The sequence below is a fragment of the Entelurus aequoreus genome, linkage group LG02 (assembly GCF_033978785.1).
Source record: "Entelurus aequoreus isolate RoL-2023_Sb linkage group LG02, RoL_Eaeq_v1.1, whole genome shotgun sequence".
Lineage (NCBI taxonomy): Eukaryota > Metazoa > Chordata > Actinopteri > Syngnathiformes > Syngnathidae > Entelurus > Entelurus aequoreus.
This window is the reverse complement of record NC_084732.1, coordinates 57,951,011-58,072,906: the sequence shown is the minus strand read 5'-3', so window position 1 is coordinate 58,072,906 and position 121,896 is coordinate 57,951,011. Positions and strand designations below refer to the sequence as shown.

The window sequence follows — 121,896 nt, the reverse complement described above, 5'->3', positions numbered from 1 at the left end:
ATTTTAATCCAACTTTGTATCAACCCATGTTGCCAAAACAGTCCTCTGTAAAATGCTGTGGACAATAAACGCGAAAGTAGAGAGCAGGCAGGAAGGAATGAGATGGGAGGCTACAGGCTGCAGCCAAAAGTCTGGTGCAGAGCAGAGAGAAGTGGCCTGTCAGAGAGCATGTAATAGAAGGCCCACATGTCACACTGGCAACACAAATTGTCCCCTGTTAAACAAAAAAAAGAGGGAAAAACAGCATTCAGGGGCATCCAAAACTGCCCAACTGCACAAATCTTATGATTTGATCCTTCGGGATTGTTTCACACAAGTATAATCAACATTTATAAGTCAGAAAAGTGGAAAATACTCAAAGGTCCTCTTAAAAGCTGAGTCATTTTGCTTTTTGTTTCTTTATTGTAAGCAAAATGAACGAAAATGTGACCTTAAAACCGAGAAACAAACCGAACTGTCGCTATGTTACACATTGCCCATTAATAAATGATCAGATTTATAAAACGCATTGCCAGACACCCAAATCACTTTTCACTGAAACTATTACTTGTTCAATCTACATTCACACACCGCTGATGATATTTTATATTTGTGGCCAAAGCAGTTCTGGATTAGTCTGGCTGGCAACTTGAACCAATGGGCTCCAACCACCATCAAACATTCATTCACATTTGTACACCAATTACGTCTAATCATATGCCAACTAGAGATGTCCGATAACGGCTTTTTTGCCGATATCCGATATTCCGATATTGTCCAACTTTTAATTACCGATTCCGAAATCAACCGATACCGATATATACAGTCGTGGAATTAACACATTATTGTGCCTAATTTTGTTGTGATGCCCCGCTGGGTGCATTAAACAATGTAACAAGGTTTTCCAAAATAAATCAACTCGTTATGGAAAAAAAGGCCAACATGGCACTGCCATGTTTATTATTGAAGTCACAAAGTTGTTGTTTTTTAACATGCCTCAAAACAGCAGTTTGGAATTTGGGACATGCTCTCCCTGAGAGAGCATGAGGAGGTTGAGGTGGGTGGGGTTGGGGGGGTTGAGGTGGACGTAGCGGGGATGTATATTGTAGTGTCCCGGAAGAGTTAGTGCTGCAAGGGGTTCTGGGTATTTGTTCTGTTGTGTTACGGTGTGGATGTTCTCCTGAAATGTGTTTGTCATTCTTGTTTGGTGTGGGTTCACAGTGTGGCGCATATTTGTAACAGTGTTAACGTTGTTTATACGGTCACCCTCAGTGTGACCTGTATGCCTTGCATTCACTTGTGTGTGTGAAAAGCCGTAGATATTAAGTAACTGGGACGGCACACAAAAGCAGTGCCTTTAGGGTTTATTGGCGCTCTGTACTTCTTCCTACATCGGTGTACACAGCGGCGTTTTAAAAAGTCATACATTTTACTTTTTGAAACCGATACGATAATTTCCGATATTACATTTTAAAGCATTTATCGGCCGATAATATTGGCAGTCCGATATTATCGGACATCTCTAATGCCAACCACTTGTTCACATTCATACGGCAAACAAGTATTTAAGACTTAAACACCAGTGCTGGCTTCGCCAATCACCAACTCTCCAGTGACCGGAAGACCTTCCAGAGTCGCTGCCGCCCCAAGATGATAAATGGATATGATACCTAGTCTGTTGACAAAGGTGCAACAAAGTCGTGTTTCGTGCTTTTGGCATCTTCATTCCTCCCGATGTGTACTGTAATGGGGCCTTCAGGTAAAGCCTTGATCACGTTCCAAGCCTCAAAGCGAGTCATATCATGAAGACTGGTACCCAGGACTTGCAACACTTCATCTCCACACTGAAGACCACTTTGCTCTGCTGCTCCACCTGACAAACAAACAAAACATGGGTTTGTGTATTCAGTCATACATTTTTAATCAAGAGTGGGTATTGAATTTGGTACTTAAACCTATAGGTAGCGAGAAAAATCCATCAGTGTGACTAAATACCAATTGCACGTGACGTCAGGGCCAGTTCATGACTTGGGACTGACTCAAGCGCTTGGTGGGGAAACAAGCGCTCAGACAAACTGCATCTTGGTTTTGATTGATTGATTGATTGAAACTTTTATTAGTAGATTGCACAGTACAGTACATATTCCGGACAATTGACCACTAAATGTTAACACCCGAATACGTTTTTCAACTCGAGGTCCACGTAAATCAATTCATGGTAATGTTTCAAAGTTCCACGCAAACAAAGCAAGCAATAAAAAAACATTTTTAAAAGTGGAGCCTTACTATACTGTTAGCTCTGTGCTAATTTACATTGGCTATGCCGTATACATGCTACCAATTAGCATTAGTGATGTAACATTGCGATTTCAACACCTCCAAGTTTGGTAATCACAACCACGATTTAGATGCAGGCTACAATCAAACAGCTGGTGTGTAATAAGTACAATACATATAGTATAAACACTTTGTAGAGCTCAAGAAAACAAGTGTCCGCCCTGAGAACGGTAGGTTGTGAGTTCAAACCCCGGCCAAGTCATACCAAAGACTATAAAAATGGGACCCGTTACCTCCCTGCTTGGCACTCAGCATCAAGGGTTGGAATTGGGGGTTAAATCACCAAAAATTATTCGCGGGCGCGGCCACCGCTACTGCCCACTGCTCCCCTCACCTCCCAGGGGGTGATCAAGGGTGATGGGTCAAATGCAGAGAATAATGTCGCCACACCTAGTGCAGTCTCGGTGTCATGGGCTCGGCCCGCCCACAGAGTAAGCTGTGCCTGCCTTATTTTTGTATTTTTTACTTCGGCGCAGGTAGAAATAAGATAAGTAATTTAAACAAAGGCATGTTGACGCAGACAATAAACTGACATGTTAGTTAAAGTATATATACAAGATGAAAATGTTGACAGAAATGACATCCAATAATATCTAATTTCGTCTTGTTGATGGGTCGGACAAATTTGAAATGTATCCAATCACAGCTCTTTAATGGCATACATTGAACAAGGGGTGGGAGTTAGTCATGAACGAGAGCCAATCAGATGCTTTTCCTTGCGAGATAAGGAAGTCACCGCCAAAACCAAAATGTGTGGCTTTAACATGTACTATGTGTACGCTAGGGAGATATTGAACAGCACACATGTCATTTGAACTGCTATGATGCCATCAGCAGGCGAGTCAATGTTAGTGACATAGACACTCAGTTAAATCTATTATTTGCTGCTATCTGTGTGGCGCTAAAAACTGATTCTGTGTCAAATATGTATTCACGCCGCGAAAGCGTGTATACCACGTTCTGGCTTTGTCTGTCCACAACTGATTACTATATGTTAGACAAACACTTATATGTGTGGTTATCGTAAGGATACGTGTTTGAAATTGTCGTGTCCGAAAGATGACAAAAGTTGGCCATTTCTATGGTAATAATGAGATTGTAAAGGACTGTTATTGATCCGATGTTGTTGTGCTAAAACCTCTTGTCTGTAATAATAATAACAATATTAGCTGATTTTTTTAATGCACATAAAAAATATTAGTATTTGAATGTATTCATTGAAGAGAGTTACATTTATGATAAAGTACATACTGTACTGCTAACGTGTTAAAGTACCTTTTTAAAAAGCTGAAATCAACCCCAAACGACATCTCACTGATTCAAAATAATATTTTGATATTCAAACATCTCGTTTGTGCATCTCCTAAGGTTATTCTAGTAATGTATGCATAGATAGACGTGTCAATATCAAAATATCACTTTTTGGCAACCAAGAATATATTGATTTTAATGAATACATCCAAACACTTTATTAATATTTATTATGTCCATGAACAAAAAACAGTTAATATTGTATGTAGCTTTTAAACAAGAAATACTTTTTAGCACATCAACATCGGATCTATAACAGTCCTTTATGATTAATACCATAGAAATGGCCAACTCTTTGTTTTTTTGGACACGATAAAGGCCTACATTTAATTTCAAACACATAGCCTTATGATAACCACAAATATCAAGTGTTTGTCTTACATGTAGTAATCAGTTTTGGACGGACACAGGCCAACATTAAAGTTTTAACAAGTGCCAATTTTTGGCATCCCCTCTCCCCCAAATGCATTCAAAGTCTACTATGTAACACTTGCAAATGAGACTCAGAAGTGGAAGATAACAAGATATAACAACTGGACAGCACAATTATCATTATTAGCTCACTCTTAAATGTTACATTTAAAAAATGAAACATTATTAAACAATTAAAATGTGTTATTACATGAACACACACACAAGTATTCAACAATTAGAATGTTGAGTACCGATATCGATTCCCAGTACTGGGAATTGGTACCGTATCAGTTTAAATGTAATAGGTACCCATCCCCATTGTTACTACTGTATTAGTATATAACATTGACATAATCTCGGCACATTGTAACACCAATTGTCTCAAAATATCCATCCATCCATCCATCCATTTACTACCGCTTATTCCCTTTTGGGGTCGCGGGGGGTGCTGGAGCCTATCTCAGCTACAATCGGGCGGAAGGCGGGGTACACCCTGGACAAGTCGCCACCTCATCGCAGTGTCTCAAAATATATAAATATGATATTCATTATTATACACACTGATAGAAAGGACTGCACTGAAATATGGAGAGAAGGAACTGATCATTATAAATAAACATTGATTGATTGATTGATCATTGACCAATTGATGTGAAGAAGAAAACACAAGCATGAATGATATGCTTGTGACTCGGGTTTACGATAACATAGTAAGAAATATATACGAATATATTGCTTCAACAGTTGGCCACTTTTCTCTGAGGTAGGTGGATGTCAACAACATGTATTGCACTGCACAAAATAAATGACAAAGCCACACCTGTCATCTTCATAAAGTTCACCAATAGGAAGTAGAAATTAGCGCTGCAGAAACAAAAGCACGCTGAAAGGAGCAAATGTCTGTATGAATGAGCATCAGGCAAGCGCCATGAAGGCATAGGCAACACAGCATCAGGGAGATTCAAGGCACTTGGAGCAGTGACTTAAATAAAAAAAGTATTTGTTATCAATGACATCCCAGAACTGGACACATATTGAAGATGTCATCATCTTGACTACAAGGAAAATGAAAGATCCATCCATCCATCCATTTTCTACCGCTTGTCCCTTTCAGGACAGGTTCGCAGGGGGTGCTGGAGCCTATTTCAGCTGCATTTGGGCGGTAGGTGGGGTACACACTGGACAAGTCGCCACCTCATCACAGTATGAGGGGCCGTTAGGGACATTATTCAGAATTACCTCTTACATACACTACTGAAATGCTCTCACATAAACAACTGAAATGTTTTTCTCTCACACACACTACTGAAACACTCTTATACACACTAGCCTGGTAATTCTGAATAATGTCCCTAACGGCCCCTCATATCACAGGGCCAACACAGATAGACAGACAACATTCACACTCACACACAACTCCCAAACAATCATGCAGTCTGACTCAGCACATTTGGTTTTGGAGAGGCTCCAGCCACCCCCGCGAACCCGAGAGGGATGGATGGAAATAAACTTCAACATTGGGCATTACTTGGGCTAATTCAACAAACCATTATATATATGGATTGTCCACAAGCTTTTATGGATCTGGAATCGATTTGACCATCATTTAGCACTTAACATGTTTGAGGTAATGTGTCAATTTATGCTTCCAATGTTAAAGAGCTAAAATGTACAATATTATTTCCAATGATTTCATTACATATTATTTAAATAGGCCTTAATCAGAAACGTCTCAAAGGGCTGATCTTTGTTGACAAATGTCCATACGGTGTTCCTTTGATTATTGCAAGGCACATGTGCAAAATGGACGCAGTTCCAGCATGCTAAAAAAGTAGGTTCCGGTGTAGATGCACCGCAGGCCTGCCTCTAAAATGCAAATTAAAAAGTAGTACATGTCTGTTGCATGTTTCACAACATAGTAAAACTCCACAGTTAGGAGCATGATAACATGAATTATGTATTCCCCAAATCAGTTGATGCAACACAATCCAACATGACCGTACCTGTAAAGATCCTGTTGATGACTAATGGTCTATCTCCATGGATTGAAGCCTTTCCTCCTTCCAAGGTAAAGCCAACTCCACCTGCTCCTTTCTCCAGCTCCACACTTTGTATTGTGCCTTTGTCCTTCTCTGCAACCAAACACATGATGCTGCTTATCTCCCAACCTTCTGAGGAACCTTGGCCCGCTGGTCCAGTAGTTCTCTCAATGGAGATTCAAGATAAACTGACGCACTTGCAGGGTTGGACTCATCACAGCTTCTGCCTTCCTCTTCTGTTCTCTTGCGAACCACCACCACGGCAAGCTTGAGCGTGCGTGCCTGACGCAGAGCTGCAGTAGCAGCAGCGTGCGTAACGCCACGCAACGCCTGGCCGTTTATGGACAACACCTCGTCTCCTTTGTGGATGGTGCCCTGCTGTGTGGCCAGTCCGCCTGTGAACACTTTGTGCACCTGAACAAAGAAGACACCAATATTTCAGCTTCTGATGACATGTCCACTTTGTTTTGATGACACATGAAACGACTTTGGCTCCCAAATAAACTTCTAAGATTGGAGTTATACTGGAGACATATGGGGTGTCGATTGTAAAAATTAAACTACACTTTTCAGGCTGATATTTAGCTCAATTCTCTCACATTTAGCTCATTTTCTTCATGTCAGGTATAAATCTAAATGTTACATATATGCATCAATCTTCTTCTGCTTATTCCCTGTCGGGTCGCGGAGACACCAGCCTAAGCAGAGAAGCCCAGACTTCCCTCTCCCCAGCTACTTTATCCAGCTCCCCCCAGGGGGTGTTCCCAGGCCAGCTGGGAAACATTGTCTCTTCAATGTGTCCTGGATCTTCCCCGTGGCTTCTTACCTGTCGCACATGCTCTAAACATCTCCCCAGAGAGGCGTCCGGGGGACATCTTGACCAGATGCCCGAACCACCTCATCTAGCTCCTCTTCATGTGGAGGAGCAGCGGCTTTACTCTGAGCTCCTCCTGAATGACAGATCTTCTCACCCTATCTCTAAGGAAGAGAGCTGCCACCCGACAGAGGAAACTCATTTTGGCCTCTTGTACACGTGATCTTGTCCTATCGGTCATAACCCAAAGCTCATGACCATTGGTAAGGATGGGAACGTACTGTAGATCAACTGGCAAATTGAGAGCGTTGCCTTCCGGCTCAGCTCCTTCTTCACCACAACGGAATGTCACATCTAAATGTAAATGTTACATCTAAATGATATATCTGAATGTAAACATAGCAGCTAAATGTTATATCTAAATGTAAATGTTTAATTTAAATGTTACATCAACATTTTTTATCCAAATGTTTCATCTAAATGTTAAATCTATATGTAAAATCTAAGTCTTGCTGTGTTTTCAAACAAGCAGCAAACTCATTCTCCTTCTATGCCACATCAATATGGAATTCACTCCCAACAGGTGTAAAAGAAAGTGCATCTCTACCCTCTTTCAAAACCGCACTAAAAGAACACCTCCAGGCAACTACAACTCTAGACTGACACCCTCCCCCCACCACATCCCACCTCCCCGGATTGTAAATAATCAAATGTAAATAATCAAATGTATATACCGTAATTTCCGGACTATAAGCCGCACCTGACTATAAGCCGCACCAGCTAAATTTAGGGGAAAATACAGATTGCTCCATATATAAGCCGCACCCGACTATAAGCCGCAGGGTTTTGATGTGTAATTACCGTAGTATATAGGGGTTCCTGCTACCACGGAGGGGATTGTTGGGACAGAGATGACTGTTTGGGAACGCAAAGCGTCCCATTTATCAACAATAAATCTTTCAATCATTCAATCAAACTTTCACATCTTTGACATGGCGAACAGCATTCATGCAGAGTACAAATAATACAACGGTGCAAAGTAATACAAAGTGCTCGCCTGTACGTTATCAAAATAACCAGCCTACCGGTATATGAAAAGTCAGTCTTTAATCATTGTGTCATCGTCTTCCTCCTGTGTACTAAAACCACCAAAATCCTCTTCGTCTGTGTCGGAGAAGAACAGGCCATATATAAGCCGCACCGTTGTATAAGCCGCAGGGACCAGAACGAGGGGAAAAAGTAGCGGCTTATAGTCCGGAAATTACGGTACATGTTCTTATGCTTTCTGAGCTCACTATTTTCACTGCTCGCTGTACATATCCTACCAAATCTGACCTACACTATTTCAATGTCCATTTCTCAAATGTTATTATTGTTGATGACTGAAGTGCTGATAGCAACTCAACCTAACCCCCCCCCCCCCCCCGCCCCTACCCCCTCCACATCCCACCCCCCCGGATTGTAAATAATGTAAATAATTAAATGTATATACTCTGATGATTAACTTGTGTGATGACTGTATTATACTGATAGTATATATTTATACCATGAATTGATTAACGTGGACCCCGACTTAAACAAGCTGAAAAACGTATTCGGGTGTTACCATTTAGTGGTCAATATGTACTGTACTGTGCAATCTACTAATAAAAGTCTCAATCAATCAATCAATACATGTACCACGTTTTATAGGCATTTCAGAGGCGGGCCAGTCGCGCATTTACAACAGAACCCACTTTTTTAGTGCGCTGAAGCTGCGACCTGGGAGATTCCAGCACTAGCTGCAAGCGTGCGCTGGAATGTTCCAGATGCAGGACAATGCATACTGCAAAAAGCTTTTTTTCATATAAATAAAAATGCCAGCAGACAACAAAATGCATTGATTGAATTTGTTTTAATTATCCCCTTAAGTCATCCAGCAGCTATAAAATCATAAAATGATATTGCTGAATAGACAATATGGCTAATATTTCTATTTTTGACAATCCATACATGATGACAAGCATACGTAGGAAAGAGCTGCAGCGCAATCACCACCTTTCTCACAGCCATTTATGCGCAAAACATCACCTGCAGAACAGTATAAGTCTTGATAAATCATACTGTGCGTGCTAAAATATTATATTTTCATTTTATCCTTTGAGTATTGTGGGCGTGCAGATGATTAGCATATATTCTGCATATTCTGTATTCATGAAGACAGATACGCTAAATGGACCGCACTTCTTATTTTGCTAACTTAGAGATGCAATCCTCTGTGCAAAAGTTTAGTGGATCAGCTTTACGTGCGCTATCAAGATTGCATGTGTTTTAATACACGCATACCTTTAGTAGATCAGGCCCATAATGAGTTGAGATCAGTACTTTCTTAAAGGCACACAACTAATTTTTGCGTTTCATTGACACACCATACAGTCGTCCCTTTGTGTCACTTCCTGTGTGGACCGACTGAAAGGAGCTCTGCAACGATTTTAACATATTTAACTATTGTGGCACTTTTGCGGAACACAACTCTATTTATTATCAAAAATGTTACTTTTACTTAATCTTTATCATATTTTATCATTATTTCATCATCTTTTATTTGTGTTTTTTTTCTTAACACAGCACACGCTATATAATATGTTATTTTATTTGCAAAACTCCCAGGAGCTTATTGATTTTTTATTTTCACAAACTTCTTCGTTGCTTATTTTCCACGCATGAAGTGGAAAAAAAAGAAATGTAAAAGTTATGGTGTGAATAAATGATCAGCAATGGACATGGAGAAGAGTTGGGATTAAATAAGATCTGCTTCTTTCTACTCCTTTTTACATATGTGGAATTGTACAAATGTAATCACATAATGTTTCTCAATGTAAGTTGTTGTGGACTCACAATGCTTGCTGGTTGGTAGGGGATGAACAACTTATTTCAATTAGAGATGTCAATATCGGCCTGCCGATATTATCGGCTGATAAATGCTTTAAAATGTAATATTGGAAATTATCGGTATCGTTTTTTTTATTATCGGTATCGGTTTTATTTTATTTTTTTATTTTTTTAAAATGTTTATTAACTCAACATAAAAAACACAAGATACACTTACAATTAGTACACTAACCCAAAAAACCTCCCTCCCCCATTTTCACTCATTCACACTCATTCACACAAAAGGGTTGTTTCTTTCTGTTATTAATATTCTGGTTCCTACATTATATATCAATATAGATCAATACAGTCTGCAAGGGATAAAGTCCGTAAGCACACCTGATTGTGTGTGCTGCTGGTCCACTAATAGTACTAACCTTTACAGTTAATTTTACTAATTTTCATTAATTACTAGTTTCTATGTAACTGTTTTTATATTGTTTTACTTTCTTTCTTATTCACGAAAATGTTTTAAATTTATTTATCTTATTTATTTTTTTTATTTTTTTTAAAAAAGGACCTTATCTTCACCATACCTGGTTGTCCAAATTAGGCATAATAATGTGTTAATTCCACGACTGTATACATCAGTATCGGTTGATATCGGTATCGGTTGATATAGGTATTGGTTGATATCGGTATCGGTAATTAAGGGTTTGGTCAATATCGGAATATCGGATATCGGCAAAAAGCCATCGGACATCCCTAATTTCAATCAATCAAATACTAATTAATGTATACCTTTTATTTAATGTTTTTTTTATAGTCAGTCTTTCAGTTCTAGTAAAGCTGGCATAAAACACAGTACGTACGTCATTGATTTGTAAGTGGATAAACATACAAAATCAGGAAATACTACAGTGATCCTTGTTTATCGCTGTTGATTGGTCCAATTGATCGGTCCTGTTGAGGTAAATGATTTCCGCTAAGTAGCAATTATCCATCCAGCCATCCATTTTCTACCGCTTGTCCCTCTTGGGGTTGCGGGGGGTGCTGGAGCCTATCTCAGCTGCATTTGGGGGGAAAGCGGGGTACACCTTGGACAAGTCGCCACCTCATCACAGGGCCAACACAGATAGACAGACAACATTCACACTCACATTCACTCACTACGGCCAATTTAGTGTTGCCAATCAACCTATCCCCAGGTGCATGTCTTTGGAGGTGGGAGGAAGCCGGAGAACCCGGAGGGAACCCACGCAGTCACGGGGAGAACATGCAAACTCCACACAGAAAGATCCCGAACCCGGGATTGAACTCAAGACCTTCTTATTGTGAGGTACATGCACTAACCCCTGTACCACCGTGCTGCCAGTAGCAATTATAAATTATTAAGTTAATGTTTTTATAAAACCTGTTTATAACCTTCTAAATGCAGGTTTAACATTATGAGAGCCCTCTAGAGATGAAATATCAAACACATGGTCACTTTACACTTTGACCAACTGTTCTTGGCAGAATTGGTTTAAACTTCTTGGTTTCAAGGAACTTCATGTCATACCAGCGCACATGAGATGGCAAACATTTTTGGTTTCCTAGCATGTACAACACTTTCAGGTGCTCACATTGTTCACAAATATTTAATTTAAAAAGCTCAGTATATACAACTACTATTACATATGTGTGATTATTTTTATCATGGTCTGAAAAACAAGTGATGCAACACATACGGGGAGAATAACCCTGTATTCTGGTGTTGGATGGATATTTACAGAAGCATTATAGTCTAAAGGTGTTAAAGATGTAAATTCATCTCCGTCCCCACTTCATGTTAAATTTCAACTGCGAGTCCCAAAAGTTAGGCTTGTCTCATGTTTTTTTAATGTTAGGAAATACAAATCTTGAGACCTCACAAGATGAAGTTACATTTCACGCAATGTGTATAATGATGTAGAGTGTGTAAGTAAGATTAAAACTTACTCTGAGAGCTTTGCTCTCTAGGTCAGAGCCTCCAGCAATGCTAAAGCCCAGCCCGGCTCCTTCTTCTTTATGCAGAATCACAACGTGGATGTCTTGCAGTTGCTGAGAAGAAAAGTCTTAATTTAGTCTTGAAGTCTTGTTGTATCTTGAAGTGTGAGATTTGGTAAATAGCAACATCCTAGCAGGCATAAGACATTAAAACAAAGGTGAGAACTTGTTGAATTAGTACTTGTCGTTGAGCAATTCAAACCAAACGTTGAAACAACATGCTTTTTGACGAGGTTTAATCAATGCTGGGTTCTGACGTTGATTTGACCATTGAATTTTGGTCATTTTCCAACCAATATTGTACAACACAAATACAACATTAAAACAACATGCTTTTTGACGACGTTTATTCAATGTCAAGTGGTGATGTTGATTTGACCTTTGAAATGTGGTCATTTCCCAACCAACAACGTGGATCCAACATTAGACATCAACGTTGTCTCAATTTACTAATACAACTATTTTGTGACAAATTCAGTCAGTTTTAAAGGACTTGTATGTATAATCAGCATGATGTCAAAGCCTTGTGCCTGCTGCGATACTCTTATCAGTATGCAGACATCTGGTTGCTATCTGCTCTTCTTCAAATAATAATTTTCCTTTGATAGCATTATTCTATTATTCTTTCTTCGTGTTATTCTTTAATTTTAGAATACATTTCTTTTGTTTCGTGATGATTCTCAAAATCCTCAATTTCAAAACACTGACCGTTTTAGCCAAACCTTCTTAACATTTCGACAATTCCTTTTGATATCCATATTCTTATTCCTACTGTTGTTGATCTATGGTTTTTCACTGTTTACATTATTCCATTTTGGTTGATATTTACAATGCTTTAAAAAATCCATTCGTCGTCATGTCTTTCATAATGATTGTAAACGATAGGCAAAATTCCAAAAAAGGTGCAGTTCCCCTGTAATTTAACTTTGTTAAAAGCTGTCCTACTTGCCAAGAAATAATTATTTTCTTCCCTGGAATTGAGGCCTGGAGTTGTTGCAGTTGCCCAACCTCTCCGTTCTGTTCCTTATGTCATTCGTGGTCCATTGGTAATTGTGGGTTAGTTCGTTTGTACATGGTGGGGCCCCAGTCCCTTCCATTGTGCTTGGCCACAAGTCTTTGTCGTCAAGAGAATGACCATTGATGTGCCACACATCTTATTGTCCTGCCTTCAAATCCATTGACTTGAAAAAGTTAATCTGTCTTTTCTGCCATTCCAGTCTTCGTTCACTTCAGGTGTGACGTCCTTTGGGACTACTGGTACCCTCTAACTTAGTTCAGCCCATCTGCCGAGATAGTTTACCATAGTGTGCCAGTCGTGTGCACTACCAACTACTTGGAGGCGTACTGTAAGTGAGAGTTGAGCAGGTGTGGAGGACCAGTGCTCCTTTCCACATTTATCTTGACGAAGATGTGCGGCATGACAGGTTTACAAAGGTACTACCCCTCACAAGACACACCTTACACCAATATCACATAGCCATAAAGCTACAAAGTACAGTATGTCTCCCTATTTGAAACGTAATCCCTGCAAGAATTTAAAGTAGTATTACACGCAGCCTTTTTTTTTTTTTTTTAAACGAACATGTGTCATTACAAAGTGTCATTATTATCACACTATGCTGTGTTACAGCTTCAGAATATATTTCTGTTTCTGGTGTTTACAGTTCTATTTAGCATCTTGTGTTTAATCTGGCTTATTTGTATACTTCTGTTTATATTGTTAGGGGTGGACTCTTCTTAAACTGGGCAAAGCTACTGGAGGTGCAGCAGGTGATTCTCATCAGCGTCCTTCACCTGGGGCCTCATGTAACAAGCTTGCGTACGCACAAAAACTTGCCGTACACCCCTTTTCACAGCAAAGTTGAGCTGTATCAAGACTGACGTGGAAATGTGTGCTGCCTCACGACAACTCCATAGCTGCCGTACGCACATTTCTACAGGCCGTGAAAACTTTAGCAACACACAGTTCACATAAATAAGTGACAACTTTTACTCCTCAGACTGATTGGTGAGCCCATCAGCGACATATGAACAATTAACATGAAACACGAGAAAAAAGCACCTCCTACTGCTAGTGACTGTTCAGACCGTGCCGAGCTCAGGCACGTGGCTACTTTTAATGGGACAGCTTGGCTCGGTTGGTAGAGCGGCTGTGCCAGAAACTTGAGGGCTCCAGGTTCGAGTTTCCGCTTCTGCCATCCCAGTCACTGCTGTTGTGTCCTTGGGCAAGACACTCTATACCCACTCTATACCCAGTGCCACTCACACTGGTTTAAACGTAGCTTAAAATATCTAGATAATGGGTTTCACTATTTAAAGCGCTTTGAGTCTCTAGAGAAAAAGTGCTATATAAATACATGTTTTACTTCACTTCCTAGCGCATGTAGTAGGGGGCGTGGTCTTGGTGTGTCAAATAGGTTGCGATGGAGCAAAGAAATGTGCTTGTGTTTGTGCGTGCACACACTTGAATACATCTGAATTTTTAGTAGGAAAGCCACACAACTGTTGTTACATGAGAGCCCTGGATTGCTGATTTATTGTTGTTTGCTGGTGTTTCATGGCCACATGTACTTCCCTCTGTGTTCCTGCTCCCTGTTTCAGCACCTTCCTGCCATGGCCATAGCATGACAAATCTACTGTTATTAGACTTTATTGTTTCATTGTGTTGCCATAGGATGTGGAAACTGTCTCCGCGATTAACTGTAGTTTTGGGTAAATCCTTCTGAATAATTACTCTTTGATCGAGGCAGGGTTCTTAGATAAGCTGTGGATTTCATGTCCGGCGGCGAGTCTTACTGGGCCCTGCGTCGGAGTAGGTACATTGTAACGAAACACAAAATTTAGCTAGGCACTTCTTATTCCTCAGATGAGGCTAGGAGTTAGTGTAATGACCTGTGCTTGTTAATACAACCATTAACAGAGTATTTTAGCATATGCCAGCTGGAAGTACAACAGAAATATACAGCGGACTAATACAAAGAATCTAGAAAAACATAGACCACGCATGGAGATATCAGTTGAGGCAACAATAGGGCATATGCATATGTCACAAGGTGGGGCAAATTTCAAACGGCTCCATGGTTTGAAATAAAATGTCCTTCACCTTCAGGAAACCCAAATACAATAAAGCAGGTACCAACAGGCAAAGGGTTTCTTTGTATAATATGACCCCTAATAGTTAGTAAAAACATTATTACACAACACCACTGTTTTTACCTTTAGTGTGTTGTGGTCGAGAGCTCTAACTTCTCTGATCATCATCTGTATTTCCTGTGATGGGATGACCGAGATGACTGACTGAGCACCAGCAGAAGAAGAAAACGCAACTTCTTGGGACCCTGTTTGTCCAAACTCAATGCTACATTCTCTGATTGTGGCCAAGCTGAAAAACATATTGTATGATGACACTTTGTGCAGAAGTTACACATTAGTATCTCTTGTAAAAACATCACATCAGCTACCACAAAACAGGAACTGGCTTTTTTTTAACTTTCATTTCAGTCCCCACCTACTATTAAACAGAAACTAAACCAGTGACGTGCAGTCAGAGGAGGCAGGTAAAGCGGGGCCTCACGTGCCATCATGGAAAGAAACAAAATGTAAAAAGAAAAAAAATTAATTAAATTGTTATATGTATCCAGTGATTATACTATAAAGTAATTTTCCATTTAACTTCACCAGTTTTAGATTATTTTTATTCAAAATCGCTGAATTTTCACATTTGCCGTTCAAATACTGAGAAGAGACTTGCGGTGAGTCACCAGCCAGTTGAGCCTCACCATGGATTGCGCAATGACTCGGCTAACTGCTGGCCTGCTGTGCAGTGAGACCGTATTGCAATATGAATTATATTATACATTTCCATAGTTTAGTTACCTGAGGTATATAATGTACAGTGTATTTTGTCAACAACTGTATGCGTGTAACATATTTCTTGTGCTGAGCAATCATAAAACGGCTGTGAAGACGCACTGGGTGAGGCTCGCAGTAATCCCGCCTCCTGGTGGTAGAGGGAGCTAGTGATCCCAGGGATCATTCTTGCGACTACTCGGCTGCAGAATAAGTGACAACAAGCAGCAACAGTTAGCAAGTCAAGTGCAGCGTTTATTTTTTCCTCTCGCCTGGACTTTTACCATGGAGGATTACATATCTAAAATAAAACAGTTTTCTAAATTGGACTTTCAATCGAAGCAGGAGGTAATAATTAAACGAAGATCTCCATCGAGACAGAGAGACTTTTAAAACTGAAGAAAGATAAGGACGACTTATATAAACAAGTTATCGATGCTTTTGTTCAGAAGGAGCTGCGCATGGACTTCATTTATAAGTAAAATAAGACCATAATAAAGTTTTTTTTATTAAATGTGCTTTTTTGTGTGCTACAGTATGTATGTGTAAAGTTAAAGTTAAGTTAAAGTACCAATGATTGTCACACACACTAGGTGTGGTGAAATTTGTCCTTTGTATTTGACCCATCCCCTTGATCACCCCCTGGGAGGTGAGGGGAGCAGTGGGCAGCAGCGTCGCCGCGCCCCGGGAATCATTTTTGGTGATTTAACCCCCAAATCCAACCCTTGATACTGAGTGCCAAGCAGGGAAGAATGCTGGTATGAGCTTTTAAACATAACCTGTTAACTGCTGCCAATCAAATGGTGAATAAGATACTCTTTAGGGTTCATATGTTTGTAAATCTGACTGTGATGAAGTCAGTGCCTCACCAGCCATTAACCTCACCACACGTCACTGAACTAAACAGCACTTTGGTATATATAGTTCCTTTCCTACTTAAACAACAACACAAATGAAAGTCATACCTAACAGAAAACCCTGGGTCAGTGACATCTGAAACAGCATCACACGGTAGAGAGTCCATAATATCGGCGACAGTGGATCCTGGGAGATCTGGATTGGTGTTTCCATGGTCAGTGGAAATTGGTAGGGTGCGCATCAGCGCTTGCGATACCTAGAGATAACAAAGTATTTAAAATGACTACTTTAACCTAAATATGTATGTACAGTATATGTTCTGTTAAACCACTAATGTAACATGGGTTAACAAATGGTGTTCTTGTTATATTTTGTGGTTTAAAAAATGTCACTTTGAGCAATTTGCAAACAACCCCTTTAACTGGCTGTTGTACTGCTTGTAGCGGATTTTAGATGCAAGCCAATAAAATCGGATACTTGTGTTTTTGCTGAAATCAGAGTCATAGCATCGGATGGGGACACCCTAATACTTTCCAGACAAATTGTTTTCTCTTGTTCTAATAATAAGTATCTCTAAAACGTGTTTTTGAATTATGGCTGCTCGATGGATTTCTGTCTTTTGCACAAGTTCCTGTGCAGAGATTCCAAATGAAAAGTCCAGTGTGAAGTGAAAATACTGTACCTGATTACTAAAGGCAAGGATTTTACTAAAATTTTCTCCCCCTAGGTCTTGATACAAGGTACTGTCTGTCGGTAGATTGGTCAAGTTCAGGTCAAGTTTTCTTTGGTTTTCTGCTGCATTCTGTTCTGTTCTTTCTGGAGAACTTCTCCCTTCAGCATGGCTGGATCCCACAGAGGTGAGGCTTGCAGTGGAGAAGGCTTTTTCCTCCGCAAACCCACTGAGTAAATTTGGTTCTACTTTTGCACCTTCTAGTTCTCTGGATGTTTGGACGGTCAAGGTGTGCTGCGCTGAAACTGAATCTGAACATTTCACCCCATGTTTTTTATCTGTACTAGTCTGACAAGACGGGGAGTCTGCAAAGGACTGGCTGGATTGAGGCTCTGTATTAGAAACATTTTTTTTCCCACTACTTTCAAGACTAGCAGAAGGTGGCGCAGACGTCTGTGCACTTTCTATTCCCTTTTCAGACACAGATCGCTTAAGCATTTTGTCTGCATTGTCATTTTTGTTTTTTCCATACTTTCTGTCCCACTCTTGATCCATGAGTTGAAGGGAGTTGGACGAAACCACATGCCTCTTTTTTCCCTCTTTGTCTGTACTGTTGGAGAAGCTTTCAAATGAATGGATCTTGTCTTTGATAGACCGGTTGGCCACAAATGACGCTGATCTGACATTAAAACTTCTATAGAATCCTCCAGCTTGCCTCGTCTTGACAGGTTCATCTTGCTTCTTCCGGTCCTGCTCATGGCGAATCTTTCTCAGGCTTTGCCGAAACCAAGCAGGTTTTGGTGCCACAGGAGGCCCCATCCTTAAAGCACTGAGGATCTCCATTTTTTTCTCAGCAGTTAGGTCTGTGGTGTGTTCTTCAGTGCTCATGATGACAGGTGCGATGTGGACATTGACAGACTTTGTGCCGTCTACAGCGTGGTGAAGAAGCTGACGGTTGTGGTTGACTTCTTGCAGATCTTCAGGGGAAGTGTCTGAAAGGCGAACCCAGGGATCCTGAAGCTGTTGTTCAATGCGTTTCTGCCTCCTAAGAGCTTTTCTGTCGGATCCACCTGTACTCAATATAGAAGAATATAAGTGTGATTATAGTGGTTATAGAATATTTTTTTTAACATACATACAGTTACAATAGCATATATTTCCATTGTATAACTACAGCATGTCCAAAATAAGTAGAAGGGTGCAGATCTTAGGTTTGGTTCATCATATTTATTAATTTTTATGTCTATTAATCAATAATATTCTTGAGTATTAGTCTCTGTCATACTAAACTGCTTCAAAAGCTTTCGCGTGTTACCATACAACAAAATTATTTACCAGCATGCCCTGGAAATTAAATCGATCCTACCTGTGCGGAGTTTGTCCTCAAAAGTGACGTTCTCTTTGCTGCTTTCTGATGTTCTTCTCATTTGTTCTCCTTCCTGGTTAACAAACAGGAAGTGTTTTTGTCACAAGAGGTTCAGTAACTTCCGCTGAAACACTCACCCACACAGCAAACACAAACACACACCATGCATGATGGATAGATGCAAAAACATGCATAACCAGAAAAGACAAATTGTGTCAAAATTGCAAGTGAATGCTGAAGATCACAGGCTGAATTGAAATGATGTATGGAAAATGGGGATTTACGGAATGTGGTATTTTTTGTTAGGTAGTCTACATCTGTTTGTATTAAACTGATTTGAATGGGTTGAGAAATGTGGAAATTACAGGTGTCCTGATAAAACTTTTTCACTATTGATACGATACCATCTATTATGCAAAACCAACCTTTCTTACCTATTGGTACCTGTTTTTGAGCATTTCAAATCTGCATAGATCCCGAATATTTAAAAATAAACCATGGAGGCATGGCAGAGATATTTATAAAACAATATTGCCTTCCTTCATACAAATCCCGTTTCCATATGAGTTGGTAAATTGTGTTAGATGTAAATATAAACGGAATACAATGATTTGCAAATCATTTTCAACCCATATTCAGTTGAATATGCTACAAAGACAACATATTTGATGTTCAAACTGATAAACATTTTTTTTTTTGCAAATAATCATTAACTTTAGAATTTGATGCCAGCAACATGTGACAAAGAAGTTGGGAAAGGTGGCAATAAATACTGATAAAGTTGAGGAATGCTCATCAAACACTTATTTGGAACATCACACAGGTGAACAGGCAAATTGGGAACAGGTGGGTGCCATGATTGGGTATAAAAGTAGATTCCATGAAATGCTCAGTCATTCACAAACAAGGATGGGGCGAGGGTCACCACTTTGTCAACAAATGCGTGAGCAAATTGTTGAACAGTTTAAGAAAAACCTTTCTCAACCAGCTATTGCAAGGAATTTAGGGATTTCACCATCTACGGTCCGTAATATCATCAAAGGGTTCAGAGAATCTGGAGAAATCACTGCACGTAAGCAGCTAAGCCCGTGACCTTCGATCCCTCAGGCTGTACTGCATCAACAAGCGAGATCAGTGTGTAAAGGATATCACCACATGGGCTCAGGAACACTTCAGAAACCCACTGTCGGTAACTACAGTTGGTCGCTACATCTGTAAGTGCAAGTTAAAACTCTCCTATGCAAGGCGAAAACCGTTTATCAACAACACCCATAAACGCCGTCGGCTTCGCTGGGCCTGAGTTCATCTAAGATGGACTGATACAAAGTGGAAAAGTGTTCTGTGGTCTGACGAGTCCACATTTCAAATTGTTTTTGGAAACTGTGGACGTCGTGTCCTCCGGACCAAAGAGGAAAAGAACCATCCGGATTGTTATAGGCGCAAAGTTGAAAAGCCAGCATCTGTGATGGTATGGGGGTGTATTAGTGCCCAAGACATGGGTAACTTACACATCTGTGAAGGCACCATTAATGCTGAAAGGTACATACAGGTTTTGGAGCAACATATGTTGCCATCCAAGCAACGTTACCATGGACGCCCCTGCTTATTTCAGCAAGACAATGCCAAGCCATGTGTTACATCAAAGTGGCTTCATAGTAAAAGAGTGCGGGTACTAGACTGGCCTGCCTGTAGTCCAGACCTGTCTCCCATTGAAAATGTGTGGCACAATATGAAGCCTAAAATACCACAACGGAGACCCCCGGACTGTTGAACAACTTAAGCTGTACATCAAGCAAGAATGGGAAAGAATTCCACCTGAGAAGCTTCAAAAATGTGTCTCCTCAGTTCCCAAACATTTACTGAGTGTTGTTAAAAGGAAAGGCCATGTAACACAGTGGTGAACATGCCCTTTCCCAACTACTTTGGCACGTGTTGCAGCCATGAAATTCTAAGTTAATTATTATTTGCAAAAAAAAAAAAAAGTTTATGAGTTTGAACATCAAATATCTTGTCTTTGTAGTGCATTCAATTGAATATGGGTTGAAAATGATTTGCAAATCATTGTATTCCGTTTATATTTACATCTAACACAATTTCCCAACTCATATGGAAACGGGGTTTGTACTTCCACCAAACGAGCCATTTGGAGTTTGCCCCAATTTGTGACATTTTTCCCAATTGTGACATCAGCGGATATCTCCATATATGGTAGCAATTTACCTGAAGATCTTTGTGTGAGTCCGCTATTGTAGTCAAACGCTGTTGTCAATAAGCTCCTTTTTCTCAATCATTTTGTTGTGGGGCTGACTGCCTCATACATGCAAATGCATCCTCCGAGGTTGCCATTTCAAATAAAATCAGCATATACTTCTGACTTACATCTGTCAGTAGACTTGGAAGCACGCAGTCGAAGTGGTGAAATGTAAATAAGACCACCCACAAAACCGGGCATCTTGTAGAGACGATCAGAAAACGGCTTGAAGATGGTCTCTAAAACATGATCTATGCAAAGTCTTGACCAAATGACCACCTTTACATGTTATATAGACCACAAGTGTTGTGAAAATAGAAAAAAAAATCATATTCAGGGCCGTAACTAGGATTTGACAAATACTGAGGTCAAAAATTGGTTGTCCAAGAGAAGCTTTAAAAGGCTGAAATCATGGAAGCACCATATAAATAATTAAAGCTTACATTGAGGTAGAAGTATCACGTGTTGTATTATCTAACATCTTTGACAATCAGCATGATTTTGTAACAGTCCACTTTTTTTTATTAATATGCTGATGTGGTAGTGTTTTTATTGATAACTCTTTTAAACTTGGCAATCAAATAAGCTCAGTGGTAAAAACTGCCTTATTCCAATTCAGACCTCTCCAGAAGGTCAAATCTTACCTGCCCATAAACCAGTTAGAAATAGTCGTGCATGCACTAATAACATCCCGCTTGGATTACTGTAACTCTGGCATTGGCATCAATCAGTCTTCCACTCGCCGCTTACAACTGGTCCAAAACGCAGCTGCACACCTGCTCCCAGTACCATGAGCACATCACTTCCTGTACTGGTTTCTCTCCACTGGCTGCCTGTTGTTTTTAGAAGTCATTGAAGATTTTATATTTCGTTATTAAATTTCTCCATGTGCTGGCTCCACCATACATGCTGTATCTGACCTACTTATTCTGCGTACCCCTGTCAGAGCGCTAAGGTCATCTGACCAGTGCTTTTTAGAATTTATTTTAGAGCCCCGCCATCAGAAATAAGAAAATACTTTTCTCCGCTTGTACCCGTGATCTTGTCCTTTCGGTCATAACCCAAAATTCATGACCATAGGTGAGGATGGGAACGTAAATCGACCGGCAAATTGAGAGCTTTGCCTTCCGGCTCAGCTCCTTCTTCACCACGACGGATCGATACAGTGTCCGCATCACTGCAGATGCCACACCGATCCACTCTTCCCTCACTCGTGAACAAGAGGCCAAGGTACTTGAGCTCCTCCATTAAGTTAAGCTCATGGCACAGTAAGTTGAAGGATGCGGACACATTTGTTGCTTGATACTTTATAATACACTTTTGTAAGTAGTATGGAACTGTAATTATTTGATACTCGTTTATATTGACAAATGTGGTGTTTAAGACTGCAATATTGTTCAATTAGGAACACTAGGTATGTCTAGCTTGTGAGCTTAGCTGTTGTGTAGCTGATAGCACCTGGTAGGCTATAGTCTAACCTGTTTATCTTTTGTAAATAATATCACTGTTGTGTTTTTATTTCCCTGCCTTCTCTTTTATATTGATGTGTTTCCTCAGCTCATTAGTCTCCAGCGAGGGGCGGACACTAAGGCACACCTGCAACCTATTTCTACCGAGGAGTATTTAAGCTTGTCACCCACAGCTGGGTCTTGCCGGTTATTTTATCATGCACCTCCCACGTGCATGTGCCTGCTTCGCCTCGTCAGTCCTGGTACGTTGCTTTTCCTTAATTCTGTAATTCCTAACTTCTTTGTGTTTGTTTCCTAGCCTCCTTGAGGCAGCAAAAGACTTTATGCTGTACTTAGTGTGCCCTGGCTTTTCCCCTGCCAACCACTGAGGAACCTGTTTTTGTTAGTATTCATGGTGTGCACTTCTGCCCCATCGCTTTTTGTTACACTTTTTGGACTTATTAAATGTATTCCTTTTTGTTATTCAAACTTGCCTCCCATCTCTGCATCCCGGGGTCACCCCCTTGATCAGTTCCTAACAATCACTACAATACAAGAAAATACCAACCGTGTCTGCTTATTGTAGGACATTAACGATGTTCACTGCCTTCCATCTTTGCTTTTCTGTGTGTGCACAGCTGTGATTGACAGCCTTTTTTAAATTCTTATTCAATATAAGTAATAATTTCAAAAAATTATAGACATTTTTTAAAATATATGTTCTGTTAGACTAGTAATGGTAACATAAGATAAGGCAGTGTTTTTCAACCACTGTGCCACGGCACACTAGTGTACCGTGAGATATTGTCTGGTGTGCCGTGGGAGATTATGTAATTTCACCTAATTGGGTTAAAAAATGTTTTTGCAAACCAGTAATTATAATCCGTTAATAATGTGCCGTTGAGTGTCGGTGCTGTCTAGAGCTCGGCAGAGTAACTGTGTAATACTCTTCCATATCAGTAGGTGACAGCAGGTAGTTTATTACTTTGTCTATGTCCGGAACATGGTTTGTCGTGATCACAATATGCAGACGACAGCGGGAGGCATCGTGCAGGTAAAAAGGTATCTAATGCTTAAACCAAAAATAAACAAAAGGCAAGTGCCGCTAAGAAAAGGCATTGAAGCTTAGGGATGGCTATGCAAAACGAAGCTAAAACTGAACTGGCTGCAAAGTAAACAAAAACGGAATGTTGGACGACAGCAAAGACTTACAGCCTGTGGTGCAGCAGACGCCGTCCACAAAGTACATCTGTACTTGACATGACAATCAACAACACAATAGGAGCGCAAACAAGAACTAAAACACTACACACATAAAAACACCAAAAATCTCTGAATAAGTCACGGAGTGATGTGACAGGTCATGACAGTACACCTACTTTGAGACAAGAGTTATAGTGATGCATGGTTGGTTATGGTTTGAATTCATATTTGCGAGAACAACTTTTTACTGTCAATATCGGCTGCTGAGTTTCATTTTTTAATGTTTTCTGCTGGTGGTGTGCCTCTGGATTTTTTCAATGAAAAAAAATTGTGCCTTGGCTCAGAAAAGGTTGAAAAACACTGAGATAAGTTAGTGTTCTTATTGTATTTTTTGGATCGAAAAATTGACCTTTGAGCAAGTTGCAAACAGCCCATTTAATGCTCTTCAACATTCACACAATCAAAATGATGTCATATAACATAAACAAAAAAGTGAATAATCAATTAACTAATTAACACACAATGGATAGGGCTATTCAGTATATGGCAAAATATATGTACAGCAGAACATAACCATAAACAGCACATGTCATGCTGTGCTAAACACCAACATAAACAAGTTCTGTATACTTTTAATTCCAGGTATGATGGAAACATCATTACTGAGAACCATAAAAGGATCATTAAATCCTTATTCCATTAAATGAGAGATATTAAGTCAAGTCATAACAGAGGGTTTATCATCCAGAACAACATTTGAGCTGCAGTCTGGAACAGGAGTTGAGTCATTAAGTTGTTGTTCAATTAAATAAGCTCATTCATGAAGCTCAATTAACCATTCATATTAGAAATATGTTTTCAACTTGGATTAATCCAATTCTCCTCATACAGTGGGGCGGGGGTAGGGGTAGAGAGGCGCGGTGCGATGCATGGGTGTATGTGTGACCCCAGGGAACATGCTTTATCAGAATCATGCAGTATCATGCGTCAAACCTTGCTTTGAAAAGCTTTGCACTACAAAATGTGCTCATTGTAGCCACTCATCATGACTTCTCATTTGTTTTTACATTTTTGACATAGCCAGTCCAGAAATACAATTAAACACCTGTCAAAAGTGCCCCTCCCAAAACAAGTAACCCACAAAAATTATATATAAAATAAAAATTAAAAAAAGAAGCATGAATCAATCAAATAAGTACAGGCAAATATTGATATGAAGCCACAGACAACTGCACTCCTGAATGTCCCCAACACAGCACTATGTGCAGCAATACACAAAATCAGACAAGAGGCTCATCAAACATCTACCTTTTAATTACTTTTCAATCGGGTTTAAATTTGAAATCAGTCACCGTGAGGAATGAGGAGCTCACGGTGCGGCGGTGCGCAGGGACCTCTACAAGTTGCAACCCCTTACAACATAAATGTTAAGTTTATTATCATATACTCTATGGCCTCATTATACAATCAGATATAAATAGTATCACTTTAAGGAATACTACATTCATTATTTTAGATGGATGATTATTTGTATAATTTTTAAAAATATTTTAAGTTGTTAATATTCAATAACTTTATAATGATACATAATAAAGTCCTAAAAACCCATGAAACATAGGTGGTGGCCATTTAGTTCTACTACAACTTTTTTTTAATTTTCTTTATTTTGCTGATTATTTTAGAATAATTTTCTGTATATAATTTTGATGAATATATTGTTTCAAAACACAAATGACTAATAGATGGTGTCTAGTTGAGCATGTTATGGATTGTATTTTGGGGAAAAATAATTTACTGATTTTAGAAAATTATTTTTCAAAGACATGCACCTGGGGATAGGTTGATTGGCAACACTAAATTGGCCCTAGTGTGTGAATGTGAGTGTGAATGGTGTCTGTCTATCTGTGTTGGCCCTGCGATGAGGTGGCGACTTGTCCAGGGTGTACCCTGCCTTCCGCCCGAATGCAGCTGAGATAGGCTCCAGCACCCCCTGCGACCCCAAAAGGGACAAGCGGTAGACAATGGATGGATTTTTCAAAATGTATTTTCAATAGCTTTATCATACAATATACTGTACCAGCTTCAAAATACATGACTTATAGATAGTGTCTAGTTATTCCTACTACAAATCTTATTTTTGTGAAAAATAATTTTACTGATTCTTAATTATTATTATTTTTTTCAATAACTTTTACTGATTTTTGAGAATTATTTCAAATATTTGATATTCAATAGCTTTCAGACCATACAACATATCACAAAAATCACAAGACTTATAGACCGTGTCTAGTTCTTTCTACTACAAGTCTTATTTTGCGGAACATTTATTTTGATGACTTTTGGAATGTATTTAAAATGTTCAATTTTCGAAAGCTTTGAGACTGTACAATATTTCTTCTCAAAAACAACATGGTTTATAGATGGTGTCTTGTTCTTTCTACTGCAATTATTATTTTGGGGAACAGTTATTTTAATTTTCAATAGCTATAAGACTAAGATTATAAAACATATCTCAGAAAAATACATAGATCATGTCTAGTTTTAACATTTTTTTTATAAATATTTAAAATGTTCAATAGCTTTAAGACTATAGAACATATCATCTTAAAAATCACACGACTTATACATAGTGACTAGTTCTTTCTACTACAAGTCTTATTGTGCAGAAAAGTTATTTGACTGATTTTTAAAAACATATTTAAAATGTTACATTTTCAGTAGCTTTAAGACTATAGAACATGTCATCTCAAAAATCACATGTTTATAGATTGTGTAATTTTTTTCTACTACAAGTCTTATTTTGCAGAAAAGTTATTTCAATTATTTTGAAGAATATTTAAAATTTTCAATAGCTCTGACACTATAAGACTATAAATCAATCAATCAATCAATCAAAGTTTACTTCTATAGCCCTAAATCACGAGTGTCTCAAAGGGCTGCACAAGCCACAATGACATCTCAAAAATCACATTACTTATAGCTAGTGTCTAGTTCGTTCTTATTTTGGGAAAAAATATTTTAATGATTTTTGAGGAATATTTAGAGTTTTCAATAACTTTAAGACTATGCAACATCCATCAATCCATCCATTCATTTTCTACCGCTTATTCCCTTCGGGGTCGCGGGGGGCGCTGGAGCCTATCTCAGCTACAATCGGGCGGAAGGCGGGGTACAACATATCATCTCAAAAATCACAAGAAATATAGATTCTGTCTAGTTCTTTCTACTACGAGTCTTATTATGTAGAAAAGTTATTTTAAGCATTTTTGAGGAATGTTTAAATCTTAAAATGTTCAATAGCTTAAAGACTGTACATTATTTAAAAAAAATCACTTGATTTACAGATAGTGTTTAGTTATTTCTACTACAAGGCTTATTGTGCGGAAAAATATTTTAATGATTTAAAAAAAATATTAAACATTTTCAATTTTCAGTAGCTTTAAAACTATAGAACATATTATCTAAAAAAATGTTTTTATACTTGTATATAAAAAGTCTTATTTTGCAGAGAAGTTGTTTTAATAATTTTTGAAGAAGATTTAAAATTAAAAATGTTCAATAGCTTTAACACTGTACAGTATATATTTTCATAAATCACATAACTTGTTTATAGTGTCTAGTTCTTCATACAACACGTCTTATTTTGGGGGTAAATTATTTTAATTATTTTTGAGAAATATTTAAAATGTAACATTTTCAATAGCTTTAAGACTATACAACACGTCATCTTGAAAAACACCTGACTTATAGATAGTGGCAAGTTCTTTTTACTGCAAATTCTATTTTGTGGAAAAAGTTTTTAAATTACTTTTGTAAAATATTTAAAAAAAAAATCTTAATAGCTTCAAGACTGTACAATATATCTTCTTAAAATCACATGACTTATAGATAACGCCAAGCTCTTTCTACTACAAGTTATATTTGGGAAAAAAGTTATGTCACTGATTTTTGAGTAACATTTAACATTTTTAAATTTCAATACTTTGACTATAGAACATATCTCAAAAGTTACATGACTCATAGATAGTGTCTAGTTCTTTCTACTACAAGTCTTATTTTGGGAAAAAATATTTTAATGAATTTTTAAGTATGTTTAAATATTTCAATTTTCAATAGCTTTAAGAAAATACAACATATCATCTCAAACAATACATGACTTATAGATGGTGCCAGGTTCTTTCTACTACAAGTCCTATTTTGAAAAAAACTCATTTTGTTTAAAATGTCCAATAGCTTTAAGAATATAGAACATATACTCTCAAAAATCACACTTATACATTTGAATTTTAAATAGCTTTAAGACTATATAAACAAATATATCATCTCAAAAAACATATCACTTATAGATAGTGCCTAGTCTTTCTACTACAAATCCTAATTCGGGAAAACAATTATTTTACAGATTTTTGAGGAATATTTCAAATGTTCAATAGCTTAAAGACTGTACAATAGATCTTCTCAAAAATCACATGACTTATAGGTCGCGCCTACCTCTTTCTACAACAAGTCCTATTTGAGACAAAAGTTATTACGGTAAACTGATTTTTGAGAAAAAAATTCAATTTTCAATAGTTTTAAGATATAGAACATATCATCTCAAAAATCACATGACATATAGATAGTGTCTAGTTATTTCTACTACAAGTCTTATTTTGGGAAGAAAATATTTTATTGATTTTTGAAGATTATTCAAATATTTCAATGTTTTATAGCTTTTAAGACTATACAACATATAATCTCAAAAAACACATGATTTATATATAGTGCTAAGTAATTTTTCTACAAGTACAAAATATTACACATTTTCAATTTCTTAATAGCTTAAGTACTGAATGATATATATTCTCAAAAATCACATGACTTAAAGATAGCACCTAACTCTTTCTACCACAAGTCCTATTTGGGAGAAAAGTTATTTTACTGATTTTTGAGGAATATTTAGAATTTTATAAATTTTCAATAACCTAAAAACTGTACAATATATCTTCTCAAAAAACACATAGCGTATAGATAGTGCCTAGTTCTTTTTACTAAAAAAATCTTATTTTGAGAAACTATTATTTTAATGATTTTTGAGGAATATTTAAAATTTTCAATGTTCAATAATTTGAGACTATACAACATATCTCAAAAACCACACTCTAGTTCTTTCGACTAAAAGTCGTATCGTGCTGAAAAGTTATTTTATTGATTTTTGAGGAATATAAAAATGTTTAATTTTCAATAAATTTGAGACTGAACAATTTATAATCTCAAAAATCACATGACCTATAGATGGTGCCTAGTTATTTGTGTTTTATTTTTGGGGGAAATTATTTTAATATTATTTGAGGACAATACATTTTTTTAACATTTCTCAAAATTCCGTAAAATATTTTTTCAATAAATTAAGACTTTTAGTAAAAAAAAAACAAATACTATCTATAAGTCATGTGATTTTTAAGATGATATGTTCCATAGTCTTAAAGCTATTGAACATTTAACATGTTAAATATTTAGAAAATATCAGTATACCTTCTCCCCAAAATGGACTTGTAGTAGAAAGATATATTTATAAGTCGTGTGATTTTTGAATAGATATACTGTATTGAAAATGTAACATTTTAAATATTCCTCAAAAATCAGTAAAATATTTTTCCCTAAAAATAAGGCATCTAGTAGAAAACACTAAACACTATCTAATAGTCATGTGATTTTTGAGATGATACAGTATTTAAACAATCTTCAAAAATCATTAAAATATTATCTTCGCAAAATAAGACTTGTATTAGAATGAACTAGACACTATCTATAAGTCATGGGTTTTTTGAGATTACATGTTCTATAGTCTTAAAGCTATTGAAAATGGAAAATGTTAAACTTTTCTCTAAAAAAATAATTTCTGGCCCAAATAGGACTTGTTGTAGAAAGAGAAAGATGAATTGTACAGTCTTTAAGCTTTTGAAATTGGAATATTTTCAATATTTCTCAAAAATCCGTAAAGTTACTTTTCCCCCAAATAGGACGTATAGTAGAAAGAACTAGGCACTATCTATAAGCCATGTCATTTTTGAAAATATAAAGTGTACAATCTTTAAGCTATAGAACATTTTAAACATTCCTCTAATATAAATAAAACACATTTTCCCTAAAATAGGACTGGTAGTAGAAAGAGCTGGATGCTATCCATAAGTCATGTGATTTTTGAGATATATTCTATAGTCCTAAAGCTTTTGCAAATACATTTGTTTTAAATATTTCTCAAAAACAGTAAAATAACTTTCCCACAAAATAAGACTTGTAGTAGAAAGAACGAGGCACTATCGATACTTCTTGTGATGTTTGAGATTATATATTGTATAGTTTTTAAGCTATTGAAAAGTAAAATAAGTAAAATAACTTTTACCCCAGAGAGGACTTGTAATAGAAAGAGCTAGACGTTATCTATAATTAATGTGATATTTAAGAAAAGAAAGAACTGGCCACTCTCTATAAGTCCTGTGATATTGGAGAATATATATATTGTACAGTCTTGAAGCTTATGAAAACTGAAAATTGTAAATATTCCTCAGAAATATGTAAAATAACCTATCCCCAAAATATGACTTGAAATAGAAATAACTAGGCACTATCTATAAGTCTTGTGATTTTTGAGAATGTATGTTGTACAGTCTTTAAGCTATTGAAAATTGAATATTTTAAATATTTCTCAAAAATCAGTAAAATTACTTTTCCCCCAAATATGACTTGTATCAGAAAGAACAAGGCACCTTCTGTAAGTGACGTCTTTTTTGAGATGAGTTGTTGTAAGGTCTTGAAGCAAATTCAAATTTTAAATATTTCTCAAACATCTTTTAAATAATGTTTTCCCAAAATAAGACAGGTAGTATGTTCTACTAAACACTATCTAGAAGTTATGGGATTTTTTAGATACTTTTTTGTAGTCTTAAACCTATTGAAATGTTTAAAATTGTAAATATTTCTCATAAATTTGTCAAATAAATCTGTTCTACCCAAAATAAGACTTGTAGTTTAAATGTAACTTAGATATTGGGTTTCACTATGTAAAGCGCTTTGAGTCACTAGAGAAAGGCGCTATATAAATAAAATTCACTCACACACACTCACACTAGTATGTTCAACTAGATACCATCTACAAGTCATGTGATTTTTGAGACGATATATTGTATGGTTTTAAAACTATTGAAACGTTTATATTTTGTATTATTTCTTAAAAATCAATATAATAACTTTTCCCCAAAATAAGACTTGTAATATGTTCAACTAAACACCATCTATAAGTCCTGGGATTTTTGAGATGATATATTGTTTTTTTATTCATGCTGCCGCTAGGTGACATCATACGCAAATACGGTGTTAGCTTTCACTGTTATGCTGATGACACCCAACTCTACATGCCCCTAAAGCTGACCAACACGCCGGATTGTAGTCAGCTGGAGGCGTGTCTTAATGAAATTAAACAATGGATGTCCGCTAACTTTTTGCAACTCAACGCTAAGAAAACGGAAATGCTGATTATCGGTCCTGCTCAACACCGACATCTATTTAATAATACCACCTTAACATTTGACAACCAAACAATTAAACAAGGCGACTCGGTAAAGAATCTGGGTATTATCTTCGACCCAACTCTCTCGTTTGAGTCACACATTAAGAGTGTTACTAAAACGGCCTTCTTTCATCTCCGTAATATCGCTAAAATTCGTTCCATTTTGTCCACAAGCGATGCTGAGATCATTATCCATGCGTTCGTTACATCTCGTCTCGATTACTGTAACGTTTTATTTTCGGGCCTCCCTATGTCGAGCATTAAAAGATTACAGTTAGTACAAAATGCGGCTGCTAGACTTTAGACAAAAACAAGAAAGTTTGATCATATTACGCCTATACTGGCTCACTTGCACTGGCTTCCTGTGCACCTAAGATGCGACTTCAAGGTTTTACTACTTACGTAAAAAATACTACACGGTCAAGCTCCTGCCTATCTTGCCGATTGTATTGTACCATATGTCCCGGCAAGAAATCTGCGTTCAAAGAACTCCGGCTTATTAGTGATTCCCAGAGCCCAAAAAAAGTCTGCGGGCTATAGAGCGTTTTCTATTCGGGCTCCAATACTATGGAATGCCCTCCCGGTATAAGTTAGAGATGCTACCTCAGTAGAAGCATTTAAGTCTCATCTTAAAACTCATTTGTATACTCTAGCCTTTAAATAGACTCCCTTTTTAGACCAGTTGATCTGCCGTTTCTTTTCTTTTCTTTTCTACTCTGCTCCCAACCCGGTGTGGACCGCTAGCCTGTGCATCGGATGGGGACATCTCTACGCTGCTGACCCGTCTCCGCTCGGGATGGTTCCTGCTGGCCCCACTATGGACTGAACTTTCGCTGATGTGTTGGACTTTCACAATATTATGTCAGACCCACTCGACATCCATTGCTTTCGGTCTCCCCTAGAGGGGGGGGGGGGGTTACCCACGTATGCGGTCCTCTCCAAGGTTTCTCATAGTCATTCACATTGACGTCCCACTGGGGTGAGTTTTCCTTGCCCGTATGTGGGCTCTGTACCGAGGATGTCGTTGTGGCTTGTACAGCCCTTTGAGACACTTGTGATTTAGGGCTATATAAATAAACATTGATTGATTGATTGATTGATATTCACAAAGCTATTAAAAATCGAACATTTTAATTATTTCTCAAAAATTTTAAAATTAGACTTGTCGTACAAACAACTGGTGACCATCTATGTGTGGTGCAGTTTGTGTACTGTGATGTACAATTATGAAGCTTTTGAATGAATAGCGGGGCAGCACGGTGGAACAGGGTTTAGTGTGTGCCTCACAATACGGAGGTCCTGGGTTTGAGCCCAAGTCTTTCTGTGTGGAGTTTGCATGTTCTCCCAGTGACTGCGTGGGTTCCCTCCGTGTACTCTGGCTTCCTCCCACCTCCAAAGACATGCACCTGGGGATAGGTGGATTGGCAACACTAAATGGTCCCTAGTGTGTGAATGTGTGTGTGAATGTTGTCTGTCTATCTGTGTTGGCCCTGTGATGAGGTGGCGACTTGTCCAGGGTGTACCCTGCCTTCCGCCCGAGTGCAGACAAGCGGTAGAAAATAGATGGATTGATGAATCCATACAAATTCTAAGAATATCATCTCTTCCTAACACAGTCTTGCATTGTTAACTAATAGGATACATTGTACGTCTGAAATTATTACACAGACTTGACAATGTATAATAATTTAGATTTTAATTTGTTTATTATGTATTTTCTTGTCAGGAGTTGCTCTTTGTAGACGGTCTCTAATTTGAGCCGCAGGTGTTGAAAAACCACATGGACAGGTTTCCTGCCCGGATCGCAGATTGTATTGCTGAAAATGTTGTTTGGGGTTTTTGAGCTAATGAGCTGTTATCTCCGAATTTGCCGATCTCTTTCTAACTTTACCGCAGTCACCGAGGGTCCGTTGGACAGAGTCCAGCGTGGGCAAGTTTAAGGACCTCCTGCAATAATTGAGCGGTAAACTTAGTCGGACGGTGGCCCAAACAGCCCTCAGGAAGGCCCACCACTCGGACATTATTCCACCCGGAGCGGCCCTCCAGATCAACACATTTTTTAGAGAGGAGATCCATGGTGGCAGTCAGCATGTTGACGCCAGCGTGGAGTTCGGTCAGCTCGTTCGCATTAGCATTAGCAGCAAGCTCCAGGCTAGCAATTGGCTTGCCATAGTAGTGTGAGTGTGAATTATATTTATATAGCGCTTTTCTCTAGTGACTCAAAGCGCTTTACATAGTGAAATCCAATATCTAAGTTACATTTTTAAACCAGTGTGGGTGGCACTGGGAGCAGGTGGGTAAAGTGTCTTGCCCAAGGACACAACGGCAGTGACTAGAATGGCAGAAGCGGGGATCGAACCTGGAACCCTCAAGTTGCTGGGCACGGCCATTCTACCAACCAACTCTACCAACCATAGTACGAGAGAATGATCTCGAATGGCTCCACTACAGCCCCTATTTATCCTCTGACAACGGATTTAAGATTGTCGTTTATCTTCCGACTTATCAACCTACAAAGGGGAATTTGCAGGCACAATCCACAAAAAGCAGCTACACATGAGACGTCAGTAAAAAGTATGGTACAGTTGACAGCTGGAGTCAGTATAAGTGCCAATAAAATATAAAAAAGGTCACATATCCACGGAGCCCCCGCTAAGCACGCCTTGCAGCGACCACACTCAACCGGAAGTCTCCGACTTGAGTTTAAACATTTGTATTTGTTTAGTATCAAATGGTTCACGTTACTCAAATTATTTTTTAGTTTAGGATTTTTCTTTTTCTTTTCTGGCAAATTGATGCACTTTAAATATGTTATGTTGCAGACTAAAAACACAATGTTAAAGTTATTTTTGTAAGTTGATCTATATTTCTTTCTATTATCCTTTTTTTTAATATTTAATGTTAACAAGAAGACAATGTTATGCAGAGGTGTACAGTTTTATAGACACATGCTACTATTCATAGTAGAAGGAGGGGGGGGGGGGGGGGGGGGGGCTGCACAACATCTTTTCTTCTTCCTCGGGGGCGTAACAGAAATAATTGAGTTGCACCGGATTAATCTAACGGGAAGATTCAACCATTAAAAGGTGAAAGCAGGCAACATGCTTTTTTTTTTTTTAAATGATCACCTACATCCCTTAAGAGAAACTTCATGATCTTTCTCACAGCTTGGCATAAGTTGCTGAAGATATGTATGCACTGGAAAGAGAGCACTGTTAGATACTATTCTATCTCGAATATATAGAGACAACGTACAGTATTCACAGTCATTAGGGAGTGTGAAGCATGACTTGTAACAGACAACAATAAATAAAAACAATTTATGTGGTAAACTAAGATAAATGAAACATGTGAGCAACATAAGACCTGTGGGCACATCAGTATCACACCTGTCCAAATCTGACATCATAACAAGTACATGGCTTATTAAAACAATCACATAACAGCAGTCATTTCCATTACATTACTGTTGTAATCCAATTTGATTTGGCCCACTTACAATTAAAGTAATACAAATCTTGGAAATAGCGGAACAGATTGCCAATGCAATAAATAGTAAACAGTGTGCAGCTGCAGTGTTTAGGGCTCTAACAAAAGCATTTGACACAATTGATCTTAATATCTTAATCAACACATTAGAATGGTATGGTTGGTCTTGAGCTGGGTACGAAGGAACTTATCTGACAGGGAGCAAAACGTGAAGATAAGCGAACACACGTCTACAGCGCTAAATATATCTTGCAAAGTACCCCAAGGATCAATACTGGTACCAAAATTGTTCACTCTCTATATAAACGACATGTGTAAAGTTAACAAGGAGTTAAAGTTAGTACTATTTGGAGAATACACAAGTGTGTTTTGTTCAGGACAGAACTTACAGGAACTAATACAAATAATAACAGAAGAAATGAACACATTAGAAAGATGGTTTGACAATAACAGACTGTGAATTTCAGTAAAATTACGTTTACACACCAAAAGTGTATGACCGAGTTAAACATGCTAAGATGATTGAACGTTATCGGACATTGGAACTGACGATAAAGATATTCAATAACAAAGTGAAGTGAATTATATTTATATGGTACTTTTTTTCTCTAGAGAGTAGACTCAACGTACTTTACATTGTGAAACCCATTGTCTACATGTTTAAGATACATTTAAACCAGTAAGGGTGGCACTGGGAGCAAGGTGGGTAAAGTGTTTTGCCCAAGGACACAGCGGCAGCGACTGGTACCCTCGAGTTGCTGGCTTGGCCGCTCCACCATCTGGCCCACGCCACCCAAGATATACTAGGAAGAGACAGCTACAGTGAGAACCGAGCATGGAATAACAACATAATTTTAGATTAAAAAAGGAGTGCAACAAAGCTGTTTTCTTTCACCTAATATTTTCAACCCATACGACAAAATAATATTCAGAGAAATAAAAGATATGAAAGAAGTGAATATGGAGGGAACCCTCATTAATAATCTAAAATAAGCTGATGATACAATTTTGATCACAGAAAACAATTCAGAGCTACAAGACTTAGTAACAGCAATAAATGAGAACGGAAAAGCAAACGGAATGCAAAAAAACATTAAAAAAAAAAAGGAATGGTAGAACGCTGGCAAGTTCCAGATATGAATATTGTCAGAAAAATTGTATGTAAATTATCAAAAAACTTTCCGTTCTCTGAGTTCCCAGTGAACAGACGAAAGCTGTCTTTATTGCACCAAGCCAAAGGCTTGGAAAATCCCGCTGTGTACGATGGGAGGAGACGGGAGGGGTTATCTGTTATCATCCAAGACCTGCCCAAGCTCGATCCAGGACCAGTCCAAGCCCGAGGCATCTTTTTCTTTTGTGTTAATGTGACCAAAAACAATGGCTATTTACATACCCCCCATTCCTTTAGAAACAGCTGTTGTTATGTAAACAGGGACTATCCAAATAAAAAAGGAGACGTGAACCTTTTTCCGTTAGAGTGTGGGTGACACTGTAAGAGGTTACAGGTCGACACGTTTCTCCTCAAATTGAGCAAAATTGAATTCGGTCTCTGTTCATTTCCTTGCTTCTTGTCTTGTTTAATAGATGTCATTGATGTTTGAACCTGACAAATATTAATATAGAAGGGAAACCAATACAACAAGTCAACAGCATGATATATCTGGGCTATATGACAACAAAAGATGGAAAATGAGACAAAGAAATTACAAGAAGAATTGGAATTGCAAGATCAGTATTTGAACACATCAAAACATTTTAACTTCAAAAACCTTAACATCCGTTTGAGACGATGCATTATGAACACTACTATGTTGTGCAGAGTCATTAACACTTGCAGAAGCAACAATGAACAGGTTAGAAGCATTTGAAATGTGGATTTACAGAAAACATTTCCTAATTCCATGGACAGAACTCAAAACAAGTGATGAATTGTACTTCAAAAGATTAATACTTGTCCAAATATCAAGAGAAGAAAGTCAGCATACTTTGATCATATCGCTTTAGGAAACAACCATCAGAGATTGCTACTAAAGGGAAAGTTGACTGGTAGAAGTGGGACAGGCAGACCGAGAGCAAAGTGGACTGACAACATAGAAAGACGGGACCCAACAGGAATATAATGAATGCATCTGAGTGGCTGAAGATCGCAAAAAGTGGAGGCTCATGACTGCCGACCTGTTGATGATGATGATGATGAATTGTGATCAAGGAGCTGAATAGAGAATGTCACAGTGAGCCCCAAAAGATATGACCAAAACTTCCATTCTTACTCGCTAGTATTAGCTAATAACTAGAGATCAACAAAACTTTGTTCTTCCAATCAAGGACAGTACCGAGAAGAAGAAGTGAATAATATTCATTGAGTTAAAGAAATAAATAATCAAAAACATGACCGACTATTAAACGTTAGAATAATAGCTAAACTTTGCACATAAAAATATGAAAAAACTTCTGATGTTTTGTCTGTAGGAAAAGCAGCTCAAAAGAGAACCGTAGAAGTCCACTCTCCAATGTTGTACTTTATTTTTGACATTACTGTATACAACCACTGTAATTCAAAAATCATATGTTACTTACATTTACATGTTGTAAAGTTGTGCTGTTTTTTAAGGAGCTAAGCAAGTCAAAATTTAAACTCTATTTATTTCAAAGGAGAAAATTGATTTGCTTTTAGGAATATTAAGAATTCCGTCACAAAACTAGATGAACTCGTCCACCGAGGTACCAGTGTAGTTTACAACAAGGGGTAACACAACTTTTCCCACAAAGGACGTCTAACAAGAAACACTGAAGGATGCGGTGCAGCCACTTTGATACAGTTTGTAAATGAACCAAATGTTAGATACCGCTACGCTCCTACTACTGGCAATACAAAGTCTTTGCCCATGTCTATGTAAGTAAAATAATCTACTTACACTTAAGTGAATTTTCGAATAACATCAAACATATAAAAACAATTTCAGTAGGCATGTCCTGATTTGCATTTTTTTGCGATCCAATTTTGAGTCCGGATCTGAAACTTTGACTATAAATTATATACAAAACCCAAAACCAGTGAATTTGGTACGTATTGTAAATCGTAAATAAAAACAGAATACCATGATTTGCAAATCCTTTTTAACTTATATTCAATTGAATAGATTGCAAAGACAAGACATTTAACGTTCAAACTGAGAAACACTTTTTTTGTGTGCAAATAATCATTAACTTTGAATTTAATGTCAGCAACACATTGCAAACAAGTTGGCACAGGGGCATTTTTACCACTGTGTTACATGGCCTTTCCTTTTAACAACACTCAGTTAACGTTTGTGAACTGAGGAGACCAATTATTGAAGCTTTTCAGGTGGAATTATTTCACATTCTTGCTTGATGTACAGCTTAAGTTGTTCAACAGTCCGGGGTCTCCGTTGTGGTATTTTAGGCTTTATATTGCGCCACACATTTTCAATGGGAGACAGGTCTGGACTACAGGCAGGCCAGTCTAGTACCCGCACTCTTTTACTATGAAGCCACGCTGTTGTAACACGTGCAGAATGTGGCTAGGCATTGTCTTGTTGAAATAAGCAGGGGCGTCCATGATAACATTGCTTGGATGGCAACATATGTTGCTCCAAAACCTGTATGTACCTTTCAGCAATAATGGTGCCTCACAGATGAGTAAGTTACCCATGCCTTGGGCACTAACACACCCATATCGTCATGGATGCTGGCTTTTGAACAATAAAAATCTGGATGGTTCTTTCCTTCTTTGTTCCGGAGGACACAACGTCCACAGTTTCCAAAAACTATTTAAAATGTGGACTCGTCAGACCACAGAACACTTTTCCACTTTGCATGGATCCATCTTAGATGAGCTTGGACCCAGCAGTGTTTCTGGGTGTTGTTGATCAATGGCTTTCGCTTTGCATAGTAGAGTTTTAACTTGCACTTACAGATGTAGCGACAAACTGTAGTTACTGACAGTGGTTTTCTGAAGTGTTCCTGAGCCCATGTGGTGATATCCTTTACACACTGATGTCGGTTTTTGATGCAGTACCGCCTGAGGGGTCCAAGGTCACGGGCATTTAATGTTACGTGCAGTGATTTCTCCAGATTCTCAGAACCTTTTGATGACATTACAGACCTTAGATGGTAAAATCATTGCAATAGTTAATTGAGAAATGTTGTTGTTAAACTGTTGGACAATTTGCACACGCATTTGTTCACAAAGTGGTGACCCTCGCCCCATCCTTGTTTGTGAATGACTGAGCATTTCATGGAAGCTGCTTTTATACCCTATCATGGCACCCACCTGTTCTCAATTAGTCTGTTCACCTGGGGGATTTTCCAAATAAGTGTTTGATGAGCATTCCTCAACTTTCTCAGTCTTTTTTGTCACTTGTGCCAGCTTTTTTTCAACATGTTGCAGGCATCAAATTCCAAATGAGATAATATTTGCAAAAAATAACAACGTTTTCTAGTTCGAACGTCAAGTATCTTGTCGTTGCAGTCTATTCAATTGAATATAGGTTAAAAAGAATGACCAAATAATTGTATTCTGTCTTTATTTACGATTTACACAACGTGCCAATTTCACTTGTTTTGGGGTTTGAATCTTAATTATAAATAACACATGTTTATAAAGCTTATTTCATTCAATTCAGAATTTGTAGCAGTAGTACGGTGTTCCCTGCAAAGTAGAAATTATACTTATTTCATGATTTATATGAATATTATATGCATTATTTGTCAGGCTTGTCCCTGACAGTTTGGCTATGTTTTAGTTTTTCCTCTGCGTTTGTCTTAGTTTCCTGTCAGTGCTTTTATTTTGTCTTCATTTCCTGATTATGTTCCCTGAGTGTTTTGTCCCCTCAGCTGTGGCTGATTGGCACTTGGCCACACCTGGTGCCAGTCAGCCAGCTGCTATTTAAACCTGTCCTGCCTCCAGTCACTGGTGGATCATTGTCACTTGTCACTTCTACCTGTAGCTTCTACCTATTTGTCGTTGTAGCTCCGTCTACTTTTGTCCACTCCGCTTTAGTCATAGTTCCTTCGTGTCACAGTAAGTATTTTTGTTTATTGTCCACAGTTAGCCTTTGTGCTATTTTAGTTTATAGCCTAGTTTGTTCTCCGCCTTGTGCGCGCCTTTTGTTTGTTCCCTTTTGTTTGTTTTTTGCTATAGTATCTGAATTAAATCATGTTTTCCCATTCAATGCCTGCCATCATCTCTGCATCTTGGGGTTCGTCAACTACAAACTCTGACAGAATGATCCACCCTAAAACGAACCTCGCAGAGATGTCCATGGCGGAGAGGCTTAACAAAGCATTAGAATTGATGGCTAAATCAAGGAAAAGCTTTGCCTCGTTTTGTGATCCCTCCGACCCATCCCTGTCCTGTGTTGGCTTCTCGTGGGAGGTCTTGGATCCGTCCCTTGAGGGGGGGGCTATGAGTAGCTGTGCAGCTGGGGAGGCACAACTACTCCTCACCCCAGTGGGTCTGCAACCAACGGCGCCATCACCCTCTCCGGTGGACCAGCAGGGGTCTCCGCCACCCTCTCCGGTGGACCAGCAGGGGTCTCCGCCACCCTCTCCGGTGGACCAGCAGGGGTCTCCACCACCCTCTCCGGGTGGCCAGCAGAGGGCACCGCCACCACCCTCTCCGGGTGGCCAGCAGAGGGCGCCGACACCACCTATTCCGGGTGGCCAGCAGAGGGCGCCGCCACCACCCTCGCCGAGTGGCCAGCAGAGGGCGCCGTCACCACCCTCGCCGGGTGGCCAGCAAAGGGCGCCGTCACCACCCTCGCCGGGTGGCCAGCAAAGGGCGCCGCCACCACCCTCGCCGGGTGGCCAGCAGAGGGCGCCGCCACCACCCTCCCCGGGTGGCCAGCAGAGGGCGCCGCCACCATTCTTCCCGGTGGGCCCTCCCACGCTGGCGGTCGAGCCGCCTCGACAACTGCGGCGGCGTTCAACTCGCCGTCGCCACATGACTCTTCCCCGCTGATTGCGGGGACACTTGGCCTGACGGCCCACCTCCTTGTCCTCCCTCCACCCTCCCGTGACTTTGGACTGTTTTTGTTGGGGGGCGGGGGGATTTGCTAGAACGTCTAGCATCCGTTATGGGAAGGGGGGCTACTGTCAGGCTTGTCCCTGACAGTTTGGCTATGTTTTAGTTTTTCCTCTGCGTTTGTCTTAGTTTCCTGTCAGTGCTTTTATTTTGTCTTCATTTCCTGATTATGTTCCCTGAGTGTTTTGTCCCCTCAGCTGTGGCTGATTGGCACCTGGCCACACCTGGTGCCAGTCAGCCAGCTGCTATTTAAACCTGTCCTGCCCTCCAGTCACTGGTGCATCATTGTCACTTGTCACTTCTACCTGTAGATTCTACCTATTTGTCGTTGTAGCTCCGTCTACTTTTGTCCACTCCGCTTTAGTCATAGTTCCTTCGTGTCACAGTAAGTATTTTTGTTTATTGTCCACAGTTAGCCTTTGTGCTATTTTAGTTTATAGCCTAGTTTGTTCTCCGCCTTGTGCGCGCCTTTTGTTTGTTCCCTTTTGTTTGTTTTTTGCTATAGTATCTGAATTAAATCATGTTTTCCCATTCAATGCCTGCCATCATCTCTGCATCTTGGGGTTCGTCAACTACAAACTCTGACATTATTGTCTTTATCAGGCTGCCACACACTCCACACAGTTTTCACACACACTTACAAACACTTTGAAACACGTTATACACATTAAAACCGACATAAATTTAAGTTGAAATGTCATTTGTTACTCAGATCTATATGTTCTCAACAATTCAACAGTAAAATATGCGATACACAGAGTAAGTGAGTCGCCATCTGGCGAGGAAACATTGTATAGTTGTAACTCAGATTACGTATTAGATTTGTGCTATTGAATGCAACATACAATTGTTGAGCAAAATAAAGTAGATTACAATAACACAATTACTAAACAAAACTCAACTAAACAAAATCAAAAACTACTATTGGATTACATTATATAATTTATCATATACTGTACATCAAACTTACTACAATTAAATAATTTGGGTTGTAGCCTCAAAGAATACCCTCAGGAAATACCAATTATCTTTTAATGATAAGAACAACAAATATTTGGACCTACTCATTTCAGTATCGTTTGTATACCATACCATACCATATCATACCAACTTATTTATAAAGCCCTTTAAAAACAACCACAGTTGAAAAACAAAGGGCTGTACACCACAAAGAAATAGAGGCAAAGGACAGACTAAAAAATAACATTTAAAACAGAAGTAAAATACACATTGAAAAAGCAAATACAAATTACCCTAAGAACAATGTGTTAGATAAAAAGCAGTTAAAAAGTTAAAAACAGTTTAAAGTCTCATGCTGGGTTAAAAGCCAGTGAATAAAAATGGGTTTTAAGAAGGGTCTTAAAAATAGCCAAAGAAGGGGCCTGTCTCACATGGAGAGGGAGATCGTTCCAGAGTTTGGGACCCGCAACAGAGAAGGCATATGCATACTGATATTATATATATATATATATATATATATATATATATATATATATATATATATATATATATATATATATATATATATAGATAGTATCAATATTTGGATGGATCATCCATACTTTACATTTAATGCGGTTAACATGACTTCTTGTGTCATCCTTGTCAGTTTCTAGTCCTGCAGTGAAAATGATACATGTAAAACATGTAGATTATTTTCCGCCATTAAGGCAAAGGATTAATAATAGAAGTTATGGCAAGACATCCTGCCCCCTCATGAAATTCCCACACACCATGCATGTGTGTAACACGGAAGTCAGAAATGTAATCGTGCCTAACCTGAGCATGCATCACTTTTGAAGGACTCCTTCATGTGAGTACGACCGTTAGCCACGTAAACACCAGCACACCCATGCAGTAAGTGCTGGGCTTGTCAGCTCATCAGTCGATCTCCGATCAGTTAAAAAAGGCAAATAACGGACACCCCTGGTTTTTAGTCTAATGTAAAAGCCATATGCAGTACCTGGCAGTTTATATTTAATGAGGTGTTCAATCCATCATCTTCACATGGGGACGGACTGGAACCACTGGAGTCTCCATTGTAACATTCTTCACCCGTCACATCTTGAGAGCAGAGGTAGCGACGTGGAGCAGCACACAGCCTGGAGATGGACTGCACACACACATTAACACACTGTCAGAACCTTCAAGTTTAAATTGAGAGTGAAGATGAACATACATCAGATAAGATATTATATTGTCTTATGTTATTGCCATGACAGCATGTTATTTCTCTCACTCCACGATCAGGTTCACAAGTTGTTATCTGTTCTCTGTATCACGCATAGAGGAGCGATCACATAGATCAAATCCACCTCTTTATTTTGACTTTGTCGATTATTTTGAATTATTTTTACTGCTTTATATCATGACATTTGTGGAACATAACAGTGGAGAGCGATTTCAATAGTTGTCTATGATGTACATGTGCAGCCCAAATTTTACTTTGGGAGGAACAATTGCATAAAAGCTGTAAACCAAGGAGAACTACTGTACCTATACTGTCTAACACAGATATTAGACAGATAGACGGTCCAAGTTCTCTGGAAATTGCAGACATTTCAATTAATGAATGGATTAAAATTCTAATTGCATTCACAACATTTTTAGATAAGTAATGAACTGTGTCAGAATGTTTATTATTGTTTTTTTTTTTTTAAGAAGAGCCAGGTTATACATTTGCATCCTATTTTTCCGCTAAATAAGGATTTAAACATTCCATCATGGTAAAATGAGGTACCATATTGTCCCTGAAGGCTTCATCCAGGGTCTGCTGACTCGACAGGCTGACAACAGGACAGTTAAAAGGAACACTGTAGTCCTCATCGGGATACACCGGCACGGACCGTCTGTTGTCAGACCGTGTCTCTGTAATGATGGACTGTAGAGGACAGGAAGTCACACACTTCAGTCAAACTTATCAACACACATGCTTACTCACCACTAGAACAGTGGTACTCACCACTAGAACAGTGGTCCCCAACCACCAGTCCGCAGACCGGTACGAGTCTGTGACACATTTGCTACTGGGCCACACAGAAACATTTAATAATTTATAAATTACCACATTTTTTCCGGCTTAAATTCCGCCTGTCCCACTACACACACCAATAAGCTTGTTCACAGATGTATAGTAAAAATCCTAATAGGCAGTCACAGTTTGTTATTTTTGTTATATCTTTGTTACATAGGAGAATGCACATTATTGAACATGTAAAATGTAAATGTGGCAGATTGTAGCCAAAGGCTAATTTCCATCTGCAGTCCCTGGCAGGTTGATGGTATATAAAACAAGGTCCATAAAAAGTTAGCTTAGGCAACATTCCAAAAAAAGTGAAGTTAATTTTAAATGAAAAAAGCCACGCAGCATTCTCGCCCTGGACTTAAGTCTTTTACTAAATGCACACTTCGAGTGGAGCAACTCTTAAATGTGGGTATTCCCTGCAGTCCAATCTGGGTCTGACTGCAAATAAGCCTGCAATAAATGCAGTCCCTCAACAAGGTTAAACATTATGTTGTACTTGAAGTTTGACTGCTGTGTACACCACACATAATACAATGATAAAATAGACTTAGAACAAACAACTAATGTAAAAACACACATTTTTGCAATGGAGTTCAGGGTGTGCATCGTGCCGTAAACAAATTGCAAGCGCTGCATGGAATTTGAACTACTTCAAAGAATATGGTCATGTTGACTTAAGTCTTTGCATCTTGCCGTTTCGTTATTTTATCTGTTGAGTGGATCATTTTCAGCCAATTCAGGGTACTAAAAAGACACTGTCATGTGTGATGTGGGTTACAGTTGAATTGCTATCGCAACATCCAGTAGACACATTTAGAGCATCAGTTTCTTTCATTAAAAAATTGCAGCTCATTTTTATACTTAGCAAGCTCATTTTGCGGGCCAGATTAAAACTGTTCGTGGGCCATATCAGTACGTTTGACACCCTTGATCTACACAAACTAAATTGGAATAAGTGAAGTAGTTTCCTCTGACTGTGCATACATTGAAGTAAATGATGCCCTGTTGATAAGTTTGCCCCATTACCAAGATATGAGCAGTACTTTTTAAGGCAGATGCTTTTAAATTTTGCTGTCATGTAAGCGCATTACATTGTCCTTGTGGTTTGTGTGCTATTAATGTTTTTCTTGCTGACTGTGTTCCCAAATCTCTTGACATTATTAATCAGATCCTCTCCACGAATTATGGGCTGCTTCATCACCTTTCTCTCAATTATCTAGGTAAATTTTTTTATTGAGCTAAGATGTTTGGGCGATGGACATGTTACCTTTTGTTTTTTTACAGTTATCAATTATTGCACCATAGTTCTTCTTTCTCACCAAACTTCTTGTTGATGCTCTTGTGTCTATTTCAGTCTTGTGCAGGTCCACATTCTTGTCCGTAAAGTCCTTTGACAGCTCTTTGGGTCTTGCCCATGGGGGTGTAGTGGTATTTTATCCACACAATTAGTTGAGATTAGGAGCACTTTCTAAAAGGGGCCTATCATTCACAATCTTTATGTAAACAAAAGACAAAATAAATGCAATCAATGGAGCCTAAGGGTGAACTTACAAAATCAACGTGACAAAATACTTATTTTCCCCAGTGTAACTAAAAAAAAAACACCCAGGGTAAAATATGTTTGACATTCATAAAGGGTGACCCAAGAAACAGAACACACAAATCTTTGAATCTGTTAAATTTACATATACATTCAGGGTATACAAGAGGACTTTATGCATGAAATGAACAATAGTCTTCTCCAACCAAGAAATATACATTTTGTGTTAAGGCCTGTTTTTCCAACAAATCAAACAATGTAGTGCAAGCAAATTTTGGGAGAAAGTTTCGGTATTGCCATGCTCCATCAAAAATCAAAATTTCTGACTTGGTTAGCAGAATCTTTTATTTGAAAATCCCAAAGAGGAATGTGTTTGAATAATTGACGATTTTTCGTGATGTATGCAAGTTTTAATACAATGTCGCAGAGCCCATTTGGAACATACTTTGGAAAGAACATAACTTTTATGCAAAGCGATCGAGATAACTCGAAATTTTGGGGAATGACCGATTTAAGGTTGGCAAATGTCTTGAAATTTGCAGGACCTTTTAGGATGGGAGAGCGGCCGTCCCAGCAACTTGAGGGTTCCAGGTTAGATTTCAGCTTCCGCCATCCTCATCACGGCCGTTGTGACCCTGATAGGCCGTGGTTAGCGCCTTGCATGGCAGCTTCCGCCATCAGTGTGTGAATATGTGTGCGTGAATGTGATATATAATGTCAAGCGCTTTGGGTATCATTTCAGGAATAGTAAACTGCTATATAAATACAGAGCATTCACCTTTTATTGGGTTCTGTTTTTTTCCGTCACCCTGTATTATCACCACCCTTTCCATCATTCTTTGGTGGTGTTACTTACGTTGGGTGTGTCCAGGGTATGGATGCGGGCTGGTGGGTTATGATGTGTGTTATGGGGGTTGCGGGTGGTGAGACAGCGGTTGTGAAAGTTGCTGTTGGTGTTATCACTGCAGGAGCGTGTCATGAACTTTTGAGCCCGACGGACAGTGATCTGACCAAAGCTTCTTTCCAAACAACGCTCGCATCTTGGCTGGCTGTGAGAACATGACTCCATCCTTCGCAGACCTGTAATGGTTGGTGATGTTTACTAATAAATTGCACTCTTCTAACTTTGAAAAAAACGTTTAAAAAATGAAAGCGGTGATTATTTACCATCGATACTCCATTGGCTCTTGTCCTTTTTCAGTTTGCTGTTTTCCACCGCTTGAGCTATAGCATCGTTCAGCTGATGTTCTGACACCTTTAAAATAAAGCATGTGGAGAGGGCAGGACTTAAAGACAACAAAGCGTGCCCAGAACTTTGTGAGCAAATGTACAGTTGCAGTCAGAAGTACATTGAATATGGGCTCGAAGGTTTTATTGATTTTTCGGACATTCATGATTTTATTGAACCATTATTTTTCCTAAATACATACATCTTAATTAACTTAATGTATGATTCTAAAAATAAGTGGTGCTGAAGATTACAAACTGTATTATAACTTGACAAGGCCTAATCATTTTGCATGAGTGAATAATATTGGCAGCATAAATGTATTATTTTGACGGCACACATTGGATGGATGGATACTAGTGATGCGCGAGTGAGGGGTCAAACGATACTAAAACATCAATGCAATACGAAACACTTGGGACCTGATCTACCAAAGGTTTGTATGTTCTAAAAGACAAGTAAACTTGATAGCACACGCAAAGCTGATCGACCTAATGTGTACACCAAGGATTGAGTCACTCCAGTGAGCAGAATAAGCGGTGCAATATATTTAGCGTTTCTGTCTTCATGAATATGCAGAATATATGCAGAATATATGGCGATCATCAGAATGCTCGCAATACTGGGAGAAGAAAATGCAAACATAGTTATTTAGCGCACGCAATGTGGTTCATCACGACTAAAACTCAACTGTGAGTGCTATTTTCCAGCTTTATTTAGCAAGTCTGAAAACACTGTGCAAACTAACACAATTACACGCATGGCTGTGAGAAAAGAGGCGATTGCTCAGCAGCTCCATCCTACGTATGCTTGTCAACGTATATGGACTGTCAAAAATGAAAATGTCAGACATATTGTATAATCACCAATATATATATATATATATATTAATTTCATAGCTGCTGGCTGACATAAGGGGCTTATTAAAACAAATTGATGCATTTTTGTGTATGCAGGGTTTTTTTTTAATGATGTTCATTTATATACATACAATATATTATTAACACATCTCTTATGTGAAAAAAAATCTTGCATAGTCTTTCCCATGAGCACACCTTTGGCGTTAAAAAAAAAGAAGAATAAGATGGTTTTCTAAGTGTTTTTAAGTATTGTACAAAACACAAAACCAGTGAAGTTGGAATCGTAAATAAAAACAGAATACAATGTTTTGCAAAACCTTTTCAACCTAAATTCAACTGAATAGACTGCAAAGACAAGATACTTAATGTTCGAACTGGTAAACTTTGTTACTTTTTGCAAATATTAGCTCATTTGGAATTTGATGCCTGCAACATGTTTCAAAAAAGCTGGCACAAGTGAAAAAAAGACTGAGAAAGTTGAGGAATGCTCATCAAACACTTATTTGGAACATCCCACAGGTGAACATGCTAATTGGGAACAGGTGGGTGCCATGATTGGGTATAAAAGCAGCTACCATGAAATGCTCAGTCATTCACAAACAAGGATGGGGCGAGGGTCACAACTTTTTGAACAAATGCGTGAGAAAATTGTCAAACCGTTTAAGAACAACATTTCTTATCGAGTTATTGAGACTTAAGCTGTACATCAAGCAAGAATGGGAAAGAACTCCACCTGAAAAGCTTCAAAAATTGGTCTCCTCATTTCCCAAACGTTAACTGAGTGTTGTTAAAAGGAAAGGCCATGTAACACAGTGGTAAAAATTCCGCTGTGCCAACTTTTTTGCAATGTGTTGCTGGCATTAAATTCTAAGTTAAAGATTATTTGCAAAAAAAATAAATTTTCTCAGTTTGAACATTAAATATCTTGTCTTTGCAGTCTATTCAATTGAATATAAGTTGAAAAGGATTTGCAAATCATTGTATTCTGTTTTTATTTACGATTTACACAACGTGCCACTTCACTGGTTTTGGGTTTTGTAGATGCACCACAGGACTGCTTCTAAAAAAAGAAGTGGAACATATTGGTTGCTTGTTTAAAAACATAGCAAAACATTACAGGATAACATAAATATGCAGTAAATGACATGTCTCCATGGTGAAAGCCCCTTACAGTATATGCAAAAACCTCGAATAAATAAGGCGGTCTACACCACTTTTCAATTGCACACCTGCACTAATAAGAGAATGCAAAAAGCCCTGATCTGCGAGTTTCCTGTTGAGTCGTCATACTAATAGAGGTTTATTTTATTGTCTTCTGCTATTTTTAATTTGTAAAACTTACGTAGATCACATGCAGCACGCCCAGGAATGGTACACACAATTTTATATTTTGCACATGTTGTTTAGTGGGTGGTATTTGGATCTTAGTAGATCAGGCCCAAAGAGTGATACTGTGTCCCTCGATGCCTCAATGGGTGTGTCACTTTAAGAAAAAAAAACATGTGACCGATACAACTACTGTATCGTTTAACTGTGAAGGGTCAAACTGTGTTTATCAGTGTAGGTCAACATTGGCAAATAAATGGAGAGGTTTGTGATGGGAATGAAAAGAAAGAAAGGACAATTTAAGAAAAATTTAATTCACACAGATAAATAAATAAATATTATTGAGAACTATTATAGTTCTCAATTATAATTTACTTTAGGAGGGACTTGGAAATTTCTGTATATTGGGAGTGGGAGTCATGACAGAAACAAATGAGAAGTATGGTCTTAAATCAACAGGTGGCCTTCCCAAATCCTTGACCTCAATGCTTGAGAACATTTATGGACTAAGCTTAAAAGTCAGGTTAGTGCCAAGAAACCAAACAATTTAAGGGGTGGTTGGACTGGTCAAAATATCGATAGTATTGATACCATGGTATCAGTATCAGATATATTTTATTACCGTACATTTTTCAGCCCCCCCCTTTATGTTAGTGTGCTGTTCATATTATATTGTTTAGATTGTTTTATTGGTACATCTGTAATAAATCAATTTTGACTATTCCGTTCAAGATGAGTATACTGTACGTAACCTTCTGAGCACAACTGTTCGTGTAGTATTAGTGCTGACTGATACAACTTCAGTGAAGATGATACATACTTTGGGGTCTGGGTGTCGACTGATAATAACATGGACTGGACCTGGACTGCATTGACTCAGGACTGTGTAGACATCATTTAGTGCCATGTTGTAAACCGCAGTGTCATTGAGCTCCATGATCTCATCCCCACACCTGGAAGTAAAAGGTCCATCCAAATGAAGAAATAAAATGTATTAAGCTAAAGCATAAAAGGAAATTCCCAGTCGAAAGATACAGTATAGTTGTGTTGGGTGCATGGTATTATTCAAATATCAATATTAATATTATAGTGTAATCAAAATGATACTATCTGTTCTCCAGTATTGACAAAATCACAGAATTATACAATGAATGTTACTACACTTTATACAAAATTTGCAGTGTTAACCATAAGGGATCGGTATTGAATTCAGTACGTTTATACTAAACAGTATTTCGTCGGTACAACTCGGAACCGATTCACCTGAAAATCTAACAGTACCCTATTTCAGTGCCTTTGTTACCTGTGACGTCACGTCTGTTTGCAGACTAGGCACCGGCTCAAGCACTTGGCGGGGAAACATGCACTCAGAGCGGACTCAGCCAAACTGTCCCTTGGTAATGTTGCAATTTTCCATGCTAACAAATCAAGCGTGCCTGATAGAAAGACTCCACTTTTAAAAATCTGCTGACTCAGTGCTAATTTATATTTGGATACACCATATACATGGTACCAATTAGCATTAGCAAATTTGTATGGCGATTTCAGCACTTCTAAATTTGGTAATTAGAACCACAACAAAGATGCATGTTACAATCAAACAACTTGTGTATAATACGTACAGTACTTGCAGTATGATAAGACTGGTACATTCAACTTAATGGCAAAGACTACTTCGGACTACGGCAACACAACATAGCCTATATAATACTGCTATCTAACGTCCTAGAATTGCAACTGCATGCACAGTCTACTGTACAACGCTTGCAAAGGAGACTTATAAGCATAAGAAAACAAGATCAACTGGACAACACATTTATTGTTTTCAGCTCAATGTTAAATGTTAACTTAAAGAAAACAATTTTACCATTAAAAAAATTAACATTTATTACCCCATGGACACTCACAAAAGTTCTAAAAATCGGTACCGTTGAGTACTGGTATTGATTCCCTGGTAATGGGAATTGGTACTGTATGGGTTCAAATGTGAAACCCATCCCTACTGTCTCACTGACTGTAAAGGGAATTTTCCCATATAATTAGTACAACAAAATTGTGTGTAACTTGGTATTAATGTATTCAAATTCAGTTTGCTGATTATTTTTCAATGGCAAAATAACATTTTCTAACTGCTTAGTTTAGTACAACATGGTCATGTCTACATCCACACACCGTTAATAAGACCTTACCGGAGTCTGCCATCAATGTGTGCCACAGATCCAGGAGAGAGGGTGTGGATGAAAATTCCAGGACACGCATCAGTGGACGGAACGCAGCACAGTCCAATACCCAGACCAACACCGGCCTCTAGGAAGGAGCAGTTCAAAACAGATGCATTTTTCCATACTGCTTACACTTTTTTCTAAAGGGGAACTGCACTTTTTTGGAATTTTGCCTATCGTTCACAATCATTATGAAAGACATGACGACGAATGGATTTTTTTTTAACGCAGTCTAACATTAAATAATTTCGATCAAATGTCTGCTTACAATGGAGCCTATGGGAGTCGTTCAATTCTGCCTATAGAGCTCCTATAGACACATCACAATACATCCATTAGGGTTTTATATACATGCTGTAAGTATATATGTAATGTAGTAATAGCGCTTTTTGTGTCATCCTCGCCAGTTCCAGGTCCAAAACGGCTGTCAAAGTGTCCCAACTTGTCGGATACTATCCTCAGTCATCTATATTTCAGTTGAGATGCATGATTTAAGATGCAGAATAAACTTACAGGGAGCAAGGAAGCGAGGAAGCAGCAGACCACTCGATGATGTACACATAAGGATACAGGAAGTGATCACGGCGCCGCAATAAATAGTTTGTCTGCGTTAGCACTTATAATAACAATATCACTAATACTTGGTTAATATTCAAATCACGACATGTAGATGGAGTATTGTTGGTGCTTTTTGAATGGTTATTTACCGGATTTTAAGCGCGGAATAGTGGAGCTCCCATTGGCTCCACTGTAAGCCGACTTTTATTTACGTTTATTTAATATTTCGAATGCATTAAAAAAAATCCATGATTTCATAATGATTGTCAACGATCGGCAAAATTGCAAAAAAAAGTGCAGTTCCCCTTCTCTAACAACAAGGTATAACGTGCTGAAAATAATTTGACCTATAACTTCAGATACCAGAATTCATTCTGGGTCCAATTTAATGTGATTCTAAACAATCGCAACAACCTGATGTGACTCAATAATAAAGGGCGGACATGAAGAAATAAGTTCTTGATCTCCTACCAACTAACAAGCACTGTGACCCCACATGGTGGTTATGTGTCCATGAAACACACAAATGATTCCTGATGTCTCCTGATCTCAACTATTTTTGTGTTTAGAATTACACCTGTCACATAAACACTCTCCTCAATCAAACCTCTACAACACCAAAGGCAAGACCAAATAACTGTCAAAGGTAAAGGACCTGTGCAAGACAAAGTAATGGACTACACGATTATCAGCGAGAACTTTGTACATTTTTGGTAAGCCCATTATACCTGCACATTGTCATCAAAATTTAGCACCGCTTACTCCATCTGAACCCACCTCATTGTGATCAAACATTAAAACAAGGCTGACCTTTGTGCAGGATGATGTCCATCATGATGCGGTCTCTGGGTTTAGCAGGCTGCCCAGCAACACTCATTCTAGAGTTGTCGCAAGTTTTAGTCAAGTAGTCGTAGTCCCTCATGTCGGCACTGATCCCATCCATGCCTGTGGTGGAGCTGAGTGAGCGTGATCTGCACAGCTGAGTTACCTGGGCCTGGCCACACAAAGCCCCCACCCGCAGGCTAGTCCTCACCACCAGACTCAATACACCCTTTTTGATTTGCTGCAAAATGATACAGTGTCTTTGTCAACTCGTCACAATCACATCAGTACTAGTGTCATTATGGATGGATGGTTGGATGGATGGAGGTTTACTGTTAGTTATTTCAACTGTCAGTAAACCGCAATGATTAATAAAGGAAAAATATCAAACTGTATATAGCCTTACTTTGAACTTGTGGAGAGCTTCATTGTGACTCAAATCATGCAGTGACTCCCCATTGAGCTCCAGTATCTCATCCCCTACAGCACATACAATATGAAAAAATACATGTGGGGATGGTTAGGAAGTCCATACGTTGAGATAGCATGCCTAAATGTTTTCTAATATTGTCATTCCTCATACATCACATGCATTTGTATCATCATAACAGTGTATGCTAATACAACATGATTGATTGGCTGGTGATGATGTAAGCTTATTTTGGCCCTCACCCTCTTGTAGCCGTGCATCAGCTGCCGCTGCCCCACCAGGGAAAATGGTCTTTACATAAATCCCCATTGGTCCATACATGCTGTCCCTCCCGCCGACGATGCTGAAACCCAGACCCTTAAAAAGCAGCACAATTGACACAACAGTGGAAGAGAAAGTCAAACACAAATACACGTAGACGGAGTAGATATTTAAAGAGTGAAAGAAAGCACATTTTTGGGTGTAATAATAGATGAGAAAATTAACTGAAAATCTCATATAAAAAATATGCAACAAAGTGGCAAGAAATGTTTCAATAATGAATAAAACAAAATGTCACTCCATATTCTTTACCATATCTGAGTTATAGTGCAGAAATATGGGGAAACAACTACAAAAGTACACGTCATTCATTAACCGTGTTACAAAAAAGGTAAATTAGAATAATACATAATGTTGGATATAGAGAACATACAAACCCTTTATTTATTGAATCAAATATATTGAAATTCAATGATTTGGTACATTTGCAAACAGCTAAAGTTATGTACAAAACTAACTATAATCTTCTACCCAATAATATACAACAGAAGAATATATAACCCTAGAGAAACAACTAACTTAAAACATTTGTATGCACATACAACACTTAAGACCTTTAGCATATCAGTATTCGGAATGAAGTTATGGAATGGATTAAGCAAAGAAGTTAAACAATGTACTAATATGATCCAGTTAAAGAGGCTGTTCAAATTAAAAGTGGTTACAAAGTACAAGGAAGAAGAATCTTGAGAAATATCTTCATCATTATTGAAAACAAGATATTTGCCATCTCAGTATGTTTATCATGACTGACTTAATTATCTATTGCAAGAACTGCTGTACTAATCATTCACTGATGTCATTGTGTTACAAAAAAAAGACAGTAAATGAACATATGTATTTGTAAGTGCTCTGAAGTGGGAAAGGGGTAGGGTTAAATAAGCTTTGCTTTATCCTACTCCTTTTTGGACATGTTGTAAGGAGAAATTATATGAAAATATGTGATGTATTATATTATAAGTGTGTTCATGTTCGAAACAAAACTAAACTCAACTCAACTACCATTATAACTTTGATAATAACATGAAAAACATGGGAAAGCCTGCACATTTGTTTTTTTCTCTCCAAAAATAAGCACATTTTCCACAGAAAACAAATGTTTTCCACCTTCAGATGGTAATCATTCATAAATATGTGATAAAATTCGGGGTGAGAAAAAATGACACTATGAAAATATATCGCAATACTTTTCCAACAATATAGTATACATGTTTAAGCCCTAATATTAATTGAAAACACAATTTGGTTCCGTTTCCTTTATGTGTTGTTTGCCCTGCCTTACTTAGCTCCTAGTATCTGATTTTTGGTCACTTAGTCCTTTCATTATTATTATTACGCTGAGTCTATTTATTATTAGTTTGTAGATTTTTCTTCACAGCTTGGCCTGTTGCTTTTTGTTTGCACTGATGTCAGATAAATGCCTGTAGTAATGTAAATATTTCAAATAAATGTTTTGTTGTACAACACTTACAAGTCTCATTTCTCAATCAGAATACAAAACCTAACCAGACTATTGCAATTTGAGTCCAAAACATGATTTTTATTGCTATATTGTTGAGTTCAGTCAGTCTTTTGAGACTGAGAGTAACAGACCTGCCTTCCTAATTGCTTAAAATCTTTCAGCAGACACCGCCTTGCGTACATTTTACATATGGGAGTGTATCCTACCTTGCCATGGCCCTTCATCAACACAATGTTACAGATCATAAAGGCCTGAGTGTTACTGCAGGAATGGACCAGCTGCGCAGAGCTGAGAGCACGTGATGGGCGGCTATGCTGGAGACAAGATGAATGAAACACATTCCTCATCATTAAGTCATAGACTTTTAACAGTCTTTCAAAATAATAAGTAAAATGTTGCTTAAATTTTGGCTGGATTGCAAAATTGTCACAGAGTAGCAGCAATTACCATTAGAGTTAACTTGTACTTCCTGGCAGCTGGTAAAGTAAGCAGGAACTCACACATTGACATTTGTTAGCTTTAGCTTTAGCTTACCTGAAGTGAACTTTGTGCAAAATCAAGTTGTTGGGATTGGGACTTTCTGTTCCCATAGAAACGACCACTCCTGTTAGGCTCATTGGCATACATCGCAGGGCTCTTCATGATGATGCTGTTCAGGTCCCCGATCCAGTAAGGACGAACACCTACATCAAAACCAAGCAACACCAGAAACATGCTGTCAAACTGACCCAATCTTAGAATTATTACCAAGAAAATATAACATCCAAAATACATCTTTGTATTTCTTCAATTTTTCATTTAAGTTATAGGGGCGTTATTATCTTCTGTTGTTGAAAGGGATCACAGATGAAACATGTGTAACAGAGGCCAGCCAGTGTGGCTGTGCCATGTTTACTTTAGTAAACCTCACTCCCTGACACCCTGGACACCAGGTTGACAGCTTTAGCTCGGTGCCTAGCACGCTCGCACTTTCATTCAGGGGATTCAGAACAGAAGCATGGGACAGTTTACACATGAGCATACTATTGTTGATAATGACATAAAGCATACTTGCCAACCCTCCCGGATTTTCCGGGAGACTCCCGAAATTCAGCGCCTCTCCCGAAAACATCCCGGGACAAATTTTGTCCCGAAAATCTCCCGAATTTACGGTAGACGAAAACGTCTACCGTAAAGCAGTTCGTCTGCCGTAAACAGCAATGTTGTGACACTCTCAAACAGGACAATACTGCCATCTACTGTACATGCATATGTGACAATAACATCTACGGCTTTTAGAGAGTGCAGTGCACAACTGCGCACACAACAAGGAGACGAAGCAGAAGAACGAGGAAGATACAGCCGTGGCGACGCCGACGACTAGTAAGATGAAGAAATACGCTTGTCAGTTCCAAGCCGCAGCTGCGATTGGACCTGGATAGCCTCCGTGAAGAAGTAGTGGACTACCAAGTGCTTGGTAGTGAAGATCTTCCTCAGGAAGCAAAGCTTGACCGGTTTTGGGCCATGCTAGGGAGAGATGGAAGATTCCAGACTCTAGTGCATTTGATCAAAGCACTTTTGTGCGTGCCACTCAGCAATGCATCATCAGAGAGGGTGTTCAGCATGTTTAGAAAAATAGTGACAGAGAATAGAACAAGGATGGACAATTCAACCCTAAACTCAGCAATGAGTAGATGAGTGTTATCAGGGGCGGATTAAGAAATTTTGGCCCCCTGGGCCTGACATGGTCTTGGCCCCTCAACCCCCCGCGCGTGTGGGCGCACACACACGCACGCACTATGCAAGAAATACTGTATACTGTGAACAGACATGCACACTGTACTGTACAGAAGAGTGCACATACTGCACACACACTATTAGGTATACCACACAGACACTGACAAGCACAGGTTTCACACAGACACAGGGGGAGGGGATAAATGGCCTAAAAATAAACATTTTTGAAAATGATTACGCCCACTTCAGTGATGGTGCATTGGGTCATTTGAGAGATATTATGTATTGGAAGTTGGTAGCTATCATGAAATAAACCCCCCAACCCACCCAAAAAACTAAATCGGACATGATTTTTGCCCCCTTTTCCTCCCTTCTATCATTAAAAATAAAATAATATCTTAGGAAAACACATTGGCATAACGGCAGCTGTGCAGCAAATTGAGGCTCAAAGTCTGTATCTATTTGTGGTTAAGCTTGAGGAGAAGGAGAAAGGTAAAATGATAACATGCATCGGAGAGCACCACAAAGAAAGGTGTAGGCCAGTTCATGGTACAAGGGCTGCATGCAGGTCAAGATAGCCCATTTCCAAGAATGCTATAGTGGCTGGACAGGCACTGGACATGTCCTGAACTCAGTGTCAGACGTGGCTGCCGAATACTTGGATGAAGTGAAGCAGCTGACAGATCTCATGCTGCCCCATCTGAAGACTGTCCTGGCCAGGCAGAGGATGGATGAGGAGACCTTCCCAATGGACCCTGTCAGTGAACAGGCTAGTAACATTGATGGCACCCCTGTGCACAACATTGGGATGGAGAGACAATGTGGCAAGGTGGACTACAAACTGAAGAAGTTGGGCACACTGAACGCAGTCAATAGGTCAATAATTTTACAGAAGAGCCAGGAGCTTCAGAGGTTTCAAGGCAGCAGCACAAGCAAAAAGGGAGGTTGAACTCAACTGGAGTAAATTCATGAAGGCAAAATTCGAGAGTAGGGCAGATGAGAAACAAGAGATGGCTCAAAGAAAGGAGAGTAAGAGACTAGACATGCTGGACACACTGAAATCTTTTGATGGCCCCTTCACGATAGTGGGGAAGTTGAAAAGTTCCTTGTGGATGAAAGTCTGCACAAGAATGCAAAGCTGCAGAGAATGAAGCTTGAGGTTCAGTTTGCCAGAGAAAGCACCAAGCTTCTGCCTAAAGTCAATCCTATCTTCACAATCCAGGTGACACTTCCCAGAAATGGCAAAAGTGCAATTCTCCAAGTCATAATGGATACTTAGAATTTTATGGTGGTGGTAAGTATTCATGAAAACAGGTAGCCTAACATTAGTGAATGGGTGAATTCTGGAAATAACCTAAAAATCTTACACAGTGCACCTTTAAGCAAGGGGTTTCTTTCGTGCTTTCAATTTTGCAAAATCATCCACCACATCATTGAAGTCCAACTCTCTTGTCAGCTCACTCTCAATTGCCATTAGAGATAACGCATTTAATCTTTTCTGAGTCATTCTTGTGCGCAGCTCATTTTTTACTCTTGACAAAAGAGAGAATGAGCGTTCTCCCTCACAGTTACTGACCGGTAGAGTGAGAAAAATCTGTAGCGCAATGTATGTATTAGGAAACGTAGGCTGTAGTCCAAAATGTATTATTGTTTTGAGCAGTCCTGAAGGGGTCCTCTCCTCATCAGTGTTGTTGAGCTGTATAAAAGATTTGAACTGTATAAGCTCCTGTCCAAGACTTTCATTGAGGTCAGATGGGTATGATTCAGTGAGAATCTTGGCCTTGTGAAGGACTGAAGCATTGGACTCTGTATCCAAAGAGAAAAGGACACTGAACAAATTGTTCAGATGTTTGTAGGCCTCCAGACGGTGATTAAGGCTTGAACTCAGTTGATCAATAGAGGCAATAAATGTCTCTATTTGAAACAGTTGCCTTCCCTCAAGCACAACATCTGGGGATGCTGATTCATCAGCAAACTTTTTACGTTTCCTCGTCCGTTCAGCCCTGTAAGATGGGGTGCCACCCAACATGTTTAAGGCTTTCTGCTCAAAATGATCAAATAGATCTCTTTGGGAGAGAACAAAGGTGTGCAGAGATTCCAGCAATCTAACTGCTGTACCAAGGTCCATGTCTGCTTTTTGAAGTTGCAGACTTGTGGCCTGAAATCTGGACAGAACAGTGTCCCAAAAGCCTGCCATGAAGGCCATCTCAAGTGAATCCAGCTTCCGCACTAGACTGTCAGCTTCAGTTCGTGTGTCTCGTTTCTCTGTGTCATCAGTGGAAATAACCTGTAGTGCTGCTTTTATTTTACTGTAGTTCTGCCACAGTGCTTTGGTAGATTCTGCACGGCAACTCCAACGCGTGTTGGATAAAGCTTTAAGTGTGAGATCTATGTTGGAATTGCCAAATACCCTGTCCCATCGGTGTGTGGATGCAGTTGTGAAGTTGTAAATAGACTGAATCAAGTCAAAATACTTAGAGACTTCATTTCCACATCTGTCAATGCTGTTGACTCCCACCAAATTCAAAGAGTGAGCTGCACATGGAATATAGTGTATTAATGGGTTGCTTTTCTTTAAGTGAGCCTGCAACCCATTATACCTCCTTGACATGTTGCTGGCATTATCATAAGCCTGCCCCCTGCAATTTGACAGCTCTAACCCTAGATTTTCCAACACAGACATGACACAGTTAGCCAAACTTTCACCTGTATGGCTAGTAATGGGCTCAAAACCCACAAAGCGTTCAACAACACTGCCCTCTTTGCTAACAAAACGGAATATGAATGTCAATTGGTCCACATGAGATAAATCTGGGGTTGAATCCACAATGATAGAGTAGTATTTGCTTGCTTGCAGTTCATCTGCTATAGCCTGTTTGGTTTTTGCACCCATCAATTCAATGAATTCCTCACAAATGGTGGAGGACAGATATGAGGTATTACCTCGACCCATCTGCCCAAACTTTCTGATGTGATCCTTTAGAAAGGGATCAAATTCAGCCAGGACCTCCAGAATACCAAGGTAGTTCCCATTGAGAGGAGACCCTAACGATTCATTTTTACCCCTAAATGCAAGGCCCCTTTCTGCAAGGAATTTAATGACTGCAACAACTCTTTGTAACACCTGCCTCCAATAGCTGCTCTCTGCCTGAAACTGTTTGAACAGGTCTGCATCAACTGTGGCACCTTTGGCGCGGTTCAAGACTGCTTGCATGCAGGTTATGTGCTCAGCACTTCGCTCATGTTCACCAAATCTTTCTGAGTGTTTCCAATCACAATAGCCTGTCACAAAAGAATGCGTTTTTGGGGAAAACAGTTTGCATGCAAAGCAGTAAACATTACCAGTAGAGGGAGAGTACATCAGCCACTCTCTTTGTACTCGTTGTCCATTGGGCAAGTGTGAAGTAAAATGTTCATTGTTTAGGCATCGGGTTTTGCCTCCTAGCCCACTGTTCCTCACAGAAGCTGGATAATGGCTGTGACGGTTGTGAAATGATTTTGCACCTCTTTGAATAAGAACTTCCTTCATTGACTCAGTGAGGGTCTCAGCCCATTTAGAGGGATCACTAGGTAGAGTTGTCACTGTAGATGGTGTTGAAGAAAGATTCAGCTCATTTTCTATGCTGTCCAGAGGTGCAGTGACCTCACATTCATCCGAGCAACTGGCTACTGCTGAATTGGTTGAATCATAAGCATCAGAAGCATTTGGTTCAGTGTCTACACTTGTAGTGGTCTCAGGATCTTGGGAGCTACATGCTAGCTCAGGTGCATTGCTAACCTTAGCTGAATTTGCAGTAGCATTTATAGAATTGCTTTCAGCAGATGTCTTTGTACTGAAGAAGCTGGAGATATTTGGAACACTCTCAAGTAAAACTGATTCCTTTTTTTTCTTTTCTTGCTGAATTTTTTTTCTAGCTCCTCCACTTAAACGTTTATGATCCATATTTCCCTTCTTTCTTTGCACATTGGCTCTTTGCCTATCACAACAGATAAACCAACTATGTGTGTGTGTGTGTGTGTGTGTGTGTGTGTGTGTGTGTGTGTGTGTGTGTGTGTGTGTGTGTGTGTGTGTGTGTGTGTGTGTGTGTGTGTGAGTTTGTTTGTGTGTTTATGATCGGTGCTGCTTCCTTCAAGTGTGTGAGGTGATTTAGAAAACTAGCAACCCAGCATCAACACTCCAAAGCAGAGAATAACAGCTTACTAGCATAGACAATTGAGAGCAGAGAATCAACTGATTCGTCTGATAGACAGCAGGAGAGCAGAGTGGTCAGTGATGATCGAATCAAGAAAATGTCTAAATGGCAAGGGAACAGACTGATTTGTACTGAGGAGAAAGAGAGAGAGAGCCAATTACAGTGAAATATATTCCAAAAGAGCCAAGTGACTAGCTGAAGGCAGGGACAAATGCCTTGGAGTGACCAACAAGAGTGCAAAGTACCAAATGGCAAAATGTGGAAAGACCAACAGGCAGATCTGCTTTTACCTCTTATCTTCACAACCAAAAAGTTGCTAAATGATGTTTTCAGTCGCTAGCCAGGTATGGCCAAAAGACGCGAAATCTAGCGGCAAAGTCGGTCAATCACACTGACAGTGAAACAAATATTTTGAAAAGATAATAATTGTACACCTTTGTGCACTTTAGTCTTCTATCTAAATATTTTCACAAAGGACACCAAGGCAGCTTGCTAGCTATGATGGGAGCAACAATGTCTGATAGACAGCAGGAGAGCAGAGTGGTCAGTGATGATCCAATCAAGAAAATGTCTAAATGGCAAGGGAACAGACTGATTTGTACTGAGGAGAAAGAGAGAGCCAAGTACAGTTAAATATATTCCAGAGCCAAGTGACTAACTGAAGGCAAAGACAACAGCCAGATACCTTAGCAGAGACCAACAAGAATTCAAAGTACCTAATAGCAAGATGGCGAGACCAACACAATAAATTGTATTAGGATTTAATTTATTAACGTTAATCTTAACAGCCAAAAAGTTGCTGAATAATGTTTGTAGTCGCTAGCCAGGTATGCCCAAAACAAGAGTCGCTAAACCTAGCAGCAAAGTTGCTTAATTGCAACACACTCTAGGATTCAGGGGAATTAAGGATAATAAAGATATTAATTGTACAACTTTTTGTACTTTTTTTCTAGTTTTTTGAGTCGCCAGCCATGTATGGCCAAAAGTCGCTAATTGAATGCCAACGTTGCTTAATCGCCAACACACTGGGACTCACTGAAGGACTGACTGAATAAAAAAGATAATTAAGATAATTGTGTACTTTTCTCTTCTGATATTTTCTCTAAGGACCCCAAGCTATCTGCAAGCAGCAATAATGTCTGACAGACAGGAGAGCAGAGTGGTCAGTGATGAATGGCAAGGGAACAGGCTGATTTGTACTGAGGAGAAAGAGAGAGAGAGAGCCAATTACAGTGAAATATATTCCAAAAGAGCCAAGTGACTAGCTGAAGGCAGGGACAAATGCCTTGGAGTGACCAAGAAGAGTGCAAAGTACCAAATGGCAAAATGTGGGAAGACCAACAGGAAGATCTGCTTTTACCACTTATCTTCACAATCAAAAAGTCGCTAAATGATGTTTTTAGTCGCTAGCCAGGTATGGCCAAAAGACGCGAAATCTAGCGGCAAAGTCGGTCAATCACACAGTGAAACAAATAATTTTAAAAAGATAGTAATCGTACAATGTCTTGTACTTTTGTCTTCTTTCTTAATATTTCTCAAAGGACACCAAAATGTCGCTATCTGCAGGCAGCTTGTTAGCTATGATGGCAGCAACAATGTACCTTAGAGTGACTGACCAACAAGAGCTCAAAGTACCTAATGGCAAAATGTGGAGAGACAGACACAATAAATTGCATTAAGATGAAGAGAACTGTTGCTATTATTAATCTTAACATCAACCAGAAAGTCGCTAAATGTCACCAGCCAGGTATGGCCAAAAGTCGCTTAATTGGCCACACACAGTAACAGAGAAACTAACAAAAAAAAGATCATAAAGATAATAGTTGTACAACTGTGTGTACTTTTGTCTTCTTTCTAAATATTTTCCCAAAGGACACCAAAATGTTGCTATCTGCAGGCGGGAGCGTGCCTATGTTCCCCGGGTCCTATGTTCCCCGGGTCCTATGTTCCCCGGTTGTTCCTGGGTCTTTGTATGCGACCGGGGAACTTAGGACCCTTTTTCTAAAAAAGGGTCCTATGTTCCCTGCATTGTATCTGGCGAAATTGCGAAATTGTGCCCTGACCAAAACCATCCCTAAACCTAACCTGTCACAGGGCGTTGTGGAGCACTTTTTTTTGGCGAAATTGTGCCCTGACCAAAACTATCCCTAAACCTAACCTGTCACAGGGCGTTGTGGAGCACTTTTTTGGCGAAATTGTGCCCTGACCAAAACCATCCCTAAACCTAACCTGTCACAGGGCGTGCGGCAGCAGATAGAGCAACTCAAACGCGAACTTCCTTCCTTCGACAACTTAAACGCGTCTCTGTCATGCGTGTCTGCGTGCGTCTTACTTAGTCGCGCATTGGAAGCAGCGGGGAACATAGAACCCTTTTCTGGAAAAAGTGTTGTACGTTCCCCGCAGCGGGGAACATAGAACCCTTTTTTTTAAAAAGGGTCCTTAGTTCCCCGGTAGAGGGGAACATAGGACCCGGGTAACATAGGGACGGGGAACATAGGGATGACCCGCTGCAGGCAGCTTGCTAGCTATGATGGCAGCAACGATGTCTGCCAGACAGGAGAGAGTGGTCAGTGACGATCGAATCGAGAAAATGACAAAATGGGTCAAAGACCAAAAAGTTATTAACTGACAGCAGTGACAAATGTCAGACTGTAAACTTTCTCGAAAGAAAAGGACAAAATGGGAAGATGCTGATAATAACAGCAAAATGGAAAATATAAGAATTTCCAAGTAATGCTCAACTCAAGTGTGTGTGTGTGTGTGTGTGCGCGCGTTAAACTTCTTGTTGAATGATTTCAAATTATCTCTGAGTCTGAACTGAGGGAAAGGAAACCAAATTTTGAGCAGTCTCTCACGAGTTCAAAATACCAAATGAGGAGATTCTAAAAGAACAGACCGGTTTATGAAAGACTTGATGGGGGAGGGGCACAGCTAAGAATACTTGAGTGAGATTCTGTGATCCAAATTCGAGATAGAGCTTTTTGATAATGATAATTTGTCAGAGTAAGGTTGTGTAATCAAAATTTGAGAATGAGCTTTGTCAATCAATCAAGAATATTTGCATTAAGTTCTGTGATCAAAATTCAGAAACAACCTTTAATAATTGATAAAGAATATGTGAGTGAGGTTGTGTGATCCATCCAATTTGAGAATTAGCTTTGATAATAATGATTGAGAGCCTCTGGCCCTCTGTGGATCATGGCCGCGGGGCCAATTTTGCCTGGCCCCTTGGGGCCTCTGTGGGTCGTGGCCGCGGGGCCAAGTTGGCCTGGCCCCTTGGGGCCTCTGACCCTCTATGGATCGGGGCCAAGTTGGCCTGACCCCTCGGGGCCTCTGGCCCTCTATGGATCATGGCCGCGGGGCCAAGTTGGCCTGACCCCTTAGGACCTCAGGCCCTCTGTGGGTCGCGGCCGCGGGGCCAAGTTGACCTGGCCCCTTGGGGCCTCTTACCCTCTATGGATCGTGGCCGCGGGGCCAAGTTGACCTGGCCCCTTGGGGCCTCTGGCCTTCTGTGGCTCGCGGCCGCGGGGCCAAGTTGGCCTGGCCCTTTGGGGCCTCTGGCCTTCTGTGGGTCGTGGCCGCGGGGCCAAGTTGGCCTGGCCCCTTGGGGCCTCTGACCGTCTATGGATCGTGGCCGCGGGGCCAAGTTGACCTGGCCCCCTGGGGCCTCTGACCCTCTATGGATCGTGGCCGCGGGGCCAAGTTGGCCTGGCCCCTTGGGGCCTCTGACCGTCTATGGATCATGGCCGCGGGGCCATGTTGGCCTGGCCCCTTGGGGCCTCTGGCCCTCTGTGGGTCGCGGCCGCGGGGCCAAGTTGACCTGGCCCCTTGGGGCCTCTTACCCTCTATGGATCATGGCCGCGGGGCCAAGTTGGCCTGGCCCCTTGGGGCTTAAGATTATTATTTTTGCAAAAGTAGTTTTGCTTGGGTCGCGGCCGCGGGGCCAAGTTGGCCTGGCCCCTTGGGGCCTCTGGCCCCCTGGGCCTGGGCCCGGTAGGCCCGGTCATTAATCCACCTATGAGTGTTATGTGTGTGTATATGTGTAAATAAATGAACACTGAAATTCAAGTATTTCTTTTATTTATATGTATGTATATATATATATATATATATATATATATATATATATATATATATATATATATATATACACTACCGTTCAAAAGTTTGGGATCACATTGAAATGTCCTTATTTTTGAAGGAAAAGCACTGTACTTTTCAATGAAGATAACTTTAAACTAGTCTTAACTTTAAAGAAATACACTCTATACATTGCTAATGTGGTAAATGACTATTCTAGCTGCAAATGTCTGGTTTTTGGTGCAATATCTACATAGGTGTATAGAGGCCCATTTCCAGCAACTATCACTCCAGTGTTCTAATGGTACAATGTGTTTGCTCATTGGCTCAGAAGGCTAATTGATGATTAGAAAACCCTTGTGCAATCATGTTCACACATCTGAAAACAGTTTAGCTCGTTACAGAAGCTACAAAACTGACCTTCCTTTGAGCAAATTGAGTTTCTGGAGCATCACATTTGTGGGGTCAATTAAACGCTCAAAATGGCCAGAAAAAGAGAACTTTCATCTGAAACTCGACAGTCTATTCTTGTTCTTAGAAATGAAGGCTATTCCACAAAATTGTTTGGGTGACCCCAAACTTTTGAACGGTAGTGTATATATATATATATATATATATATATATATATATATATATATATATATATATATATATATATATATATATATATATATATATATATATATAGCTAGAATTCACTGAAAGTCAAGTATTTCTTATATATATGAAATACTTGACTTGGTGAATTCTAGCTGTAAATATACTGCTCCCCTCTTAACCACGCCCCCCCAGATTTACAAACATATGAACCCTAAAGAGTATCTTATTCACCATGTGATTGGCAGCAGTTAACGGGTTATGTTTAAAAGCTCATACCAGCATTCTTCCCTGCTTGGCACTCAGCATCAAGGGTTGGAATTGGGGGTTAAATCACCAACAATTATTCCCAGGCACGGCGCCGCTGCTGCCCACTGCTCCCTTCACCTCCCAGGGGGTGAACAAGGGGATGGGTCAAATGCAGAGGACAAATTTCACCACACCTAGTGTGTGTGTGACAATCATTAGTACTTTAACTTTACACTTACAAACTGTAGCACACAAAAAAGCACATTTAATAAAAAAAAACGTTATTATGGTCTTACCTTTACTTATAAGTGCGGGAGCAGTGGTGTTCGTGTTGGAAGAGTCGTGAATGAATGAAATATGAAATCCGTGCAGCAGTCTGCAGGTGTACCTAATGTTGTGTCCCTGTTCACGGCTCCTCCGGCGCGCCGCGCGAGCATTGTTGTTTTTGCACATTTTGGCTTCTTGTTAAGTGACTTTTTTTGGGTGGATTCGGTCTTGCACGTGGAGGGTTTGGGTGTGGGCTTTGGTTGGTGTGGCCGCGGCGCTCCCGTCCGGCGGTGCATTCTGCGGCGGAGGTGCTTGGCACCAGGAGGCGGGGTTATGAGACGAGCCTCCAGTTTTATGATCGCTCAGCACAAGAAATACGTTACACACATACAGTTGTTGACAAAATACACTGTACATTATATACTTCAGCTAACTAAACTATGCCATAGTTTAGTTAGCTGATATAATTCATATAGCAATACGGTCTCACTGCACAGCAGGCCAGCAGTTAGCCGAGTCATTGCGCACAATCCAGGTTGAGGCACAAATCAGTGACGTGCCTCAACTGGCTGCTGATCACCGCACCGTCTCTTCTCAGTATTTGAACGGCAAATGTGAAAATAAAAATAAAAATAATCTAAAACTGGTGAAGTTAAATGGAAAATAACTTTAGTATAATGACTGGATACATATAACAATTTAATTAATTTTTTTTCTTTTTACTTTTTTTTTTCTTTCCATGATGGCAGGTGAGGCCGTGCCTCCCTTGCCTCTAGTGACTGCACGCCACTGGTGCTGGTGCCTCACAACATGAGGGTCCTGGGTTCGATCAGCGGGCTCGAGCTTTTTTTGTGTGGAGTTTGCATGTTCTCCCCGTGACTGCGTGGGCTTCCTCCCACCTCCAAAGACATGCACCTGGGGACATACTTGCCAACCCTCCCGATTTTCCCAGGAGACTCCCAAATTTCAGTGCCCCTCTCGAAAATCTCCTGGGGCAACCATTCTCCCGAATTTCTCCCGATTTCCACCCGGACAACAATATTGGGGGCGTGCCTTAAAGGCACTGCCTTTAGCGTCCTTTACAACCTGTCGTCACGTCCGCTTTTCCTCCATACAAACAGAGTGCCGGCCCAGTCACATACTGTATGCGGCTTTTAAATACACATTCGTGAATGCAAGGCGTACTTGATCAACAGCCATACAGGTCACACTGATGGTGTACGTATAAACAACTTTAACACTGTTACAAATATGCGCCACACTGTGAACCCACACCAAACAAGAATGACAAACACATTTCGGGAGAACATCCGCACCGTAACACAACATAAACACAACAGAACAAATACCCAGAACCCCTTGCAGCATTAACTTTTCCGGGACGCTACAATATACACCCCCCGCTACCACCAAACCCCGCCCACCTCACCCCCCCCACCCCCATCTCCCGAATTCAGAGGTCTCAAGGTTGGCAAGTATGCCTGGGGATAGGTTGATTGGCAACACTAAATTGGACCTAGTGTGTGAATGTGAGTGTGAATGTTGTCTATTTGTGTTGGCCCTGCGATGAGGTGGCGACTTGTCCAGGGTGTACCCCGCCTTCCACCCATATGCTGCTGAGAGAGGATCAATAAGCCACCCCCGTGAACCCGAGAGAGACAAGGGGTAGAAAATGGATGGATGGATATGTTTTATATACATATCTATATATACATATACATATAAATATATAAGTCCAAGTTCATACAGTACTTACTGTTCGAATTGGAGTGTGTCTTATTGCTGCTCATCTGTCCTGCTGGATACTGCTGGCATGTTTCTGTCTCCCAACAAGTCTCTTCGTTTACCTCTGGAATGGGCAACTTCACACAGATACACAAACACACAGACTTACACACAGGATGTGAACATGAACAAAGCTGGTGAATGGTAAATTAAAGCCCTTTGGTGACAATATGTGTACAGTAGTAAGACCTAGAGGTAGTTGTTAGCACTTGGGTAACGATACTTATAAGTAGGGTGCTTTGAGGTGGTCGTTAGCACTTTGGTCAATACAAGGATCTTGAGGTGGCTGTTTACCCTTTGGTAACGCACTTAAAAGTAGGGTACATTGAAGTGGTTGTTAGTACTTTGGTGAAAATAGATATAAGTGTAATACCCTTGAGCTGCTTTATTGGCCAAGTATGTTTAAAACACAATAATCAATAAATCAATTAATCATACAATAAATGCAATGAACCAGATAATTTAACCGGCATTGTCTGTGTGTTTATTTTCTTCGTATCTCGCTTTCAGGGGGCAAGAGGGTTCACTCTGTACATCGATCTTAGCACCTGTGAGCATTTGTTTAATAGCAGAATTCAATCAACAGAGTGAACCCTCTTAGCAGTCATCCACTCTATTTGTTTGGCTGGGCCTTTGCTTACAATAGAGTAGGGATGTAACGGTAAACGGTATAATGATAAACCACAGTAAAATTCTAGATGGTTAGTAATAAAGTTTGAATTTTTAATTACAGAACAAACGTCATTTATTCATGCATTTTAGGCAACACTGCTTACGTCCTGGAAACAGAGGCGCCACAGCATCGCGCCGTTAGGCCCGATAAAAATGGTTGCCACTATGCAGACTTTGCTCGAGAACTTTGTAAAAAATAATGATGAAAATAAAACATTTGTTGTGTTTAAAAGGGTGTACTTGTTACGCTTGGGTGGCATGGTAATGCACGGATCGTTTCCCCAAAATGCAGACAGAACTCCAGAGGCAGCATGCAAGTAGGAAGATGATTTATTTTATTATTTATAAATCAGTCAAGAACACAAGAATAAACAGTGTGCCGATAGCACGGGAAGGTATGGCGAAGCTTAGCACAGGAACTACAATCAAGAATCACAGGAATAACCAAACATAACTTGTTGCATGAAAAAAAAAAAACAGCCAGACCACAAAAAAACACTTGGCCAGTTCCTTCATTAGGTCTTGTAGAAGTGTTGTCATGATATGTAAAATATGTTCAGTGCATGAGTGAGCAAAGTACAAAGTTGGTCCTGGAGGAACAGAGAGAGAAAGAGCCCTGCCTTTTCAAAGCAGAAAGGATGTTTTTATTGTGTAATATACTATTTACACGTTACTAATAATTTCCACATTTAATGAAACTCTACACTTTCTGTGACAACATTCTAATTAAAAAAGAAAGGTCAATGTTTTACGCTGTTCACATTCCTCACAAGATTCAAACCACTTTGACATAAAAACATTCAGCTCAAATTTGGGCTATCAGTTTTCCACATCCCAAAAATCCCCTCTCTTACCAAAATTCTATATTTTTCATGACACATGTTTTCAATTTTATGATTTTCAACTACTTCCATATTTCTCAATTGTAGAATTTCATTTTTAACCTTCCCACAAATTGTTTTTCTGAAGTTCTACAGAGTCCTATTAAATCGGTTGCGTTTTTCCACAGATATTAACAAATGGTGAATGATGGCTTGCTATTGACACATTCCGAATAATGTCGACATTTTACGTAAATCTGCATTTTCAATGACAACTTTCCTATTGAAATTATTGTAATTTCTCAAACAATTCATCTTATTTAAGACAATCTGGCTATCTATTTTTGATACCTAGTTTTCCTGTAATTTCACATTTTGTTGGCCAAAAGTTCCCAATGAATTGCATGTCATCAACCAATTTAAACCATTCGAGATAATAATTTTCAACATCCCCGAAATTCCCACTATTCTAATAAATCCACATTTTCCAAACAGCATTTCACAGCAATGACATTTTCCCTATGCTAGACCCAATAAGTCTGACTTCCTATCATGCTATCTTCTGATAAACCTATTGGCCAAGTTGAAAAGTGGACTCAGGATTTTGGTTAGTAATCCTGTCATTGTCACACCGCGGTGAGGGATGTCTTGTCTTGGTTTTTTCTGTCTTGTGATTTGCATGTTTTAGTTTGAAAAGTAACTCTTCTCTCGTTTCAGGTCACTTGCCCTTCCTTTTGTGTCATCAGTCTGACGTCATTCCTGTTCCCTGATTGTTTCCACCTGTTCCCTATTACCCTCATGTGTCTTATAAGCCCACTCCTCCCTTTGTTCTGTGCCAGATTGTCTCGTTCATTCGTACTATCTAGCATCCATGCCCATGTCCACGCCTTGCCTTGTCTCCTGATTATGTTCCTTGTTCTTGAATCCCTTCGTGGCTATTTTGAGTTTTCCTTTCTTCCTCCTCAGCAGAGTGATTTTTTGTTATTGACTTAATTCAGCCGAAGTGGTAAGTTATCAGTTATTTTCCTCAATTTTTTGAGTGACTATTTTTGTTAAACTTTATTAGATAAGATAGGGTATAATTTTTCATAGCTGTTGTTTCTTCCTCCTGTTGGAGCGTTTTTTGTTAATACATTTTATAGCATATACTGCGCCAATTATAGTTTGTCTTTGCTTTTGTGTTTTCCTCCGTTCGGAGTGATTTTCAGTTGTTCCTATTTTTTGGAACCTTTTTCGTCGATTAGTTTTTTGGTAAAAAAATAGATTTGTATTCCTTGACTTTGGAGGTGAAAGGAAGCTGCCAAAATAAAAGCCTGTCAAGTTCCCTACTCTGCATCTGAGTCCAATCCTTTTACCAAGCCCTGACAGTCATAGCCTATATTGGTTGCTGAGGGAGAACGGGAAGGGTAAGTAAACACTGCCACCATGAGGACAAGTCACATTTTTTTGATGTTGTATTCCAAAATTGACATTCTAACAAGATAAACAGTTTTTAGGGTAAAGGTGAACACAATTTTTACACATGTAGTGTTTAAAAGGGTGTACTTATTACGCTTGTTTGGCATGGTAACGCGGATCTTTTCCCCAAAATGCAGACGAAACTCCAGAGACAACATGCAAGTAGGAAGATGATTAATTTTCCATAAATCAGTCAATAATACAAGAATAAACAGTGTGCCGATAGCATGGGAAGCTATGGCGAAGCTTAGCACAGGAACTAGAATCAAGAATCACAGGAATAACCAAACGTAACTTGTTGCATGAAGCAAACAAAACAGCCAGACTGAGTGTGGCAAAAGGCAGGAATAAATAGCTCTCTGATTAGTGCCTGAGAGCAGGTGAGCGTCCCGAACACTAATCAGAGGCATGTGAAAAAAATTAGCACCCATGGCAACCAAGAAACACAAACCCAGGAGTGCTGAAACAGAACTAAGGGAGTCTTAAACTAAAACAAAAAATTATCCGGGCAACGTATCACCACAGTTACCCCCCTTAAGGACAGATTCCAGATGTCCCCAGAAAAAACAAACTGAACAAGTTCAAAAGTCTTGGGAAGGCGGACGGAGGACTCGGTGGTGGGTCGCCAGGCCAAGTGTCCCCGAATCCACCGGGGACGAGTCAGGGGGCGGCGGCGAGTCGAACGCCGCTGCAGCGGGCGAGACGGGTTACCACGGAACGGCCACATCTGTGGCCGTCGAGAAGGTAGACGCGAGTGGCGCCAGAACCCCAGCAGCCGACGAGTCCGATGCCTAAGTCCTGGACGTCGCTGCTGTTGGCGCAAAGGGCGTCCATTAATTGGCCACTGAGGGAGCCGTGTGCGGGCATCTGATGGCCGCTTGTGCGGCAGGCCACCGGGAGATCGGGGAGGCAACGATGCAGAAGACAATGGCGGCGCAGTGGGACGGCCAGCCACAGACCAGGATGATGTCGGTGTCGTGGGACGGCCTGCCGGAGAAGAGGTTGATGGCGGCGCTGTGGGACGGCCCGCCGGAGACGAGGAAGATGGCGGCGCCGTGGGACGGCCCGCTGGAGACGAGGAAGATGGCGGCGCTGTGAGGAGCCGCCGAAGACGATGAGGAAGACGTCGTTGTGGGAGGAGCCACCAAAGATGAAGACGTCGTCGTGGGGGAAGCTGCTAAAGACGAAGACGTCTTTCAAACACAAAGCCTACTGCAGCGCAGTAGGCTTTGTGTTTGAATCAAATGACAAGTGCATTTTCCACTAAAATGACAAGCTGCTTCATTGCAAATAGACCCTCCTTTTTTATCCTGAATAAAAATATATAGGTAGTGTTGCAAGGTAGGTGTTAAAACGTTATCTATAGCTACATTTCTGATAGACTGTACGGCTTGATTTGGTACAGTACACCTTGATTCATTTTGTGGTTCTACTGCAGACTGGACATATACATGAGATACACTATTTCCATGAGCTCAATTAATATTGTGACAGCAAGAACGTTTGTACTTGACGGCGTGGCGAAGTTGGTAGAGTGGCCGTGCCAGCAATCGTAGGGTTGCTGGTTACTGGGGTTCAATCCCCACCTTCTACCATCCTAGTCACGTCCGTTGTGTCCTTGGGCAAGACACTTCACCCTTGCTCTTGATGGGTGCTGGTTAGCGCCTTGCATGGCAGCTCCCGCCATCAGTGTGTGAATGTGTGTGTGAATGGGTGAATGTGGAAATACTGTCAAAGCGCTTTGAGTACCTTGAAGGTAGAAAAGCGCTATACAAGTATAACCCATTTATCATTTATTTATTTATCGTGGGAGGCGCAGGCGGCTAGGCTATAAGCGTGTCCGGAGCTTGAGGAGCAGGCGGCTGGGCTGGAAGCGTATCCGGAGATTGAACAGCAGGCAGAAGAGGCGGCTGGGCTGGAGGCGTGTGTCTGGAGCTTGAACAGCAGGCAGAGGAGGTCGCAGCACCGCAGGCAGAGGAGGTCGAGGAGGTCGCAGCACAGCAGGCAGAGGAGATCGAGGAGGTCACAGCACCGCAGGCAGAGGAGGTCGCCGAGATGCAGGCAGAGGAGGTCAACAAGGTACAGGCAAAGGAGATCGCCAGGTTGCAGGCAAAGGAGGTTGCACAGCAGGAAATGGAGAAGATGGCGGCGGCTACACAGCAGGAGACGAAGAGGATGACAGCGTCTGCAGGCCCACTGCCGAGTGGGATTTTTCCTCCAACTCCAGCTCCCTCAGCACCTTCTGGTTCCAATCCTCCATCCAAGCTGCGCTGTACTTCTCTGGAGGGTTCCTAGAAGATTGCTGCACTGAAGCTGCAAGTGAGGCTGGCGCTTGATCCGATGGCGCCCCTGCTGGTGAAGAGGCAGGCGGCACCTGAGCACGAGGAGGCCGCACCGGGCGTAGCGAACCAAGCAGAGGAAGCAAGACAGGCGGCAGGGGCCGAGCAAGAGGTAGCAGCCTGCCTGGACGCAGCTGTGTCTCCCTCGTTGCACAACTACTAGCCCTAGCCCCCCTCTCAAGAATCGGATACCAGACACTACTGGTGATAGCAGTAACTGACGCCAAGGGTGGGAGGTTAGGAGGTGGGTAGAATGTTCCTCCTTTCTAAATTGTCCATCTAAAATCCCAACAGGGGATTGTCGCGGAGACAAGGAGGGAATGTGGTGGCAGAGTGACAAAGCGGGCATCTAGCTGGCGAACAGCCCAAGCGGAGAAATGTTTGCCGAAATTATTAATGGGATTACCCAACATGGAAGGAGAGGAAGACAAAGCTTTTTGTGGCGTGCTTCTATCCGGAGGAGGAGCTTCAGGGGTCGGCGCGTCCTGGCAGCGAGTTGAAGCCTTTTTGGATGGCCTCCGCATTCGCTGACGCGTCCGAGACGGTGGTGCGACGATGTTGACGGGGACCAATGAACCCCCGGGGCCCCACATTAGATTGTCGTTCTCCTTGGGAGAATAGCGGAGTGTCTCCGCTTCCATCGCCTTAAGCGTCATCCACGTCTCTTCGTCCAACTCCTCCATGACAGCTGCGGGAAAACTTCTTGCTGGCTGTTTTCTGTTACGCTTGGGTGGCATGGTAATGTACGGATCATTTCCCCAAGATGCAGACTGCACTCCAGAGGCAGCGTGCAGGTAGGACGATGATGTATTTTCCATAAATCAGTCAAGAATACAAAAATAAACAGAAAAGCGTGCCGATAGCATGGGAAGCTATGGCGAAGCGTAGCACAGGAAAAATAATCAAGAATCACAGGAATAACCAAACATAACTTTTTGTATGAAGCAAACAAAACAGCCAGACCGAGTGTGGAGAAAGGCAGGAATAAATAGCTCTCTGATTACCGATTGGGAGCAGGTGGGCGTCCGAACCCTAACCAGAGGCAGGTGAAAATAATCAGTACCCATGGCAACCAAGAAACACAAACCCAGGGGTGCTGAAACAGAACTAAGGGAGTCTCAAACTAAAACAAAACATGATCCGGGCAACAGATCATCATCACAGTAACAGCATTATTATTAGTATTATTAAATCAACATTACTTAAGAGCTTGAATTGGTTTCAAAATAATATTATAGCATAATATTGGTTATCTGCAATTATTTGTGGGACAATACATCGTGTCAGCCCAGCCCTTGTTGTTAGCACTTTAGTAACATGTGAGTACAATACTTTTGAGGTGGTTGTTAACACTTTGATTAATACCTTCATTTGTTAGCACATTTGATTTATGATACATGTAAGCAAGTTGTTGGTACATTGACAAATATATGTAGGTACCTTGAGGTGGTTGTTGTTGGCTGCAAGTTCTTCTTCTATATATGCAGACAAAGACAGTTGATCTGACGGGGAAATAAGGGATGAATGCTGCAGGCTTGTGCTCAGAGCTTGTGAATGAAGAGAGTCTTCACACTGTGAAATTGTCTGCAGTAAACATGGGAAAAATAAAAGACAAACATTTCACGATGAACAAAGGCATTCAGAGGACCTGTGCCAAAATGAAAACAGCATTACACAAAAATACTTGGCCAGTTCCTTCATTAGGTTTTGTAGACATGTTGTCATGGGCCGAATGAGATGTGATATGTAAAATATGTTGAGTGCATGAGTGAGCAAAGTACAAAGTTGGTCCTGGACGAACAGAGAGAGAATGTTAGCGAGTGGCTCCAAATACAAAGAGCCCTGCCTTTTCAAGGCAGAAAGGATGTTTTGATTGTGTAATATACTATTTACATGTTACTAATAGTTTCAACATTTTATGAAATTCTACACTTTCTGTGACGACATTCTCATAAAAAATGAATGGACAATGTTTTACAATGTTCACATCCCTCACAAGATTCAAATAAACTTCAACATAAAAACATTCAGCTCACAATCAGTTTTCCACATCCCAAAAATCCCCTCTCTTCTCAAATTTCTAAATTGTTCATGACACATGTTTTCAATTTTAGGATTTTCAACTACTTCCATATTTCTCAATTGTAGAATTTCATTTTTGACCTTCCAACAAATATACAATGAAAACTATAATCTTACACCTAACCTAAATAATAAATATAACTCGTTTGAGGTGCTCACTTTGAGGTTTGTCACACCGCTGCCTCTCCACCTGGCTGTTATCTACCGCCCCCCTGGGCCCTATTCGGACTTCATCAGTGAATTCTCAGAGTTTGTTGCTGATCTAGTGACGCACGCCGACAATATAATCATAATGGGGGACTTTAATATCCATATGAATACCCCATCGGACCCTCCATGCGTGGCGCTCCAGACTATAATTGATAGCTGTGGTCTTACACAAATAATAAATGAACCCACGCATCGCAACGGTAATACGATAGATCTAGTGCTTGTCAGGGGTGTCACCACCTCTAAAGTTACGATACTCCCGTACACTAAAGTAATGTCCGATCATTACCTTATAAAATTCGAAGTTCTGACTCATTGTCAACAAACTAATAATAATAATAATAACTACTATAGCAGCCGCAACATTAATGCTGCCACAACGCCGACTCTTACTGACCTACTGCCTTCGGTAATGGCACCATTCCCAAATGATGTGGGCTCTATTGATAACCTCACTAACAACTTTAATGACGGCCTGCGCGACACCATTGATATTGTAGCACCGCTAAAGCTAAAAAGGGCCCCTAAAAGGCGTACCCCATGGTTTACAGAAGAAACTAAAGCCCAGAAATTATCATGTAGAAAGCTGAAGCGCAAATGGCGTGCGACTAAACTTGAGGTTTTCCATCAAGCATGGTGTGATAGTTTAATAACTTATAAACGCATGCTTACCTCAGCTAAAGCTAAATATTACTCAAATCTCATCCACCTCAACAAGAATGATCCTAAATTTCTGTTTAGTACAGTAGCATCGCTAACCCAACAAGGGACTTCTCCCAGTAGCTCCACCCACTCAGCAGATGACTTTATGAATTTCTTTAATAAGAAAATTGAAGTCATTAGAAAAGAGATTAAAGACAATGCATCTCAGCTACAACTGGGTTCTATTAACACAGATACGACTGTATATACGACGGACACTGCCCTCCAAAATAGTTTCTCTCTCTTTGATGAAATAACATTGGAGGAATTGTCAAAATGTGTAAATGGGACAAAACAAACAACATGTTTACTTGACCCAATTCCTGGGAAACTTATCAAGGAGCTTTTTGTATTACTAGGTCCATCAGTGTTAAATATTATAAACTTATCACTTTCCTCTGGCACTGTTCCCCTAGCATTCAAAAAAGCGGTTATTCATCCTCTACTCAAAAGACCTAACCTCGATCCTGATCTCCTGGTAAACTACCGGCCGGTGTCCCACCTTCCGTTTATCTCGAAAATCCTCGAAAAAAATTGTAGCACAGCAGCTAAATGAACACTTAGCCTCTAACAATCTCTGTGAACCTTTTCAATCCGGTTTCAGGGCAAATCACTCTACGGAGACAGCCCTCGCAAAAATGACTAATGATCTATTGCTAACGATGGATTCTGATGCTTCATCTATGTTGCTGCTTCTTGATCTTAGCGCCGCTTTCGATACTGTTGATCATAATATTTTATTAGAGCGTATCAAAACGTGTATTGGGATGACATACTTAGCCTTGTCTTGGTTTAACTCTTATCTTACTGACAGGATGCAGTGTGTCTCCCATAACAATGTGATCTCGGACTATGTTAAGGTAACGTGCGGAGTTCCCCAGGGTTCGGTTCTTGGCCCTGCACTCTTTAGTATTTACATGCTGCCGCTAGGTGACATCATACGCAAATACGGTGTTAGCTTTCACTGTTATGCTGATGACACCCAACTCCACATGCGCCTAAAGCTGACCAACACGCCGGATTGTAGTCAGCTGGAGGCGTGTCTTAATGAAATTAAACAATGGATGTCCGCTAACTTTTTGCAACTCAACGCTAAGAAAATGGAAATGCTGATTATCGGTCCTGCTCAACACCGACATCTATTTAAAAATACCACCTTAACATTTGACAACCAATCAATTAAACAAGGTGACTCTGTAAAGAATCTGGGTATTGTCTTCGACCCAACTCTCTCGTTTGAGTCACACATTAAGAGTGTTACTAAAACGGCCTTCTTTCATCTCCGTAATATCGCTAAAATTCGTTCCATTTTGTCCACAAGCGATGCTGAGATCATTATCCATGCGTTCGTTACATCTCGTCTCGATTACTGTAACATTTTATTTTCGGGCCTCCCTATGTCTAGCATTAAAAGATTACAGATGGTACAAAATGCGGCTGCTAGACTTTTGACAAAAACAAGAAAGTTTGATCATATTACGCCTATACTGGCTCACTTGCACTGGCTTCCTGTGCACCTAAGATGCGACTTTAAGGTTTTACTACTTATGTATAAAATACTACACGGTCAAGCTCCTGCCTATCTTGACGATTGTATTTTACCATATGTCCCGGCAAGAAATCTGCGTTCAAAGAACTCCGGCTTATTAGTGATTCCCAGAGCCCAAAAAAAGTCTGCGGGCTATAGAGCGTTTTCTATTCGGGCTCCAATACTATGGAATGCCCTCCCGGTAAAAGTTAGAGATGCTACCTCAGTAGAAGCATTTAAGTCTCATCTTAAAACTCATTTGTATACTCTAGCCTTTAAATAGACTCCCTTTTTAGACCAGTTGATCTGCCGTTTCTTTTCTTTTCTTTTCTACTCTGCTCCAAACCCGGGGTGGACCGCTAGCCTGTTCATCAGATGGGGACATCTCTACGCTGCTGACTCGTCTCCACTCGGGATGGTTCCTGCTGGCCCCACTATGGACTGGACTCTCGCTGATGTGTTGGACTTTCACAATATTATGTCAGACCCACTCGACATCCATTGCTTTCGGTCCCCCCTAGAGGGGGGGGGGGGGGTTACCCACATATGCGGTCCTCTCCAAGGTTTCTCATAGTCATTCACATTGACGTCCCACTGGGGTGAGTTTTCCTTGCCCGTATGTGGGCTCTGTACCGAGGATGTCGTTGTGGCTTGTACAGCCCTTTGAGACACTTGTGATTTAGTGCTATATAAATAAACATTGATTGATTGATTGATGTATTTTTAAATGCTTTTTTGAAGTTGTACAGTTTCCAATTAAATCAGTTGTGTTTTTCCGCAGATATTAACAAATTGTGAATGATGGCTTGCTATTGACACATTCCAAATAATGTCGACATTTTACGTAAATCTGCATTTTCAATGACAACTTTCCTATTTAAATTATTCTAAGTCCTCAAACAATTCAGCTTATTTAAGACAATCTGGCTATGTATTTTTGATATTAGTTTTTCTGGAATTTCACATTTGAATTGAACCCTAATGAATTGCATGTCATCAACCAATTTAAACCATTCGAGATAGTAATTTTCAACATCCCCGAAATTCCCAATATTCTAGTAAATCCACATTTTCCAAACAACATTTCACAGCAGTTACGTTTTCCCTATGCTAGACCCATTTAGTCTGACTTCTTATCATGCTATCTTCTGATAAAACTATTGGCCAAGTTTAAAAGTGGACTCAGGATTGTGTATGTAATCCTGGCAATGACATGTCATAGACTATCTTGGTTGTTGAAGGAGAAAAGGAAGGGTAAGTAAACGCTGCCACCATGAGGACAAGTCAACTTTTTTTTATGTTATATTCCAAAATTGACATTTTTGCAAGATAAACAGTTTTTAGGGCAAAGGTAAACACAAAAGTAGAAAATCCAACCTGGACACCAAATATTTGTATACATGGCGGTGAAAAGAAACACTGCAAGAGTTATCCCTCCACCCCTTGGCATGACTAGGAGGTGGCTTGGGGTGCCATCCCACTCAAAGGTGGAATAAAGCATACAAACGTAGTAGGACAGCGCCCTGCGTGCACATATCCTGCAGGTGGTAGCAATGTGCTTAATCTAGTGATGTGCCGAGGCTTTGCGGCGTGTCGAGTAATGGAAGGGCCGTTTCCGGGGTGTTTCCGCGAGGAGCATATCAATGCTTCATATTAGGGCTGGGCGATATATCGATATACTCGATATATCGCGGGTTTGTCTCTGTGCGATATAGAAAATGACTATATCGTGATATTCGAGTATACGTTCTCACACAGTTGCTTTTAGCTGCGGGGCATTAAACTGCATGCGTTTCTCACTCTTTCCTGTCTCTCCTTCTCACAAAGACTTTAAAACAAGTGCACCTTCTTACATACGTCACATACTGTCACGTGAGCAACGTCACACGCTCCCGCGGAGCGAGAAGTAGCGACATGGTAACGTTAGCTGTGATGCTAACAGCTAACGGTGTGGTTTGAGTGGTAATAGGAGAGAAAGAAGGTGCAAATCTGGTAACAAATGGAGGAATAATTCATTCATAAAGAAAAACAGCACGGGGTCCATCGTCTGACGGTGGTTTGCCTTCAAGCGGGAATATGTCTTTACATGTCAACATCTCCGTTCGGTGCCACACCAACTAAATACCGAAGCAACTATTTCCACATCAACACCGTAGGACATATACTAGTTGATATGCAGCTCATTTTTATGTGACACTTATTGAAATATCTTGTTTGTCATCATGCACAAAAGTGCACTTATAGCTTGTTTTAAAAATGTCTCTGACTATCTTGCACTTCCTGTTTTGGAAATGACATGAATGTTTGTGCCACTGCTTCATAACTGTTTACTAAATACAGTTTTGCTAATTTGACTTAGTTGGGATTTCCCTACCTGCATGAAAGTTTAAAATGAGCATATATTAATGCAGTATGAACAAGAATGTTTTAATGTACACACATAGAATCATCATACTACTGTGATTATATGTATCAAGTGTTCATTGAAGGCTAAGGCAAAATATCGAGATATATATCGTGTATCGCAATATGGCCTAAAAATATCGAGATATTAAAAAAAAGCCATATCGCCCAGCCCTACATCATATACTGGAGGAGTCGGAAATGATGACGTGAGAAGCCTCGCTGCCCGGCCGTACTAGGTGATATTTTCGTTACGCGTCTCAGATTTTGTCAGGAGAGTCGATAACGCATCAACTGCCAAAACTCCTTTGAAAATGTGGGCTTTTGAAAGTTGTGGTCTGTTTGGAATCGGGATATAGAATGAAAGTTTTTTTTTTTAATTGCCAATAGATTAAGAGAATAACAGCTGATGTTACATTTGACTTCAAACTTGATTGAAGCCGTTTACCACTCTGTGACTTCTATGAATAACACAAAATTTAAACAAAACAATATCCATCCATCCATCTTCTTCCGCTTAGCCGAAGTCGGGTTGCGCAGGCAGCAACTTAAGAAGGGAAGCCCAGACTTCCCTCTCCACAGCCACTTCGTCCAGCTCTTCCCGGTGTGATCCTGAGGCGTTCCCAGGCCAGCTCCAATGTGTCCTGAGTCTTCCCTGTGATCTTCTACCAGTCGGACGCACCCTAAACACCTCCCCAGGGAGGTGTTTGGGGGGCATTCTGACCAAATACTCAAAGCGACTCATCTGGTTCCTCTTGATGTGGAGGAGCAGCAGCTTTGAGCTCCTCCCGAATGACAGAGCCTCTCACCCTATCTCTAAGGGAGAGCCCCGCCACCTGACAGAGGAAACTAATTTTGGGCGCTTGTACCTCTGATCTTATCTTTTCAGTCATAACCCAAAGCTCATTAGGATGGGGATCTCAATTGAGAGCTTTGTCTTCCGGCTTAGCTCCTTTTTGGACCGATACCGTGTCCGCATCACTGCAAACACTGCAAACACTGCCTGTTGATCTCATGATCTACTGTTCCCTCGCTCATAAACAAGACCCAGAGGTACTTGAACGTATAGTTATCAAAATCCTGCCCACTGCTCCCCTCACCTCCCAGGGGGTGAACAAGGGGATGGGTCAAATGCAGAGTACAAATTTCACTACACCTAGTGTGTGTGTGACAATCATTGGTACTTTAACTTTAACTTTAACTTACATCTACTTGAGTAACTTTTGGGATAAATTGTACTTCTAAGAGTAGTTTTAATGCAACATACTTTTACTTGAGTATATTTATAGAGAAGAAACGCTACTTTTACTCCGCTCTATTTATCTACATTCAGCTCGCTACTCGCTACTGATTTTTATCGATCTGTTAAAGCACACTTTGTTTGTTTTGATTGTCAGACAGACCTTCAAATTAGGATCTATCGCATGACTGCGTTTCACTATTAAAATACAGTCACTGGTGACTTTGACTCCGTTTCACCAATCAAATGCAGTCACTGGTGACGTTTGACTTCGTTTCACCAATCAAACAGAGCCAGGCGTTACATGCGGCACACAACAAGCTTAAGCTTACATGAACTCAACATGAAATTTGAGGAAGCACATGTATTAATGCACTGCAGCCTCATAGACACACACACACACACACACACACACACACACACATGCATAGAAACACCAATCAGAAGTGCACAGTGTGTTTACCATGAATTGATTTACGTGGACCCCGACTTAAACAAGTTGAAAAAATTATTCGGGTGTTACCATTTAGTGGTCAATTGTACAGAATATGTACTGTACTGTGCAATCTACTAATACAAGTTTCAATCAATCAATGCTCCCAGGTGCAGCCCACACCTATCAGTTTATGGTTTACGTAAAGGCTAACTTGTTATTTTCCTTTGTAATCTCTGCCTACTGAGCCTATGGTGCTGTTAAGTTATTGTGGCTCAATTTGCCTTAATTTTGTTTATGTTAATGTATTATTATTTAATATATATCATTGTTTTAGTTGCTTAAGAGATATCCTGGCTCTGAATTAGCTCATTGCTATTTTTATGTTTTTGTGCATTATTTGTTGCCGTCATCATTAAACGAACAGGTTACTCATCAGTTACTCAGTACTTGAGTAGTTTTTTCACAACATACTTTTTACTTTTACTCAAGTAAATATTTGGGTGACTACTCCTTACTTTTACTTGAGTAATACATCTTGAAAGCAACAGTACTCTTACTTGAGTACAATCTCTGGCTACTCTACCCACCTCTGGTGTCTTTTAACTTTAATTTTATGAGAAGCAGTGTCCTCTGCAGTGGAAATTTTTCAGATAAGTTTGGAAAATGCAGTTTTCTCAAAAAAGTTAATTCACATTTTAACTTTTAATAATGTAAATATCTCACAAATTTAGCTTCGCTGTCTTCGAATATCTTTTCTGCGTGATGGTTTATCAAGTCGCTTTGGTGTGCAGTGTGCGTGCTCCCAGCTGGTGCTTTACCTCGGCGCAGTGCGCCTTGAGCCAGTTAGTTTTGGCTTGAAACGCTCGAGACAAACAAATGTCAGAAAAAATATACTGTATATATTCTTTCCTACGAACACACCTCTTTCGCATGCTTCCTTTTTGCCCCTTTACGACGTTCCACGTTGCAGGTCCCGCGCTGCACAGAGGATTTTGGGAGATGTCATTTATTATTTTCAGACTCGCAGAAGCAAAAGTGCCAGAAAAAACTACGCTCGCCAAGTTTTCGTTAGATACCGTGTCATGTCATTATTGTGAAGATATTGAAAACGTGATATTGTGGTATCGACAATACTGTTACATCCTTAATCCTTTGAACTGTGCATTCAACCAATGTTCATTTCTACACTTTAACAACATTGTAGCATGTCTAATTAAATTTTCACTTTCCTGTTCTTTCCTTTGTCACACTACCATCAGAAGAGTCAGCCTCACGCTTGGAAGACATCATGAAAGTAAAAAGTTAAATATAAAGAACAAAACTATATGTTCTTCCATCACTTGCATGTAAATTGTTCTGTATTTCTTTGTGTACAGTATTAATATTTTTTTGAATTGTGTAAGTAATCACTGAACGTCATTACAGGAGGGCCGCCTGCATATCCAATCTGGTCTCAGCGTAGAGAAATGTCTCAACATCATGTCATCTGTGTACCTCGCTACAAGATGTGTATACGCTCCTCAATCCCTCCACTTCCATCCATGCACTGCTGGTAAGACACTGTCCGTTAAAAGGTGCCAGTTTGTCTGGACTCAGGAAGTTGGAACCTCTGAGTGAAAAAAGGAAAATAGTGAAAGTGACCCAATATGGTTCAGCACAAGCATGTTGTATAAAGTACTAACAGAAGCTGTATGTTAAATATTTTCCAGTTATTTTCATGACAATTATTATTGTTGTAGTTTTTTTGTTATTTAATTTTTTTACAGTGGTGTAAGTGGTATGTTGGTTAATTTAAAACAAATATTTAAAGTTATTTATCACCTTTAGGGTGAAATATCTATCAGGTTATACCACTGGAAACCACAACAATAGACACACCACTGTATTCTTCAATACTGAGCATAATTTTTTTTTTTACAGATCGAATATTTGTTGTAGCTCCTGTTTTAAGTCTTTTAGATTAATAATCTACATGATATGTGTATTATTAATGTAACAATATGTATACATATTTTGTTGGCCCTTGCCCACCACAGTATTTAAGTATGCAGGGTAACCCTAAAGCCTGCACAGTGCACACTTTCTAACATACATACATAATTGAAAAAAAGTTTAATGTATTTGTTACTAATTGATGCTTAATCAATAATATACAATTAAATTTATTTAATATATATATTTAAAACATAATTAAAATTAGATAACTAATCATTCAAAAACGTTGAAAATTATATATATGTATATATATATATATATATATATATATATATATATATATATATATATATATATATATATATATATATATATATATATATATATATATATCCATCCATCTTCCTCCGCTTATCCGAGGTCGGGTCGTGTTGGCAGCAACCTAAGCTAATATATATATATATATATATATATATATATATATATATATATATATATATATATATATATATATATATATATATATATATATATATATATATATATTTATATACACACATATACACACTATACATAATACTAATACATTTTGAAATAGTACATTTATTTTTAAAGAGATAAACACTTATTTACATTTCATTACACATTTTTTGTTATCATTTTTTTTTACTGTATAATATCTGCATTTTTGCCTTTGTGTCCAAACCTTAGGTACGCCCTGTGTAGTACTGTACTTACTATAATAAATTATCCATACTCCTCAAGTTGTATTTCTACAACAAAATGAAACAGAGGAATCTATTTTTCCAGCACACTCAATATAATACATATAGAATGAGTTGTATACCTGTAAACATCCCCGCCACTCATCCTTGGCTCCTCGTGAGTTTTTTTGTCTTCTGTCTGGACGGCGTTATCCGACATTTGCGGTACACACACCTCCTCAGTCGGCCTTATGGTTACACACATCCTCCAAATACTACTCTCCTACAACAAATACAGAGGGGCAAAATGAACGACACTTTACTGTAAAAAAAATAAAAATAACTGAGTATTAAAGAAGAAATACTAGAAAGGACAAGGACAATCAACAAAGAGATACTTTTACAGGTGGGCATGGAGTAAAACTGTCAAGGCTGTCCTTCAAGGCAGGGATATGTGCTGAGATAAATTGCATAACCACAGCCTTCATTGTATTCTGAAATAGTGTCCAATGGAACAATCATGCCATTTCAAGTACTTCAGCAAAAGCAGTACATCCCTCGCATTTAAACAAACATTTGATTATATATTTTTTATCTTTTCACTAAATGCATGACACTTTGGCACAATGTAGAGTAGTATGTGTACAGCTTGTATAACAGTGTATTTACTGGTCCCTCACACTATGTCAACACAATACCTAAAATGTTGGCAGCAAAAGTGAGTACATATTTAAGTGAAAATGGTACGCAAAGTGTGAATATGTAGTGTAGCTACCATTATTTTTCAACACTGCCTTAACAGTCTTGAGCTTCGAGGTCATTAAAACTTTTCAGGTTGTTACTGAATCCCCCGGAAAATGCATAGCTCTTCAGAACGCTGGCAGCACCCGTGCAGACTACGTGACTCCCACAACCATGTCTGATTGTCGACAAGACACATTTGTCCTTGGACTTCCCACCTGGTTGCCACCACACATGTTTAGAACTATTGGAAGTGAATATGTTTATCTTGATCAAATCGGACCACATGAGGACATGTTTTCACTAATACATGTTCTTGGTCTGGTTGTCTTCACAAAACTTTTTGCAGTTCTCTGGTGCATCATCTGAAGAAGATTATATCCTTCCAATTTGATGTAGTTTGTAGCAAATGGTCTCATCTCCAACCCTTTCAACCTCTGCAGCAATGCTGTCAGCACATTGACATTGGTTTTGACTTTTTTCAGACATACAACAAAACACATATATATCATCGCAATTTGAATTGAGTCTTAAAAGGAGTAGGCAGAAGCAGAAGCTTGTTTCTCTATAATTACCATAAAGATCTCACTCATTTACCCCACCCTCCATTCGTTCACTCACCCATCCTCCCGTTCATTCTCTAGTCCAGGGGTCGGCAACCTTTCCCACTCAAAGAGCCATTTTGACTAGTTTCACAAATTAAAGAAAACAATGGGAGCCACACAACTCTTTTGAAATTTAAAATGAAATAACACTGCATACAAAGTTTTTTTTTGCTTTGTGCTATGTATAAACCAGGGGTTTCAAACACGCGGCCCGCACCTTAATATGAAAATGTAATGTTAGATCGGCCCGCAAGTTTTATATGAATGGTGCTTGACAGCATCATACTTGCCAACCCTCGCGATTTTACCGGGAGATCGCCAAAATTCAAGTTCACTTTTCTCTTGAATGTCTGCTGATTTTCACCCAAACAACAATAAGGGCGTACCGTGATGACACGGCATTTAGCGCCGCCTACAATCAGCATGCCAGTCCAGGTGCATTGTATGTATGCAGCTTCACCTTGCACACGTAAGAGACAGCGAGGCATACTTGGTCCACAGCCATACAAGTTACACTGACGGTGGCGATATAAACAACTTTAACACTCTTACTAACATGCGCCACACTGTGAACCCACACCAAACAAGAATGACAAACACATTTCGGGAGAACATCCGCACCGTAACACAACATAAACACAACAGAACAAATACCCAGAATCCCATGCATCCCTAACTCTTCCGGGCTACATTATACACCCCAGCTACCACCAAACCCCGCCCACCTCAACCGACGCACGGAGGGGGGAGGGGTGGGGTGGGGTTGGGGGGGGGGGGGGGGTTGATGTGGGGGGGGGGGGGCAGGGTTGGTGTATAATGTAGCCCAGAAGAGTTAGGGATGCATGGGATTCTGGGTATTTGTTCTGTTGTGTTTATGTTACCGTGCGGATGTTCTCCAGAAATGTGTTTGTCATTCTTGTTTGGTGTGGGTTCACAGTGTGGCGCATATTTGTAACAGTGTTAAAGTTGTTTATATCGCCACCGTCAGTGTAACCTGTATGACTGTGGACCAAGTATGCCTTGCATTCGCTTGTGTGTGCAAGCAGAAGCTGCATACAACATATACCTGAGCCGGCACGCTGTTACTGCTTGTTGTAAAGAACGCTAAATGCTGTGTCGTCACAATATGCCCTTATTATTGTAGAAAATCTGAGAATAATTGCCCCGGGAGATTACAGGGAGAGGCACCGAAATCCGGAAGTCTCCCGGGTAAATCAGGAGGGTCGGCAAGTATGCAGCTGAGCCGCATCATTGTGGTCAAAGAGCCGCATGCGGCTCCGGAGCCGCGGGTTGCCGACCCCTATATTGGCTGGCGGGCTGGCGGAAGACTCCTGGGAGGATCGGTGGGCCAGCTTTAGTGTTAACTTGATATCGCTTCAAGGGCCAATATGCTTTTCTAGGCCGTTCCACAATTTCACTCCACAGACAGAAATGCACATGCTACTTTTAAGAGTAGTATGAGCACTGGATTGTTTTTAAATTACAATATGTTCCCTTCTTAATTCATACCTTCCATCTCTTTCCAAGAACAATTGATTTAAGTTACCAGGTAGTAATTTATTTTGTGCTTTAAAAACCATTTGTACAGTCTTAAATTTGACAAGATCCAAATATTGTAAAGTTTTCGACTTTAAAAATAGCTTATTGGTTTGGTCAATGTAACCCACTTTATGCACAATCCTTATTGCTCTCTTTTGTAACGTGTATATTGTCTGTAAGGTGCACTTGTAAGTGTTCCCCTGCACCTCAACACAATAAATTAAATATGGCAACACCATATTCAATTATTACATCATTAATCATCAATTCAAGCCAGCACAATTCACCTTTTACGGTTATCAGAATCAGAATCAGGAGTACTTTATTAATACCCTAAGGGAAATTAAAAGAAATTATTATTATTATTTAAAAAAATATATAATAATTATATATTTAGTTTTCTCCAGATTCAGTGACAAGTGTGTTTTTGTCAAACCATGATTTCAATTTACTGAGTTCTTTCATGACCACAAATCTTCACATGTACACAGTGCATTTGTATCATCTGCAAAAACAACAAGTTTGAATATTTTCACTGCTCTGCATTAGGGTTGCACGGTATATGCATTCTAACAACGTACCGCCGTTCTGACAATGTACCGCCGTTCTAACAAGGTACCCCGGTACTAATGAATTAAAAACAATACAAAACTGTCTATTTAAAATACCGGTAGTTTTTTTTCATCCACAGGCTGCCGTGCGGCAGTGACGTACAGAGCAAAGGCGCATGATGTTGAGTGTGTCAGCACGCACACACAGGGGCCGAGAGCACATACCAGAAAAAACAACATGGAGAGGAAGATTGGCAAAAAACGGCAATCCTACTGGTCAATAAAAAGGGTGTGTGGAGCGCAACATGGAGGTATTTGGGCTTCAAAACTATCGATAAAGATGACACTTTAAAACATGCCTCACCAATGGTGGAATGATTAAAGTGTTACAATATTTGTTTCAAACTTAGCTAAACAAATAAATAACAAGCAGTCAAATCGGTAGATAATATAGTTAACTAGCTCCCTTGTTGTGCACATATAGATACGTAGACTGGCACACAGCTGGTTGGTTTATTGCCAAATATTAGCGCTGCCCAAACCGCCCTCGCAGCGCAAACTAATGCAAGTGAAATGACTCTATTTTTTAACAAATACAATACAAAATACAAATACAATTTGTGTTTTGTCTTTAAGAATGTGTGTTTTACCAGCTACATGTCTTATTTGTGTACTTTTAGCCTTAGTATTGATTTAAGTATTTACTAATGATTTTATTTCTCTTAAAGCCAGACCAAGAGTGGCAAACATAAATCATGAATAATTGAATGCAATGTCAATAACGCTTTTTATTCCATTCTAACCTATTCCCAGATTATGGCAGGATATATGTAATGTATACGCTTGTAAATTGTTCTTTACATGCAATGAGAAAGGCCCAGTGTGTTTTATGCCTTTTAATTTAAATGTTAACCCTCTAAAATAGTGTTTTATGTGCATTAGGAAAAATGTTTAATGTCCATCCATCCATTCATTTTCTACCGCTTGTCTCTCTCGGGTCACTGGGGTGCTGGAGCCTATCCCAGCTGCACTCGGGCAGAAGGCGGGGTACACCCTGGACAAGTCGCCACCTCATCACAGGGCCAACACAGATAGGCAGACAACATTCAAACTCAAATTCACACACTATGGACAATTTAGTGTTGCCTATCCCCAGGTGCATGTCTTCGGACGTGGGAGGAAGCCGGAGTTTTAGTGATACTTTTGAATATTTTCCATGTTTTCTTTATTATTTTTTTGAGTATTTTGTCATAACATTACTTTTTACATGCTCTCATAATATTAGTTCATCTGCACTCATGCATCTATTTTACTAACACGTTCTTTGCAGCAACGCTGTCAGCCCTTAAACGCAGTGTTGGTATAACATTGTTACCAACAGCGTTATTTTTTTCTAGCAACGAGTATTGTAATTAATTACTGTTCCCATCGTTGCAACGCCGTTGCCGTTACTGAGAATGTGAAATGGCGTGTCACTACAGTTTGGTTGAATGAAGCGCAAAGTGTCAGGTTTTGGCTCAAGTAGCGCCAAAACAAAAATGTATGATTGTTCTACGTCGTAATATGTGAACAGTGAACTGGGCACATTTTATTTTGATGCTACATGATGCGACCAGCAGTCGAGCCATCGAACGTGACATCGACACAACTATAAGTTGACTATGTGTATTTGCTGCTTCTACTGCACTCATAAACAAATTATGACAAAGGCATGCATTGTAACTCCGTTTCACAACACACCTGCTTAGCCAGAGGCGTAGCATAAACAGACTTTTTACGTTTCTCTGTGTAAATAAGTGAAGAATACAGAAACTTTGAGGCATGATGCAACTAACCTGATGATAAACTAGTGTAAGAAGAATGTTTTTGTACTGTTTATAAGATTGCTGTAGTTTTCAGTTGTGTAAATATTAACTATTGTGTGTGAAGTCAGAGTTAAATTATTGGCATAATTTAAGAATTATGCCAATAAGTTAGATAAACGTTGTGATGGTTGATTAAAGGTTGAATGATAGCTGACGAAGTGCAGTTCACTTCTCCAGCTTGGAATTGGACACATGCTGTTGCTAACGACCAAATTCAATGAAGAAGGCAGCAGTGTTACTTCTGTATTAGCATAGATAAAAGTGCTGCAGCATGATGGAACAGGTGTTGCCCCCTTCACTTTTCTGACAGCCCCCTCATACATGCCTGCCTAGAACAGGCCCTGTTGCTTTGTCAAAATTAGCTTTAAAAAAGTCCCCAATATTTGTACTGAAATGCTATTTAATGTCAGAATGTCATCTAGGAGCGTTTTTAAAAGGTTTACTTACATACTTACTTATTTACTTACTTTTAATGTATGTCATTTATTATAACAAAACTTGGTTACAGTTTTATCTAAAGTTCTTTCAGGCCGTATTTTGGCATACAAGTGCAGAGAGTTGCACGCCTTAAAAGCCAAGAGCTCTTTGTGTCTTTTTACCTAAGTTTACATGTTTGGTACCATAATGGGCTTTGTACATTCAATATTTAATGTTGTTACTTTAAGGAATATTTTTTTATACATTTTTATTTTTAATGCATATCCTATGGCACAGTGTAATCTATTAAGTTCGGATAAATGTCAAATGTATGTATGTCGATTTCGAGCGGTCAATATAAACAGCTTTGACATTAAAGATGTTATCAAACGTAAAAGCGTATTAAATAACAATCTCAGTTACTTTGCTCAGTAACTAGTAACTGAGTTACCAACTCAATTACTTTTTGGGAGAAGTAATTTGTAGCTTTAACTAATTACTTTTTTAAGGTAAGATTACCAACACGGCTCATATTACTTTTTTACTAACAAAACCTCTGCAGCAATGTTGACAGCACTCATACGCCCAGTTTACAACACAGTTTCATCTGCAGCAATGCTGGATGCACTCATACGTTTAGTTTACAAACACAACCTTTGAATCAATGCTGGTAACACTTATATGTCAAATTTACGGATACAACCTCTGCAGCAATGCTGACAGCATTCATAAGACTACAATACTAACCCAACCTCTTCAGCAATGCTGGCAGTACTCATACGTCTAGTATAAAAACATGATCTATGCAGTAATGCTGTCATCATTCATACGTCTAGTTTACAAGCACAATCTCTGTCGCAATGCTGGCAGCACTCAAACGTGTAGTTTACAAGCACAACCTCAACAGCAATGCTGGCAGCACTCATATGTTTAATTTACAAACAACTTCTGCAGCAATGCTGACAGCACTCATACGTCTAGTTGACAAACAAAACCTCTGGATATCACGCCAAAAATTACACAGTGTAATGGCAATCGCAATCACTGCAGTTTAACATGCTGTTCATCAGCTGATCTAGGGAAGCCACATGTGACCCACAGCTTATTTTTTAATTGGTCTGTAGCTTTTTCCTAAAATAAAATAAAATATTGCCTGTATCACAACTTTGCGAGAAATTAACAATTCAGGCCATGGTGATAACAGAAAAACATAAAAGATCTTATGAGAAAAAAAGTTAAATGTTGAATGTTATCTGACCAGATCAATCACACTTTAACAAAGAAACACAAAACTGAGATATAGTCTTTTAATGTATGCTATTAAACTTCAACTGTATTTGTTTCATTTTGTATCCCTTTAATTTAGGTAGCCAGGGACTGCAGATGGAAATGAGCTATTTAGCTATAGTCTGGTACAGAACATATCTGTCTTTGAGCTTAATGTTTCTGTGCATTGTCCCTTCAAATAAGGACTAAACTAATTCCCTATCTATTTTGATTTCATTGCTCCTGTTCTTGTTTTTACATTTTGATGCTCCGCTTACATCCTGAATACAATCCACACTTGTAATTTTCCTCTCTCTATGCTTTGTCCCTCTCTAGCTCATCTTAAGCAATGGAGACAAAGGGACCACAATGTCTGTGTTCTGTTTGAGGTTTCTTCCCTATAGGAAGTTTCTCCTTGCTTATGTGTGGGTCAGTTAGTTTTCTTAATGTTTTAGTAGTAATTAAGATTTGTCAGTGGCGTATTAGTTATTCATACCAAACTTAGCATTATGTGTTGCAGTCAGTACTTGCTCCAGAATCTTGATTGTATATAAAGCAAGTGGGGACACAAACATGTTTTACAGAAGATTATGGGATTTGTGCTTATATTTTGCTCCTTGTATCAAATAAAAACACTTGCATCTGTACCTTGATGCTGAAAGTTCTCCGCAGTCTTGTTTTATTTTCACTGAAGGTTGTGGTCTGATGCAGCTGTTTGGTTGCCTCTGTCCCTCTAGTCTGCGGGGTTGATTGCCAAGTCCTCCAGTGTCCGATTTCTGCATTTCTGTGTCCGGTTTGATCCTCAGGGGACATGTCTGTCCTCCAGCCTAAATTCCATTTTCTCCTCTCCTCTGACACATCCCCAGCCTCCCTCGCTTCTGACCCAGGGCAGTCATCGTTTGTCTTAGAGTGACATAGAATTAAGGACCTTTGAAAAAGACAGAAAAGGCTGAGCGAGCAAGGTACAACAACAGAGAATAACTCAAGTGGTTTTGATTTATTAGAGAATATAGCATGATAGACCATTAATGCAGAGGACAAATTTCACCACACCTAGTGTGTGTGTGACAATCATTGGTACTTTAACTTTAACCTAAAAACTGACATATGGATTGTGAACTACCAGTTTTGTGCAGCTCTTCCTGTAAAACTCAAGTCTTCGTTGTTGCTGTTAGCCTACCTGGAGAGCATGGTGAGCTTCTTGGAGCGCTGGTTAGGGCTGTTGTTTGGGTTATTGTTGGTCTTCTGCTGGTCCCTGCGTCTTCTCTCCATCCTTCGAGCAGCAGCTGTGCTGGCTTTCCTCCTCTGATGGGAGTATCTCTGAGGCATAGTTGTTTGTGTGTGCGCCGAGAGCTGGGGTACCAGTACACCCCTCCCTCCTGCTCCACAGCTTAATAGAGAGGGTCGCTCTTGAGGGCAATTAGAACATTCAGTTAGGACAGTCTGACAGCATCAGTCTTCTGACAATCTCCTGAGCCAATTGAAGAGATTGTAAGATAAAAGCATTTTTTTTCTTCTGCTTTGGAAAGAAATTGTTATCCTTGTGACTTACCACTTAATCACACATACACGTGCAAGCAAACACGCACACGCGCACACACACACAGACACACACACACACGCACACACAGACAAAACCACGCAGACACACACACACAGACCTTGATTTACATTACTCTCACAAAGTAAAGCCAGCGTATCGATGTATTTTTCTAGTATTTTCCCTAGTCAGTTTTACTTTGCACACAATCTTGACTGTGCAGATAATGGTTCTGACCATGGACAGTTTTCCCCAATAATGGGCTGCTGTGACTAATGGCCTGCACTCTTCAACATCACATTATGGGATGATCATCAAATGCATTACACATGCTATTGTGGAGGCCTTTCACGTTCACCGTGAACACTTTGTAAACAACACGCACAGACCATTACGCTGAAACTCATGGGACATTGGCTCTGATACTCTTATATCACTGCTTCCTCCCTTTCAACAATCCCACAGTCAGGGACTGACTTGCTCACAAGGTTTGAGCAACAATAACAACATGTGACACATCCATGTGCCATCCAATCATCACCTATTTTCAGGGACAGAGGGAGTTGCAGTCTATCCAAGCTGACTGTGGGCAAAAGGCAAACTCCACTCTGAACTGGTCACCTTTCAATCAGAGAACCCCATCCCAGAGCGGGGACTGAACCCACACTGCCTGCAACTCAACAACTCCTGCAGACCATCATACACCACAGACAATCACTATTGTTCTATTTAAGATAATGTTTCTCTCAAATAATAGCTTGTGAAGTTCCTTGAATCACAAACTGGAGATCTGATGGGAGGGGTTTCAAGGATCCAAGAAGTTTTATGGGGTTATTTTCTCCTGGCCGTGAAGGCAAACTGGTTTCATTTTATTGTATTAGTACTATTTTACCATGAGGAAACATTTTTTCATTGTTAGTCACTCCAGCTCCATCCAAGCCTCTTGTCAACCGAGGAGTCCCTTGACGCTCTGTTCTTGGCTCCACGTTGCTTTGATTGGCTGTTCATAGTTGTAACCACCGCCGCCGTATAGGGGCGAATGGTGATGACAATTCTGAGGGCCCAAAGTCCGCTGGGGTCCACATTGCCATGCACATAGGTAATGAATGGGGTAGAGGGGCCCACACCGATATTCTTTTCAGGGAGCCGAGAATTCCTAGCAACTGCCGGGATTGGTGGTAACGTCTTGTCCACGCATGCCTGACCACAAATCACCCCAAACACCGCTCTTGAGAACTGGTGTCATCCTTTTTCTTTGTGAGTGAGCACGTAACAACGATTTGGTTCCCTGAACAAGAGCGCCTTGTAAGCATCTATCTAACCGTGCAGTAGCTTTAACAGAGTGACCTAAAAGATACTAAACATGTATTTGCAGCTATACTTCCATCTTACATGACCTTTTGACACCTAAGTTTTTAGTTATAGGCTCGTGTTGGGAAATGCTTGTAAATTCTAGGGTGATATTGTAGTAGCACACAAAGTAGTATCCACTATCTGGTATATAAAAAAAAAAGAGTGGGTGGGTTACATGTGTTTTCTTTTCTCCTTTTGAACTAGTATAAAAACGCTTCGGGATGCTGGACGAAGCGGCTGGGGAAAGGGAAGTCTGGGCTTTCCTGCTTAGGCTGCTGCCCCCTTGACACGACCTCGAATAAGCAAAAGAAGATAGATGGATGAATGAACTAGTATAGATAAGTTTATGTTGCCTGTGTATCAAAAGTACCCTAGGACAATGATAATGACAGTGACGTGCAGTCACTGGAGGCAGGTGAGGCAGGGCCTCACGTGCCATCATGGAAAGAAAAAAAATGTAAAAAGAAAAAAAAATTATTAAATTGTTATATGTATCCAGTGATTATACTATAAAGTTATTTTCCATTTAACTTCACCAGTTGTAGATTATTTTTATTCAAAATTGCTGAATTTTCACATTTGCCGTTCAAATACTGAGAAGAGACGGTGCGGTGATCAGCAGCCACGTCACTGCTTTGTGCCTCAACATGGATTGCGGACTCGGCTAACTGCTGGCCTGCTGTGCAGTGAGACCGTATTGCTATATGAACTATATTATACATGTCCAAAGTTTAGTTAGCGGAGGTATATAATGTACAGTGTATTTTGTCAACAACTGTATGTGTGTAGGTATTTCTTGTGCTGAGCAATCATAAAACTGCTGCGAAGACGCACTGGCTGAGGCTCGCAGTAATCCCGCCTCCTTGTGCCGGTTAATGCACTCCCGCCGTAGAATGCACCCCCCGACGGGAGTGCCACATCAACCAAAGCCCACACCCAAACCCTCCATGTGCAAGACCGAATCCACCCAAAAAAAGTCATTCAACAAGAAGCCAAAAAGTGCAAAAACAACAATGTCCGCGCTGGAGGAGCCGCGAATGACATTAGGTACACCTGCAGACTGCAGCACGGATTTCATATTTCATTCATTCACAACTCCTCCAACACGAACACCACTGTTCCCGCACCCCCCGGCCTCCCACCAAACAACTTCTCTAAATAGATTAAATCCTGCACGTGGAAACTCCAAGTGTGGGCTCCAGTTGATACAACACTCGCGTCAGGGGGCGCACCCCACGGTAGGGGCGCACCAATCCAACACAACAGCGGCGCATGGACTTAATTTATAAGTAAAGGTAAGACCATAATAACGTTTTTTTTATTAAATGTGCTTTTTTGTGTGCTACAGTTTGTATGTGTAAAGTTAAAGTTAAGTTAAAGTACCAATGATTGTCACACACACACTAGGTGTGGTGAAATTTGTCCTCTGCATTTGACCCATCCCTTGATCACCCCCTGGGAGGTGAGGGGAGCAGTGGGCAGCAGCGGCGCCGCGTCCGGGAATAATTTTTGGTGATTTAACCCCCAAATCCAACCCTTGATGCTGAGTGCCAAGCAGGGAAGAATGCTGGTATGAGCTTTTAAACATAACCCGTTAACTGCTGCCAATCAAATGGTGAATAAGATACTCTATAGGGTTCATCCATCCATCCATCCATCTTCTTCCGCTTATCCTAGGTCGGGTCGCGGGGGCAGCAGCCTAAGCAGGGAAGCCCAGACTTCCCTCTCCCCAGCCACTTCGTCCAGCTCTTCCCGGGGGATCCCGAGGCGTTCCCAGGCCAGCCGGGAGACATAGTCTTCCCAACGTGTGTGTCCTGGGTCTTCCCCGTGGCCTCCTACCGGTCGGACATGCCCTCCTACTGGTCGGACATGCCCTAAACACCTCCCTAGGGAGGTGTTTAGGGCTTTACTTTGAACCCCTCCCGGATGCCAGAGCTTCTCACCCTATCTCTAAGGGAGAGCCCCGCCACCCGGCAGAGGAAACTCATTTCGGCCGCTTGTACCCGTGATCTTGTCTTTTCGGTCATAACCCAAAGCTCATGACCATAGGTGAGGATGGGAGCGTAGATCGACCGGTAAATTGAGAGCTTTGCCTTCCGGCTCAGCTCCTTCTTCACCACAACGGATCGATACAGCGTCCGCATTACTGAAGACGCCGCACTGATCCGCCTGTCGATCTCACGATCCACTCTTCCCTCACTCGTGAACAAGACCCCGAGGTATTTGAACTCCTCCACTTGGGGCAGGGTCTCCTCCGCAACCCGGAGATGGCACTCCACCCTTTTCCGGGCGAGAACCATGGACTCGGACTTGGAGGTGCTGATTCTCATCCCAGTCGCTTCACACTCAGCTGTGAACTGATCCAGTGAGAGCTGAAGATCCTGGCCAGATGAAGCCATCAGGACCACATCAGCTGCAAAAAGCAGAGACCTAATCCTGCAGCCACCAAACCAGATCCCCTCAACGCCCTGACTGCGCCTAGAAATTCTGTCCATAAAAGTTATGAACAGAATCGGTGACAAAGGGCAGCTTTGGCGGAGTCCAACCCTCACTGGAAACGTGTCCGACTTACTGCCGGCAATGCGGACCAAGCTCTGACACTGACCATACAGGGAGCGGACCGCCACAATCAGACAGTCCGATACCCCATACTCTCTGAGCACTCTCCACAGGACTTCCCGAGGGACACGGTCGAATGCCTTCTCCAAGTCCACAAAGCACATGTAGACTGGTTGGGAAAACTCCCATGCACCCTCAAGGACCCTGCCGAGAGTATAGAGCTGGTCCACAGTTCCACGACCAGGACGAAAACCACACTGTCCCTCCTGAATCCGAGGTTCGACTATCCGGCGTAGCCTCCTCTCCAGTACACCCGAATAGACCTTACCGGGAAGGCTGAGAAGTGTGATCCCACGATAGTTGGAACACACCCTCTGGTTCCCCTTCTTAAAGAGAGGAACCACCACCCCGGTCTGCCAATCCAGAGGTACCGCCCCCGATGTCCACGCGATGCTGTCTTTAGGGTTCATATGTTTGTAAATCTGACTGAGATGAAGTCAGTGCCTCACCAGCCATGAACCTCACCGCACGTCACTGAATAATAATATTGCAAAATAAAGTGTTGGTTGATTGATTGACTGTTTGAAACATGCCGGCAAATGTAGCATTTCAGGCATGTTGCTGTTCTCCATGTGACAAAATTAACATCACACTTGGCTTCTGAAGTGCTAGCAACACATACAAACAAAACCAGACACCACAAAAATGCTCAGAAAGAGAAGAAACACTGACCAACACTTGCTCCAAGCCCAGTAAAAGCCGTTCAAACATAATAAAAATAATAAAGATGGTATCCTATAAATTGCGAAACTCTAAATTGACTTACAACGTGCCATAAAAACATAACTCATTCAGTAAATTGAGGACCTTCTGGAAGCTTTGAGCTAGATTCCATGATACACTGCCATTTTGGGGAAACCATATCCTGAGCTAGTCACATGACTGTCACATCACAACAATTCTTAAATGTTTCCTGTTACTTTAAGTTAAGCAGAAAGTTGTATAAAATACATTTGAACACTTTTAAAGTGCCCGCCTTCTGCCCGAATGCAGCTGAGATAGGCTCCAGCACCCACCGTGTCCCCAAAAGGGACAAGCGGTAGAAAATGGATGTGTCAAGGCTTGGACTCCGGCGTGGTTTGTTCTCCCGAGGTGCAAATGATTTGGACCGGACATGGTTTGGAGGTGGGTACATGATTTAATATAATGACAATAAAAAGGAATAAACAAAAGGCGCGCACAAGGGCGGAAGTACAAAACTTGGCTATAAACACAAAACTTGCACAAAGGCAGAAACTATGAACAATGAAACAAAAACACTAACTGTGGCATTAATAAACAAAAACTTACTTGGCATGTAAGCTATGAAACAAGCAGCGTGAACTGAGCATGAAACAGAGTGGCAGGAGTGTGCTGTCGCCAGGCTGACTGCCTGGCAACTACAGGGTTAAATAGTGAAGACATGATTAAAGACAGGTGCGTGAGTCGTGAGGACAGGTGAAAACTAATGGGTTGCTATGGTGACAAACAAGAGTGCACAATGAGTCCAAATGTGGAACAGGTGAAACTAATGGGTAACCATGGAAACAAGACAAGGGAGTGAAAAGCAGGAACTAAAAAGAGTCCAAAACCAAGCAGAACATAACTTAGACAAAACATGATCACACAGACATGACAGGATGGATGGATGGCACTTTTAAAGTGTTGCTTACACAAGTGTCACCATGGCTTCTAATGGGTTACGTGTTGGCTTGTTTAGTTCCCCAAAATGAGTGTTTGTGGTACTCCTGTGACTAACAGAGCTTACCTTTTATCTCCGTAATGCAATTCTTTCTAGTATTTCTGTTTTCACTGGCCTTAACTCCCTAGATTTGTTCTGGGTGTGCATAAATATGCCTCTGAAATCAGTGATGTGCTCCAGGAAATACAATAAAAACCTTAACACATGAATTATTGGTAATTAAGAATAAATTAAGAATACATGTATTTATTTTTAGTGCAAAATTTCAAAGACGATAATAAAGGAAACGATTACCCTCTACTTAAATATTTTTCTAACAGGGATTTCCGGACAGGGATCAACCTCACTTTTTTCTGCTATCCACATCATCATCACGTAATGTTTTCAAACCGCTCGACCACCAGTCTGATGTGACACTTATTGCCATTCTAATATATCCGTAGAAGGTGTGTCAAGGTTTGTTGTTAAGTGTTGTATAAAGCACCCTGTCATGTGTTCATTTACAGTGCATCTGGAAAGTATGCACAGCGCTTCACTTTTTCATATCATGTTATGTTACATGTAGTTATTTCAAAAAGTAATAAATTAAGTTTTGTCCTCAAAATTTTACACAATATACCCCATAATGACATTGTAAAAAGTTTAAGAAAAAAGTCAAATTTATAAAAAATTTAAATACAAAAAAATGACATGTATATAAATATTCACAGCATTTGCCCAATACTTTGTTGATGCACCTTTGGCACCAATTACACCCCAAGGTTTTTTGAATACGATGCCACAAGCTTGGCACACCTATCTTTGGGCAGTTTTACCCATTCCTCTTAACAGCACCTCTCAAGATCCATCAGGTTGGATAGGAAGTGTTGGTTTTCATCCAGGATGTCTCTTTAAATTGTTGCATTCATCTTTCCCTCTATCCTGACTAATTTCCAGTTCCTGCTGCTGAAAAACATCCCCACAGCATGATGCCGCCACCACCATGCTTCACTGTAGGGATGGTATTGGCCTGGTGATGCCTGGTTTCCTCCAAATATGATGCCTGCATAGCATTCAAGCCAAAGAGTTCAGTCTTTGTCTCATCAGACCAGATAGTTTTGTGTCTCATGATCTGAGAGTTTAAGGTGCATTTTGGCAAAACTTTTTTTTTTAAACTAAGAAATGGCTTCTGTCTGGTCCCTATACCGTACAGGCCTGATTGGTGGATTGCTGCAGAGATGGTTGTCCGTCTGGAAGGTTCTCCTCTATCCGCAAAGGAATACTGTACCTCTGACAAAGTGACCATCGGGCTCTTGGTCACCTCCCTGACTAGACGAAGATGAATGCAGCAAGGTACAGAGGCATCCTGGAGGAAAACCAACGCTTCCTATCCAACCCGATGGAACCTGAGAGGTGCTGCAAAGAGGAATGGGCAAAACTGCCCAAAAATAGGTATGCCAAGCTTGTGGCATCGTATTCATCGTATTTGGTCTGACATACTGTACTGTACACTACACCTGTAATTTTACAAAAACACTGTTTGCAAAGGTTTATGATCTCACTCACCAGTTTTAAAAGGGGTCATGTTATGTAAAACCAACTTTTACCTGCTGCAACCTGTTTTTGTGTATTTGGGGTCTGCATAAGTCCCGAAAATGGGAACTCATACCATGGAGGCATGGCGGAGATATTTATTAAACAATCTTGCCTTCTTCCAAACCTGCTCTAAACATGCCATTTGGAATTTCCTACTTTAGTAACGTATTTTGCCTTAGTTACGTCAGCGGATAACTCCATATATGGTAGAGGTTTATGGGCAAAATACCCCAAAAAAGTGAAATTCTCCTTTAAAAACACACTGTAAAAATTCATAACAAAGAAAATATGCATATCCATGTTTCCTCGGTTAATATTATGTCACACCTGTATGGAGTGAGAACATAGGGGTTGCCGACTGTGAGTAATGTCATAAAACCTGTTTATGATAGTGTTTATGATTGTTGAATAAGCGTGTGTTCACATATCAGTCTCTCCTCAGTGAAAGCATAGAGTGTGTGCAGACGTCTTGGCCAGGCAGCCAAACAGACCCTGATTGAGAGAAAACTCAGAGGGGTGGAGTTTCTCTGCAGATGAACAACGTGTGTCTTGTTTGGCGTCAGCAACAGGACTTTTCCACTTGGTAAGCCAAAGTCGACTACATTAAAGAGCAACAAAGACCAGGAAGCCTTTTTCTCATGCTTTGAAAAATGACTGTCTTTTGCACAGTTGGGGAATATTATTTATTGTATCTAAAGTGTGTTGTGGTCAAAAGTTTACATACACTTGTAAAGAACACAATGTCATGGCTGTCTTGAGTTTCCAATCATTTCTGCAACTCTTATTTTTTGTGATAGAGTGATTGGAGCACATACTTGTTGGTCACAAAAAACACTCATGAAGTTTGGTTCTTTTATTAATTTATTATGGGTCTACTGAAAATGTGACCAAATCTGCTGGGTCAAAAGTATACACACATCAATGTTAATATTTGGTTACATGTCCCTTGGCAAGTTTCGCTGCAATAAGGCCCTTTTGGTAGCCATCCACAAGCTTCTGGCAAGCTTCTCGTTGAATTTTTGACCACTCCTCTTCATAAAATTGGTGCAGTTCAGCTAAATGTGTTGGTTTTCTGACATGGACTTGTTTCTTCAGCATTGTCCACACGTTTAAGACAGGACTTTGGGAAGGCCATTCTAAAACCTTAGTGCTAGCCTGATTTAGCCATTCCTTTACCACTTTTGATGTGGAATGGCTAAATCAGGCTAGCATTAAGGTTTTAGCATGGCCTTCCCAAAGTCCTGACTTAAACATGTTTACAATGCTGAAGAAACAAGTCCATGTCAGAAAACCAACACATTTAGCTGAAGCAGATATTAACAGTAAATGAACAAGTAGATTAATCATTCATTGTCTACAACTTGTCCTTAATAATTTTGACAAAATATTAGAATGATAAATGACACAATATGTTACTGCATACGTCAGCAGCTAAATTAGGAGCCTTTGTTTGCTTACTTAATAAATGACAAGTTGTCTTGTATGCTCACTATTTTATTTAAGGACAAACTTGCAATAAGAAACATATATTTAATGTACCGTGAGTTTTTTTGTTATAATAAATCAAATAATGCAATTTCTTGTGGTCCCCTTTATTTAGAAAAATACTAAAAAGAACTGAAATAATTTTCGTACCGGTACCAAAATATTGGTGTCGGGACAACACTAGTGTAAAGTCATCATTTGGTCAGAGGTTCGGATCCAGCGCATGCCGATATGGGCCTTTTAGTATGCTTATTTTCTATCTTCCTGCTCCCCGCAGCACGACATAGCACCGCCGTCTGATTGATGGGTACGTCTCAGCAAACTTATATGACAGTGACCGCTTTGTTTACAGCAATGTAATGTTCATATGTGACACAATAGTGAAGTAACAGCCCAGCAAAATGATGAAAGACACATACAAAAAAAAAATATATGTAATTATGAAGACTCAAGCCACGGTGTAATTAGAAACAATTCCATTCATTGTCAAACGATCAATGTTTAAGTGTCTAATTGTCTTTATGCAACACATCTTGCACACTCACATGTTTGGAGCAAGCGTTTTTTTTAAATATTCAACTTTATTGACATTATTTATCATTGAGCATCGGTCATGTTTACTTCTTCTTTAGATTTAAATTTAGATTTTTGATCTAGGTTTAGATTCAACATTTTATTTAATTTTTTATTTTTTATTTTTATTTTTTTTAGATTCAACATTTAAGTTTAGATTTAAAATATAGATTTATATTTAAGATTTAGGTTTACATTCAACATTTAAGATATAATATTTAGAGTCAACATTCCATTTAAACTTAAATGTGATGGAAATTAACTAAATCTGAGAAAAGTGAGTTATATTACTGCCAAAACTCCACAAACTCAAAAATGTTTCACAAACTCAAAAAAATGTTTTATAAACACACCAAAAGATTCGCAAGTAGATAATTTTCTTCAAGTTAATACTTTTGGCACATTTTTTCCACATTTTCTTCAACGCTCAGAATGTTTTGTTTCTCATGCACAGAAACCGTAGTTCGCACTCACCAACGACAGGTGGTGCAATTTAGGTCCGACGAAGCTAGTGATTTGCGACACTGCCGTCCATAAGAAATATCAGAAGAAGAAGACAAGTATTTCTCTAATGGAACGCCCACAGTGGTGGCGACAACGGAAGTAATTAGATTTTCATCGTAAATAATGTGATCGAATCAATTAATGCAAACAAATTGTTATGATCCGCTGCCCGGATCATATTCTGTTTACGTTTTCAAGTCACTTGTGTTTTCAGCACCTCTTGAGTTTGTTTGTTTCAGTTTCCATGACGGCAGATTGCACTCAGCTGCCTCTGGTTAGTGTTCGAGACGCTCACCTGTTGTCCGGGCACTAATCAGAGGGCTATTTAGTCTATGCCCTGGCCTCACTCGGTCTGGCTTCCTAATTTGCTTTATTGCAACAGACGATGACTATTTTGTATTCCTGCTAGCTTCCACGCTAGGCTATTTGCTTGCTAGCTCCCACGCTAGCCCCTTTGTTTTTGCCTTCCGTGCTATGAGCACGTTTTTGTTTGTTCCCGTATGATTTACTTCTTAAATAAATAATTTCCTACTTGTCCGAAGCCCGTCTGCATTCTTGGAAGAACAACCCCGCATCACAATGCGACCCAGTCGTCACACAAATGGTGGAGTAAAAAAAATAACATGTATGTAGATCGTAGATAAATTGTTATTTTAGTAATCACTAAGCAAAAATAATTAGAATAAACTATAGATTGGGATAGCCTAATTGTTAAAATTATGTATTTAAATAGTAGACAGTATAATATTGATATTTAAGAACATCGAAGTATAATTTGTTTCAAAATGAGAATAATTTATATTTTGGATTATTAAAGGCTTTTAATGCAGTTTTTGCACCTGATAACAATTTAGTCTCTGGCCCAAATCTCACATATGTTATTGAAGGTGTCATCACACCTAAACCATGACTATAAAAATGGGACCCATTACCTCCCTGCTTGGCACTCAGCATCAAGGGTTGGAATTGGGGGTTAAATTACCAAAAATGATTCCTGGGCACAGCCACTGCTGCTGCTCACTGCTCCCCTCACCTCCCAGAGGGTGATCAAGGGTGATGGGTCAAATGCAGAGAATAATTTCGCCACACCTAGTGTGACAATCATTGGTACTTAATTATAATTATATATTTTTTGCACCACACTGACCCCACTAGTGAGCTAAATCATTAATTTGATTTGTTACTTTCAGTGTGCAATACTAACCTTTACTTTACTTCATGCCCTCTGAAAGTTTTACATTTCACATCCTGGCTCAAATCCTTCCAAAATCATTTGCTTATTCAACCTTTGCACCTGTGCACAAAACATTTCAAAGTTACAACTACCTGCCATTGTCAATTTTTCCCTGCTCTATGAAACATGAAGCCCCTTGGCTGTCAATTATAGGTCCAGAAGTATTTATTTTTCATGTGAATTATTGACCAAATATTATCATAACAATGTTTTCATGAGTATGAATATAATGTTCTTCGGCACAAATTTCCTTCAAGATGTCATGATCCGTGGCCTGATCATGTTTTGTTTAGTTATGTTCTGTTAGTTTTGGACTCTCTTAGTTCCTGTTTTGTGCACTTCTGGGTTTGTTTTGGTTACCATGGGTACTAATTGGTTTTACCTGCCTCTGATTATTGTTCGGCACATTCACCTGCTACTGAGCACTAATCAGAGAGCTATTTTTTCACCTCTTTCGCCACACTCGTCCTGGCTTCTTTGTTTGCGCCACGCAACAAGTTACGTTGGTTATTCCTGTGATTCTTGTTCCTGCGCTAAGCTTCGCCATAGCTTCCCATGCTATCGGCCCGCTTTTCTGTTTATTCTTGTTTTTGTCTGCTTGTATCTACGGTGTATGATTTATGAGAAATAAATCATCTCCTACCTTCACGCTTTCGTCCAGAGTTGTCCGTTCTGCATCTGGTAGGAACGACCCCGCATAAAGATACAACCCCAACGTGACATAAGATATGTGGTGTAATGTGTTCATTACAATCTCCCATTACTACTTTATTTGTAAACATTGTTTTGAGTCATGAAGAGGAGGATTGAGTATCATAGTTTCTAACCTCAGTTTGAATGTTTGCAAATAACTGTTGTGTTGGGGCCCTCTCTAGTTTGGAGGCCACTCTTGAATGAAGTTGGTAAGATACTAGAATCATGCGTCAACATTTCATAAACCTGTAAACCTAATCTTGAAGTTAATAACAGTCATTAAAAAGGAGGGAGGACATGGTGGCAGATTGCCAAGCTAAGTGTCCCAGAAGCCACCGATGATGAGTCAATTGACGGTGGCGCAGCTGGCGAGGTGGGCGACCACGGAACGGCCATATTTGTGGGCAATGAGGAGGCAGATGTGAGCGGCGCCAGAGCCTCAGCAGCAGATGAGTCTTACGCCCAAGTCCTGGGCATCGCTGCTGATGGTGCGGAGGGCGTCCATGAATTGGCCACATACATAGCCAACGAGGGGGTTGACGTGGCAAGAATATCCTCTCAGCAGCCATTATGGTCCACGCCCAAGTCCTGGGAATGGCTGCTGACGGCGCTGAGAGCGTTCATGGGCTGGCCGCATTCGTGGCCATCGAGGAGGCAGGGCATGAGCGCCTGACGGATGCTCTTGCGCCAGGCAAGCATACCGCCGTGTTGAACATCTATCTGACTGCAGAGCCAGGGACAAGGCAGGAAGCGGTGTTGTGGGAAGACCCGCTTGCTGAGCTGAATACGATGATGGTGGCATTGTGGAAAGACCCGCTGGTGACGCTTTTGGCGTGTCTAGAGCTGGAGCAGCAGGCGGCTAGACTGTCAAGGGTGTCTAGAGCTGGAGGCGAGGCTGGAGCTGACAGCAGAGCTGGAACGAGTGCCGAAGCTGGAGCAAGGTTGGCTAGAGCGGGCATCGTCACACGAAGCTGATCCTTCATTTCCAGCTCAATCAACACCTTCCGGTACCACTCATCCAACGACGCCGCACTGTACTTCTCTAGAGAGTCGCCGGTAGATTACAGTGCTGGAGCAGTACGCGGCCGGGCAGGCGTCGAGGCTGCTTGGGCAAGCTCGGCTTGAGCAGGTGTCAGAGCTTGCCTATGGGGAGGCATGAACAGGCTAGCTGCATTAGCCTCATGAAAAATGTCCCAATTGTCAGCAGCTTTTGACTTAATGTCCTCAAGTGAAGGCTGCCTGGCAGAAAAGGTTGAGGAAAAGTGACTGAATGACTCGTGAGGTCATTAAAGCGCACCTGTGGCGTAACGTCATTACGCTGTGACGGTTTCGGGTCCTGGCTAACAGCCCACAACATGGAAAGCTTGGGAACATGATGAATGCGGTTACCAAATTGCGGCGGCAAGGGGGCAGAGGCTGTCTGTACTATACTTCGATCCGTGGAAGAAACTGGTGGAGTCTACGCGTCTGGCTGGCGAGTCGAAGCCGCTGAGGAAGGCTTATGCTTCTGTCGACTCGCAAGTGATTGCGATGTGTTGTGGTCCCCGGGACAAACGGTGTTGATCGGGATCAGTGTACCAACGGGACCCCACATCAGCGTCTCGTTCTCCTCTGGAGAATGACAAAGGCTCTCTGCCTCCATTGCTTTCAACACCCGCCAGGTCCATGCCTCATTTCCTCCAAGAAGTGAAGTGAAGTGAAGTCCTGGGCGTTGCTTTTTGCAAATAATTTTTGTGCTGGCAGTCTCCTGTTACGTTTTGGCCGCATGGTTGCGGTGGTCATGTCTCCAAGATGCAGAAAGGACGGCAGGAAATGTATTTTATCAATGTATTATCAATAAGCTAGGGAAAACATACAAAAAAAGGGGCAAGTGCCGATGCCACGGGAAACTTCGGCAAAGCTTAACCCTGGAACAATTAAAGGCTAGTAACAAGTAGGAGCAACCAAAACGCAAGCTGTCGCATTAAGGGAGTGAAACTGCCAGACAGTGTGGCGCAAGGCAGGAATAAATAGCTCTCTGATTAGTGGCCGGGAGCAGGTGAGCATCCCGACAACTAATCAGATGCAGGTGGCGAAAATCAGCAGCCATGGCAACTAAGAAAACATACGAGGGTAGTGAAACAGAAATAAACAACAACTAAGGATATACCAAATTCAACATAACATGACCCGGGCAACGGATCATGACACAAATCCTACGTTTGTATTTAAAAACTCCTCAGACTGCAGAGCAGTTTGAAAAATGTGCTCAAATTGTTTTAGTCTTCCTTGGTCTTCTTTACTTAGGTTCTTGGTGAGATAGTGAGCAAGCGGTTGTCTCTCACTGTTTCAAAAAGGAAATAAAACACATGTTCATTACATAATCATTTATATTTTCTGAGGTTATAAAGCAACTTACCTCCAGTCATACATACTGTTATCCTGGTTAGTATAATTCCTTGTCCTTTTCAATGGGAACACAGTGTACAGCCGGGCTTGGACTGTTGCCTGTGTCATTAAAACATCGTTTCTCAAAGTGTGGGGCGCGCCCCACTGGTGGGGAATAGAGACATGACAGGTGGGGCGTGAGCAGGGCCGGCCCGTGGCATAGGCCGTATAGGCAAATGCTAAGGGCGCCGTCCATCAGGGGGCGCCACGCCAGTGCCACAAATGTTGGAGAAAAAAAAAAAAAAAGTTGGTACTATTATTTTTAAATACAAAAAATAATCCCACGTTAATTAAAATGCAAAGTAAAGCCTATTTAATAGAAATATTATTTGTTACAAAATTACGCCCCCCCACCCAGAGAGACGTACGCTCTTTGTGTGTGTGTGTGTGTGTGTGGGGGGGGGGGGGGGGGGGGCGTGTCTGATCATGGCGGAGCTGCAGTCGAGTTTGTTACATGGAGATATTTTCACTACTTTCCTTTTGTCGAGCACAAAGAAAATAACATTTTAGTTAAATGTAAATTGTGCTTTGGATCAAAGATCCCATCTACTACCCAAAACAGCAATTCAAATGTGCTGAAACAAGCTACATAAGCAACATGCTTCGACGAAGCTAGTAAAGAGAGACAGAGACTCCAATGCTACTTTCCCTCCACCACCACCACTTAAGGATTAACTCTGCCTCTGCTCATCATTCAGCACTGAAGGTACACACTCTGTCAATCAATGTTCCCTCTAATTGTTCATGTGTGAGCAAATGCAAAAAGTCCCTGAGCATTGAGTGGAGCCCATGTGAGCAACATCAGACGTGCACACTGTGGCTACACCAGCAGCACACCTGTCCCAAACCTGACTAAATAACAACTTTAATCTCCATCCATCCATCCATTTTTTCACCGCTTGTCCCTTTCGGGGTCGCTGGAGCCTATCTCAGCTGCATTTAGGCGGAAGGTGGGGTACATCCTGGACAAGTCCCCACCTCATCGCAGGGCCAACACAGATAGACAGACAACATTCTCTTATTATTATAATCAAATTACAGCAGTCATTTCCATTTGTAATAGAAGTGTTTAGGCCCACTTACAATGACAATAACAACAAATATTGTTTTTCATGAACTGTGTACTTGTATTGTTTGTCTGGGTGGAGGTCCTGCTTTGGAAATAATGTGCACCCCTTTCAGACATTGCATTTAGTTCCCATTAAAACATTCACATGTTGCACAATGAGATGTAAGCAGGGGATCATGTGTACATTCCTGCAACTTCCTGCTTGTAAAACATATATTTTTATTAGTATTTATTTATTATACTAACAGCATTTAATGATTAATATTTATAAATGAAGATTCCTAATAAATGACACTAGAATAAGCACACATTTGATTGGTAAATCATAGTGTAACGACCTGGAATGACACTTTATGTGTGGTGTTGGAGTTGTCCCACTTTTTGTGTGGCTGTAAACGCATCACTGGCTAAGTGCCATATGTGCATGTGTTGGCGCAAGTGAGAAAGAGCCAGCGGCTGCTGTAGATATAACAAAGTTGCTTTTGGTCTGGTTTGTACTGCAGAAAATGACCACTTTTGCTGGATATCATTTTTTTACTAATGTTTTGGTGATGTGTTTATGGCCGACAATAAAGAGTTTTGCTCAGTAAAGTGATGGATGGAATTCATGTCCTGAAAGCATCTCGACAGACGTTACAATATTTGAACAATGATGACGAAAACTGTTTTCTCTGTCGTGTCCGTGTGTCGAAAATTGTTATGCACTTATTTTTTTATTTGATTTTGTGCGTGGCATAGATTTGCCGTGCGCAGAGGACGCTTGAGCAGTGCGCAATTGCACAGGCGCGCACCTTAGAGGGAACGTTGCTGTCAATTCTCTTATATACTCTTTCATTCTAGACTTCTAGAGTGTTTGATTATCACATCACTCTAAATGTATAGACTATAAAGTTCACAAACATAAAGAGGGATGCTAGAGGGCCAGGCCAATCTGTCCTTATCTCTAAACTAAAACTGGGGAAATGTGTAGAGTGTTGAGTGTGAGCTTCAGACATGATTTTGTGTCAGAATTCCTTGAGGAAAAAATGCATGGTTAGGCTTTGTGTATGTAGTGTGTGCCTTTCTTGCTTTTCAGCTATGCTGTTATTATGCTGTTTGTTACTTATGTATGTTATGTTGCAGCTATTTAAAATAGTTTTGTCAATTTGTTCTGGCCAAAAACAAATTGGCCCTTAGAAACATATCTTTGTCTTTGTGTGTTGTATGTAGAGCACATTGTTTGTGTGTTGTATGTAGAGCACATTGTTTGTGTGTTGTATGTAGAGCACATTGCTTAGCAGAGTTGAGTGATGCAAATGCATGTCAAGTTGATCAACACATTGTATTATTCTCCAGTGCAATAACAGTACTGAAATGAAGGCTAAAAGGGCATTAATGGAAGCTTTAAAAAAAAAAGAAGAAAAAAAGAAGTAACTAAATAGTTACTTTTCACAGTAACGCATTACTTTTTGGTGTAAGTAACTGAGTTACTTTTAAAATGAAGTAACTAGTAACTGTAACTAGTTACTGGTTTTCAGTAACTAACCCAACACTGGTGATAGTAACCTGGCTTTTTAGCATTAAGCTAATGTTACATGATTCGGCAATTGCTAATCAATAAATAGCTAGTTCTGTTTTAACGTCGGATTACTATTGTGGAGGGGGCTAAATTGTTATGGAAAATAATAATGTAACGTCAGGTAATTACAGTACTCCCACGGTCCCACCTTCATTCCTCAGGGACATTTGTATTAGATCTTTTAAGCAGGTGTTTTTTGTTTACATTATTATTGCCTTCTGGTTAGCTAATGTTTGCCCTGCAGGTAATAGTCACTTTTCCACCCCTTTATATATTAGGTATAGTTGTAAGCCTAGTTGTTAAAGTGCACATCATTAATGTTAATTAAGCAATATCACATGAGAGGGAATGCTGTTTTTTAATTTGAGCACTGCTGTGATTCGGTTAAAGATAATCATAACATAAATAATATAAATAAATGATAAATGGGTTATACTTATATAGCGCTTTTCTACCTTCAAGGTACTCAAAGCGCTTTGACAGTATTTCCACATTCACCCATTCACACACTGATGGCGGGAGCTGCCATACAAGGCGCTAACCAGCAGCCATCAGGAGCAAGGGTGAAGTGTCTTGCCCAAGGACACAACGGACATGACTAGGATGGTGGAAGGTGGGGATTGAACCCCAGTAACCAGCAACCCTCCGATTGCTGGCACGGCCACTCTACCAACTTCGCCACGCCGTCCCTCATATAATATATTATACTGTTACTTTACATTCTGCTATTCAGCATTTCACTGTAATGATGACAATAAATTGTTAGATATTAATTTTTTATTTGTTGTATTCATTTATTTATTCATATTTTTTTTAATCTTGTTAACTATTCTGATTGTTAATTAGCTTTCTTTAAGTAAAAAAAAAGGTCAAAGACAAAGCTATTCGGTTTCTTGTGAGTATATACACTTCACTGCCGATGTGGGGGGGCGCCACCTAAAATCTTGCCTAGGGCGCCAGATTGATGCGAGGAACGGGAGGAAATTTCACTTTAATTTTTTATTTATTTTTTTAATTATATTCTTAGATTTTTTTTTTTACTATGCTTTCATTTTCTATACACACTGTAAATCACTTTGTGCTTCTGTCTGTGAAATCCGCTATATAAATAAATGTAAATTACTTATTTTTCCTGTAGGCTTTACATTTCTAGGTAGGAGCGAAAGTTTGACAGACATAGAAACAGTAACTAATGGGGGCGGGGCTAAGGGGAAGCTTTGTGAATGGCGAGTCACTGTGCGAGGATTTGCTGTTTTGCAAATACATAAAAAATAGAGCCACTGCTGATGAGCTGTTCAAGATAATGGACAGTTTCCTCAAAGAACACGACCTTAAATGGGAAAACTGTGTGGGCTTTTGCTCTGATGGCGCACAGACCATGGCAAAGTCAAGAAACGGGCTGCAGGCTCTAATAAAGAGGGTTGTGCCAAATGCGCATTGGACACACTGTCATTCACCAGGAAGCACTCGCGTCAAGGCAGCTCAGCCCCGAACTCAATGAGGTTTTAACAGTGGCAGTGTCAAGCCTGCAACCCCGATTTGAAAAGCTGTGCAGTGCAAAACAGGCTCATTGCAGCCACTAATGCTGGAGTACTGTAAAACTCATGTTCACTTGCCCTGTCTTGCCAAATGCATTAGCTCCTCCTTTTTTTTTTGCAAAGATTGCAAAGTGGCACTTTTATTTTTATTTATCATTGAACTTGATGCAAGTTATTTGATTTATTATTGAACTTGATGCAAGTTATTTGATTTATTATTGAACTTGATGCAAGTTATAACACTTTTTTTGATTTATTATTGAACTTGATGCAAGTTATAACACTTTTTTTGATTTATTATTGAACTTGATGCAAGTTATAACACTTTTGTTTTATTTATTATTGAACTTGATGCAAGTTATTTGATTTATTATTGAACTTGATGCAAGTTATAACACTTTTATTTGATTTATTATTGAACTTGATGCAAGTTATAACACTTTTTTTTTATTTATTATTGAACTTGATGCAAGTTATAACACTTTTTTTGATTTATTATTAAACTTGATGCAAGTTATAACACTTTTTTTGATTTATTATAGAACTTGATGCAAGTTATAACACTTTTTTTGATTTATTATTAAACTTGATGCAAGCTATAACACTTTTGTGTTATTTATTATTGAACTTGATGCAAGTTATTTTATTTGATATTGAACTTGATGCAAGTTATACCACAGCTGCACAGTTATTTTATTTATTATTGAACTTGATGTTATTTTATGTTATTGAGTTTGAATGTATAAAACTTGATGTTATAACATCAACTTGATGTTCAATAAATTTGAAAATGTTAAGCTTGGCATTAGCGTTTTGTTGGGGTGATGGGGGCAGGTGGGGCGATGGGGGCAGGTGGGGCGATGGGGGCAGGTGGGGCTTGAAAACTCCCCCTTGTCCAAAGTGGGGGATGACAAAAAAAGTTTGAGAACCACTGCATTAAAAGATAAAAACACACTTTTACTATTATATAAAAAATAAAAAGTACATACAAGTTAACGTATGTCATGTGTGTAATGTTACAGTGGCCAAAATATTACATATGCTTGTTAAATAAAACCTCTGCCTTGTTTTGAATAAATATGTAGGCCTACCATGCTACTGTATTTCAATGTTGGTCATTACGATGGTTCTTGGAGAGCCAAGTGTTTTCTGAGGTGGTACTTGGTGAAAATGTTGAGAACCACTGGACTACAACATCGGACTACAATCGACTCACAACCACTCCAAGATCAACAGGTAGCTCGCGATCGAGATAATGGGCACCCTTGATTTGAAGTGTGGGTAAAAAAAGGTTTATATAGTAGTTAAGAAATGACAGTGTAAGCGTCATTTGCTACAAAAAGCATTATTGATATTTTTTTATTGTGATGTGTGGTATAATATGAAGAAATGTGATTTAACTTCATTCCAAGGAATATACAGTACAGGCCAAAAGTTTGAACACACCTTCTCATTCAATGCTTAGAGGAGCATTGACTATTTACTTTGTAGATTGTCACTGAAGGCATCAAAACTATGAATGAACACATGTGGAGTTATGTACTTAATAAAAAAAGGTGAAATAACTGAAAACATGTTTTATATTGTAGATTCTTCAAAATAGCCACCCTTTGCTCTGATTACTTTTTTTGCACACGCCTGGCATTCTCTCGATGAGCTTCAAGAGGTAGTCACTGAGATGGTTTTCACTTCACAGGTGTCATAGTTTTGATGCCTTCAGAGACATTCTACAATGTAAATAGTCATGAAAATAAAGAAAACGCATTGAAATGAAAAGGTGTGTCCCAACGTTTAGCCTGTACTGTATATGTGCAGTATAAGTGAAACGTTATGGCGTAATTGTTACTGTACTTTAGTTTGAAGGTTTGCAACTTCCGCTTATCTGTTAGCTGAACAGTAAGGGATGTGTTTTAGGTAAATCAATAAAGATGTTGATGATGACAGGAGAGCTGCCTGTTGTTCTATCTTGTGAGTTGACACCCAGCCGACTCAACGAGTAACACCCAACCCATCACTTCTGAAGTGGTTAATTACAACTATGCTTCACAGACGTAAGTAAGTGAAATCCAAAACATCCTCAAGTAGAGAAATAAGTAATTTCATAACATGGGAGGTATTACTACTTTAAAAAAAACAATCAAAATGTAACTATTGATTAGAAAACATGATCATGTAGATGTACTCACCTCCATATTTCACAAGGGGCCTCTGAGCTTTGAGCCCAACAAACCTGTGGACACTGGAAGGAGTCCACATCTATTTTTGTCACTTGTGGGGTTTGTCCGTCACAAAACCTCGTCTTGTTCTATAAGGGGAAAAATTTGCAAATTTGGCATTTTGAAAATATTGAACTCCTCAAACAAGCAACAATGAACTGAGTTGTCAACCTACACAATCAAGATGAACATATTAAAAATATTATTGAAACAAATAATTTGTTGATCAAAATATTTTAAAGTGCAGGTTTCCACAACTAGGGAGGTTAACAACACGGACATCCTTTCTAAGACACAACACAAACCACATTAAAACAAAGACTCCTTGTCATTTAGGATTTACCTTGGTTACATATTTTTCTTAATGTTATGAATGCAAATGCATTTATACATGTCTAATACAAAAATAAATGCCAAACATTAAGCCTCCACAGCCTACTTATATGCAGTTTAAATATATAAGTTGAATTGTAACACTTTAGAAAAAAAATGTTTTAAAGTTTGTCTTGAGCCAAACACGATAGACAACAAAACGTAATTCTGGCAGAAATAAACATTTCCACATTATTTCATGTCAGATAAAGACACAGCCAAATTAAAACCACATCATAAAATCATCTGAGCCTTGAGTCCTTTCTTGCAGTATAATTACATTGTTAAATCACAATTAAAGTTTAATAGTAAATAAACAACTCGTTTATTAATCACACATTATTAAATGTCTTAAATTTAGTTGCTATATAAATAAGCAATGACCGGTACAAATTTGTAATTCTCACTTAATGAAAACGCACAAACACATTTTAGTGTATTGCTTTAAACAACCGAACAATTCAATACATTCAAAAACCGAAATAATAACAACCATAAGCTGTTTATAAACAATATTTTGTCAAAGTTTGGATTAGCAAAATTTAACATACAGTACTTACATACACTTCATCAGCCATTTTGGATCATGTGTCCACTCTCACATTGTCAGCGCAACTGTGAGTGTTCCCTAGATGGGGGGGGTTCCATTAAGTGTCTCTTCTTCTTCTTCTTCTTCTTCTTCTACTTCTTCTTCTTCTTCTTCTCCTTTAGTTATTTCTTATTGACGACAGTGTCGCAAATCACTAGCTCCGTCGGCCTTAAATTGACTCAGCACCACCACTTTTCTGTCGTTGAATAGTGCGAACTACGGTTTCTGCGCGTGAGAAACACATTTCTGCACGTCGAACAAAAAGTGGGAAAAAATGTGCCTAAGTATTTACTTGATAACAATTGTTTTTTTCCACTTGTGAATCCTTTCGTGTCTTTGTGAAACATTATTTTTGAGCTTGTGAAATATTTTTGAATATGTGAAAAAAAATTTGGAGTTTGTGAAACCATTTTTTGAGTTTGTGAAACACTTTTTTGAGTTTGTGAAACGATTTTTTTTTTTAGTTTGTGAAACATTTTTTGAGTTTGTGGAGTTTTGGCAGTAATTTTACTTCATAGAATTAAATCTGAGAAATATATCTCCTAGAAAATTCTGACTGAACGTTTATATTCGGCACTCCATATAGTAGCAGTTGTTGTTGTTGTTGTTGAAGGAAGTAGAGAAAGTTGTGACGCGTCTGTGAAATTAATATGGAGAAGTATGCATAAAATGACCAAAATACGTAAACATTACATGTCGCTATGAATGTGCCTGTTACTACTTTACATATACACTTACAGCATGTATATAAAACCTTAATGAAGGTTTTGTGATATATTTAGAGCGCTTTATGGGCGCAGAAGATGCAATGACGTTATGACTCCCATTACCTCCATTGTTAGCTGACATTTGCTAGCTTTTTTTTACGAGTGGAAATGCATTAAAAAGACAAACAACAAAAACACATGTGTAACAGGTGGAAAAAATCCTCAGTGCTGAACTCCGTAGTATTTGCACCTGGCTCGCTGACAATAAACTATCCATACACTTAGGTAAAACGGAATCCATCCTATTTGGGTCCCAAATAAACCTTAAGAAAGTCAGTGACTTCACTATAAAAGTGGGTGACATTGTTATCACAAGGAAAGATGATGTCACCTACCTAGGTTCCATTCTAGAGGCTAATCTTTCCTGTGATAAAATGGCAACCAAGGTAATCAAAAAGGTCAACCAACGAACGAGATTTCTCTACAGAACCTCCTCTCTGGTCAACAAAAGCACCATGAAGATTCTATCGGGAACTCTCGTTCAACCCTTTTTCGATTACGCTTGCACCTTCTGGTACCCTAGCATCTCCAAAACCCACAAATCTAGACTCCAAACATCCCAGAACAAGCTAGTTAGGTTACTTTTAGACCTCCACCCCAGATCACACCTCACTCCTACCCACTTCTCCAAAGTGGGCTGGCTCAGGGTGGAGGACAGAGTAAAACAACTTGCACTGAGCCTAGTCTATAAAATCTGCTACACCTCCCTGATACCGAAGTACATGTCAAACTACTTCCATAACGTAAATGACCGCCATAACCACAACACCAGGGGGAGCTCCACAAACCACGTTAAACCCAGATTCCGATCTAAAAATTGGTACCCTTGATGCACACCTCGCCTTCGCCATTGGAGGCAAAGTAGTTCATCTCTTTTAATCTCCTACTATGCCACATCAATATGGAATGCACTTTGGTACCCTTGATGCACACCTCGCCTTCACCATTGGAGGCAAAGTAGTTCATCTCTTTTAATCTCCTACTATGCCACGTCAATATGGAATGCACTCCCAACAGGTGTAAAAGAAAGTGCATCTCTATCCTCCTTCAAAACCGCACTAAAACAACACCTCCAGGCAACTTCAACCCTTGACTAACACCCTCCCCCCTCCACATCCCACCTCCCCGGATTGTAGATAATCAAATGTAAATAATCAAATGTATATACTTGTTCTTATGCTTTCTGAACTCACTATGGTCACTGCTCGCTGTACATATCCTACCAAGTCAGACCTACACTGTTTCAATGTCCAATTCTCTGATGATGCAATTGTTGATGACTGAAGTGCTGATATCAACCAAACCTAACCCCCCGTCCAAACCCCCCCCCCTCCACATCCCCTCCCCTGATTGTAAATAATGTAAATAAGTCAATGTATATATAATCTGATGATTAAATTGTGTGATGACTGTATTATGCTGATAGTATATATTTGTACCATTAATTGATTTACGTGGAACCTGTTAAGGTGTTTGAGCTTAATGGAGTTCATTTATGCGTGCACATGAACGACACTTTCTTCGAGTTCGATCATCAACGTCCTCTTTCCGAGGATACTTTATTTTCTTCTACTGTTGAACACACAACTGCTGCGGTGTTAGACACTACACAGCACCAGAGCGCCCCAAGTGGAGAACTTGCGCTACAACATCCAACCTCTACAACAAAGACACACAGAGTAAGAGCGCAGATATATACAATCTTAACACCCCCACTCGCTATTAGCTCACTGTGTTAAACCAATTTGTAAACAATATTTTAAGAACATTTTCCATCATCCTGTTTTGTTAGGATTCCTCCTTTTAGTCTTTATCCCAAAATGCCAAACATATTCTGTGAAAAACTTTTCAACTTATGTTTAGTAGCTGGTTTTGTCAGGATATCAGCAACCATTTGTTCTGTAGGGCAATATTCCAGTAATACCCTACCAGTAGCAACAATGTCTCTTATGAAGTGGTATTTGTTTCACTGTATTCCAATGTTCCATAGTAGGTTAATTAAAGTGTTGAGATAGTTTACTCACAACAAAGCTTATGTCAGGTCGAGTGCATGTGGATAAGTAAATTAAACTTCCCACTGCTTCTCTGTACTGTCTTGGTTGTTTCAACTTTTCAGCATTTTCTGCATAATCAAGTTTTGGTTCACAAGGAGTTTCTCTTGGTTTACAATGTTCCATATCAAAACTTTGTAAAACCTTTTTCATATATCTCTCTTGTGACATTTTGACTAGTCCATTTGTTTGTTCAAAGTCTATTCCTAAGAAATGTTTTAGGATTCCCAAATCCTTCATTTTGAATCTCTGAGTTAACATTCTTTTTACATCCTGCATTGATTTTTCACTTGAAGCAGCTAAAATAAGGTCATCTACTCAAATAATAAGTATTACCTTTTGACCATATTTGTCTCTTGTATACACACAATGATCTGCATCATTTTGCACAAAGTCATTTTCACATAAATGGGTGTGTAACACTGTATTCCAGTTTCTGCCCGACTGTTTGAGTCCATACAATGATTTGTTCAGTTTACATACCAGTTTTTCACCAGTGTTAGAGTTTTTCTCGTATCCTTGTGGTTGTTCTAAATAGATTTCACAGTCGATGGGTGCGTGCAGATATGCGGTCTTCACGTCCATCTGATGTAAGATTAGGTCCTCCTTTGCCGCCTTCTGGATGAGAATCCTTACACTTGACATGTCAGCTGTCGGTGAAAACGTCTCTTCGTAATCAGTTCCTGCTTTCTGGTCGTATCCTTTAGCAACAAATCTCGCCTTATATTTATTAGATCCATCTGTGTCTGTTTTGAGTGCATAAACCCACTTCGCTTTTAAAGCTCGCTTACCTGGTGGTAAGTCAGTCAACTAGGATGTGTCATTTTCCACTAGTGAGTTCATCTCCTCATCCATGGCGTTTTTCCAGTGCATTGACTTGGATGATAACACGGCTTCCTGATAAGTTTCTGGAATGTCACAAACTGCTCGATAACAGAAATCAACACATGTTTGTAATCTGTCCAATGAATCATCAGTCTCAAAATCTTGTAGATAAACTGGCTTTTGTTTTATCCTGAATGGATTCTTTCTGATTTCTGTTTCGGCATTTGCCGCTGACTGTTCCACATCTTCCTGCTCATTTAAATCCTCAGTTTTGTTTTCAGGTTGAACTCTGTCCTCATCCTTCTGGTCACTGTCACAGACTGCATTGTCTCTGTTTCCAATGTCATGTCCTGCGTATGGCTCTAAAGTTTGTGTCTCTCTTTCTACACTTGTTTTGGTTGCGAATCTCACCAATCTGATCTTTTGGACCTTTTCCATTTCTGGATAATATACAAGGAAGGCTGGGCTGTATTTATCATAGCCTATGAAAATGCCCTGCTCACTTTTGGAGTCTAGTTTTCCTTTTCCTTGTTTGTAACCAAAACATGTAGACCCAAACTTTTGCATTTGTGACACATTTGGTACTTTTCCTGTAAGTAACTCATATGCTGTTTTCTTTGTCCGTCTATTGTAACACCTGTTTCTAACATGAGCTGCTGTTTGAATGGCATAGTTCCACAAATAGTTTGGTAGTTTGCTTTCTATCAGTAAGCATCTAGCCATGTCAAACAGTGTTCGCCATCCTCTCTCTGCTGTGCCATTTTGGTGTGGCGAATAAGGCGCTGACGTCTCATGTCTTATTTTGTTCTTTGTTAGTAACATTTGGAACTCTCTGTTTGTAAACTCAGTGCCGTTGTCTGAACGTATACACTTCACATCTTCATAGGGTGCTATATCTGCTAAGAACTTTTCTGTTGCAGCAACTGCATCACTTTTTGACTTAAGGAAATATACTAATACAGCACCTGAATAGTCATCTGTGAAACATTGTGCGTATTTGTGTCCTTCTATGCTCTCAGTTTTCATTGGGCCTGCTAGGTCTGTATGGATTAACTCCAGGGGTTTATTTGCTTTAGCATCTAGCTCCCTATTTCTCGTTTGGGTAAACTTGCCTTTTGTACATATTTCACACATCTGATCTGGCTTAACAACATTTCCCTTAATTACCATACCTTTGACCACAGTTTAGAGTTTGATTACATCGTCATAATTGCAGTGCCCTAGAATCTCGTGCCATGTTTGTACGTCATGACAAACTTTACACTGATCTTCATTTGCATCAACAGTTGGTAGATAATATAACTTCTCATGTTCGTTTATTTTAAATCTGTTACCATCTTTAGTGATCATGTGGCTCTTTCCTTTCTTGAAAGTTATGGTTGCTCCTCCGTCGGCTGCTCTCGCCACTGAAAAGATGTTGTGGGGATATGACGGCATGTACAGAGCATTTCGTAGTTGTGCCCTGTGCTGTCGTCCATCGCTGTCCACTAGGTGTATCGTCGCTGTTCCTCTTCCTTGGGCCATTCCACTGCATCTTGTCCCATCAGCTAGTTCCACTGAATGAGTCTCTGGTTGAAAAGTGTTGTCAAAGCTTGTAAAGTTATTTACATCATTTACAATGTGGGATGTCGCTCCTGCATCCACCATAATGCCTTTCATCTTTATTTTGGGTGCTGACTCACTTTCTTCTTGTGCTGCTTTGAAGAGGTAATCACCGGATTGTTCATCAGTAACCTTTCTGACGTTGTCTCGTTTATCTTTCTTTTTGCATATGGTTTCTAGGTGTGTGTGGCTCTTACAAAAGTTGCACCACAGTTTTCGGATACAATTTCTTGCTCTGTGTCCTTTTAATCCACATTTGAAACATGTCAGATCTCCATCTTCACTTCTACTTTGAGTGCTGCTGGTGTACTTCTTCTGGATATTTCTATCCTGTCTTGTGAACGTTTTCATCACATTGTCTGTTGGCTCAGCAGTACTAATTTTCTCTGACTCTTCGTAAATACGTAATCTTCTTTTGAAATCTGCAAATGTCACATTGTCTTCGTTTTGTGTTACATGTACAGCCAATGGCTTGTAAGAGTCAGGTAGGCCTCCAAGAATTATGGCTATGATCAGACTATCACTGAGAGTCTCACCGGCATCTTGAAGTGCTGTAATCAGGTTTTCTGCTCTGATGACGTAGTCCGTAGTTGACTCTCTGTCTGCTTTCCGTAGTTTTGTCAAGGACGTGTACAGGTTGATTATTCGTGGCTTGCTTTTTCCTGAGTAGTGGTCCCTCAGTATTTTCAGTGCTTTCCTGCCATCGTATGTAGCATCATGTCTTATTAAAGACAAGCTTTTATCATCGATCAACCTTATGAGCTCTGCATAGCAGTCTGGATTCTTTATTCTGTCCGCTGCTGCTTGCTCTTCTCCTACTGGTTCATTTAGAACAGTGTCTCTCAACTTTAAAATATGTAAGTGTCCCAAAAACCTTGCTTCCCAAAGGTCATACTTGCTTTCGGATCCATCAAAGAACAGCTGCGGGGATACTGCTCCAGTAGTACGAACCGCCATCTTTAATCTCCGCACTTTAGCACTGTGCTATGCTAATTAGCTCAAACTTTACCGCGGTTACTTCTTCTTCGAGAGTACGCGCTACTTTGGCTAAAGTCCCTTTTATGCTCCGTGTAATACTGTGCGGTTACTTCTTCTTCGAGGGTACACGCTACTGTATGCTCCGTGTAATACTTCACGTTTGCATTACCTTTATCTTTGGTCAAGCAGTTCTCCTCTGTTAGCTCAAGTCCACACCTGCAAACTTTCTTGGCTTCTCTGTCCGTGCGTCGACTCAACGGTACCTTGCCTTGTTTGCTTGAGGTGGCTGGAATCACTGGGGTTCCTGGGCCCATAACCTGTTAAGGTGTTTGAGCTTAATGGAGTTCATTTATGCGTGCACATGAACGACACTTTCTTCGAGTTCGATCATCAACGTCCTCTCTCCGAGGATACTTTATTTTCTTCTACTGTTGAACACACAACTGCTGCGGTGTTAGACACTACACAGCACCAGAGCGCACCAAGTGGAGAACATGCGCTACAACATCCAACCTCTACAACAAAGACACACAGAGTAAGAGCGCAGATATATACAATCTTAACAGAACCCGACTTAAACAAGTTGAAAAACTTATTCGGATGTTACCATTTAGTGGTCAATTGTACGGAATATGTACTGTACTGTGCAATCTACTAATAAAAGTTTGAATCAATCAATCAATCAAAGTGTGCTGTTCTCACATAAGGATTGTGAACAATAGACACACTTCCAAAAAAGTGCAGTTCCTCTTAAGAGTTTGTGGCAGACGTTGCGTTGACTGTTTCAAGTTGTAGCTCGATGCCTTTAGCATTCTTGCACCCTCATTCGGTCAACCCAGGTGCGACCAGGAAGGTAACACATGTGAACTTCTCCTTCTACTATTTCCGACTCCAAATCAACAAACTATTAGCGTTTCAAACATGAGCGTCCAATGTGTTATAGATTACCTCCAATGGTGTACATTTGTTTTCATACCACACAACATACATGCATGCCACATTTACTCCACCATAAAAATCCCATGCAGTATATTTTCTGTGAGAAAATCAGGTCAGCTTGAAGGAACAAAATGAAACTTACCGTAGTCGATCATTTTCCCTCAGTCAGCTGCCACTGCTTCTACCAAAGGTAGAAAGACCAAAAGACCAGGCAAAGGATGAATTTACTCCAAGAATGTGTAAGAACGGATCAAAGACAGGCTTATTCAGTGTTATTCATCTGAAGAAGACCTCCTCCCCCTCAGCCTTTAGAGTCTGGAGAGTAGAGCAGTTTGTCTGAGAAAGGCTCAGCCCCTAAAATCACTGCGCTTTTCCTGTCAGCCAACTCCAAAGGAAAGCATGGCACACTTAGCTGGGCCTGGCCTCACACCTACTTTGCATCACACACTGAATCAAGTCTTTTACAAGGTTTCCTGCATGTGTGTGTAGGCAGGAGAGTATGAATGAATTCTCTGTGGCCGACTGCAGTTTACACTCAAATACAGCCCCCTCATATGAGTTCATGACTGAGTGAGAGTACATTTGTATAGCATGTGTTATGAAGTTTGTCCTGCAACAAAAACAGTGGGAAAGACCTTACTGGATTTTGGTCGTGGTCCAGAAATGAAAAAAAAAACCACCCTTGCGACATACATTTTGTTTTGGATTAACCTAAACAAGGCTATTGGACTACTGTCGAGATGCGCTTGAGCAGGGCAGAAATACAGGAGTTTAATGTATGAACATTAGTGCTCTCCAACTATTACATTTTTAATCAGATTAATCACACTTTTACATTTTTCAATAATTAAGATTAATGACAGTAAATTACTGGCGTTCATGATTTAAATCAACTTTTAAAAATACCTTGATATTTTGACTTAAATACAATTTTATTGTCAGAATGTCATGCAAAAACATGTTTTCAATGTTTCACTGGAATGCACATCGTTTATTTGTTCAAAACTTGCTA

The 121,896-nt window shown here is 40.0% G+C and overlaps 1 protein-coding gene across 1 annotated transcript; it reads right to left on the bottom strand.

The window, feature by feature from the left end:
* Positions 1–363: 363 nt before the first annotated feature.
* On the bottom strand, positions 364–121,085 carry il16 (interleukin 16). The gene is made up of 25 exons (XM_062029980.1): positions 121,027–121,085; positions 91,877–92,105; positions 91,345–91,624; positions 83,856–83,995; positions 82,568–82,682; positions 73,913–74,056; positions 67,154–67,259; positions 54,830–54,978; positions 54,502–54,609; positions 52,755–52,869; positions 52,489–52,562; positions 52,071–52,323; positions 50,670–50,787; positions 49,301–49,433; positions 46,234–46,321; positions 45,923–46,146; positions 43,242–43,382; positions 18,516–18,588; positions 17,162–18,219; positions 16,587–16,735; positions 14,989–15,154; positions 11,725–11,826; positions 6,278–6,494; positions 6,045–6,173; positions 364–1,852 (listed from the first exon to the last, which is right to left on the bottom strand). Exons 1-25 carry the CDS (start codon positions 121,037–121,039, stop codon positions 1,650–1,652), a joined length of 4,527 nt encoding a protein of 1,508 aa, XP_061885964.1. The 5' UTR covers positions 121,040–121,085; the 3' UTR covers positions 364–1,649.
* Positions 121,086–121,896: the final 811 nt, after the last annotated feature.

Bases quoted from the DNA above. Each gene is read 5' to 3' on its own strand.
- il16 (XM_062029980.1), bottom strand. The intron at 18,589-43,241 runs GTACCTCATTTT...TTTGTTAACCAG, and splicing joins AAGCCTTCAGGGACAATATG to GAAGGAGAACAAATGAGAAG. The intron at 6,495-11,724 runs GTAAGTTTTAAT...TTCTTTGTTCAG, and splicing joins TAGAGAGCAAAGCTCTCAGA to GTGCACAAAGTGTTCACAGG.